The sequence below is a fragment of the Rutilus rutilus genome (assembly GCF_951802725.1).
Source record: "Rutilus rutilus genome assembly, chromosome: 1".
Classification (NCBI taxonomy): Eukaryota; Metazoa; Chordata; class Actinopteri; order Cypriniformes; family Leuciscidae; genus Rutilus; species Rutilus rutilus.
Genome location: NC_140209.1, coordinates 57,006,551 through 57,150,729, shown reverse-complemented (window position 1 = coordinate 57,150,729; position 144,179 = coordinate 57,006,551). Strand labels below are relative to the sequence as shown.

At 39.6% G+C, this 144,179-nt stretch overlaps 7 protein-coding genes and 1 long non-coding RNA gene across 14 annotated transcripts; all 8 read right to left on the bottom strand.

The window, feature by feature from the left end:
• Positions 1-18,443: 18,443 nt before the first annotated feature.
• LOC311286553 (uncharacterized protein) lies at positions 18,444-22,573 on the bottom strand. Its single transcript, XM_084402758.1, has 9 exons — positions 22,485-22,573; positions 21,908-22,258; positions 21,688-21,805; positions 21,435-21,526; positions 21,176-21,293; positions 20,094-20,198; positions 19,586-19,750; positions 19,008-19,190; positions 18,444-18,873 (listed from the first exon to the last, which is right to left on the bottom strand). The coding sequence occupies exons 2-9, from the start codon at positions 22,118-22,120 to the stop codon at positions 18,641-18,643; spliced, it is 1,227 nt and encodes a 408-aa protein (XP_084258884.1). The 5' UTR covers positions 22,121-22,258; positions 22,485-22,573; the 3' UTR covers positions 18,444-18,640.
• A 9,923-nt stretch (positions 22,574-32,496) lies between these two features.
• LOC311286597 (tripartite motif-containing protein 16-like) lies at positions 32,497-45,111 on the bottom strand (the record flags this gene model as incomplete). The annotated part of the gene is made up of 6 exons (XM_084402828.1): positions 32,497-33,433; positions 33,661-33,708; positions 34,128-34,287; positions 39,817-40,050; positions 40,136-40,231; positions 44,533-45,111. 6 exons carry the CDS (start codon positions 45,109-45,111, stop codon positions 32,913-32,915), a joined length of 1,638 nt encoding a protein of 545 aa, XP_084258954.1. The 3' UTR covers positions 32,497-32,912.
• Positions 45,112-54,297: 9,186 nt separating this feature from the next.
• LOC311286607 lies at positions 54,298-57,363 on the bottom strand. Its single transcript, XR_014626593.1, has 4 exons — positions 57,053-57,363; positions 56,848-56,906; positions 56,495-56,660; positions 54,298-55,134 (listed from the first exon to the last, which is right to left on the bottom strand). It is a non-coding gene; the product is annotated as an uncharacterized lncRNA (long non-coding RNA).
• A 4,860-nt stretch (positions 57,364-62,223) lies between these two features.
• Positions 62,224-75,164, bottom strand: LOC311304870 (tripartite motif-containing protein 16-like; the record flags this gene model as incomplete). Its single annotated transcript, XM_084432214.1, has 4 exons — positions 62,224-62,741; positions 64,590-64,637; positions 71,985-72,144; positions 75,147-75,164. 4 exons carry the CDS (start codon positions 75,162-75,164, stop codon positions 62,224-62,226), a joined length of 744 nt encoding a protein of 247 aa, XP_084288340.1.
• A 1,578-nt stretch (positions 75,165-76,742) lies between these two features.
• LOC311286564 (E3 ubiquitin/ISG15 ligase TRIM25-like) lies at positions 76,743-79,809 on the bottom strand. The gene is made up of 3 exons (XM_084402766.1): positions 79,118-79,809; positions 77,638-77,733; positions 76,743-77,552 (listed from the first exon to the last, which is right to left on the bottom strand). The coding sequence occupies exons 1-3, from the start codon at positions 79,688-79,690 to the stop codon at positions 77,304-77,306; spliced, it is 918 nt and encodes a 305-aa protein (XP_084258892.1). The 5' UTR covers positions 79,691-79,809; the 3' UTR covers positions 76,743-77,303.
• Positions 79,810-99,364: 19,555 nt separating this feature from the next.
• LOC311286411 (ATP-dependent translocase ABCB1-like) lies at positions 99,365-128,327 on the bottom strand. 2 transcript variants are annotated; one of them, XM_084402625.1, is made up of 29 exons: positions 128,286-128,327; positions 121,336-121,472; positions 120,964-121,024; positions 120,534-120,702; positions 120,378-120,429; positions 120,071-120,262; positions 119,812-119,983; positions 118,650-118,774; positions 117,472-117,643; positions 117,114-117,227; positions 115,940-116,050; positions 115,712-115,837; positions 115,433-115,636; positions 115,156-115,326; positions 114,890-115,051; positions 114,355-114,516; positions 112,872-113,015; positions 112,640-112,744; positions 110,518-110,595; positions 110,326-110,409; positions 109,744-109,947; positions 109,550-109,650; positions 109,305-109,445; positions 107,940-108,096; positions 107,437-107,634; positions 105,680-105,886; positions 104,647-104,793; positions 104,229-104,448; positions 99,365-100,774 (listed from the first exon to the last, which is right to left on the bottom strand). In XM_084402625.1, the coding sequence occupies exons 2-28, from the start codon at positions 121,395-121,397 to the stop codon at positions 104,251-104,253; spliced, it is 3,819 nt and encodes a 1,272-aa protein (XP_084258751.1). In that variant the 5' UTR covers positions 121,398-121,472; positions 128,286-128,327; the 3' UTR covers positions 99,365-100,774; positions 104,229-104,250. The 2 variants fall into 2 exon arrangements, with proteins under 2 accessions (XP_084258751.1, XP_084258750.1); XM_084402624.1 differs by having other exon boundaries at positions 120,964-121,028; positions 121,337-121,472.
• A 2,396-nt stretch (positions 128,328-130,723) lies between these two features.
• LOC311286573 (uncharacterized protein) lies at positions 130,724-134,576 on the bottom strand. Of its 6 annotated transcripts, XR_014626584.1 has the most exons (6): positions 134,044-134,576; positions 133,427-133,492; positions 133,223-133,303; positions 131,374-131,442; positions 131,063-131,210; positions 130,724-130,941 (listed from the first exon to the last, which is right to left on the bottom strand). XR_014626584.1 is itself a non-coding variant. In XM_084402789.1 (5 exons), the coding sequence occupies exons 2-5, from the start codon at positions 133,232-133,234 to the stop codon at positions 130,778-130,780; spliced, it is 393 nt and encodes a 130-aa protein (XP_084258915.1). In that variant the 5' UTR covers positions 133,235-133,303; positions 133,427-134,576; the 3' UTR covers positions 130,724-130,777. The 6 variants fall into 6 exon arrangements, 2 of the variants coding, with proteins under 2 accessions (XP_084258915.1, XP_084258914.1); XR_014626583.1 differs by having other exon boundaries at positions 131,374-133,303; XM_084402789.1 differs by having other exon boundaries at positions 133,427-134,576.
• Positions 134,577-136,218: 1,642 nt separating this feature from the next.
• Positions 136,219-140,961, bottom strand: LOC311286463 (tripartite motif-containing protein 16-like). Its single transcript, XM_084402688.1, has 6 exons — positions 140,304-140,961; positions 138,773-138,868; positions 138,454-138,687; positions 137,822-137,981; positions 137,348-137,395; positions 136,219-137,120 (listed from the first exon to the last, which is right to left on the bottom strand). Exons 1-6 carry the CDS (start codon positions 140,880-140,882, stop codon positions 136,600-136,602), a joined length of 1,638 nt encoding a protein of 545 aa, XP_084258814.1. The 5' UTR covers positions 140,883-140,961; the 3' UTR covers positions 136,219-136,599.
• Between the last annotated feature and the right edge of the window lie 3,218 nt (positions 140,962-144,179).

Below are 144,179 nucleotides of genomic sequence, written 5' to 3'. Positions count from 1 at the left end.
GTAGGACCATTTACCCTTCGTCTACGTGAGCTGCATCATAGGTGGCGGGCCAGAGAACCCCTGACTGCTGGAACAGATGATGAATTGCTGCGAACTCAATGTGTTATGGGTTTGAGACATGGACTGATAAAGCAGGAATTGTCAAGACAGCTTCGCCGGATCCCAACATCCACTTTCGCTGATGCCTGTAGGGAAGCGAAGGCGCTAGAACAAGAGCTGGCCCCAGAGGAAGAGGTTCAGGTTTGTCCAACCTTCTTGACTCCTCCATCAAGGTCAGCAGCGACACCAGCTGGAGTGAAGGACCAAGGGACGAATGCTTCGGACTGGCAACAAATGAAGGATTCATTGCGAACCGAATTACAACAGGAATTAAAAGAGCAGCTAACACTCTTGGGGAAATCCCTGGTAGAAGAACTGAAGGGGCATCTGGGCCAAGCCTCAGCAAGACAATCCCCAACAACTGAGGCACCGTTCCAGCCACACTGGCGTCCTCACTCTGACCGTGACCCCCGTCGCCAACGTTTGGGGTCAGCCCCCCCCGACCAACAGCGCTACCAGTGGGATGCTCAAGGCCGTGCCATCTGTCATGATTGTGGAGAAGGGGGACACATACAGCGTTTTTGTCCAAGGAGACATCCAGCTCAGTCGGGTTTTCGATACCCCCGGTCACAGCAGGGCCAGTGAACCGGGAGGGGCCCTCAACCACGTCCCTACAAAGGCCCTCTATGGTGGGTAAGTGCCCAGAGGTTGAAGTGTTGGTCCAGGGACGACGGATCCCATGCATAATAGACACCGGCTCTCAAGTTACACTCTTTAGCCAAGCCTTGTTCCAGCGTCATTTTAGCGACGAATGTATGCAAGATTCCAGTCAAATATCTTGGTTGGCTTTGAGAGCTGCTAATGGACTTCAAATTCCTTATGTGGGTTATGCAGTACTGAATTTTAACATTGGGGGTGTGGAAGTGCATGAGAAGGGGGTGGTTATCGTACGAGATGACTGCATAAACACAGAATATGGACTTTTAGGTATGAATGTTGTGGCAGACTGTTGGGCGGGCATTTTCCAGGGTGGACACCCTGGTATTGCAGCTTTTAAATCTGTGTTCTCCCCTTCTGCAGAGAAAGCTTGGGATGCAGCCTTCGCCGCCTGCCAAAGAGTAAACAGCTCCATGCCTGAGGTAGAGCTCCAAGGTGTGGCTAAACTCCAGCGACAACCACCTGTAGTGTTACCCCCTGGAAGTGAGATGATCGTCTGGGCCCACGTCCCACAAGCTACCAACCAGCCTAATTGTGCTGTCTTAGTTGAAGATTTGGATCACCATGGGCAGGAGTGGTGTGTTGCTAGATCGCTGAGCTGGGTGCAAGGTGGGAAGGTTCCCCTCCGTGTCTGCAATCCTAATCCATTCCCCCTAGAGTTGCCACAACGGCGCCCCCTTGCTTCGGTGACCCAGATAGACCCAAGGGACATAAAGGGACGTTCCAGACTCGTGCTACGAAACATCGAACCCCAGTTGGTTGAAGTTGATGTTATGCACGTAGAACCGACGCAGACTGAGGATCACCCAGCCCTTGCATTGTGCGGTGAGGACCTGACTAGGGGCCAGCAAGCCCAACTGGCAGCTCTCCTGCGGAAGTGGTCTCACGTGTTTGCGGCCCATGAAGACGACTTTGGGAAGACTGCGGTTGTCACACACCAGATCCCCACAGGCACAGCTCCACCGATTCGAGAAAGGTACCGACCGGTTCCTCCTAATCTTTACCCCGATTTGAGGGCACTACTACAAGGTATGTTAGAGAATGGCGTTGTAAAAGAGAGTTCAAGTCCATGGGCTGCCCCGGTTGTTCTGGCAAGGAAAAAGGATGGGTCATGGAGGTTCTGCGTAGATTATCGGAGGCTTAACGCAGTGACTCACAAAGACTCTTTCCCATTGCCACGTATAGAAGAATCTCTTACAAGCCTCACCAGGGCCCAGTGGTATTCAACTCTGGACCTGGCAAGCGGGTACTGGCAGGTGGAAGTGTCACCTGCAGACCAAGAAAAGACTGCCTTTACCACGCCCTTTGGTCTATACCAGTTTGAACGCATGCCTTTTGGCCTCTGTAATGCTCCGGCCACATTTCAGAGGCTAATGCAACGCTGCCTGGGTGCTCAGGTTTACGATTCTCTTCTCATTTACCTTGATGACGTTATTGTGTACTCGCCCAACTTCGACATCCACTTACAGCATCTTGAGCAGGTTTTTTGTTGTCTCCAGGAGCATGGCCTAAAGCTACAACCTCGTAAATGCCATCTGTTTCAGAAGAAGGTGACCTATCTGGGACATGTAGTCAGCAGCCAGGGGGTAGCAACAGACCCAGAGAAAACTGCAGTCGTCCGCGACTGGGCTACACCAGCAACAGTGAAACAGGTGCGTTCATTCTTGGGGTTCGCAGGATATTACCGGAGATTTATTCCTGCTTTCTCAAAGGTAGCTGCCCCCCTTAACCAGCTCCTGCAGGGAAATGCCCATCGCCCCTCTTCAACCATCCAATGGACCCCCGAGTGCCAGGTCGCTTTTGAGTCACTTAAACAGGCCCTCCTCAGTGCCCCGATACTGGCCTATGCTGATTTTCAACTTCCATTTAGACTATACACGGACGCAAGTCTGAATGGCCTTGGAGCTGTCCTCGCCCAAGTCCAAGAGGGCAGGGAGAGGGTTATAGCCTATGCCAGCCGTAGCCTCCATCCCCCAGAGCGCAGTGACCAAAACTATAGCTCCTTCAAGTTAGAGCTGCTGGCCTTGAAGTGGGCCATCACTGAGAAATTCAAGGACTATTTGTGGGGAGCTCAGGTTATGGTATACACTGACAACAACCCTTTAGTCCATCTGGAGACCGCAAAATTGGGGGCGACGGAGCAGAGATGGGTGGCCCAGCTAGCAAATTACTCCTACGAAATCCGCTACCGACCAGGGACGGCTAATAGGAATGCAGATGTGCTTTCTCGAATACCAGGAGAGACAGCAGACATTGCGGTACATGCAGCACGGAGCACCACATCCCCGCAATCACCCGAGAGGGTAGGACGATGGGAGTGCCAGCAGAAGATGGACCCTGACTTGCAGCAGTTGCACATCTGGAAAACACAAGGTGAGCCCCCAATAATAAATGACCTTTCTGCTTTGTCTCTACAGCTCCGTTGCTTGCTGAGGGAGTGGGACCGGCTGGAGTTCCATAATGGGGCCCTTGTTAGACTTGTCACTGAGCCAGACACTGGAGCTCCAGTGCGACAAATCATTGTGCCAGTAGCTCAAGCCCGACAAGTGTGGGAAGAATATCACAAAGCTGCAGGTCATGCAGGTGGCGACAAAATGGTCTCGCTACTGCGGAGGAGATTCTACTGGGTGGGGATGAGCACAAATGCTAGAACGTGGGCGGCCGAATGTCTTAATTGTGTGGTAGGCAAACGGGGAGGATCGCAAAAAGCACCCTTGTGCCCCATTTCTGTCAGTTATCCCTTTGAAATTGTGGCAATAGACTATCTGTCCCTTGGGAGGCCTTCTGACACTTTTCAATATATCCTGGTGATTACAGATTTGTTCTCCCGCTACGCATTGGCAGTGCCCACCAGAGATCAATCTGCTCCCACTACTGCCAAGGCTTTATGGACGGCACTCATTCTCCCATTTGGCTGCCCAGAGCGTATTCTTAGCGACCAAGGGGGAGCTTTTGAGTCAGACCTGATGTATCAGCTTTGTGCAGTGTATGGTTGTAAGAAAAGTCGCACTACGCCATACCATCCACAGGGAAATGGAGTTTGTGAACGGTTTAACCGTACCCTCCTTTCCCTCCTGAGCACCATGGATGCAGACTCGCACGCTAAATGGCCCAGCCAGTTGCCGGCTCTTTTGCAAGCCTATAACAACACTACTCACTCAAGCACTGGGATGACTCCTCATTATGTGCTCTTTGGCCGCCATGCCAGACTGCCAGTGGATGTGCTCCATGAAGTCGCACCGCCACAGTACCGGGATGATGTGGAAGGTTGGGTTAGGAACCACCATCAAACTCTCCTTCAAGCTTATGCCACTGTACGTAACAGTGTTGAACGTCGCCAGCAGTGGAACCAAACTAGCTACGATAGGCATGCTAGAACCTTGCCACTTTTACCGGGGGAAAGGGTACTGTTAAGGAACTTCCGCCGTAGAGCCAAAGGAAAACTAGCTCCACAATGGCTCCCTACACCCTTTGTAGTGGTGGCCCAGCCACGCAAAGATCAACCGGTCTTTAGCATTCGGCCCGAGACGAAAGAGGGTCCCATTCGAACAATTCACCGCAATAATTTGCGGCCTTGCCCTGGGGACCAACAAATGACCAGCCGTAATGAAGAGGGTTGTTCTAGTGAAAGTCAGTGCCCCAACCAACGCAGCCTCGGACAATACCACTGGCCCTTTACTCCTCTAGCTTCACTCCCTCTTGCCCCCCAACACCAGACTGACCCTCCAAGTCCTTGTTGTGAGCCAGTGGACTTGGCCGCTAGTGCTTCCCTTCCTAATGCACCAGCCACACAAGCTCATGAAGCCCCTGGGCTTGACCCAGAAATGTCGCCTCTTGCTGAGCTTGACCCTGTAATATTACCTCCTGTAGTTATGAGTCACGACCCAGCCCTAGAGTTTGGTGCAGTCATCGACAATCAGGACTCTCGTCGATATCCCCTGCGTGTTACTCGTGGCAAAACACCTGCGCGCTATATACTCTAACTGTCTGGACACTCCATGGCATTGGCCGCTTGACTCTTATGGACTATGTTCGGGGCGACCATTATTAAAGGCTGGGGGAAAATGTAACGGGAGGATAACACTGACTGTCTGATGACTTGTGAGGGTGGGTTAATGTCTACCAGGTGTACATGTGTGTTTGCAAGTGTTTGGTTGCAGGTGTGTCCAATGTTACTGATGAGCCAGTGGTACAATGCGATTGGTAGAGCCACTGAATATAAGTACCAGCACGCAGTCCTTTGCGTGCGTTCTTTGACCGAGAGGGAGACCGTAACGAGACAAGCTCGACCGCCTTCGTCCCGATTTGTTGGATATTCGACTCCACGCAGTGACTACGATCGCGAGTGACTCCTGGCAGCGAGAGGTCCACGAGAAATAATCAACGCGCGCTATTCATTCATATTGAGGGAAGTGGGAATTCTTATTGTTTACGAAAGAGTGGGCATTGACGTGTATTTATTTGGGACTGATTGCCCTTCCATTGTCTCACAGCTCAGCTCTACAGTTCCGGTTTCCCCTGCTGGCCACCGTGTCCTGGAACTCGTCAGAGCTGGGATTTGCGTGTGTGTGTCGCTGTCATCACCTCACCTTTAGCGCCTCCTTCCCTTTACACTGCGAGCGCCAAGTGGGCGGGGTCGTGAGTGACGAGACTGTTGACTGTGTTCGATGAAACTTTGTTTTATGCATAATATAACTGTGATGTTTTGCTTATGTAAACTTCTCTCGGTCTAGTGGGATATTGGCTGCTCGCCTAGGTTTTATTTATCAATTGTTTATATGTGAATTGGTTTTAGGGCTTTTATACTAATCAAACCAATTCTGGTTATATCATTATTCCTACATATGTGGGGTTTATTTTGAAGTGTTGCACCTTGCTATTTGCTATTTGTATTTGCCATTGCTGTGTAAATCTCACGTGTGACTGTGTGCTGTTACATATGACTTTATTGGCGTGATTTGTGTGTTAGCCCCTCTCATTTGCTACCTAACCAGGGCGCCAGATTGTGACCTTATTCCTAGCCCTTGAATTGAAGCAGTTGTATCTAATGTTTTCACTTTCTTGATTATGCATACAATTGGTTAGTTTTTAAATTGTTGTATAAATAAATTTTGTATTTTTATAAGACTTTTGGTGTAAGTCTGTTACTTGTGTATCACAAGGGTAAAATATCCTGCGTGTGGTTGAGCTACCACTTTACATTACCATGTTCCATTCAGCACATTAACTCTTTTTCGAAAAAGGCAAAAACCACCTCAAGCGACCGTAAAATGTTTTTGCTAAATTGAGGATGTTTTTTCCCCATATTTTGATGGAAACATGGCTGGTGAAACATGTAGTATAGTAATGAATTCCTTGATATGAGTTGTACATTTAATATGACCATTAACCTGTTGTCATGAAATTAATATTTAATTATTGTATTTGGTGCATGTTTTTTTAATTTAATAATGTTTTTATTTCAGCTTGACAAACTTGCTGCCCTTGATTTTTTCCCCATACTCCTTTTGGGGAAGAAGTGCAAAGGAAGCTTGGTGGCCGATGTCATCCTAGGAGGGGATTATATTTTGGATCCTGATTTGCTTCAGAGGGTTAAACATATGTATGAAGCTGTGCTAAAGAGTAAGTATTTTTTTTACAAATATGAAGCTCTGGATTAATCTGAAAACACTGGTAACCCTAAGGAACCCAAAGGAATGTGAACCGACAAGTATCATTATCTTTATTTTTCTATTGATGCAAAGTATGAGCATTACTTTCAGCCACAATAGGATAGCAGCATGTGATCACCCTATTGTTTTCTTTAGCAGTTAAGCCAAGTCAACAAGCTAGATAAAAAGTAGGCAGAAAATCTAGAATGCTCTGATCAGACATTAAGAGACAGCATTACCTTGACTGGGAACTTTATGACTATATTTGTTGATATAGACTGTAGATAATTAATTTTACTTTTTAATCATAACATAACACACCTGTAATGTAGAAATCAATCTTATTATAAATATTAGCCTGTTATCATCACTCGCTCACAGGGTCCTCTTCCTTGTGGTTCAATAATTAGTCATAGGCTATATGGAATAAAGTGGCACTGAGATTAAGGCAAACTGTTTAATTTTTCTTGTGTGTGATGTTTGTCTTGTCTTCAAGTTCATTTTCAAAGACAGAAGAAGGCCACAGGTAGCACAGAAAATACTGATCCTCCCGAAGCCACTGCCACTGAGACCAACGCCACTCCAGAAGCCACTGAGACCGACGCCACTCCAGAAGCCACTGAGACCGACGTCACTCCAGAAGCCACTGAGACCGACGCCACTCCAGAAGCCACTGAGACCGACGCCACTCCAGAAGCCACTGAGACCGACGCCACTCCAGAAGCCACTGAGACCGACGCCACTCCAGAAGCCACTGAGGCCGACGTCACTCCAGAAGCCACTGAGACCGACGCCACTCCAGAAGCCACTGAGACCAACGCCACTCCAGAAGCCACTGAGGCCGACGTCACTCCAGAAGCCACTGAGACCAACGCCACTCCAGAAGCCACTGAGACCAACGCCACTCCAGAAGCCACTGAGACCAACGCCACTCCAGAAGCCACTGAGACCAACGCCACTCCAGAAGCCACTGAGACCAACGCCACTCCAGAAGCCACTGAGACCAACGCCACTCCAGAAGCCACTGAGACCAACGCCACTCCAGAAGCCACTGAGACCAACGCCACTCCAGAAGCCACTGAGACCAACGCCACTCCAGAAGCCACTGAGACCAACGTCACTCCAGAAGCCACTGAGACCAACGTCACTCCAGAAGCCACTGAGACCAACGCCACTCCAGAAGCCACTGAGACCAACGCCACTCCAGAAGCTACTGCCACTGATACCACAGGCTCATCAAAAGCCACAAGACCCTGGGGCCAGAAAGCAAAAAAAAGACAAAGTGAAGTATATTTCCTTATTAGTCAGTAATGTGTTATTAGAACTATGTTAATAAGTATGTTATCACAGAGCTATGTTTTTTTAATATAGTACCAGTCAAAAGTTTGAACCCACCTACCTATCAAAGGGAAATGGGAAAGCGTGTCCAAACTTTTGACCAATACTGTATATTCTAAATTAGTAATAACTTATTGTATTTAAATATTAAGCATAGCGTCAGTTCTGGCAGGTCACATTAGTCAAGCTCGCATCAGCTGATCCATGTCTACCTATAGAAATACGACGCCTATTACTGTATACATATATAAGCTCCTTCAGTATTATCAGCAGCTGTCATGTTTCTCAGGAGCGAATTACCCTCCTCCATCCCCAGCTCCTCCTCTCGTCAGTCATTATAGCATTCTGATTACCCCTGAATCAGACTTAAATTCTCTTAATTATATTGTACATTAAAATTAATTAATGATATCTGCAATACATTTATGTTTTCTCTTATGATTCTATGTTAGGCTGCATGGATGCGCAGGGAGTTCTTGCCTAGAACAGAACCATACCACCAATCCAAACTATATGCTAACTGTCAATCATATTTGACGATAGTGGTCTTGACAGAAATAGTGTTTAATAAAATGTGGTATCTTGTATGTTTTTTATACAGATCCAGTCCAACAGAGGGTAGCCAGCAAGATGAAGCAAAAAAAAAAGTGTTAAGTACATTTTCTCTATTTAAAATTATATGATGTATCAACTACACATTGATTCTGCCGTCACAGTTAGGTATTGTCTATACTGGTATATTTGTATACTTATTTCAATGTTATATTGACTGTCTTTCAGATGAGTGTCCAGAATGCTGTAGGAGAGTGAGGCAAAACAACTTTGACTACTCCAAGGTTTTGAAAAGAAGAGTGAGAGAGGTTTGTCTTTCTAAAACCTTTTCAACTGTCTTGCTTTATATCAATGTACTCGCATTCACTCAATATTAATATTTAAATCCTTTTTGGTTCTACAATGAATAAGGCCCTGTGTCCACGAAAGTGTTTTTTCACGCGACTGCCATATTTTTCCAATAGTTTTCAATGGGAGCGCCGCTGAGTGTCTTTTTCACGCTGATGAACTGGGCATTCGTCGTTTTTTACCGGTCGCCAAGAGTTGAAGAATGTTCAACTTTGGGTAAAATGCAGTTCTCATCACTGTCACTTTTTACCCAGCCGTCCAATCACAGTGGAGGAGGGGCGGGACTATTACCACACAACCGCCACACTCTGCTCGTACAAAGTAAACAGATGACAACAACAAGCATAATAATGGAACAAAATAATTTTAAACTAGAGCCAGAGCAAATACTTTATAATCTATCGACATTTTCATATAGAAACAACACAGAAACAAACAATCTGTGAAATGAGATAGTAGTAACACTTTTGCGGATATTCCGTATAATAACAACAAGCAAAGCATCTCTTCTGCTGCGCTGCCAAAATGCTCTCAAGCACTCAAAGCTAGGCGTTATCAGCTGGCTAAAAACGGTTTGGTTGACACACAGCCTTAGCCTGACTACGTCAGACTTCGTACTTCCGCTCAATTTCAGTTCGCTTCTGTACTCAGTCTGAGATAGCGACCTTTCTCCCAGTTTTCCGCCGGCCTCAAAACAGCCGGCCAATCAACGAACAGAGGGTGGGCTGAGAGCCGTGATGTATAGATGCTGATTGTACCGTGGATGCGTAGATTTACTTCACATAATCTGCAAAAGTCATTCACAGCCATGTTCACTCCGGTAATTTGCTCGATGGTTTTGTTTTCGCATCATACATGTGTTTACAGTGGATGCGCATAACACACGCCATAACCAAACGTTATGTGATTGGCTTATGGGTAACCAATGATTTTAAACTTCAGACAAGCGCCCCCCCGCGAGAAAGAAAACGCTTTTCAATTATGCCATGCCAGACTCTGTCTACGAAGCAAAGCGAAGTAGCAGAGTTTGGTATTACCAGGCTAACACAGCCTAAGACTGCTTTAAAAAAAATATCTGCATTGTTTGAGCACTTGACTCGACAACTAGATGTTTGGAAAACAATAATCTGGATTTAGTGTTTATGCAGTGAGCACTAATGTAACCATTTTTACAAACAAGATACATACAAAGTTTACTTTACAATAACAGAAAATAATTTGGCTCTACGTATTGCTCATATGATGTAGACTGCTATCCGATCAATACTTCGGTTACCATCAAATATGTAGAAAAAGTAGAACATTTTCATTCCTTAAATACATTAAGGTATTACGTAGTAAGTTTTAAATGTTTAGGTAGGTCTTAATTATGTTGGAATTTATTGAATGGTACTTGTTGTAGTTCTTTGTTGTCTGTCTGACCAATATAAAACCTACAATTGCACACACAGTTCTGTAAATTAATGTACTTTTTAAGTAATTATTTGACTTTGATTTTCCTTCATAGCTTCATACTTTTTTGCAAGTATTGATGTGAAATAGGTCTTAAATTTCCTTCACAATGGTCTTAAAAAATGTCTTACAAATCTTACATTTTACTTATTGAAACTTGCAGAAACCCTGTAAACATTAATGCATAGATAAAAATTGATACCTCTTTGGATACGTTGGTAATGTAAAGTCAACATGAATAGAAACTGTCACAAGGTTTTCATGTAATTTACTAGACCCCTCAGACAGTATATGATATTGTACTGTACCACTTTGAAACACCATCGTACAGCAGTAAATGTTATTTTTAAATGTTATTACATGTTAAAGCTACACTGTGTAACTTTTTAAGTTGATTCTTAGCAAAAAACACTTTGTTCTATCAAAAGTATACGTGCTCATTCATGTGTAATTACTTCCACCAACTAATTAAGTATTCTCGTAAGCATAGAATCTGCCATTTTTAATACATAGCTACGCAGTTGCTCGAATGGCGGCAGCGATGTTGCGCCTCCATCTTGAAAATACATTCGCCAAAGAGGTACATACCGGGAAATTCAAGCTTCGCCTTTCGCGTTTTACACTTAGTGATACCAGAGAATGTCTAATAGGAAGAGAATTGGCACTCTCTGCTTACTTCCGGGTTCTGGATTGGTTGCAGTAACACGTCTCTGTCCATGCGGGGGCGCTCGCGAGCGAGTGCAGAATGAATGGAGGTCTATGGCGAAAAACCCTCAAAATCCACTTTTCTCAGGATATAATTTTTTGTCTAGTAATTTGAATGTTGTATTCGAAAGGAGATGCAAAGAAATTACACATTGCTGGGTGTTAGATTTTTTAGAGCCACGTTTTGGTTTAAAAAGTCTTTTAAAATGTCAATGACGTCAGAATGCTGACGTCATTAGCAGAATGCTAGCGTGTTATGGGCAACAACAACTCAACCTGTAAGAAATCGAAAAGAAATAAGTACTCGTTCATTCAACTTTCGACCTATAACCCATGTTGAACTTGCAAAGCCTACAATAAAATCTGAGATTTCTCAACGGCAATCGGGTGAAAGAGACACATTTAGCCGTCTAGCCCCATTGACTCCCATTCAGTCTGCACTCGCTCGCGATCACCCCCAGTGGAATTCTAATGGAACTGCAACCAAAATCAATACAATGGGGCTGAATAGGGAGTGCCAAGGCTCTCCGTAGACGGGCTCTGGTGATACTCATGGACGAAGTCGATAACTGGAAGCCATGTTAATCTTGGAATAATACGGCCACCGTAGGAGTTAAAACGCACTCGGAATTGAAAGGAACAGAAATTAATATTCACTGGGTAGCCATATAACTTTTCACCGCTAGAGGGGGGGGAAACACACAGTGTAGCTTTAATATTTTCCAACAAAGTATCTTTTGAGGACTACAAACATAAAGACTGTACTTGCTGCCACCATAATTGCATGACTTGTGCCAAGACAAACATTGCTGGATTTTGTGTTGTGATAGATTTTTTTTGTGTTTATTCTATAGGGAACAGAGGAGGTCCTCATTTGTTGGGTTCCATGCAAGACCTGGTAGGTGTACTAATGTACAGTTTATTACATACACAACATTTTAAACATTAACAATGTCAACAGTTACTGAAATGTTTGAATATTTTTTAATAGTTATATTTCATAAAATGATATACCATTTTGCCAGTTACTCAGTAAATCTTTACTCAAAACATTGTCTCTTTACAGTGGGACCAAATGGAAGGACTCCTGGGAGCCCTCCTCCCTTCTTGAATAATGAATTAAACATTTTTTTGAATTTTGTATTTTTTTATAATGAATAAAATAACTACAAACATAAACAAAGTTACTGATTTGTTATTCATTGCCTAAATTGTATATGCTATATACAGGACATACAGATCTTTAGAAATAACCTAATTAAAAATCCTGTGTTAAATGTCAGTTTTGTATGAATAACGGTTATATCTACATCTGTCAAATATGTTATGTTCTCACCTGTGTTTGTCTGTGTATGTAGTTATATATAACTGTCTATATATTGTTTGTTAGCAGGATTTCTTGTAACTTGGTGGATGGGTAGGACATGGTCCAGGAAGAAACCTATTATATTTTGTGGCAGTTTAAATTTTGATTAGATTTTAGATTAATTAAATTTGATGTAGTTGGAGACATTTGTTCTACTGTATGCCCTTAATGTTCAGGTTTGTGTCCCTCTGTCCAGATGACATTGAGCGGAGAACATCATTATGGTGCTGGTTCCACCCCAGGGCAGGAAGTGGAACAGTAGTTGGCATGCCGTGTAGATGTACCATCGTTATCTGCCTCTATATTTGGATAGAAGACCAGTAGTAGTTGTATCTTTTGATCTATTATTCATTGACAATGCAATAATTATGCCTTCAAAGCATCAAATTGATTTAATATTGGCATATAATTACCAATAGATTGAAATTCATAGAAAGAGAACTGTTTCAATTTCCAAGAAACAAATGTTACTTGTTTTACACAACCTAAACAGTATTGAACAGAATAACCTGTATTATAAATATCAGGTGATCAGAGAACAAATATAAAATAATGGTTCATACACTTAATAATAATTATCTTGTCTTTTTAGACTTCTAAAGCTATATAGATCCACTTTGGGACCTGGAAACCCTGAAAGCTCACCTTCACCTAGAGAGAGAATGGGTATATGGTAAGAAAATGATGAACATTATCTGACATGAAGTAGTTTTGTCTTTATTATGAAGTTGACCGCTGTGTTGATCACTTTTTGTCATATGATATCAGCACCATGTTATTCTGCTGTAGTAATCACAAATTAAATGCTTGTCTATTACAATTTCACAAGCTCTCCACCCAAATTTTTATAGTCACTTGTATGATATCTTAGAATCATTTACATTAAGGTGCATTTTCTTTTGGAATTGTCATGTTTTTGGGGGCTTTGACTCCTGTGTGATGATGCGTCATCTTTTCTTTCTGTTTTTCCTAGCCATTCCTCTACAGGTTTCGGTGACTTGACAGAGGACGCTACATATGGGAGGTCTCTCAATCGGAGGTCTCTCAGAAGTCAACACAGACAGGCTGTAAATGCATACAGCAGTATAGGCGCTTTTGATGACATTGAGGACAGCACCGGTGCACTGAAGATGTGTACAAAATAAACCTGCCTTGCTTTTATATCAAACAGCCCTTTTTATGAAGTGATTTACAGTATAAGGGGATTGTCATCAGAAACCCAACTGTTGGAAAATAGTGTACTTTGATTTTTACATTTCAAACCAAAGCTACTAAGTGTTTTCACCCATAGCTCAGAGATAATCAAGGCCAACATATCTTCAGGAAAGTATTGACAATATAAATAATGGCCCTTTGGTAAATGTTCAGATTATGTATTTTTATTAGAAACAAAGACAAAATACTAACTATGGGTAAAGGTCTTTTTTTTTTTTAGCTTTTTTATTGCTTTTCCTTTCCAGCACTTTTATAGAATGTCAATTATATCATTGAAGCTTTTAAGATATATTTACCTGCCTTCATTCTTAAATTCAAAACTCAAAAATGAAATAAGATATCAGCAAAAACTAAAATTGGACTATTCTTATGAATTTCATTGTCTCTTTTTTTCTGATAACAAAAACAGAAAAGCTGCTGTTTCTCCTGACTGGCATCACCAAGTAGCGGATTAATAACGTTAAAAGTCTTTTTGCATGTTATTACAATGCATTACTGGTATTTGCTTTTCACGTGTTCATTAACCTATAAGACTACTGTATTGTGCAGAGACAGTTTCAATCTCTGCCAACTTAACTGTTGGTGGTGTTTGTGAGGTTTTTGCATCACTGTTTGGTAGTGAGCTTGCTAGTTTCAGTCCAAAACTCCTTAGTGCTGCTTTAAATAAATCATTGTTACTTTTGCTTGTAAAAAATCTGATGAAGTACATTGATTATAATGTACTTTACTTCAGTATTTCCATATTATACTTTAAGTGTATGTATGTAGGCTATGTATGCAATATGTATATACTGTTTGTAGTTTCAGCATACTTGTTAATGAACACCATCAAATCGATATTAAACCATACATGTTTTTCTGTTATGCTTTCCATATCGCATCATCTAAATGTACATCAATATAGTTATAAATCATATCCACTTTCACTGACATCCTGTAAAACTGTATGTAGAAATCTCTTTCTTTGTCTTGATGCATACATATGTGCAGTACTATAATAAACACAATTGTGATGGCTTTGCCTGTTGAGTGAACTTCCTATGAAAGTACAATTTGGACACATAATTGGTTTACTCTTTAGACTAATGCAGATGCGCACAAGTTCATGGCTCGTGCAAAAACACTTAAATAGTGCATATTTTACTTGGGTGTGGTACATACATATGTGCACTACTGTAATAAACACAATTGTGATAGCATTGTCTGTTGTGTGAACCTCCAGTACCATTTGGACACATAATTGGCTGACTCTAGACCAGGGATGGGCAACTTCGGTCATGGAGGTCCACTGTCCTACAGAGTTTAGCTTCAACCCTGATCAAACACACCTGAACCAGATAATCAAGGTCTGATTATCTGGTTCAGGTGTGTTTAATTGGGGTTGGAGCTAAACTCTGCAGGACAGTGGCCCTCCAGGACTGAGTTTGGACACCCCTGCTCTAGACTAATGCAGATGTTCACAAGTTCATAACTAGTGCTAAAACACTTAAATAGTGCATATTTTACTTGGGTATGGTACATACATATGTGCACTACTGTAATAAACACAATTGTGATAGCATTGCCTGTTGTGTGAACTTCCAGTACCATTTGGACACATTATTGGCTGACACATAATTGGCTGACTCTAGACCAGTGGTTCCCAAACCTGTCCTGGAGGCACCCCAACACTGCACGTTTTCTTTGTCTCCCTAATCAAGCACACCAGATTCAACTCATCAGCTCATTATCACATGGGTTAATGAGCTGATGAGTTGAATCAGGTGTGTTTGATTAGGGAGACAAAGAAAATGTGCAGTGTGGGGTGCCTTCAGGACAGGTTTGGGAACCACTGCTTGCAGATGCTCACAAGTTCATGACTCGTGCAAAAACACTTAAATAGTGCATATTTTACTTAGGTGGGGTACATACATATGTGCACTACTGTAATAAACACAATTGTGATGGCATTGCCTGTGGGGTTGGAGGTTGAGCCTCCAAAGGCCTCACTGAAACTATGCCCGGGACAAGGCTGTGTCCATGAAATGTTGAAATTAAAGCCTGACGTAGGACTAACCCAAATACATTTTTGGAAAGATCTCGGCCTGGAGAGTAATATATGCCAGTTTGAAGATTAGAAATGGGTCCTGCTTTGAAATATTGACCTCTGAACCGTGACCTCAGCAAATGTTGAAAGCCTTGTCATTCAGGAAGAGAAGGGGCTACAGGCATGGGACCAATTGTTATAAAGAGCCCTTCACTTTAGCTATGTGACTATACTCTTGTGGATAGAGTCACTAAAAGGGGGTGCAGTCAATTATGGTCAAAATTGATTTTCTCCTATTTAGCAGTTATATATTTAAAATATTATCACACAAATGCGATTAACATCCACTTATATCCATATGTGTAGTCTTAATTCAGTATTTATAACTTCCGATTCTAAGTAATAAGTTATATTGATTTAAACTACAATTCCCTAAAGCAGCGCAATGCGGCTTGATACAAATTAGCGTCATATTTGTAGTTCTTCCAGTTAGCAAAGTATTGCTGTAAATAGGGTTGTAAAAAGATGCATCTACGCAATATATCAAACATATAGTACAGGCGAAGACGTACTTACACTGTATTTAGATGATCTATGTTAAGAAAAAGTAAGATTGTTCGTTTATTTCAGATATTTTGGAGTAGCTTAATAAAAACATTAGCAGCACCACAGCTCGTCCTGCTGGCAAAATAGGGGTTTAAAGTAGGGTTATAAAACCATCTATAAGCAGAATAAAGGTTTTACTGCAGCCGAAGTTTTAAAACGTTTGTTTGGCCATATGGCTTTACTAAACTGCCCCCCTTTGTGCTTAAAAATGTGCTGTCAGCTATAGCTAAACAATCATGCATTTTGTGTTAGCAGCAAGGATTAATGTGCTTCATATGAATAATGGTATTTGGGTGAATATATGGCGTTGTTTGTATTTAGTTTGCGTATACTTTCGGACGTGAAACTATTTACTATAGTAAAGTTTAGTATAGGCTACGGTATTATAGTATTTACGGTTAATAAATGCTACATATTACTATAATTTTTATATTACCACAACTATAGAATAACAAATAGTATTTCCTATAAATTACTTTAGCCTACTATTTTTTCATGCTGACAATAGGTGCTTAAAAATAAGACTAGCCTACCATTATATATATATATATATATGTTTTGACAAAGTAAAAATGGATGTATGTACTCCTTCATAGTATCTGCAACCACTTCCCCAAAGCATTTTGGAAAAGTTGTATTAATATTATAATTGTGTACAGGCAAAATAGTTGAAAATGCTACAAGAATACAAATAAAATGTGGTCATTCTCTACCTATCTGTCAGTATGTTTGTGTGATGTCATCCATGAGACGTCTTCATTTTTTTCCCCCTCACCATCCTCAGTGATGGCACCGTCCATATGGTATATGCCATGATCCAACAGTTGTTTGCATCCATGTTTTTTAAAAAGCAAAAATGGTGTTATCTTTGCCACAAAAGGCAAATTAAATAATTAACCACGATTATATTCCATTTCACTTCCCACTAAACATTGGACGTCGGATAGACGTGCAGATCATGTCTATATTGGGTCCGTCGGTCCATGACCAATTCTGGACATCTATTCGACGTCCAAACTAGGTCCACTATTTGGACGTCCAACCATGACCCAACTTGGACGTCATATAGACGTTCAACATTGGACCTTTGAACTGGGTAATTTTTTTCGACGTCCAAACTAGGTCCACTATTTGGACGTCCAACCATGACCCAACTTGGACGTCATATAGACGTTCAACATTGGACCTTTGAACTGGGTAATTTTTTTCGACGTCCAAACTAGGTCCACTATTTGGACGTCCAACCATGACCCAACTTGGACGTCATATAGACGTTCAACATTGGACCTTTGAACTGGGTAATTTTTTTCGACGTCCAAACTAGGTCCACTATTTGGACGTCCAACCATGACCCAACTTGGACGTCATATTGACGTTCAACATTGGACCTTTGAACTGGGTGATTTTTTTCGACGTCCAAACTAGGTCCACTATTTGGACGTCCAACCATGACCCAACTTGGACGTCATATTTACGTTCAACATTGGACCTGAACTGGGTAATTTTTTGGACGTCTATGACAGGTGCAGGAAATTTACATGATTATTATAATTTTTTAATTTACAAATGAAGAGCTCTTTTCCAAAACGCGAGTTTGTCGTGTCATTTTGCTGTGTAATGAACCTATTCACTGCTCCATCCACGTTTCCAAATCGCTATATTTAAAATGTAATATATTTTTAAAATATATAAAATATTATATTTAAAATATTTTAAATGTACTGCAAGATGCTGGTGATCCAAGCGCCGAACCTATTTTTAGCCTAAACGCGATAATCATAAATTATCTCACTCTCTCTGTAGCTCAAACAGTAGAGCGTTGGCACGTGGAGCAGATGATCACGAGTTTGAGTCCCAGGTAAAGCAAGGTGTGTGTGTGTGTGTGTGTGTGTGTGTGTGTGTGTGTGTGTGTGTGTGTGTGTGTGTGTGTGTGTGTGTGTGTGTGTGTGTGTGTGTGTAAGAAGCCGCTGTTTTGTTTGAGAGCACTGAGCGCGATTTATTGTAAACAAACTTTTGTGGATGGACGTCGAAAAATGACGTGCGGAAGACGTCGAAAAATGACGTGCGGAAGACGTCGAAAAAAGACGTCGCCTGGCGTTACAAAACAACCCCTTCAATGGACCAAATTTGGACGTCCAAAAATTACATGAAAATGACGTCACTACGACGTCACATTGCGCAGTGGGTTATTAAGCCTATAATCCAAAGGTTCAATGACATCATCACTGAGCGTGCAGTATCAGGTTTGCAAGTTCAGCTAGACTATGTATTGCATGTGATCTTACATGTGTTGTAACAAAAAAATCGTCAACGTAGAAAATATGTGGTGAACAAACGTGTACAAGATAAAAATGACAAATTATAACAAACTGAAATAATGACGATAATTGTTTTACTAAAGAAATTAAGAATCAGTCAGGCAGTGATAGAAAAATCAGGTTCAAGGTTTTATTATTAACAATGGGGAGAGAGCCTGGCTTCAAAATAGATTCACAAACTTATCTGACTAGACCAGAGAACCTCAGATTTAAGTTACTTCTTTGAAGGGAGAGTCAATTACTGGGCCCAGCTAACTTGAGCTACTCAGAGTCAGGAGACCAGTTTGTGCAGTGGAGAGAAGAGAATCTATAATTCATCATCTGAAGAGGCATCTGTGGAGACATGCTCATATGGGTCTTCATCCTCATCCTCATCCTCATCATCTTCTTCTTCAACAACAGTTCCACCATTCCCATTTACCACTATTTGGGAGTAGGTTTCTTTCACAGCTACCAGGTCTGTTTTGAGCTCCTCACATTTTTGGAGGACAGCACTGTGCAGGCCATGGTAAGCTTGACCAGACAGTCCTGAAGGGTAGCCTAAAAATCAAATTGGGATATACAAAAAAAAGCAATTAACCAAAACATCATTATGGCAGTTTGTATGAATTATCATCTGCAAGCAGTTTAATATAACTATATGAAGTAAACAGCATTAAGAATTTAGTACTCACTCTGTGTGGCCAGGTCATCTGATAGTACACTAGCCTGGTCCTTCAAGGCCCTGCAGGTTCTTGTAAGATGAGTCCAATGTTGTTTCATTTCCTCTACAATTATAGCCTCTTCCTCAATCAGTCTCTCCAGCTGCATCACCTTGTCAAAAACCTTCTTCTTCATGCCTAAGGAAGTGTCAGGCTCTATGAAGACAAATGACCAATTGAATTAACCACCATATTAAAATACTACCTCTTAATGCCTTTTTGGGAGTAAAATCCAATAATGGTACAATTCTCTGTCCCTACAACATAGGCAACAAGTGATTGGTGTTGAATCTACAGTGTGAAAAAAAAAAAAAAGGGCGAGCCACCTTGACATTAATCTGAGGAATTAGACCTTGACTCACTTTCTCTTCAGTGTAGTTAGAGTTGGCAAAAACAAAACAGTTTAAAAATAAAAATCTAAAATTGTCTATCCCAGATTTTCCAAAACAAATGAAAAGCACATGGGCCTCTTTCCTTTGAAAGTCGGAGTTTAATGAGGTAAGTGTTTAAATGAAGATTCACTAAAATTATCAATGTCAGACTTTACATACCAGAATCCCAAGGCCAGATAGGGCTTTCTGTTGCCAGAAGGTCTTCAATCGAATCTACAGATTCTGTGGTGGTTGGAAGATCATTGTATTGGGATATGGCATTATACAGCTTTTTCTTATCCTCTCTAATCCGTCTTCGGATCTTGTGTCGCTGTTTGTTACGGTCTGCAGCAAAAAAAAAACACAGCAAAAAGAATTAAGGAGGATATGCATAAAGTTGGTCATTGTGCTAATGGACATCCAAAAGGCGCCTTACAAATTATGTTATAAAGCTCACATATCATCAGTGACTAAAAATGCAATTGTAGAATATTTTGACTACACCTCTGGTCATTTAACCATAATAAATAACCTGGAATGTGGCCAATGTTCAAGTAATGCAGGGAGTTGGGTGATGGTAACATTAGACATATATGATGTAAGATGTGATCAAATTTAAAATTACTTAGTTATAGCTATAGATATCACATTTTAAAATGAACTCCACAAGTACATGAAGGCTACTTACCGGTTACTCGATACAGATCCCTCTTTTTCTGCTGGATGCCCAAGAATAGACCTTCAATCAGATGTTGCAACGCCACTGGATCATCTGTTCTGAGGTCATCTGGTGCTGTAAAGTATTTGTGAATGTATTTGATCAGAATCATGCATTTTCTTCTATCAAAAATAGAACAATTATACCATTTCTATAAAACACCTTATACATGAAATATGGTAAAAGGAGGATTCAATAAGAAGAATGTAGTAGGAACACGAAAAAAAAGGACATCCACAAATGTTCTACCAAAGAATCTGAAAACATTTGTTCAGTTTGCTCATTTTTCAAGGGTGAATAAGTATTATAAATTTGAGGGAGAAAACTACATCACCTAAGTTTAATTATTAACTTGGCATTTCAAGCCCTTTCTTCGTTGATTTCCACTTTTGTTGTCGCGTGTTTTCTCAGCGTGCTCCCCCTACTGCTGTGAGGCGTATATTTCACAACACTGGCGTAAAAAAGTAAAATAAAAAACACACACACACACACTCACGGCACCCTCGTCTACCTTTCTACCGCTGCTCAAGTGCCTTTGTTATTATCGGAGCCGGCCAACTTTAATCACGTGGAGCTTTGTCTACCGAGGTGGGTAATACATCATACACAGTATAACCTGGAATGTGGAATGTGGAGTGTGGAGTGTGTGTTTATGTTGAATTGCCGTAAAGCAGTTTGTGTTTTTCGCTTGTTCTCGCTTCTCACGAGACTTCCTATTTCCAACTTACCGGGACATTAGTCCCCATGTTGCAAGGTTGGTTTTCCGCCTGGGAACGCTGGGGGGTGCGGGGAAAGTCACCATTGTCACCAGAACAGGTTATTTAACCAGCCAAATGATTTCTAAACGGTTTTATTAAGTTGAAATAGTAACCAAGTTCCCCTTTAAAAACACAGTTTTTAGAGAGTTCCCAATCATAAGCTTTTTAATATTGTTTGGTATGACCACTTAACATCACTTAAGAGGTCAGGTGTTAAAACACAAACCAGCATAATAATTTTTTTATTTATGATAATTTTCTATCGATAGGAGACAGCAACAAGTACATACTTACTGTCAACTGCCCACTGTCTCACATCAGTGACCCACTGTTGCAGTTCCTCATCAGACCTTTGCGTGCACTTCTTTATAGCCTCAATGTCATCTTTGACTTCCTTTGTCTTTTGGATAGTCTCAAAAGAATAATTAATGGAAAGTCACACAAACCTTCGGCAATACTGAAATTATTAGATGCTTAGTATGTACAACATATCAGTGGACTTTAGTCAATTGAAATTTAACCTTCATTGATGAAATTATTATTTTGTACTTACCTTCAAGTACCGTGTAGACAAGTACTTGTGCAGGTTTCTTTTTTTCCGCTCATTCCATCCTCTGGCATGCAATGTGATCATATCTACTCGTGCTGCAATGATGAAAGGCTTAAATGTGCTTTTCAATTAGTGGTTAGTCACAGAGTATGATGAATGAAATAAAATAATAAAATAAAAAATAAAGCAAGCTGTTTTAACAATTACAATGCTTCCAAAGCACAATACATGAGAACTGTAAAAAAGGACCACTTACCAGCCTTACTCATGTATTTTGTAGTTAGAGCCACACGGGACAAAAAGCTGTTCACTTGCTCAACTTCTTCACCAATCGTTGTGCCTGCCCCTGTTTGGTTTTTGCCACCCCACTGCACCTACAGCAAGCACACCAGATGTCCAAACTAAAAATATCAAGTTCATGGATGTCAAAATGGTAAAAGGCTTAGTTACCATATTGTTCGAGAATATACATTTACCTCACATTTTGTAGAGTGCCCCTTTGCATGCATAACTGAGAGAAATGGCTTCATCTGAGTTAAGTTTTGCATTTCGGGGAAAGCTCGAACCACCTTTTGAAGATACGGCCAATATCGACACATGATGTCAGTGCAGAAGAACTTGCAGTTTGTTTTTTTGGCCAGTTCCTTCTGCAGAAACAGAGGGTATGCAAATATCTCGCCCCTAAACATGTTCAGACCTCCAAGCAATATGCTGTGCCTGCAAACTGCCACCTCTAGGCCCTCTTCATCACATTTGGTATTTGTCTTTTTAGAGGTCTCCCTGGCTGCAGCCCATGTTGACGTTCCACAGATGCCTTTTCCATGTACCTGTAACAGTGTCATATCAAATATATATATATATATATATATATATATATATATATATATATATATATATATATATATATATATATATATATATATATATATATATATATATATATATATATATATATATATATATATATATATATATATATATATATATATATAATACACACACTAAATCCTGATTCACTGTGTACAATCCCAAATCTTTTGACAAATATCTTACTGGAATGGTCTTCTCACGAACACAATCAACAAATGTTGCTACATCTTTGTCATTAGCCAGAAAAACTCCATCAAAAAAATGGTTGTTCCTCTGCCCTACAGGAAGAAAATATGTTAATGACAAAAAAATATTCAAAAGAAATATGGACAAAATAATGTTATCAATAATCAATATTTCAAAAAAATGTCTAGACACATCTTTTTCATCAGCAGCTGACCAATTAATACTAGCACTTACCTTTTCTGTTCTATACTATTATATTTATTTTTCTGATTAAAAAAATAAAATAATACCTTGCTATGTGTAATGTAATAGACTACCTGAGACTTGTTACATCACGTGTATACTGTTGCCCTCTTGTTGGTCTGATTGCTTCTATTGTTCTTTGGATAAAAGCATCTGCTAAATGATTAAATGTAAATGTTATAATATACCCCTTTGTTTTGCTGAATCTGTATAGTTTTCTGTTTCCATCTGCAGACACAGCAACTGTATCTGGGGTGCAAGCTGGGCAAGAGAAGTGATCAATGCCGCAGAGTTTTTCTCTTTTATGACGACAATATGTCCATTCAAGGAAAGCTTTTTGGAAGACGTTGCCACAAATGTTACCACTCTGAAATTATACAAATTTGAATACAGTGACATGCCAGTAAGACTTGCATAAATGCAGAAAACAAATTACTTTCCAAGTCTTACCCTTCCAAATTGTTGTGAGCGCTGTTGTAACATTTTCACAAATGCTTGTCTTGAAAGCCCAGGTGCAGTGATCTTCAGGTCCTCAAACGATGCAAAGAGGTCTACCTGGTATATGGTTTGAAACTCGACAGTCCCTGGCCAGTAACCACTAAACAACAAGTCCACCACCTCAGGTGTCCATGATGCAAGACATGCTCTGCAATTCATCACTGGCAGGAACATGTCATAGCGACCTGCAAAGATTTCAAAAGAAAATAAATAAATAGTAAACACACTTTGGCTGCATTTACACTTGGCATTAACATGCGATCACTGTGATCCGCTCAAGCAGATCGGATAAGCCAATCGGGACACGGTGTGTTTACACCTGTCCACATCAAGTGGCTTCTGTATCTGGATAACAGATCGGATCTCACATTCCAGAAAAAAAAAAGAAGGATTGCTCCGGTCGATCTGAAGTGGTGGGTTATGCTAGCCTGAATGCCAGCCTGTTCGGAAAAATAAAGTTGTCAAGACGGGCCTTATACGATGATGGACAGATGATCAACAGTAACGTAATCATCTACGTCACCAAAGAGTGCTTGGGTTGAATTTGTTTACAACAGTGGTTCTCAACCTCTGCCATGTTTCTATTTTAACCCTGAAATGGCACACCTGATTCAATTAATTAAAGGCTTAATGAGTAGTTGACTAATTGATTAATTGACTAATTCCTGTTGGGGAATTGAATCAGGTGTGCCATTTCAGGGTTAAAACAGAAACATAGCCTGTCAGGGGGTCCCTGCAGGAGAGGTTGAGAACCACTGGTTTACAACAAAGACACCTAACGGAGCAATATCAGACTCATTTTCTGACTAGAATCTGAATATGGTGACGTCAGGCTAGGGTTCTGCAACTTTAGGGTGCAAAAGCAAACATTTCAGTATATTTGCGAATCGATGTACTTCGCACACGTCTGTATCAAAAAACCACACAGCTACGTTCACCAATTCCTGGAGAGAGGAGGGGGAGTAAAGACAGTGGGTGGGTCTTGTGTGATGTCCACCTGTGAATCCAGACACGATGGCTGCATTGCATTTACATTACACTGAGATCTGATCACAATGCGTCCTCGACTCCCTTCGAACCCGGACACACTGATCGGATAACATTCCCATCAGAAGTGCGTTTACACTTGTCTTTTCAATGTGTATGTGGACAACATCCGGATACAGGTCGCATGTTAATACCAAGTGTAAAGACAACCATTGATACTTTTCAGACATCAGTCAGCAGGTTAAGCCAATAGACAAATACAATACAAAACATTGCAAGTCATACCATTTATACAGATGAGTACAACTGATCTTCCAGCTACAACAGCCAGGTTTTGAGGGTCACAATCACAAATTTTGTCAGGTTGTGTAATGGGCAGCAAACACACTAGATGAAAGGAAAAATATATTAACTAAAATAAAAACTTTCAAGTTTTTATAAGCTTATATATAAAATATATTTATATATAAGCTTTCAAGTACTTCTTACCTTGCTCATAAATGACGTTTTGGCCACTGAGGTCTTGCACAGCAGTTGATGGTGGGAGAGGTTTATAGAACCCATCTATAAGAGTCTCTCGGTTGTGAAAAACAAAATGTTGATGCGTAGAAACGTCACACTGGCCACAGTAACGGGGTTTCGGGAAACAGTCCTTGCACCTGATGACTGCTTCTTTCAAGCTGCAGTGATCACAAGGACCATAATGCACACAGTCTGAAGCAAGCAAACTGTCAAGGAGTTTTGGCCTTGCTTCATGCCAGCGTTCTTCAGACAAGGTTTTCCTCAATGCCCAATCATGAGATGCTGCTGATCTGGGTTCGTCACAATCCATTGCATTTTGGAGTAGCTGTAGTTGTAAATCTTGCAATAAAAAATAAAATTACATTACAACTCCTTACCTGTTACAAGCTCGTAAACCAAGAGCACAAACTCACAAAACATTAAACAAGTAATCTCTCGGATATTTGTACATTTAACATTTATCATAAAATGTTGCCACTTTTGTTCATTCAGAGGGACTTTGTGAAGACAGTGATACAGTTCCGATGGTTAAAAACATCTAAGCTAAACTTACCAATAATCTGGTGTGCATCTACATCTCCAAAATGTTGTTTGGAAGTTGCAGCTTCAGATGTGCTTGCAGTTTCTAGAATTATACAATTTTAATGCAGTATCATGCAACCAACAACAAACAACCGAACAGATGCAAATCAACATGAAATGGGATTACTTATAGGGAATAGAAAGGGGAACTCTTTTCCACTGTACAGCAGCTCATATGAAAATGTATTTTACAAAATTACCTGTCTGTTAGTATAGACGGACTTCAGGGTATAAATGTCAAAGATATGTAATAGTAAGCAATATTTTTTTAGCAAACAGTATTTGGTTGAACACACTCCTACATGAAATCAACAAAAACAATTGCTTACCGAGCTCAACTTCTTGAGGGTTACTTGCAGAGGCAATGGTTGAGGCAACTGGTTTTCCAGATCGGTCTAGAGTAAAGTAAACAGAAAAAATTATTTGATTTACACAATTCTTAGTGAAAAATCAAAGGATCTAAAACCTCAAACCATACCTTTCTTTGGTTTGCGCTTCTCATAGACCAAGAATCCTTCTTGGTCTCTTTTTTTCCACCTAAGCTTATGATCAGTCTTCTTTCTTTTTTGTTTTTTAGGTGGTGTTTTGACTGCTTCCTCACTCTGTATTACTCAAACATAAGAGGTAGAACAATGACTCCGAAATATATACATTTTAAGAAGTAGAACAATAACATGATTCAGAATATAATTTATGGAAGTTGCAAAAAATACAAACAGTGGTAGTAACCAATTCCAATGATTCATTCTTTTCACACATTAGTGAAATACTGCTTAATGCAGAATGCGTGCTACTTAATTTTATACAAAATACCTGCATCTCCTCCAAATCAGCCATTATTTCCTCAAGATCACGGTGTAATTCCTCCTCCATATTTTTCTCTGGTGTAGGCTGATCAGATGACTCTCTCAGTCATTTATTTTTTAACACCTGAGGACCATAAAAAACAAAGTACACATAAAAACAAATGAAAATAAATGGGTAGTGGTTTGCAGAGGGTTTAACGTCCATGGTTAAGGTGGGAAACAACCTTGATGAGGTTTCTTTCCCTACCCAGGCAGTGCTTAAATAAATGTTTTCAATGCTAGGTAATTGGGTGCCGGTGATGCGTTGGTGATGCGAGTGTGTAAGGTCCGAAGCGGAGCAACCGCCTAGCATTAATCAACTCACCTGTCTGCGTTGTACTGCAAGAGGCAGAGATATAGTGAGATTACAGATGATCTCAATCTGATCATTCAAATCTGTTAAAATAAAGTTTATAATTAATTTATAAAAACAATACATTTATAAGAGGGTCAGTGACAATCTGAAAACAAATCAACGCAGCATATTTTAGCAAGGGAACTGTAACCAAATTGGTATATAAACCATAGAAACTCCAGGCAGAGTAGGCTCACAAAGCCAAGAGCAACAATTGTTAGAGCTTGTTGTGCTTGGCTAGCGTTGCTGGGAAAGCGGAAACATCTAACTACATTAAAGCTGCTACATTAAAATGCATACACAATATATAAATAAATGTAGTAATACGCACTCATATGCAATTATGGTTATGGCACAAGTTGTTGCTACATGAAAAGACTAACCTCCTGTTCCTTGATAGGCTAAAAAAAAACCTTTAATCTTCTTCCTCTTTGATATGACTGGAACCTGCAAGCACATGTAAAATTGTTTTTAATGTTAGGCATTTGGCTAAACGGAAATGTAGTTTCTTACTGTGAAAACAAAAAATATTAACACCATGATGTTGTGCATTAAAAAAATACACGTTTGTACACGCAGTATTATGGCATCACGTACTTAATTGGTCGACAGATTCATGGGATCTGTAGTTCTATACGACAGATTAAGCTCATCTACATTTAAAGTAATGCATATCTCGCATTTGTTTGCAAATATGGATGCGCTCATAACTGGCGATATGATGATAGTGTGTATTTGCAAATATATATCGTTCTGACAGTTCAGGGTCAGCTCACTAACGTTATCCACCAAAAGTTAACTAGAAAAAAAATACTACAGGATACGTAACGTTAAGTTAATCGAAGGGCATTGCTTTCATCGAGAATGCTCACATGATTTTAACGTCACATTTACCGTTAGGCTACAGAAAACGTAAAAAATGACCTGGCTAACGCTACCTACTTTGGGGTTCTGAGGATGTATGCGGATGTAACTTTATGAACTTCAGCTAAATCACCCAGGCCTGTCCCGTTTATATACTGTCTATGGGCCTGTCCTACCGACATCATGAGCTCTCACGTGATTCTAACGTTACATTTACCATTACAGCAAACATGATTCAGTAAAACAACACATATCACTAAAATTTACCACTGAAATAACAGTTTTATGTTAATGGGATATAATAGTAGGATATAATATAGGCCTGCCTACCACATACCTCTGCTCTGACTGTCGATCGCAATGTCACATACAGTCCTTCTCTTTAGCGACTCCAGTGGACGTTTGTGTTTCAAAACTGTAGCAATATGTACCGGGTGGTACATATTTGTGGCGCTGCAAAAAAGTGTGCAGAGGTACGTATTTCCCATGAGACCAGGTTGCATCAATGAGGAGAGAAAAACTGTCAAGTTTAGAGAGGGTGTTTTTGGTGCCGATGACAAGAAGTTCTGTTTTATCTGTGTTTAATTTTAAGAAGTTTGAACTGAACCAAGATTTTATTTCTTGTAGGCAGGTGGTGAGGGAGGAGGGAGGAAGTGTGGAGTTTGGTTTGCTGGAAAGGTAAAGCTGGGTGTCATCCGCGAAACAGTGAAATTGAATGTTAAATTTGCGGAAAATATTGCCAAGGGGAAGGATGTATGTGATGAAGAGGAGGGGCCCCAGGACAGAGCCCTGGGGCACTCCTGAGGTGACTGGAGATGGCTGGGAGCGGAAGGATTTGATAGTGATGAACTGAGTGCGGCCTGATAGGTATGACTGAAACCAATGAAAAGGGGTGTTAACAATGCCGATGGAGGATAACCTATGGAGAAGGATGGAGTGAGAAATTGTATCAAAGGCCGCACTCAGATCAAGGAGAACCAGGATGGATAATAAACCAGAATCAGCTGCAATGAGAAGATCGTTTGTTATTTTGAGGAACTAATCAACATGCATAATGGAATTGTACATATGTAAAGGGATATCTCTAAGTTCTAAGTTAAACACAAAGGATGTTTGTGTGTGTGTCTTAACAGAAAGTTTTGTTATCTCTCTGTGGGTCTGTTTGAGGCTCCCCCACAGGGGACGAAGAATGTTGGTTCCAGGTTCTGGAGTGTCTCTGAGGTGCAATTAGTGTCGTAAAAGTCAATTTGCTCCAGTCTAGCTGGAGCCAACACAAAATGATTTGCATTCGGGGGTTCAGAGTGTGAAAGCAAAAAGGAATGTGCTTAGAAAACACAGAGAGTCCGAATTTGTTAATTCAGAACAAACGAACGAATGATTCATAGCCCATATATGCTACAACACCCACAATTTACAGTTCAGTACCTTCCACCATAGTCCCCCTTCCTAAACCCCATCGAGGAGTTCTTCTCAACATGGCGGTGGAAGGTTTATGATCTCCGATCCTATGTCCAGATGCCCCTCATTCAAGCTATGGAGGAAGCATGTGATCAAAATGAACCAGCATCCATACAAGGGTGGATTCGTCACTCGAAAATATTCTTCCCATGTTGCCTTGCAAATGAAAATATAGCCTGTGATGTTGACGAGGCCCTGTGGCCAGATCCAGCTAGGCAGAGAGATGTTTAGTTTTTTATTTATTTATTCGGTACTGAACTGGATATGTAATTTATGTTACAGTATTACTGTAAGCTTACAGTACAATGGTATGTTCAGTAATACTGTACGGAAACTGGAAAATGTTTTGTTATGAATGTTTTGTTGAAATGGTCAGTATTGATTGAATTTATTTTTACACTTTCTCTGTGTAAATGCTAAAAGTGTTTTAGGTTGAGCACAGTGTGTTAACTGATTCAAACAGAGTCAGACCATATTATGGTTGTGTTTATGTTATGACAACAAAATAAGGTTTTTATAAGACATTGTATAGTTTTGACAAAAGTGTTCCATTTTGCAAATGATCTGAGGTGTTGTGCTACTTTGGTGTAGTGTTGTGCTAATTGTGTGAAGGGGTTTGAAAAAACGGGCCCTGTTTTCAAAATTGTGCTTAAGCAATTGAAAAAAACCCTAATAGCAATTAAAGTTTGTACTATATATATATATATATATATATATATATATATATATATATATATATATACACACACACACACACACACACACACACACACACAAAACCAAAGCAAACGCCCATGCATAGTTTTATTGTGGATTTGTGGCCTGTGTTCATGAATGTGTATTGGGTGCTGTCCAGCCAAAACAAACTTTGTTGCATTATTTTATTATAATTATATTATATATTTATAATATTATCACTGCTGCTTTGAAACAATCTGTATCGTAAAAAGCACTATATAAATAAAGGTGGCTTGACTTGATTTGATGAATATGTGAATAAAACAGCTGCATTATCACATAGTAATCTGTCTGAAAAGAGTTAAAGCTACAATATGCAATAATTTTTTGCCGCTAGAGGGCGCTACATTCCAAACAACAACAACGGCGTAGCTTGATGACGATGTGAAGGAGCGTGGAATGATGGGAACTGTCGTTTTAAACTCCACCGTGGATGTAAATCAGTCAGACGGGAATCGAAAAATCATGTGCATGGATGAGGCTAAGTTCTTTTTAGCGCAATTTTCCACCGGACAAAATTGCGATTGTTAACTCATGATTTCTGTTCTGTCTGTGCGCACCAATCTTGCACTTCTATCTACTCCTCAACCAGACCACCTAGAGACTTCGGGTTTTCGGCATTATGTTAAGGAAGGTCTAATCTCGGGAACGCACAAAAAAAATCCAGGAAAAGATTTGGGATTTCCTGGAAATTCCAGAAAAAATTCAGTTTTTTGCAAATTTCTCAGCAACCATTATAGCTATCGAGTTGAAACAAATTGCAATCGATAGCTTCTAAAATTTACAATAATATTAGAAAAAAAGATTTGATCAAAAATCTTTCCTTTATGCTTCAAAAATTTATTAAAACTTTATATGAAGGGAAATAAGAAAAATATTGCCTTTTCACCTATAAAACTATTGGTCAACAGAAATACGTAAGGAAGGTAGGCTATTCACAAGAGTCATGAGCACAATTAATTCCACTGAATTACGGCAAGAAATCAATGAAGGTATCGATCAAGATTTGGAGAAGGAGCAAGAATATATGAGAAAACGACAAGAGGTTGTTGCAAAATAAATGGAAGAACGTTCAGCAAAGCGACAAAAGATGGCGACATGCACACCAACGGCTTCCTCATTAGGCGTATCTGATTTCTACGATGACTCGTGGCTTTCAGAGGATGTTTTGGCAAATATCTCGAAAGCAGAAGAAGAGTTTACAAAGTCACAAGCCAATAGTCAAGCAGAAAAGAAGGAATAATCTAAAGAGGACAAAGCAGAAAAGGAAGCTGATACAGAGAAAATCGAGGATATACACGTAAAAAATAATGAGCTAATAAAAAAAAATGATGTTCAACTAGTCAAGTGATTGTGCCTTTTTTATTATCCATTGCTGATTTGATTTCAGAAAGTTCATTTGAATTTCAAGAGAAAGTTATATTCTCGAGCAACTTATTTTCTCTTTCATTTACTATCTCTTAGTGTTGTGATCTCATGACGTGAGAAAATTGCGCTAAAACACTCACTGAGTTTGTATTACTTGTTTTATAATGACATGCTTTTTGTGGCAAGGGGGGGCGTGGTTCAGCACAGTCTGTAATGGGAGAGAGAAGAGACGAGCAAGTAGGTCAAGTGCAAATGACGAACACCTGTGTCTTATGCTGTGATCCGCGTGGAGAGACCGCTTTTAAGCCGCGCGCTGGAACGAGAGAGAGACTGAAGAGAAAATTGGACGCAGAGAAAGAAAACTGGTGGATCCGAGCTCTCATTTTTGAACTGTTTTGTGCCGTCGCGGTTGCCACGGTGAATGCGCGTTGTGCACGACTTTTGTTTGTTTTGCTTTATTTTAATAAAGTATGAGTCCCAGTCACGCCGACCCCTGTCTTCTTCCTTCCTGACTCTTGAACCTCATCACACTTTTATTTCATTAAAATGAATTAACCGCAAGAAAAGTAAGGTTTAATACTAAATTAGTTATCATAGATGTTACTGTATGTCGAATTCATTGTTGTGATAAAGCGATAACAATTGTGATAATTGTTCTAAACAATTGTTGTAAAACTACATTCGAACATACCCATATCATTTGCCAAAATAATCTTTATGTATAACACATGCTATATTTATTTACATGGCCATAAACACAAGACGTGATAAACAATATCAATAAACTAAACACAAATCTAAAGCAATAATACTTCCCTTACATAAACATAACTATTACCGAATGCTACATTTGGAAAATATAAAATTAAGCATGCTTTGTCGACAGAACCAGCTGCAATCGGTAAAGAATAATTGTGTTCCATAACGACTGCACGAAACAAGCTAACGTTTATTGCTTGATAGACGCTACAACTACAACTTCCGCATTTGTCCAGGACTCCACGCAGTACGAGCGGAAACCGAGGGTAACGCGGATATGACGCAATTGACTGGCGACTCCCAGCTCCCCCCTGCTCTAACACCCCGTTTCCTTGGTTAAAATCGCAATTTTCTCACGATTTTAAAATAGTTGGAAACATTTGGGATATTGTAAGTAATCAATTTAACAAAATATATAACACTGGCCTTCAGATTATGGGATATTTTAATGCAAAATTCTTGCATATTGTACCTTTAAAGTCCCCCTGTAGTCAATCATTTTATCCCTTAAAACCCACCTTTGATCACCAAATTGACACATTTAAATGCTTTTTCCTTGAAAAAAAAATTCTTCATGTCTTAAAATAGCTTGAATGTACCTCTACACCCTTAATGAGCCCCGCCTCCACTCACTCACACCAGCTCAGAGATCCACTCATTGACGATCACACGTTGATTGGTTACAAGGTAGTTTGTGACGTCAGAAACACCAGATTGAACTCCATTTTGAAAACAGCACATAGACATATAAACAACATTAAAAGCTTGATTTTCACCACAGGGAGACTTTAAAAATAAAGAACAAAATGTCAGTATCCAAAGGACCAAGTCAAGACACTCTGTGTACTGTACATCAAAAACATCAAAAGATTATAAATGTCTCTGAGCTTGTATCATTACTTCATAGAAAAGACAAGTTGTTTTAGTAGTCTTATATTCTGACTACTTGGATTATATTAATCTTAAGAGCAACAAAATCTTGTGAATTTGTTAACATTAGAACAAAATAGCCTAACATTGTTGGATCTTGTTTACTCACATTTTGAGGTTTCCAAAAATCATGTGAAAATGTAAGAGACTCTAAAACACTAAAGTTCAGCTATATTAATGAAAATTAAAATAAGAGTCTCTGTAACATCTCACTGTTACTGATTTATCAGCTCAAAGCATTATGGGTAAAATCTCTCTACAGTCTATTCTGAAACATCAACACAGTTTCACTGATGATTTATAATCAACGTAAAACCCAGGATAGAGCGGCTGAGTGAATGTGGTCTGGACTGTGTGGATGAGGCTCATTGTGTCAGAGACGCTGTAGAAGGACAGAGTTCCTGCACTGTGATCCACATACACTCCTATTCTTCTGCCGATGGACTTTACAGGGAGAACAGTACGTTTGTTATTGTGCCAGAATGAATATCTGGAGGAAGAACAGTCCAAACTCCAGGACTGATCATTAGATCCAAACACACACTCATTACCCCCTCCCTTCCTGCTGATGCTCTTATATGACACTGATATATACACATATTCACCACTGCACTCAATCTCCCAGTAACAGCATCCACACACACTCTCTCTACACAACACCTGAGAAACCCCATCAAATCTGTCTGGATGATCAGGATACGACTGTTGTGTGTTACTGTGTGTAATCACTCTGTTCCTCTCAGACAGACTGAGGTATTCATTCACTGTGTTCAGATCCAGAGTCAGCTGATGGGAATCTGATGGAGAGAAAACACATCGGAAACAGGAATTATGAATCTGTCTGATCTTTTAATGTATCTGAACAATGTATCATCAGTGTCTCAGTGCAGCTGATCAGATATCCTGTGCAAATCATCATTTACATGATCAATTATTAAACTCTTATATCATGTTTATTTCTCCTTCTACAGGAAGAACATGAACTTATTCAGTGAGTTTTTCTGCTTGTTTCTCAGTGACTTACATTGTAGGAAGTCGTTCCTGGTCTTGGGATTCATGTTGGTGAATGTGACTGTGGAAATAAACAGACATGAACAGTGTGAAGAGAAATGACAAGATAAAATACATCCATTTCTAAGACGTTTCTAATCTGATATTAGATGATGCAGGACTCATTTCTGAGAACAGAAGAATCTCCAGATGCCTCATATATAAAACACACGTATCGGATTCCATCCTAAATTTCAATGGATTTCAATTTCAATATATACATAAGTATTTATTACTTCTAAACCATCAAGGGATGTTTGTGGCTGTTCTGTAGAGTTGATGCACTTGAATTAAAGATGAACTGTTTTTATAAAGATTTATAAAGTGGGATTTTATTTGTGCGTATGTTTTATAAATCATTGGAACATTCCAGAAACTGTTGTGCGTTCACATTTCGGATCTTTCTATGCACGTCTGTATAAACGAGGCGCAGGACTTTACCTCTATCAGAGATCTTCTTGATATCCTCTTTGCAGAAATCCTCCAGTTTGTCTCTCAGCTGACGGATAGATTCTCTTACGCCATCAAAAGAGGAGAGAGAATCGAAGGAAACGTCAGGTTCGTCTGTAGATTCAGGAGGTGCTGAGAGAGACTGGAAACTCTACAGAAAACAGAAATCAAAACTCATCATCTCCACACTTCAGCCAATAACCTGCACTATATCAGATCTGAGCGGCTCTTGTTGACTTCACTTCTCTTCAGTGACTCGCTTCAATCCAGCACTTTCACACAATCAGCACATTCTTTTCATATTCATCATTTAATGCTACAAACTCTAGTATTTGACACTTACACTCCTTGTGAAAAAGAAAGTACCGTACTTGTAACAGAAATCATATACTTTAAAAATATATAAGTGCAGATTGGCCCCTCCTCGAACTGCCACCTTAATGTGGTGGAGGGGTTTGAGTACCCGAATGACCCTAGTAGCTATGTTGTCCGGGGCTATATGCCCCTGGTAGGGTCTCCCAAGGCAAACAGGTCCTAGGCGACGGGTCAGACTAAGAGTGGTTCAAAAAACCCTTTATGAGAAAAATTTAATCGAGGACCGTGACGTCGCCAGGTATGGCGCACCCTGGGGCCCCACCCTGGAGCCAGGCCCGGGGTTGGGGCTCGTATGCGAGCGCCTGATGGCCGGGCCTCCCCCCATGGGGGCCGGCCAGGCTCAGCCCGAAGGAGCGATGTGGGGCCGCCTTCCCGTGGGCTCACCACCTACAGGAGGGACCGTAAGGGGCCGGTGCTGAGAGGATCGGGTGGCAGTCGAAGGCCCCCCAGCTTAGCCGCCATGTGTTGGAGTTTACCCCGGTGAACGAGAGGGTCGTTTCCCTGCGCCTACGGGTCGGGGATAGGTCTGTCACTGTCGTGTGTGCCTACGGGCCAAACGGCAGTGCAGAGCCTTCTTGGAGTCTCTGGGAGGGGTGCTGGAAAGTGCTCCAACTGGGGACTCCGTCGTTCTACTGGGGGACTTTAACGCCCACGTGGGCAACGACAGTGTCACCTGGAGGGGCATGATTGGGAGGAACGGCCCCCCTGATCTGAACCCGAGCGGTGTTCAGTTATTGGACTTCTGTGCTAGTTACAGTTTGTCCATAACGAACACCATGTTCAAGCATAAGGGTGTCCATCAGTACACGTGGCACCAGGACACCCTAGGCCGTAGGTCGATGATCGACTTATTGGTCGTTTCATCTGATCTGCGGCCGTATGTCTTGGACACTCGGGTGAATAGAGGGGCGGAGCTGTCAACTGATCACCACCTGGTGGTGAGTTGGATCCGATGGCGGGGGAGGAAGCTGGACAGACTCGGCAGACCCAAGCGTACTGTAAGGGTCTGCTAGGAACGTTTGGCCGAGTCTCCTGTCAGAGAGATCTTCAACTCCCACCTCCGGCGGAGCTTCGACCGGATCCCGAGGGAGGCTGGAGATATTGAGTCCGAGTGGACCATGTTCTCCACCTCCATTGTTGAAGCGGCCACTCGGAGCTGTGGCCGTAAGGTCTCCGGTGCCTGTCGAGGCGGCAATCCCTGAACCCGGTGGTGGACACCGGAAGTAAAGGATGCCGTCAAGCTGAAGAAGGAGTCCTATCGGGCCTGGTTGGCTTGTGGGACTCCTGAGGCAGATGACGGGTACCGGCAGGCCAAGCGAACTGCAGCCCGGGTGGTTGTGGAGGCAAAAACTTGGGCCTGGGAGGAGTTCGGTGAGGCCATGGAGAAGGACTATCGGCTGGCCTCGAAGAGATTCTGGCAAACCGTCCGGCACCTCAGGAGAGGGAAGCAGTGCCCTACCAATGCTGTCTACAGTGGAGGTGGGCAGCTGTTGACCTCAACTGGGGATGTCGTCGGACGGTGGAAGGAATACTTCAAGGATCTCCTCAATCCCGCCATCACGTCTTCCATTGAGGAAGCAGAGGCTGAGGGCTCAGAGGTGGACTCGTCCATCACCCAAGCTGAAGTCACAGAGGTAGTCAAGAAACTCCTCGGTGGCAAGGCACCGGGGGTGGATGAGATCTGCCCTGAGTACCTCAAGTCTCTGGATGTTGTGGGGCTGTCTTGGCTGACACGCCTCTGCAGCATCGCGTGGCAGTTGGGGACAGTGCCTCTGGGATGGCAGACCGGGGTGGTGGTCCCTCTTTTTGAGAAGGGGGACCGGAGGGTGTGTTCCAACTACAGGGGGATCACACTTCTCAGCCTCCCTGGGAAAGTCTATGCCAGGGTACTGGAGAGGAGAATACGGCCAATAGTAGAACCTCGGATTCAGGAGGAACAGTGCGGTTTTTGTCCAGGCCGTGGAGCACTGGACCAGCTCTATACCCTCTACAGGGTGCTGGAGGGTTCATGGGAGTTTGCCCAACCAATCCACATGTGCTTTGTGGATTTGGAGAAGGCATTCGACTGTGTCCCTCGTGGCGGCCTGTGGAGGGTGCTCCGAGAGTATGGGGTCCGGGGTCCTTTGCTAAGGGCTGTCCGGTCTCTGTACGACCGAAGCAGGAGCTTGGTTTGCATTGCCGGCAGTAAGTCAGACTTCTTCCCGGAACATGTTGGACTCCAGCTTGGCTGCCCTTTGTCGCCGGTTCTGTTCATAATTTTTATGGACAGAATTTCTAGGCGCAGCCAGGGGCTGGAGGGTGTCAAGTTTGGGGACAACATGATTTCGTCTCTGCTCTTTGCGGATGATGTTAAGGGGTGGTGTGGCGCAATGGATAAGACACATGCCTTTGGTGTGAGAGACCCGGGTTCGAATCCACTGTGAGACACCAATGTGTCCCTGAGCAAGACACTTAACCCCTAGTTGCTCCAGAGGCGTGCGACCTCTGACATATATAGCAATTGTAAGTCGCTTTGGATAAAAGCGTCAGCTAAAAGAATAAATGTAAATGTAAATGTAAATGTTATCGTGTTGGCCCCTTCAGACCAGGAACTTCAGCATGCACTGGGACGGTTTGCAGCTGAGTGTGAAGCGGCTGGGATGAGAATCAGCACCTCCAAATCCGAGGCCATGGTCCTCAGTCGGAAAAAGGTGGCTTGCCTACTTCAGGTTGGTGGAGAGTTCCTGCCTCAAGTGGAGGAGTTTAAGTATCTTGGGGTTTTGTTCACGAGTGAGGGAAGGATGGAACGGGATATTGACAGACAGATCGGTGCAGCTTCTGCAGTAATGCGGTCGATGTACCGGTCTGTCGTGGTGAAGAAAGAGCTGAGCCGCAAGGCGAAGCTCTCGATTTACCGGTCAGTCTACGTTCCTACTCTCACCTATGGTCATGAGCTTTGGGTCATGACCGAAGGGACAAGATCCCGGATACAGGCGGCTGAAATGAGCTTTCTCCGCAGGGTGGCTGGGTGATTCCTTAGAGATAGGGTGAGAAGCTCGGTCACTCGGGAGGAGCTCAGAGTAGAGCCGCTGCTCCTCCACATCGAGAGGGGTCAGCTGAGGTGGCTTGGGCATCTGTTCCGGATGCCTCCTGGACGCCTTCCCGGGAAGGTGTTCCAGGCGCGTCCCACTGGGAGGAGACCTCGGGGAAGACCTAGGACACGCTGGAGAGACTATGTCTCCCGGCTGGCCTGGGAACGCCCCGGTGTCCCCCCGGAAGAGCTGGAGGAAGTGTCTAGGGAGAGAGAAGTCTGGGCATCTCTGCTTAGACTGCTGCCCCCGCGACCCGGCCCCGGATAAGCGGAAGAAGATGGTATGGTATGGTATGGTAAGTGCAGATTGGCTGTAATGTTTTCAGAAACGTAATTGCATGTTATTTGCAGTTAAATGAATGTGGTATAGATAACGTTTTTAATAAATGCAAATAGCTGAGCTTTAGAGTGCTTTTTTGCCCTGCTTAACCCTCTGGGGACCAAAAACGCGCCCGCGCGTTTTGCTCGGTTTTTTTTTTAGCAATGAAAAATAAACACAAAATGCTCTGTTAATTTTGATCTTTCATTTTCGTGTAATACATCAATCGATCCTGTTCAGTTTCTATTTTTTTTCTGTATACTCACAATAAAAATAAAGTGTTTTGCTTTTTGACAAATAAAGAAAAATTAACATGATGCTATTTCTGCCTTCTCTCTGTCAGTAAACTCCCATTTGAAACGCGTTCGAAAATGATCTATAACTCCGCGAAAATTCAGTCAAACAGGCAAACAGACCCACGGGCATAAAGCTTGAGATCGCATCTTTTAAATGAAGTAATTTATATAAAAAACAAATATTATCAGCTTCTGTAATCTGTATAAAAAGAGAGCGACTCCAGTCGAGCTCATTACGAGCCATTCAAAAGTAATTTGACCACGCCCCGGAGAGCGCGTGCTATTCAAACGCAAATTCTGAGAACCATTTCAGTCTGTGAAACGCCCCCACATCAGCTGTAAACAAAGAGGCATAATATAACCTACCTTATGGAGAAAAGTTTCCGTGCTGATATGAGGAGCAATATGAGGAGCAGATCCCGCTGAGGAGTGAGGTAGGCTAAGTTATCCTTTCTCAAGTGTTAATGTGGAATAACGTTATGGAATAACGTTAGGCCTATGTAAACAAAAAGATGAATCGCGTTTCTATAATATGAATCGCGTTTCTGTGAGATGAATGAAGGGTACATATTTGTAAAGACTGTTTAGCCTAAATATGAATCGCGTTTCTGTGAGATGAATGAAGGGTACATATTTGTAAAGACTGTTTAGCCTAAATATGAATCGCGCGTCTGTGTGTGAAAGAATAAACTGCTTTGCTATAGCCTACTGAGATGAGTAAAAATCGACTGAAATATGTTGAAATAAAATGTATTAGTATAAGCAACGTATTAAACTGCAAATTAACATTTATAGGCTATGCCCTAATATTTCATAAAAACAACGTTACAGTCAGGCGAAGTATGAAAGACAACATTTTGTTGACTAGATTTGGGTACAGTTTTTACTGTAGAATAGACTGTCACATCAAATAAGCTTTTCTGCTCATATATATATATATATATATATATATATATATATAACTATTTTGTCAAAAATAAAGTCATAGACTAAGATGTTCCAATGTTGGCTATATTCAAACTAATGAATACATATGATAAAATGTAGGCCTATAATCTTTTTTTTTTTTTACAAAGAAAGAGTACTTTTTTGCAGAAATATTGCTGAAATTGTAATTATTGTTGTAATTGTAACCTTTTTAATAAAATAGCAAAACATATTTACAAGATAGATGTAAGCAAAATCTATAAAGCAAGACTATTTTCACATAATTTTGAAGCTAGAACTCGAAGAGACAACATCCATTAGTCAAAAGTCTTGTGGGCACATATTTTGCATGAGTTTTGTGGTCTTATTTCAGCAACTTTCATTTTTATTTTTTTAAATAACCACGCATAAACATTATTCTCTTAAAAATACAAACATCTACATACATGTTGCTCGCATATTATGGTAGGCCTGTTTGTGCTATATAGAGTGAATTTACACCTTTGCCATTAACATGTTTATAAATAACTGAAAAAAGCACAAATGTCAGAGCATGTCAGAACATCTCAAGGGCCCCAAAAACAGCTTGGTCCCCAGAGGGTTAAGTTAGTCTCATTCTGCTCTTATGAAATGTTTCTCTGTGAGTCTCTTGCTCAAGTCCACTATGATCCAGTTCTTCTAGATCTCTGTTACCTGCAGGAACTGGATGTGATCTTGTGTGTGTGAAAGCTGCTCCAGCTCAGCGTCTCTCCTCCTCAGATCATTGATCTCCTGCTCCAGTCGCTCCAGTCGTCCTTCAGCTCGACTCACTGCAGTCTTTTCCTGATCTCTGATCCGCTGTGTCGCCTCAGAGCGGCTTCTCTCAATGGAGCGGATGATCTCAGTGAAGATCTTCTCACTGTCCTCCACTGCTGTGTGTGCAGAGCGCTGTTACACACACATCACAATCACACAGTGAGTTCAGTGAGTCCAAACTGAGACGTCTCACACTTCTCTTCTTCTCCAGACTCACCTTATGAGACTCCACAGCCTCTCTCAGCTGATGAATATCTTTCTGTCTCTGCTGGATTCTCTGACGGATCTTCATCTGCGTCTCCTTCAGCTGTTTCTGGAGGACAAACCAATAACAGCAAATGACACATAACACTACTATCACACAATAAGTGTTAAAGATCTGTAGGTTCAAACCACAGATCAGCGAAGTTTGATGTTATTGACGTCATCATCTTTGATTTGGGCTCTGCGTACATGAGTTGATCAATGATTTGATTTGATTTGTGAATCAAAATTGGTCCTTTAAAAATTAAGTAGCATTCCTTAAAGGTGCATTGCGCAAGTCTCTGAGTTTTTGCAGAACTATGCCCCCTTCTGGCAACACGCGAAACTGCAACCAGAGTTGTGCACGCGGTTATGTGAAGTTTGCGTTGGGGTTTGGGATGAACTAGAAGCCGGTCTCTTTGAATCCATCTTCTACTTTTGCAAAAGTCGCTTGAGTTGTCTTCGCTGATGCGGATAATAGAGGCGAATACACAAACCTGCCAGACATAGCCAGGTAAGCGTGAACGCGCATGACGTCACGCCCAGTCGATTCCGTCCCAAATCCCTCTTATTTATTTTACTGTACAGGATTATAGAGGCAATCGCAGTGATCATAGAAGGGCTCATTCAGCCCATCAGGCAATTGTTTAAGCATGTATGGGTTAGAAAAATGGGTATTTTTAACATGAAAAGTTGCTTAATGCACCTTTAAAAAAAAAAAAAAAAAAAAAAAAGTGCATGTAAATAATAATATACTTTAAAAGAATATACTTAAGTGTGAACTGAACGTAATGTTTACAGACACGTAGTTGCATGATAATTGCCATTAAATGAAAATGTATTATAGCTTTAAATTTATATTTAAAGCAATTAGCTGAACTTAACAGTGATTTCTAAGTACATCTTCATGTATAATTTCATTATTACTTCTATTGTTTTTAAAATATAGTTAAAGTGTACTGTCATATGTACAGACAAGCATTTATGATAAACTAAAATATACTGTAATAATGAAGTTGTACATTACAAATATATTAACTTTAACCCTCTGGGGTCGACAAACACACCAGCGCGTTTTGCTGGATTCTCTTCACATAGCAGCAAAATAGACTTAAAATACTCCATCATTTATGGTAATGCAGGCATAAGAAATATGAAAAATAAACTGTAAACTGTCTTTTTTATGTGTTCACTTACAGTCGAAACAAAACATTGTGTTTTTGTAAAATAAAGAAAATGAACGGTATGATTTCTGCCTCTCCGTCTCCATGAACTTTTTTTCTGGAGCACGTCTCTAAACTTAAACAACACTCAGCGAATACTAGTCACACAGGCATGAGCAATATATCTTAATAAACATTTAAGTGTCTACTTTTAAATTATCTAATTCAAAACGAAAACAAATATTCTCTGTTTATGTAATCTGTATGAAAAGAGAGAGATGTCAGTTGTTCTCATGGCAACTCATTATCTGCTAATGTGAACACGGCACTGTTTGTGCTGAATAGAGTGTAATGACACCTTTGCCATTAATATGTTTATAAGCACAGAAGAAAGCACAAATGTCAGGGCATATCAAAACATCTCAAGTGCCCCAAAAACACGTTGGACCCCTAAGGGTTAAATATATTGAATAACACACTACAGTTGTAATTATAATCAAGTACTTTACATGTGCTTTAGTATGTCAACACATCAAAATAAGTGCACTTCTTTAAAGCAATTGAGCAAAAGAGTCACATTTAAATATAAAACCTTTAATTTGACATTAAAAAGTGTATTTATTAAGTGAAACAGTCATGAACCTTTACTCTCTTTAAGTGCTTTTAAATGGCCTTTCATTTCATTAATATTATATTATCTCCAAGTATTTTTTTTTTAAATATATACTTTTCATTTGAAGTACACTACAAGTGAATGATAATACAATTAATCACACTTCGTTTTTAAACCACTAGTGGTTAAAATTAGGGGCCAAGCACCGAAGGTGCGGAGGCACCTATTGTGTTTGTTCCGGTTCTTATTATTATTCTTCTTCCGACTGGGCGTCTATGGCAGCCCATAGAACCGATTGCGGGAAAGTTGTTTTGGTTTGACATTCTGATAGAGGACAGTCCCAACATTAAATACACCAATTTTGGTGTTTCTAAGTCATTCCCTCTAGCGCCACCACCTTACCAAAGTTTCACTTTTATTTTACTAATAACATTTGAACCGTAAGGCCAATCAACAAAATTCAATTTTCCTCTGATTCCTGAGCTCATGCCGATTCGATTGCCCCCTATGACTTCATTTTCCGTAATAATAATATGGCCGCCATTTTGACTCGTCCTAGACGGTTTGTCCGATTTGCACGAAAATTGAACCAGATCATCTTCAGGCAGTGCTGACAAAAAGTTATGGAATTCAAATTGATTCGTCAAACCGTTTTCAATAAACGCACAAACAAATTTTGCGTAGCGCTTGCGAAAACAGTCGTAGGGCTGTATCTCCGCAACGCTTTATCGGATTCAGACGAAACTTGGTACATGTCATCACAAGCATGACCTGAGGCAACATGCTGCATTTCGGCGCAGCGCCACCTACTGGTCCGGAGATATGAAAAATGGCTATTTTTGCTTATAACTTCTGAACAGTTTGTCCAAAAATCATACAATTGGACTCGTTAGATTCAGGGCAACATGCCGATTTGAATGATATCCAATTTTACCATATCGGCCATTTTGACTGTCGGCCATTTTGAATTTTGTGCTAAAATGCTGTATTTTAAGAATGCATTAACGAATTGTTTTCACGAAACTCATCTCTCGTTTCGCCTTACGGTTTGTGTAGCGTTGTGATTTAGAACTTAAAAAACATTAGGCAATATCTTTGAAACCGTTTGTCCGATCGAGACGAAACCACCGTCAGAAGTTTGGAATCATAGCTTGTTAACAACATGCCAATGCCCAAATGAGAAAATATTGATAGTAAGGGGTAGTAAAATCCAATCAAAGTCATGTGTCAGTCATTTTTTACGTGTTTTTTCATATAAATGTCTATAACTCCTAAGCGACTTGAGATATTTTCACCAAAATCGACACACATATGTATGGGCTTACTCTGAGGAAACATAAAAAAAAATGTGGGACTGAGCCTCTTGGTGGCGCTATAACAGAACAAAACATGAAATTCCCATTGACTTCAATACAGTTTTATGAAATAAAATGCTATACTTAACAAATGCATTGGTGTAATATTACAAAACTCAGAATGTGCCATCAGCACCATCCCCTGAAGGTTCTCAAAATATTTCGAGACAGTGCCACCTAGTGGTCAAAAGTTATAACAAAATTTCCATAAAGCCTAATAACTTTTGAATAAATCTAGCTATTAAAATGACACTGGTCTTAATAGATTCCCTGGGTCAGATTCCCTGGGTCAAGTTATCCTTATTTGACCGAACTTCCTGTCCGCCATTTTGATTTTCAGTCAAAACCTACTTTTTCGAACTCCTCCTAGACCGTTTGTCCGATTTTCACCAAAATCGAATTGTATCATCTCCAGACTGTGCCGACTAAAAGTTATGGATTTCGTGTTGATTGACGAAACTGTTTTCGTATAGCGCAGCAGCAAAGTTGAGGCATGATGCTAAAAGCACTATTCAGGCTTTATCTCTGCAATGCCTTGACATATTGACACCAAACTTTGTATGTGTCATTGTCTCCTCACTCTGACCACATCACATCAGTTTTGTAACTGCGCCACCTATTTGTCAAAAGTGATAATCAATTAAATCATATTTTTAATTACTGTTTCTATGATTTTTCAGCCATTTCGTCTAAAATCCTCTTTAAATGTCTTTAATTGCTCATTGTTGCAGTTGGTCTGACACTTTCAGACATGTTGGCATGTCTTGTCGTCTTATTCTGCTTGGCCCCGGTAATTGCTGCTTGCAGCTATATTTACTTTTATGTTTGTTTTTTTTCACCTTTTTGGAGCTTGAAACTTTTGTACCCCATTGACTTTCAATGTATAGAGCAGAGGTCTTCAATCCTGCTCCTGGAGGGCCACTGTCCTGCAAAGTTTAGTTCCAACCCTAATCAAACACACCTGAATCATCTCATCAAGCTCATCTCATCAGAATCGCTTGAATATTCAAAGGCAGGTGTGCTGAAGCAGGCTGGAACTAAACTCTGCAGGACAGTGTCCCTCCAGGAGCAGGATTGACAACCTCTGGTATAGAGTAAAATAGATGAGACATTCTTCAAAATATAATCTTTACAATCTACAGAAGAAAGTGCGTCAAATCGGTTTGGGACAACATGAGTAAATGAGTGAGTAAATGAAGACACTTTCATTTCTGTGTGATCAATCTCTCTCAGTTCATACCTGTTTCTCTGTCCTCTGTGCTGCAGTTGATACAGTGTTGTGGTTTTTATGTTCATACTCTTTACACAGAACACAAATGCATTCTTGATCAGTGATACAGAACATTTCTAGCTCTTTATCATGTTTACGGCAGATCATGTCCTGCAGTCGTCCAGTGGCATCAATCACTTTGTGTGGTTTACGAGAGTGATATTCCTCATGACGGTCAAGATGAGTTTGACAGTAAGATTCCTGACACACCAGACAGGACTTGACGGCTTTGTATTTTCTTCCAGTACAGACGTCACACTCCACGTCTCCAGATCCAGTGTAACAGTCAGCAGGAAGTTTAGTCTTCTTCAGTTTCTCCACCATTTCAGCCAGAATGGTGTTTTTACCTAAAGCAGGTCTTGGACTGAAGGTCTGTCTGCACTGAGGGCAGCTGTAGACTCTCTTCTCATCTTCCTGATCCCAGCAGTCTGTAATACAGATCTTACAGTAACTGTGTCCACAGGGAATGGCCACTGGTTCCTTTAGGAGATCCAGACACACTGGACATATGAATTCATTCTGACCCACTGAAATTCTGGCTTCTGCCATTTTACTGTATGAATACAGAGAGACACAAACACACAACAGCTCAACAATACTTCAGTTTCTGTTTCCCTGAACTGAGGAGCTGAAATAGTTTCCTGGTTCTGTGTTTGAGTGACGTGTGTAAAACAGGAGTGTCTGTAAAGCAGTTTAATTCCTAATTCCTGATCAAGGAGAGTCACTTTACTGCTGTGTTTACTGTATGTGTCCTTCAAGTGGAGTTGAAAATATCATAATTACGAGTTCCGAGCTCATGAATGACAGAGCGAAGATTTAGGCTACTCACGAATGCATGTGTCTATATACTGTGTCAAAGTAATGTCAATATGTCAAAACGTACAGTTCTAAGATAATATAGATCATGCTAGCTAACATCATGGTTTAATTTAGGCAGAAACAATGAGCTCATTAACCCTTTCCCCACCTTTAAAAAAATTGTCTTTTACCCCTTACCAGTCAGGGATCACTGGTGATCCCAGATTATTTTAGTTCAAAATATGTTTGAGCTTATATATCTCAATATTAATAACAGTCTGGTTAATTTTGAGTCTTGAACTATAAACTCTCAAGTGTTGGCTTTCTAAATGTATGTGTGTTATGTTTCTATTCAGAATTACTTATGAGCAGTAACCTTTTTATTTTGGGCATTTCATGTATGCAGCACTTGCCAAAATTGGGGGTGACTGGGAAGGGGTTAAGAGTCTTTAAAAAAAATTGTAACTGCCAGCATTTTTTATTTTATTTATTATTTTATCATTTTCACAAAACTTTCATGGCCCCCAGAATATTTTGTTGAATGAATATATGAACATACAATATATCAAAATAAATAACAGATCCTCTGTAGCTTTAGACATAATTTTTTTATCAACACTTTTTTTATCAACAAGTTTCATAAAAACAGCAACATTTTAAACAAAAAGCTGAGAAAATTGTGTTTGTTTTCAAAGACTACAACGTGCATAAGCAATGCTTTTATCGCTTGTTTCTGCTTCTTTTTTTGCCTGTGTTTTGATCTGGAGATTCTGTCCTCTTTCAGAAGATGTGTGATAGCGCCCCCTACCTTATAACAGTGAAAACAAGGAAAACTGGAAAATTCCATCAATGCCGGGGAAAGCGTTAAAGCAATTATTACAAGTTGTGATCATAATGATTACAATATATAGAAAATGTGTCAGTTTTGAATGTTGTTTCAGAGTTGACATCATCTGATGTCCTCGCAGGGGTTGGCGTCCTCTCTTCACAAGTGTTGGATCATCTGAAATCTTCATAAGAGGCTGGATCCAGGATGGCATCCCAAGGTAAAAACAGAAAAGCAAATGGAAAATAATCAGCGGAGCTGCTGTTTCGAGTAATAGATAATCATGTGCTTTTGATCTGATATAACTGGAGTATAAGGTTATGAGGTCCATTATGTGAATGATTGGATAAAGAGATGTGTCTTTAATCTAGATTTAAACTGGGAGAGTGAGTCTGAGCCCTGAACATTATCAGGAAGGCTATTCCAGAGTTTAGGAGCCAAATGTGAAAACGCTCTCCCTCCTTTAGTGGACTTAGATATCAGGTACTACCAGAAGCCCAGAGTTTTGTGATTTTAAAGAAAGTGATGGATTGTAGGGTGATAGAAGATCAGTTAATACACAGGAGATAAACCACTTAGGGCCTTATAGGTCAGTAGCAATACTTTTAATGTACAGAACTTAATAGGTAACCAGTGTAGATATGATAAAATTGAAGTTATATGATCATATTTTCTTGACCTGGTAAGAACCCTAGCAGCTGAACTTTGCACTAACTGTAGCTTGTTTATTAAGGATGCAGGACAATCAACTAGTTATGCATTACAGAAATCCAGTTTAAAGGTCATGAATGCATGAACTACCTTTTCTGCATCAGACACAGATAACATGTTTCATAGCTTAGCGATGTAAGGCTTTTGTAACATATGATTTTCGAAAGACAAGTTATCTAATATGCAGTTGTGGTCAGAATTATTGGCACCCCTGGTAAATATGATCAAAGATGGCTGTAAAAATAAATCTGCATTGTTTATCATTTTGATCTTTCATTAAAAAACATTAGCAACAATCTAACCTTTCATTGAAGTAAAATAATTAAAAGTGGGGGGAAAATCACATTATGAAATAAATGTTTTTCTCCAAAACACGTTGGCCACAATTATTGGCACTCCTAGAATTTTTTAGGAGTAAAATATCTCTGAAGTATATTCCCATTAATATTTTCATTTTTAGCACACCAGGGTGACTAGGAACATGAAATTGTCCACAACTGTAACACCCAGAACTTTAACTGTAAAGGATGAAGTAACAGTACATCCTTCTAGATGCAAATTTTATTCTAAGAGATTCTGTGTAAAAATGTTTGGTCCAATCAGTAATACAGAATTTAATAGAAGAAAATTACTAGTCATCCAGTATTTTATAACTTTAACACAGATCTGTCAAATTGGATAACATATAGAGATTTCACCTGGTCGTGATGAAATATATAACTAAGTATCATCAGCATAACAGTGGAAACTAATTCCATGTTTTCTTATAATATTACCAAGGGGCAGTGTAAGCTTGCGCTAAATCGGCCCAATGGAGGCATCTGACCAGCGCGGAAGGTCTTAACGTGTTACTGTCCTTTTCTCGAGGCAAAGTATTTTTTTTTATTAAATGCAATACATTTGAATATGTATTCTCTCATTATTTCATCTGACTCCATAAATGAAAAGGTTTTAATGATATCTTTGGATCATTAATTGTGAGCGAATGTTTGACTATTCCTTTTAACTCTTTAATGAAAATAATATCAAAGTCAGTTAGAATAATCAAATCGTCGCTGTCGGGCGGAATCCTCCTACCTCCAAAACCATTATTTTTCAGGAAATTAAAAAAACTGCATATTTTTTGAGTTATTGAACATTGTATCATTAAAGTTGGTATTATAACTTATAATGCTATCATATACTGTTGTATACCAACATTAACACAACATTTCCCCAAAATCATGTTTAATCGGAGATACGAGCTTTATGACTTGGGAGCGGGGAGATACAAGTTTACGCTGTCATTGATTAGAGTAGTACGAACACAGACGTCGCTGCTGCCAGCAGTGTTCATCAAAGTCTGCGGTCACGATGAGCCTTTTGACAAGAGATAAGGCTTTAAGAGCTATTCAAATCTAATGATTGTGGTTACATACATCTTCCTAAACTCTATTTTAAACGTTTAAGAGCTATGAGTGATGCAATACCAAAATACTAGGCTGTCTAAAATAGGCGGAAATGAATCTGCACGCAAACAAAGTCGGCGGTCGCGTTGAGCCTTTTGACAAGAGAAAAGGCTTCAATAGTTAACCAAAGCTAACGACTGTGGTTACATACATCTTCCTAAACTCTATTTTAAAGGTTTAAGAGCTATACGTGAAGCAGAACAAAAAAAGATGAGGTAACTAGGCTGTCTAATAGGCGGAAATTTGCCTAATCTGCACGCAAACTTACCGTGGCTCACGGGCTTCCTTCTGCACCAAAGCATTACAGCAATCGATTTTTAACAAAACAAGCCTACTCAAATGTATCTAACCTAACTATTTTAACTCGTTATTGTCTAAAAAAACAGACAGAGTTATGCAATGATAGGCTTAGCTGCTACTGGCGCCAGTGACGTTAGACAGACCCTTTTTCTTTCATAAATAAAACCTGCTACTTACATGCACAGTGCCAACTTCGAGACAGTAAAATAATAATAAAAACAATAATTTAATGCTGGTATCCAAAACATATTATTATAAAAGTATTATATTAGATAAATTTTAATGCACGCGTATAATAAGCCTAGTAATAATAAGCCTATAATACGTAGACATTTAAAATACATCAATAACTGATATCATAGTTTAACACAGATAAAATCAGAGTGAAGGCTTGCTTTACGTGTTGCTCGACGAGGATTTCTTATCGTTGCGAGTTGCGACGTTCAATCCCGAGGAGACAAAATGCCGGATTATGCCGCGTAAACTCCCGCCACAGAGTGAAGAAGAGGTGGAGTTACGAGGATTCTCAGACAGTTTAAGTGTCCAATGGAGTTACGAGATTTGCTCTCAAGCTATTTTCAACACTTTAGATTGGTTCATAATTTGTAAAAATAACAGAACCACGTGGGGACTGACCAATAGCATCGATTTGTGAAAAAAATATGAAATTGACCAAAATACAAGGTTTCCGCCTGACAGCGACGAAATGTAACAATTTATTATGTCAGGTAAATGTATCATGCCAATTTCATAATCAATTCAAAGATAATCGATACAAAATATCAAATGCTCTGGAATAAAGAGAAAAGATGCAACCCAACATTAAGAAATACATGAGGCTGGTGAGGTCTCCCTCTCCTAATCTGAGTTACCGAAAAGGCCACGAACCCTCTGCTGCATATAGTCAGGACCTCTTTCACTTGGAAACATCTTTTAACAATGGAAATTTGCATTCAGAGGTTACACCTTTGGGTGTAGGGAGACCATTTGTCTAGAGTCCAACCCCTCCTTGTGTGCCAGTTATCCATAAGCTCTTAAAAACCTTATTACCTTGTGTTTTACTTATTTGGAAATGAAACATTTGTACCAGTCACACTGTGACATTTTAAATTATACCAAACATGAAAAATACTCTGTGATAATAAACTATACATTTTCTTGGGTGTTTTACATGTGGTCTCAGCATGAGAGAGGGGGAGTGGGGAAGAGGGGGTGAGATGTGGATTAGGATGACTCGGAGGTGAGACTTTTCGTCTCTATAGTGCACGAGGGCTAGTTCAAATGGTAATTTCCAGAGAGGCCCTTTTGTCCTTTCAGGGTCTGGTCGCTCTTCAACCAGACTGTCCGGCATCTCCTAATTTCTCAATTCTTACAGCAGCATGTGTATTGAAAATAGCAGAGGGCCTAAAACAGACCCTTGCGGGCTGCGGCACTCCATATTTTACTGATGTTAACTTGGATATTTCCCCGTTTCAATAAACAAAATGGTAACATTCAGGTACGATCTAAACCACTTTAATGCCTGTCCCTGAATACCAGTGTAATTTTGTTATCCATGTAAGAGTATGCAGGCATGAAAACTGGTCAGGGGTAAAAAAGGTGAGAAGGATACGGCAGCAAAAAATCAAATCCAATCACCTTTATATATATATCACATTTTAGAAAACAAGTTTACCAAAGTGCTGCACAAAGAATAAATAGGAAATATTATATATTATATATAAATAATATACCGTTGTCTCTGTTTAGCAGCATGTCTCAGCCTTGCCCTCTTCTCCTTTTCAGCCGCCTGTTTTTTTTAGATCCTGAGCACTACTGGATCCTTTGCAGTGCATCACTCTCTCCTATCTCTCCATGCGAAATACAGGGGGGTCCTGAGACCCCCTGAAAGCCTCAAAAGCAAAATTTGAAGGGGGTCTCAAATTTTGTCAAAAAAAAAAAAAAATTATTTTAAAATTTTAAAATTATTTTAATTTTATTGTTACCAGTGTTAATTTCGTTAACGAAAAAATGTACGTTGATGACCTTTTTCCCCCTGACCAAGACAAGGCAACACCCACGTCATTAAACGGTAACTGTGACTATTACAAACAAATGCAATATTGTTGACAAAAAAAGACGACACTGAAATGTGTTTAACAAAAAATAAAAACTTGACCAAAACCACTTAATTATTTTCGTCGAATAAAGGAGAAGACAACATATTACAGACTGTTTTACGAGCGTACATGCTTATGGTTGCCAGATTTCAATAATTTAAACCCCAGTCAGAGCTTTTCTGTTAAAAGAGCACGTTTTCTACCCAGTCTTTTCTAGTATCTGACAACCATACGCGCGGGCGCACTTTCTACACTTCTGAAGAAGCGCAGATGATCTGAAAACACAGACAAGTAAGCTGGAGTTCCGCGATCTTCATTTCAGATTTTCATTGAAAAGATTTTCTCACGACCCCGCACTCCCCACTAGGGCTGTCAACTTTAGTCGTTTAGTCGACTAATCGGTCGATGCCGTCTTGGTCGACTGACATTCTCATTGGTCGACCAGTTGCATAATTTTTTTTTTTTTTTTTTTCACCAGTAAAGAAATTTTCATTGATTTACTCCTTGATATTTATTCCTTTATAAGCAGTTATATGTTACTGTATTCTAAATATAATTAGCCTATGTTTTATCCCCAACTTTAAATGCTTTAATTCAGGCTATTTTGTAACAGCGCCACAGTTAGCGCATCACGTAGAACACTCGGGAACCGCACCTGTGGCTGGCTGCACTGCTGCTTCGCGCTCAGTAACAAATATAGGTAGTTTTGCTGTATTCATTCAGTTAGAACCAGTGCTTAATTTGTAAACTTAGAGGTCCCGGAGCGCAAAGGGAAGGGTGGATCCGACGACTCAAAACGGGGTTGGAGGTAACGGAACAAGTAAGGAATAATTGACGACAGGCCGTTGAATTATTAGAAAAATAATGCACACCCGAGGTGGTAATGCGGTCGCGACGCGAAGCTGAGTTATTAAATTGTTTAAATTATTAAATTGAACAAGCGCAACATTCAGCATTCAATCAAATATTTTAAAAGATGTAGGCTATTATTAATAATAATGTTATTTCGACATAATATGTGTGCGTGCAACAAGCTAGATGTGAATTTGTAAATCCGGTGACGAGTGCATTGATTTTTATTAATAAACTAGTGTTTTCTGTCGGCTGCAAATATGAAGTTGACGATCGCCATCTCCGTAGTGAATGAGCCTACGGCGAGAAATGCACATAGTGGATCATAATCAGCCTATTTCTTTTTTCTTTTTTAATTATTTCGTTTAAAGACATTTCAAGCTTTGTGTATTTGATGTATTTCTCATGTCTGTGTGAGGCATACACTTAGTTTCGTTAAGTTAGGATGAGATGCGCTCCAGTTAACGTGCATGTGACCGCGCGGGCGCCCGATTTTGTCTGTTATACCGTATTTGCTTCTTATTTATTACAAAACAAAACGAAAATAAACCTATAGGCCTTCCTTCTATACAGCCTATTATTAGGATTGTTTTTTAGGCTATTTGGTTTTTTTTGTGTGTTTGTTTTAAAACGCCTAGATCGGCTGGACAAAAGTTAACCCATTTGAAAGTAAAGAAGAATATACAGCCTGTATAAACGAGAGCTTTTGTTAGGATTTTTCATTATTTGGCAGTTTTAGCAGTTATATTTTTTGTAGCGTGTGGTGTGGTCAGGTGCGCGATTGTGACTGTCACTATAGACCTAGGACAGAGCTCCTCACTTTGCAGTTAAAAAAAATCACTTAATTTTCAAAGAATTGTAGGCCTGTTATTATTATTATGGTTTTATGCATTATTGACTTTTTTCGTTGTTTTATAAATGCTCTATGACAATTGTTTAATAAATGTTCAATCAAAATGCAAAACATCGCGTTTTTTTGTTTGTTTTGTTTTTTAGTCGACTAATCGTTGCGCAGGACCTGACTTTGGTCGACTAAGCATTTCTTTGGTTGACTACAGCCCTACTCCCCACCCCAAATATTTTCTCATCGGATCTGCAGGTCTTTGCCCGTGGTACGAGGTAGGCTAATGCAACCAGATATAAAGGGAAAAGATAATAATTATTTTATCAATTTTTATCACTTTTTAATCACTTTACTCGCTATAGAAGAGTTAATTTTAATATTGGGAAGTTTTCTATGAAATGAATGTGAAGTGCATGCATTAGACAACTGGAAAATGTTTTCACGGGGCAAAAGAGAAATTAATTACAAGTGCGGTCACCGATTGCCGGACCAGTAAGGGCAGACTCAACTGGTGGTTTAAAAACCCGCTGTCTGCTCCAACACCAGATAGCGCCCTAGACAGGACCAGGGCACCTCTGGCAGCGATGGAGCAACCCAGATAGCACTCCAGGCCACCGGTGTGACAACGACAGGAGCAGGATGCAATTGCAAAATAGTGCTTTATTGAGAAGGTGATAAACAGCTGCCAGTCAGGCAAACAACACAGAAAGTCCACAACACAGATGATGGGTCAGACGATCACAAACTCAGATGGTGGGTGACGCAGGGACCTTGGTGGACAACCAGTGATGGTGCTCGGTGATCCAGTGCTGTATCCCTTGTGACGGTGCTCGTAATTCCAGTGCAGAGTGCAGGAATCCAAACGGAAGACACGACGAAGAACAGAGGGGGAATCCACGATCCAAACAAACAGCACGGGAACAGAATGGGAACACACCGGAGAACCACAACAATCTGACAACATGAGACACCAGTTACTGCACATATAAAGGCACAAACAATTGGTACCAGCTGGCGCTGCTGATCAGCAGTGATCAGTGACCACGCCCACAGACACACCCACACACAATATGCAAGACGAGAGAGAGACAGTGGATTCATGAACCGTGACAACCGTAAGCGCCTGTGCAGTTCATCTGGCACCATGGGACAACTCTACCCCCAAGTCTGTACACTAAGAAATGTTGATTAAAACTGGATACCAGATGTTCATCTCTCCCTCAAGAATGATAATAGAAAAGGAAGGTGAGATCTTTTACTCTGCTCTAGTCAAGAGGGGTGGAGATGTTTGGTCTCACTATTCCTCCAGAGTGTACCTTTGTGACAAAAGCCTATTGATAAGAAAGACGGATGGTCTATTTTTGGCCATGATTGATAGATAACAGAAGGAGGCTTGCGCATGAAGATACTTTCTGGGACAAACATGAAGGTGGGACTAGAATAAGTCCCAAAGGGGGGATGTGTTGGAGATTTTCCTTTGCCTCGTGTAAAAGTCTGTATTGCTGTGTCTCAATTAGAAACCAGGTTAAATCAGGTTAAATCAGGTCAAAGGGTCTGTGAGGATGGAAAAGTACCTGTTACAATCCACACACGGGAAACAGGGAGATCCAATTGCAGTATGTTTTATTTAGGTAATCCAATATCGTAATCATCCAGGCAGGGGTCAAACCCAAATAAGCAATCAAAAACAAGAAACACAACAGGAACAGGCAAGAAACAGACATCAGAAGTGGTGTGATATACAACACGGAATCCGTAACAAACACTAGACAGGCAGGGCATATATAACAAAGAACTAAAAATGAATAACAGCTCTGCAAAATTTTTCGTTGTGAATTTACAATAAATAATTGGATAAATTTTGCATGACTTTCACAGTAAGGATTACAGCAATATACTGTGAAATATACTCACAGCAATTTACTGTAATTTTATATCTGTGATATTACAATGCATTGTTGTAAAAGCACAACTGTATACTGTAACTTCACAGCTTCAATGACAAAGCAATTACTGTGATATTACAGTACATTACTGGGGAATTACAATCTTTTGCTGTACATTGTTACAAGGCCCTGTACTTTTACAGTGTGTACTTTGAAAGTAATGTACAAGTTGACAATAATATACTGTGAATTTACAATCATTGTACAATTAACCCCCTCCCCCCAACAAACAACTCTGAGGTAAAGTCAATGTTAGCCCAATGGCATATTTATTAACAAATACATATTTTTCAATGTACAGCAGATGCCAAGAACTTCAAGAGTTCAAGAAATTCAACTTTCTAGTCAGAAAAGTCAGAAAATGCAGAGAAATTGTGCAAACTTGCAATTCAACTAGCTGTGTCACAATAACAGTAATGGACAGGATGGGAATGAGGCCTTCATGGCAAGATAAGAGAGCGATGAAGGAATGTCGTAAAAGGGTCAGGCGCTCCTCTCAGTCTCAAACATTATAATGAGTCCAAACGCAACAGCATTGTGTAAAAATCTTGTAGTGCAAAGTTGTCTTGAAAAATTACAAAAAGAACAAGGCTACTCAAAACTGAGCCTGACAACTACCGCTGCAAAAAAAAACTATGATGCCCACTCAAAGTCAATAAGTTTCCTCAAAAGGGTGCTCACATGAGGGTTCATTGTTGTCCGCTTCTTGGTCTTTGAGCCTCTTTCAGGATTGATGCCCAGGAAGCACCTGTTAATAAGCAAAGATAGTTTCAGTTTCAAATAGACTTATTGCAGACAGCATTTATCAAGGTGTGCTTTTTGCTGTGCTTTTTCCCCACATCAAACCCTAATAGATTTATAATCCAAACTTGTTAGATCTTACTCTCACCATAATTTTTTTTTAGCCATTTTTAGCCAAGGTGCCTCAGGTTAGGTTTGCCTGAGGCAAATAGGGTTGATTTTCTACTATGAGAGGCCATATCAACGTTTGCCGCCACTGAAATGCATCTTCACGCAATTGGCCAGTTGGTAAATTAAAACCAAACCCTGTTGAAAGTATGACAAACTTATCCTTTTCAATAAAGGGCCTGAGAGCATTTTGTTCTGCTTTGAAAGAAAATTTCATCTACTTCATTCAATACATTCGCATTTCGCAATAGACGTTTCAAAATCATCATCACATAGCCTGCCCCAAAACAAAATAAATAGCTGTGATTGGACCAGCAGGTATTTGTCAGCATAACATGTGTAGAAACCCAGACTGATCTGCAGAGCGAAATTGAATGAGTTCGCGAGATCAGGGTGGTCTCACCAGGCTAGCCTCAGGCCCCGTCCACACTACTGCGTTTTAGTTTAGAAACGGAGAATTAAAACGAATACGATCGCCGTCCACACCAGCGTTTTAGCTGCATATTAGAATTGATCTCCGTCCACATTAAAACGACTGAAAACGCGTATCACGTGACCATTCACCAACACTGGGCATGCGCGTGCCGGTGTAAACTTATTAATATGTATTTGTGTCAAAATGACATATAAACATGTTTTCCTATTCTATTTTTCTTGGAAACGCTTCCAACACGCTTGCGTGTCGCATGAAAAATAGGCGTCGGTTCTATATAGCATGTAGTGCTATGCGTTTACTGCGCGAGCCGCACCTGAGACGCTTCCAAGAGGCAGTTTCTTCTTCTTCTTACTGTAAGAAACTGTTCCAGCGGGTGGAGTTTACTGGTACTGAATATTACCTGTGTATACTCCATGACTGATGACACCCAATCATAGAGCCGAGCGCGAGCCTCTGCGTCATCGTTTCTAAAGTCCTCCGTTTTGACCCGTCCACACTAAAACGCCCTCCGGAGTTTCAAAACGAAAAACGGGTCGGCAGCGTTTCTAAACTTCTCCGTTTTGGGTCTCCGTTTTTGCCGTTTTAGTGTGGACGGGAGGTGTAAACGTAGCAAAAGGTCTCCGTTTTTAAACAAAAACGCGGTAGTGTGGACGGGGCCTCAGGTACCTCGTTTGTCAGCATTTTAGACCTCAAGACAATCATTGAGTTGGAAGCCTGTACTATAATGTGAATTACAAGATTAAATGTGATCTTTATAAAATACCTTTGAATGAACTCCAGCGTTGACGATCCAGCGGCAGGATACTCAAGGTTGAAGACGTAATAGCTGCTGAAGAAAGCAGCTACTCCGTGTAAAAAGAAAGGGTGTGGGCCCATCACGACATGTCCCTCGATGGATATAAGCCATCCAGAGGGCTTCATCATGTCACCTGAAATGAACAGATACAGCATTATGTGTTATGAGCACTTTGCGATCTGCTTAAGATACAAATGGCTATACAAATGTAATTATTATTATTATTATAATTATTATTACTTATTGTGGTCTTGTAGATTTCTAGAATGAAAACAAAATAATGAGTTAGAAATGTCGATACTAGATCAAAGTAACATTACCTTGAATGATCAAGCAGGGGCTGCTGGGGAGTTCTGCAGTATTGACCAGTGGCACATGGCTGTAACATAGTTAACACACAATAGCATGGATTTAGGATAAAGGATAAATATTGTTCATTGGTCAGAGGTAGTAAATCATGCAAGGTAAATGTTGATAATGTAATCACTCATTTTGCATTTTAAATATTTGAATAAAAAATCTTACATCAACTTCAAGCATCAAACTCTCTCTGATCACCTGGAAAGAAAAGAAAAAGGAGAAATTACACAAATGCAACCAAAAATAAGAATTTCAGTTTGAATGCAGATTATGATCATTGATCATTGTAATTTAATTTTAGCCGTATGTCAAAAATGATAGTGGTATATATAGGCTATATAGTGTTTTTTTTCTGTAGCACTTTGAGATTGCTCACTCAATGTAACGTGCATTTACAACTTTTACAATTATTATTCATTCATATCAGGACAAGTGGGAAACCCTAATGTTAAAACCCTCCCGTTGTCGAACACGACATGAGACTAAAGGGGGTCGCACACCGGATGCGCAGCTCGAAGCCGCGCCGCGCAGCGCCACGTCTTTTAAATTCTAACACATTATTCTCTATGAGAGTACACCATAGACACCGGCGGCGCCTTTCGGCGTCTGTCCGCGACGCCCAGCAACGGCTCAGGACCGTGTTCAAAATCCTGCCGCGCCACAGAGCGCCATTTACATGGTTTTATATAAAATTTACATTTATAGAGATGTATATCTTCCTCTTACATTCTCATAGAGAATAATGTGTTCGAATTTAAAAGACGTGGCGCGGCGCGGCGCCGAGCTGCGCATCCGGTGTGCGACCCCCTTAACAGTTAGCTCAATCATGTTGTAACTAGGATATCCGCTGAAACAAAATATTTTTTCATGGACCGTTTGAATCACTAAGTTATTAAAGTTAAACAGCTAACGGTTAGCCCTGCTAATCTATGATAACCTTGACTAATTACAGAAATGTGCACACATAAATAGTAATGTTTGTCCCATCATTGGTTTTTATAAACTTTACAAACACCAGATTTGTCTAAACGGTGATAGTGACATGAAAAATTATAGCGAAACTCTCTTCATTAGCTACTAACATTACTACTATTAGCAAATGCTGTGAGAGAACTTTCAACAATTCCGGGCACTTGCTAACAAAATGTGAACTGTGTCATGCGATAAACGTTTATTTGAAAGTAAATATTATCATCATATTAAAATAACATGGGTGTAAGTGCTGCAAACATGTATGCTACTCACCTTCTCCATTCAGCCCGGAAATTCAGAAGAGGGAAACGACCGCGCCTTTTCAGTTCAAATTCAAAACAGTTCGGTTATGTCATGTGACTTTCCAGGGCATAATTTCAATACAATATTTCACTGTAATAATACTGTTTAATGCTGTGAAATCCTTTTTTTTTTTCACTGTGTTGCTGTGATATTACAGACCTTGTTGTGATATAACAGCAGGTTTTAGATTGCAATATTTTACTGTAAAATAAGAGTTAAATGCTGTAAAATCCAAGGATACTGTAGTTTTTACAGGTATTCATTGGGATATTACAGGGAAACTTAATTACAACAAGTTACTGTAAAATAATACTGTTAATTATTGTGAATTGCTGGTAATTTTTAACAGTGAGGGAACCGCTGGGTACAATGATGACGGGGAACAGCTGAGTGCAATGAACAGTGATTGGTACAGACAAGGATTGTGGGGAATGCAGTTCATGAATAGGATGACACCGTGGGGAAGAGGACCTCTAGTGGACACCAGGAATACACAAACCAGACACTGTGACAGTACCTAACAACCTCAGAGAGAAGATGTGTATAGGTAGTTGATAAGATGGTACTAAAAACGTTAATTAAAAATGATGGATGGCACTAGGACATTGCAGGTGCAGGGAATCATGTGACCCGAGATATTTTGTAAAAATGGGTGTGGCCAAAGATTTTCCCACCAATAGAAAGATGTCTCCAAGTTGATGCTAACGTTAGCGAGATCTTGAGGTGGAGCAAAAAGAGAAAGATAGCTGATTGGCTACCTAGTGATAAGAAAAAGTATAAGATCTGAAGTCCGACCATTGCAAGTCAGATGAACAGCTGCATCTCACTTTGTTGCTTGTCAATAAAGTTACTTCTTCTGAAACCTGGAACTTAGACTCTTGAGAGATTTTTTCGAGACCCGATTTGAGGACTCTTAGCACAATTTCCCAAACCATTCATTCAGCTCTCAAAACAAAGGCACATTTCAAAAGTTCACACTTACAGATAATCAGATATAGTATATATTATAATGTGTCCTAAAGAATAGTCAGTCAGCAAGTTTGTGAGAGATGTGCCGTGTTTGTATTTCAATCATCATGTCATCGCGCAAAACTAATTTATTCCTGTTCCTCCCCTATTAATATCTAATGATCCGGCTCTCCACACACACATTTAGAATCTGCTGGAATCTTTTCTTTTTATCCAGAACTTCAGAGGCCGTTTTTTTTTTTTTTTTTTTTTTTTTTTTGAAACATAACGGATACTATAAATTTCTCCATATCTGAAAATAATTATTTTACATCAACAACTTTATCAAACGTTGAGGAATCATTAAATCATATCATGTTTTTCATCCCTTGTGACCCAATATCTGAAACCTCAGGAAGTTCATCTTCATCCCTCATCTTCTGCATCACTATTTTCCTCACATTTTGAACACTATTTTCTCCACTACTAATGTAATTTTCTACATCTTCACTCCTTACATTGTTCACAACTGTTTTATTTCATTATTCAAAACCACACTATCCTCAATCTGCTCATTTTGTAATGAACCCTGTGTTTGATCATTTCATCTGAAAGGTACTTTTGATAGTAATAATAAAAACGGTAACACTTTAGAATACTGTTCCTTCATTAATGAATAACTACACAGGAACAAATGAGTAATGCACTATTAACATTCTAGTAACTACTATTAACTAACAAGAAACTCTGATTAATGAATTAGTAAGTAATAGCGCTCAGTTTAATGTGGTAGTTCACTATTAGCTAATCAATAACTACTATTTTTCATACCTCACTGAGGACTAAGAACTACTATACAGGTTCATTATTAATATTAATAATGAATAATGTATAATATAAGGTAATGGTAACCCATTAGTAATGAATCAAGTGTTAATACATCCTTCTAAAGGAACTAGTAATTATTTGGATCAGTATTCTAAAGTGAAAAGCTTGATAACTCCCTAATATGGTTGAACTGAAGTCATTGTAAGCTTTTGAGGTTTTTGTAAGGTTTTGGATAGTAATGACTCAAGTGTTACTACATCCTTCTAAATGAGTTACTAATTATTTGGATCAGTATTATAAAGTGAAGATCATGGGAACACACTAGTAATGACTAAAGTGTTACCAAATTGAAATCCATCAGAAGGAATTACTATTCAATATCTTATGAAAATCTCAAAAGCTTACCATAACTTCAGTCAATATTAGGAAGTTATCAAGCTTTTCACTTTAGAATACTGATCTAAATAATTACTAGTTCCTTTAGAAGGATGTAGTAACACTAACAAGTCATTACTAGTGGGTTACCGATACATTTTATTATAAATTATGCATTATTTATGTTAATTATGAACCTGTATATAGTAGTTATCTGGGAGGTATGAAAATCAGTTTCTTGTTAGTAGTTACTAGAATGTTAATAGTGCATTACTCATTTGTTCCTGTGTAGTTATTCATTAATGAAGGAACAGTATTCTAAAGTGTTACCATAAAAACAATTTATGTATTTATGTTTCACTACAATAAATGCTAAATGATTTTCATCAAAACAAAGAGCTTGAGAGAAGAACAGATACACATTGTTACTTAACAAACACACGGACGCACGCACGCACGCACACACGCACACATACACACACACACACACACACACACACACACACACACACACCAAGATGAATCTTGGCCAAACAGTGAATCTCACCTCCAAAACTCACTCAGAACAACAAAACACTTCATACAAATCTCAAAATAAACTCGTTCCACCATAACACTGAACAATTCTCATTAAAAAAACATACATTTCACTCATAACAGACTGACCTAAATCACTAACAACAGGGAGCATTTCATAAATGTGTAACTTTTATTCATATTAATTTCATTATATTCATTATATCATAAGAATAAGACCTTTTCATTTGATTGACTGTATTACAGCATAAAGAATGAATGAGAAATGCAACAATGTGTTTTTCCCCTTATATCTTTACATATAGTCATTTAATTGTAAAAAATAATAATAAGTTGAAACAACAACAACAACAACAAAATCCTGAAACAATAATAATTACAAAACAGGCAAAAAACATCAAAAAACATATAATGGCGTATGTGCAGTATTGGAGTCCAGCTGTGTCCGGAGGCCTTTCTGTGTGGAGTTTGTGTGTTCTCTCTGTGTTGACGTTGGTTTCCTCTGGGATTCCCACACAATCCAAAGACATACAGGACAGGTGAAGTGGAGACTGTGTGTGTGTGTGTGTGAATATGAATGTGTGTGTCTCATCCTGTGATGGACCGGCCATTCTGTCCAGGGTTTTCCTGGCTACGACCCGTGACGCTGGGAAAGACTCCAGCTTCCCCACGACCCTACAGGACAAGCTTCACTTCTGGAAAGTGTATGGAATAGTCGGATGAATGTATGGATGTACAGTACAGTGAGGATTCTAGTCATCCCTCTCTCTGCCACTCTTCTTTCCTCACCAATATGTCTCCTTGATCCAAGTTTCCATGATCCAGACTAAAAATAGGACTGAAATTGCAATTAGTTGTGTTTGTAATAATTACTATTTAATTTCATTGTAAATATTCTGCAAATATTTTATATTTCGATATAATCCCTGCAGAAATGCACAGTTTGTCATAATTCTGATTTGAATTAGCTTTTATCAGTTTTGAAAGCAGTTTGTTAGCATTGGAAAAATCTTCTCCAAATATAGTGGTTTGCAGATGGTGAAATATGAATGACAAAAGTGTCCATAGATTTTGGAAAATGTGGTAATTGAATGCATTTTGTGTGAAAGCAAAGAAAAAATATTCACATAGTTTCGCATAGACTTCTGTTTCACTGAATGTGTGAAGAGTTTTGAAGATGACGCTTCAGTATCGACCGATGCTTGTTAGCAATTGAAAAACTAATGCACACATTTATTCTGATGTGTTATTTCAGTAGCAGAAGTTCAGCTATATTAATGAAAATTAAAATAAGAGTCTCTGTAACATCTCACTGTTACTGATTTATCAGCTCAAAGCATTATGGGTAAAATATCTCAGTCTATTCTGAAACATCAACACAGTTTCACTGATGATCCAGAACAAACAGTAAACCCAGAATAGAGCGGCTGAGTGAATGTGGTCTGGACTGTGTGGATGAGGCTCATTGTGTCAGAGACGCTGTAGAAGGACAGAGTTCCTGCACTGTGATCCACATACACTCCTATTCTTCTGCTGATGGACTTTACATGGAGATCAGTCTTTATGTTATTATGTAAGAAAGAGTAACTGGAGGAAGAGCAGTCCAAACTCCAGGACTGATCATTATATCCAAACAGACACTCATAACCCCGTCCCTTTCTGCTGATGCTCTTATATGACACTGATAAATACACACGTCCAATGTACTCAATCTCCCAGTAACAGCGTCCACACACACTCTCTCTACACAACACCTGACGCCACAGATCAAATCTGTCTGGATGATCAGGATATGACTGTTGTGTGTCAGTGTAAGTAATCACTCTGTTCCTCTTCGACAGACTGAGGTATTCATTCATTGTGTTCAGATCCAGAGTCAGCTGATGGGAATCTGATGGAGAGAAAACGTACTTGGTTACTAACGTAACCTCGGTTCCCTGAAAGTAAGGGAACGAATATTGCGTAGCTATACGCTATGGGAAAACTTCTTTTCTCGAGAATATTGAAGCCTTTATTTCAAAACGCAGTGCAGCTGCATAGCCAGCACAATGCAAAGCTGTCTAGCTCGCTGATTGGCTGGGCTGCGGGAACTGCACGAACCTGTGGTGAAGCGCTGAGGACGCGCGATCCTATCAGGATGCTTCCTGCCTCCCTCGCGCGCGCCAGAATGGGCATGGCTGCTGACTATATAAGCGGCCCATTTCGCCATAGGAATCAGGTTAAATTGACTGAAGTGACATCACCCGGACGCGCAGCTAAGTAGCACGGCTGGTTACGCAATACTCATTCCCTTACTCTCAGGGAACCAAGGTTACGTTAGTAACTGAGTACGTTCACTTTCGAGAACGTTCACTCGTATTGCGTAGTTATACGCAATGGGAACCCATTTTGAAACGCCGTGCCATTAGCTGACGACTTCGCTCTGAGCTATCGCTTGGGGCTGTGCGGGCCGAGGCTTATAGTAGAACATAAGTCAGAGTCCAATGGGGACCAGACAATGTCGGAGCCCACAAAGGAATACCTAGAGGTTTGGGCCCTTCAGGGGCGTGATTCACACCTGAGAAGACAATGAGCAGCATAATGAGCTGCATAATGAGCCTTTCATTCAGGTGTATCACTGAGAGTACCACAAGTAAAAAATGTGAGGACTTATTTTGTATGCATGCAAATTGCATAATATCCATGGTAAACATTTCTAGTAACTACTATGCAGTTAATTCTCATACTGTATTTTCAGAATGTTTTGGAATATATCCTCTCCCCAAATGTGTCACTAATAAAAAAAACTATAATAAATAAATTAATGAGAAGGTTTATATTGACCTATTAGATATTGATAGATATTGTTTACATCTACCTTGTAAATATATGTTTTGCTATTTTATTAAACAGTTTTAACATATAAATCAACAACAATTAAAAATTTAACAATATTTCAAGTGTAATCTTTCTTTTTAAAAACTATAGTAGTAGCTGGCTGTTGGCGCCGGTGGGTTTCAGCTACTGGGCAGGGCTGAGAAACAGGTGACGCTGGCTTAGCTGGCTGAGGGGTCGGCGCCTTCTTGGGGCGGCCTGAAGCCGAACTGGAGCGCTTCATTAGGAAGTGTCGCATGGCCTGCGATGACTTCTGTGCCTCTGTGACTTCTGGACCTCTTCGATTGCCCTGGTGAGGACACATTGGTGAGGACACAGAGAAGTTCACCATTCCTCGCCTTCAGGTGCAGCTAAAGACAGGCTGTTCATCACCTTCCTCTTCGGATCCACCAAATGAGACGTGGCCGGCATTCTGACATTCTAGCACGCACAAAGTGGGAAGCGTCCTGATGGGATCGCGAGTTCTCGCCGCTTCACCATAGGTTCGTGCAGTTCCTGCAGCCCAGCCAATCAGCGAGCTAGACAGCTCAGCATTGTGCTGGCTGTGCAGCTGCGCTGCATTTTAAAATAAAGGCTTCAATATTCTCAAGAAAAATAGTTTTCCCATAGCGTATAGCTACGCAATACGAGTGACCATTCTTGAAAGGGAACACATCTGAATCAGGAATTATGAATCTGTCTGATATTTTTAATGTATCTGAACAATGTATCATCAGTGTCTCAGTACAGCTGATCAGATATCCTGTGCAAAATTGTCATTTACATGATTAATTTTAAAACTCTCATATCATGTTTTTTTTCACCTTCTACAGGAAGAACATGAACACATTCAGTGAGTTTTTCTGCTTGTTTCTCAGTGACTTACATTGTAGGAAGTCGTTCCTGGTCTTGGGATTCATGTTGGTGAATGTGACTGTGGAAATAAACAGACATGAACACAATTACAATTTTAACAATATTTTAAGTGTAATCTTTCTTTTTAAAAAGTATACATCGATTTTATCATACGTATTTCAAAGTTAAGGATTCATTAGGTTGAATATTGGAACAAACACTATAATAACATCTTAGCTGATAATTCAGTATACCTACTTTATTTTTAACAAAACATCACATACTATATTATATTTAACATATGAGCATAAATTGGCAAACAAAAGCTTATTTGATTTTACAGTATAGTCTTTTTACAGTAAAAACTTTATAAACTATCCAAAACTATTCAACGAAATCTTTTCTAAACATTCATATTTCGTCTGTAATATATCGTATTTGCATAGAAATGTTAATTTGCAGTTTAATACGTTGCTTATACAAAGACATTTTATTTCAACATATTCAGTATAGCAATATAGTTTGGTAAAAGCTAAACTAGTAGATATGTTCATGTAAAAATAACGTTTACTAATGTAAGTGCAAGTGTGCGCTGTTGTGTACAGCTGTAGTAAACATCTGTGCCGTTCATTCATTCACACACAGACATGCGATTCATATTTAAACAGTCCGATTAGAACAAAGCACTTAAGAATAAAAAAATTACTACAGTCCTCTGAATAGCTGGATCCGTTGCTGCTCAATGTCAAACTAAAGTATTCCTAAAGATTATTCCTCACAGCGAAGCAAGATGAGACAAAGTGCATGAGACTGATAAAACAGATGCGTTTTATCCATAGACTGTAAACAAATATGGACGTAGTGTCTGTGACGTCACCCGTAGGTTTCTGAAGACCGTTTTTGAAGCCTAAAGTGGCCGAAGCCGAACGTCGCCATCTTGGCAGTGCGTCACTCCCGGATAAACGAAAAAGGGCGAAAAACCCTAACGTTACAGCTAACAGACAGCAGACAAACGGCTAATGATGACTAATGACCACAGCAGCGGGAATCCACCTGTCACTTAAAAGTGGACACACCCTTAATTATGCAGAAATGTAAGGCTTAATATAATTTAAACGGATGAGTTATAAAAAAATTCAACCCCCCTCACAGTTGTCATGAAGGGCAAAATTAGCTGTATAGACCAAAGCCACTTTTTGCTCCAGGCTGTAAACATGTTTTTTCCTGCTGTAAAGTTGGGCATTTCAACATGGGGGGGATACAGATTTGACTCACTTTTGCAGCCAGCCTCAAGCGGCCAGTTGATGAATTGCCGTTTAATTCACTTCCGTGTTGGTTTCAAGAAAGAGACAGGGAGGTTGCCGCTTGGTTTTATCCAGCCACTCCCACTAATCCAGAAAGTGCATATCTGCCTATAAGAGAAATCAATCTTCCCTCTACAAGGCTAGCTACCACCAGAGCTTGAAATTCATTTCACACAAAATGTCTAGTTAGTTGGCGAACTCATTAGTGCATTACTCCTCGTTTGTATTTCTTTCGAAAAGGTGAATTATTGCATGGTACCTGGATGTTCAGTCAGAACATATGCGGTGCGAAACTAGGATAGTTCACAACACAAACATCTGTGTCCTCGTCTGATTCAGAGATTTCGTCCAGGAGAAATTGTCATCGTTGAAATTCTTTGCCGCAGACGGTCTCTATCTCTGTGTTCGTAGTTGCATAGTGAGATCACCGGCGCCACCAGTCCGCCCTAACTCGAGCCAGTCCGGGCTCCTCGTCCGCGGCAGGCAGGTCTTCTGCCTCGGCTGCTCTTCGCTATAATGCGGCTTGTAAAGGTAGCCACAAACACCTGATTCAAGCATCAGACTTCCGAAATCCTCTTCTTCTATATCATATTGAGCACTCTCCTCCGCTATTGTCATAACTTTACATCTGTCTCCACAGCGCCTGTTAGCTTAGCTTCAAACAAGATGGAGGATATTGCTTTCAGTTTCAGAGAGTAAAGTCCCACCCACTGATCTGTAATAGGTCTGTAGCGTGAGCGGGTCCCGCCCCCTGGGAAAGATGAGGAACGAGTGTCTGTAGTCTCAACAGAAATCCCCCCCTCTTACACTTCCTCCTACAATGACGCAAAATGACGATTTTTGCGTCATTGTAGGAGGAAGTGTAAGAGGTAAATAACGGATTTCTCCCGTCTCAGGGGAAAATGAGAAAATGTTGCACGACCATTCTGGGTTTCTAACAATGCAAAGCTTAATGCAAATGGGTGGAGTGTCCCTTAATGAGCTGAGACGACAAACGACTGACATCTCTCTCTTTACATACAGATTACATAAACTGAGAATAATTGTTTTTTTATATAAATTACTTCATTTAAAAGAAGGGAATTCAAGCTTCATGCCTGTGTGTCTGTATGCCTGTTTGACTGAGTATTCGCTGAGTTACAGTTCATTTTCGGAATTCATGTTTCAGAATGGACTTCACTGACAGAGAGAAAGCAGAACTCGCATCATGTTTATTTATTTTATTTGGCAAAAAGCACAAAACTTTGTTTTTATTGTGAGTATACACAAAAAGAATAGACACTTAACAGGATCAAATGATGTATAACACTTGATCAAAATCGACAGAGTATTTTGAGTCTCTTTTGCACTGATAAGAAAAAATGCGATTGCCGACCCCAGGAGGGTTAAGTCAGCCGACTGGAGCGGCTCAAACGGGGCTCCCTTAAGGGCCCTGAGGACCGTAGATAGGTCCCAGGCAGGTATAGAGGGAGGTCGAGGTGGGTTAACCCTCTGGGGTCTGAGCTGTTTTCTGGGCCCTGGTGGTGTTCTGACATGCTCTGATATTTGTGCTTATTTCTGTTACTTGTGACATTTTCATAGCTAAAGTCTGATTACACTGTATTCAGCACAAACTCTGCTACAATAATATATCAGCAGCATGTATGTAAAAGTTTGTAGTTTTGAGATAATGACATTTATGCGTGGTTTGTGAAAATACAAAAAAAAAAATTGTCACTGAAATAAGGTCATGAAACCCATACTGATTATTTCTTCACAAGACTTTTGAAAATTGTATCACGTAGCCTAGAATATTTGCTCCAAAACTATGTGAAAATCACCCTGACTGCTCATTCAGAGAAGACAATATATTGATTTAAAATTTCTAAGACGTGTTTTGTGTGAAAAAGCAATATGCGAAGGGGCGGATCATCTCATTAATATGCAAGCTTTTCACACCTGAGAAAGACAAAGACACTCCCTAATGGCGCTATTAGGAGCTAACAGGCCCTGTCATTCTGAGCAACCTTGCACAAAGAATGAGGATATTTAAAAAAGAATGGCTTTTTGATTGGATTTATTTACAACACAACATAATCCAAATATACACAACAAATGACAAAAAAGCACTTATTGAAAACAATGATCCAAAGACAGAGACCTTTCTGCCATTCCTAAAAACATTGTACATACCTTTCATTTCCAAGGTGTTTGATTTTCACTTTACCATGTTCATGTACAGAGACTCATGTCAGTGGCATCTGGTCCCTGAAAAAAAAAAAAAAAAAAAGTGAACATACTGATATCAAGAGAAATAGGGAATATAGTTCTAAAATGTATTGGGAATAAATTTTAGATTTTTCTGGTTCAAATTGCTTTTTAAAATTCACAGAATACACACACACACACACACACACACACACACACACATGTTTCCAACAATATATAATATAATGAACACCAGGTTTGTTGTGCCTTGTAAGCAGTAGGCTATGCACAGTGCGTTTCAAACGCGATCGCGCTCCAAATATGATACATTCAAACGCGATCACGCTCCAAATATGATACATTCAAACGCGACCGCGCTCCAAATATGATACATTCAAAACCAGAGCTCGCTCCAAAATATGAAACATTATGGTTACCATATTATACATATCTACGTTTGAGCAGATATCCACAAACACAGTAACAGTAAACACGGGTCTAAATATTATAATATTCCCCATATATCTAGCAACAGTTCAACTGCAATGTGAAATTTATGCAACAATAACAAACTAATATGTAAGAATTTCTTACCTTACATCTTTCTTGTCTTCAAATCGCGTTCTTCTTCTGCTGAGGTAAAGCCAATGTAAGCTCACGGCACGTCTTTCAAACTCGACGAAAAGCAGAGACTTGTGAAGTTTGTTGGTGCTTTGTTTTTGAGGTAATGAGCGCGTTCGCGTTCCATGTGGAGATTTGCATGTGAATGTCTTTTGCGCTCGTAGGCGTGGTCAAATTAAAAAATAATTAGGAAGCGTTTGAGAAGCTGGACATCTTGTTGGTTTTATACAAATTACTTAAACATAGAATATTTGTTTTCAGTTTGAATCTGATCATTTAAAAGTACACACTTAAATGTTTATAAAGGTATATGGCTCATAAATGTGTGACAAGTATTCGCTGAGTTTGGTTTCAGTTTATAGACGTGCTCAAGAAAAAAAAGTTCACCGCGACAGGGAGGCAGAAAGCACACCCTGTTTATTTTCTTTATTTTACAAAAACACAATGTTTTGATTTGATTGTAAGTGGACACATACAAAAGTAGAAATATCACAGATTATTTTTTTATATTTCTTTTTTCTGTATGACCATAAATGACGGAGTAATTTAAGTTTATAGTGCTACAATGTGAAGAAAATCCAGCAAAACGCGCGGGCGCGTTTGTCGACCTCAGAGGGTTAAGCCTCCTGGCCCCTTTGAGGAAGCACACGACCAGTTCATTTCTTCCCAAGGACTGGCCGGCCACAGGAGCATGGAAGGCTGCTATGGCCGCCACGTATACTTTGAGCGTGGAGGGGGTCTGACTCACTTCCAGCAGCTCTTGAAGAAAAGAGAGTACCAGAGGTACATCACACAAGAAGCTGTTGGGGATTGTCTCGAGATAGCATGTCTGCACCTTGGTTCAGTGTGCCCGGTTAATGCGCTGCCCTTAGCGAGCGCAGGTTGGCGTGTGCCCATAAAGGAGCTGTTTGGCCATGGTTGGTACAGGTTGTACGACCTGAGGCCACCCTGATGATTTATATATGACACCACTGCCATGTTGTCTGTCCGGACCAAGATGTGGTGTCCCGCCAGGTGCAGGAGGAAGGTTTTCAGGGCTAGAAAGACTGTTCTCATTTCGAGGCAGTTGATATGTAGGCGCTTCTCCGAGCTTGACCAGAGGCCGGAGGTCGGCCTGCCCTCGTACAGAACCCCCCAACCTAGGTTGGAGGCATCTGTTAAAATTACCATCCTCCTTGAGACTAGACCCATGCTTACACCAGACTGGTACCAGTTAGTGTCTTTCCAAGGGGCCAGGGCTTTGATACAGCCCTGGTCCACCTTGATGCGCAGGTGGCATGAGCCGGGACTCTGGGCTTCAGCCAACGCTGAAGAGGGCGCATATGAAGTAGGCCTAGCTGGAGTACTGACGATGCTGAGGCCATTAGGTTCAGTGTCCTTTGAAATGTTCTAAGGGGTCTGTAAGAGCCCGCCTTGAATGAAGCAACTAGCTGTTGGATGGACAGAGCGCGGTCTGGCATGAGCCAAGCTCTCATCTGGACAGAGTCAATGAATACTCCCAGGAAGGTTATACGTTGGCTAGGAGACAGTACACTCTTGGAAAAGCTGATCCTGAGCCCAAGGCATTCTAGATGGCTGAGGAGCTAGGATCTGTGGGTTTGTAACTCGGCAGACGTTTGTAACCCAGAATGAGCCAATCGTCGAGGTAGTTCAGAATGAGCATTCCCTGCTGTCTCAGGGGGAGATTGCTGTATCTATGCATTTCGTAAACGTACAAGGTGCCACAGGGTCAGCGACTGTGTCAGGTATGTGAGAGAGAGGACCCAAATGCGAAATGCAGCAATAAACAGTCTTTAATTAAAACAGGTAGCTGTCCGGAGGTAATAAAGTAAAGAACAGAAATCTTCAGAATATGAAAAGTTCAACAGAAACTGCCAGCAATCTGGACTTGTAGAAAAGCAACGTAAATCCTCCTCTTGGACAGCGTAATGCAGAAAGCGGCCGGAGGTCCCGGGTGGAGAACAGCAGGCTTCGGTTCTCACGGGAGATCAGAGGATTGAGAGTGGCTGGATACTGGCGCTGGTCTGGATCTCTGCAACAGGTGTAACTGCATAGAGTTCAGAGAGCGAGTAACAGCATTCACAGAGGAATACCTGCAGCTGATTATCATCCAACAAAAGCACTGACAAGACAGGACAGGACAGGAACAAGAGGTTAGAGCTCTGCGATCTTTCATGTAGATAACATTGAATAATCTGGCGACAAGACAGGGGAAAAGAGGGCTAGAAGAAGCAAACACAATTACAAGTAAAGGAAGAACAGGTGTGGAGAAATTAGCGCGATTGCAGGGATAGAGTAGGAACAGCTGAGGGTGATGAATGAGCACGTGGATTGAGTGTGTGAGTAAAGAGTGGAGAGTGGGTGTGTGCGTGTGTGACCAAAAGGGGGAGACAGAGAAAAGAGGAAGATGCCAGGATCATGACAGACTGAGTCCGACCATTCCTCGCCTTCAGATGCAGCCAAAGACAGGCTGTTCATCATCTTCCTCCTCGGATCCACCATATGAGACGAGGCCGGCATTCTGACATTCTGGCACGTGCGAAGCGGGAAGTGTCCTGATAGGATCGCATGTTCTCGCCGCTTCACCAGAGGTTTGTGCAGTTCCTGCAGCCCAGCCAATCAGCGAGCTAGACAGCTCAGCATTGTGCTGGCTGTGCAGCTGCACTGCGTTTTAAAATAAAGGCTTCAATATTCTCGAGAAAACGAGTTTTCCCATAGCGTATAGCTACGCAATACGAGTGACCATTCTCAAAAGGGAACACATCTGAATCAGGAATTATGAATCTGTCTGATATTTTAATGTATCTGAACAATGTATAGCTGATCAGATATTGAAAATTGTGCAAATTGTCATTTACATGATTAATTATACAACTCTTATATCATGGTTTTTTTTCACCTTCTACAGGAAGAACATGAACACATTCAGTGAGTTTTTCTGCTTGTTTCTCAGTGACTTACATTGTAGGAAGTCTTTCCTGGTCTTGGGATTCATGTTAGTGAATGTGACTGTGGAAATAAACAGACATGAACAGTGTGAAGAGAAATGACAAGATAAAATACATCCATTTCTAAGACGTTTCTAATCTGATATTAGATAATGCACGACTAATTTCTGAGAACAGATGAATCTCCATGTGCCTCATAAATAGAACACACGTATCGGATTCCATCCTAAATTTCAATGGATTTCAATTTCAGTATATACATAAGTATTTATTACTTCTAAACCATCAAGGGATGTTTGTGGCTGTTCTGTAGAGTTGATGCACTTGCTCATGTTGCACTTGAATTAAAGATGAACTGTGATTTACCTCTATCAGAGATCTTCTTGAGCTCCTCTTTGCAGAAATCCTCCAGTTTGTCTCTCAGCTGACGGACAGATTCTCTCACGCCATCAAAAGAGGAGAGAGAACTGAAGGAAATGTCGGGTTCGTCTGTAGATTCAGGAGGTGCTGAGAGAGACTGGAAACTCTACAGAAAACAGAAATCAAAACTTTAATTTTTTTAAACTTTTAAACAACATTTATGAAACGCATATTTATGTTTTGTCAATGATTAGTTAATCATTAACTAATCAATTGTAAATGACTTATAACTGAATCTACAAAACATACACACAATAATTAACACATCACTTATTAATCATTTATGCACGCATAGTCATGTTTCGTAAATAATTAGTTAATCATTTACTAATCACTTGTAAATGACTTGTAACAGAATTTACAAAACATACATAAAATGTTAGTATATCACTTGCTAATCATTTATGAATGTTTTGTAAATGATTAGTTCATCATTAACTAACCACTTAAAAATTGTGGTTTATTTACACATTTTTACATTTACATTGTACATTTTTCTTTTGGTAATACCGTTCTTGAGTATGCAACCCAGTATAAGTATTTAGGATTTGTATTTGATGAATTTATGTTGTTTGACAGAGGAGTTAAAATCCTAGCTGCTGCAGCCAGTAGAGCCCTGGGTTCTGTGATAAACAAGTTAAAAATCTGTAAAGATCTTGGTTATGGTACTTTCTCCCAGTTGTATACTGCCTGTGTGTCCCCTGTGTTAAACTATGCTGCTGGTGTGTGGGGGGCCGTGCAGAGCCCAGCCTTGGACGCTGTAGAAAATCGTGCAATCCGCTGTTTTTTGGGGGTTCATAAGTTTGTCCCAGTGCTGGCAGCGCTGGGTGATATGGGCTGGGTTCCTGGTTCAGTCCAAAGGAAATGTGAAATGGTTAGACTGTGGAATCGACTTGTTAATCTGCCTGAAAATAGAGTAACAAAAAAAGTTTTTCTGTGGAGTAAGAGTAAGTCCCACTGGGCTGTAGAACTTCAGACTGTTTTTGCAGATGCACAACTCCAGTACGTATTCTGTAATTATTTGCCTTGTAGCGTCAATAACATCAGATCAAATTTGATGTCAAATTTAAAACATAAATGGCTGATTGGGATTATGGCGAAGCCAAAGCTAAGGACTTACTTCCAAATTAAAGATGTATATGAAACAGAGTTGTATGTAAAGGCAAACTTGACAAGGAACCAACGATCTTTGGTGGCTCAGCTGCGAACTGGCATCCTTCCCTTGGCCTTAGAAACTGGCAGGTTCACTCAAACTCCTGAAGAGGACAGACTCTGTGAGTTAGGAGAGGTTGAAAATGAAACTCATTTTGTGTTATATTGTCCACGTTACGATAATTTTAGAGATGTATTATTTGGTGAATTGTTTGTTAAGAAGCCTGAAATGTTCTGGATTAGTGATGATGACAAGATGAAATGGTTGTTTAATTTTAATGTGTTTAAATTGGCTACTTTTGTTTGTAAAGCCTGGATGCGGCGGCAGACTTGTTTATTTAAATAAGTTCATGTATGTTGTGCCTACTGTCTTACAACTGTTTTTTTTCTATTTTTTTGTTGGTGATATTGGTGTCTTACAAGCCCATTAGGGCTGGGCATACAGTAGTATGCAAGACACAATAATAAAAACTATTCATTCATTCATTCATTCATATAAATGACTTACAACTGAACGTTATTATAAAGTGTTACCAATTAAGGTGGTATAGTTTTAAAATAGTTTTGCGTCATTGGCTCGCGCCTCAGGTATGTGCTTGTAGCGGTTTGTTTACTCGTGTATTTAGAACACTACTGATGTGTTATTTCCTCGAATTGTAATCGTTTCCCTCGTGCTTTCATCAGTACTTTCCAGCGGCGCATTTTACCAGCGCAAAGTAAGTGACTGCTCACCCTTCAGGTATGTAAACTGTGTCTGTATTGAGTGGTGGGTTATGGCATGCGGTATAGTGGGTCGCTATGTGACTGCTAATGTGTTGCTTCCTGTAACCCAGTTAATCTGTGGTTTTGATGACGGCTGTAAACGGTAGCCTGTGAAAATTAAATGTGGGGTGCTATCCTCTCTTGGTAAGTGTTACGCAATATGGTTGGAAAATTGTATAGTGGGAAAAGAAGCATTAGTAACATCTCACTTCCTTTAAGGCGTTCGTGAGGCATGGATCCTCTCTCTCGTCCTCGGGCCAGTTTTTGTCTGGTCCTCTGCACAAGCTCTCTCTCTCTTCTTCAGTTATTGTGCTTCGTATGACCCTGAATCAACGTTGATGACTACGGCGTTTATCTTCCGCATCATTGTGACAGTGCTGTGAGCCAGCAACAAAGTAACAGGATTTGTATTGTCTGGTTCGTTTTTAGGGTGATAGAAAATGCTATAAACTGGGACTGACGGTAGTGGTATGAGAAACAGTTGAGTGTGTGTGTGTGCTGCACCAGCTCTTTCTTCTGTCGTTGTGTATCTTGTTTAACTTTTTTTTTTGTAATCTAAATTCGTGTGTTGTCATTGACATATTGATTATTGTATATTATTATGGTTATTTAGGTTTCACCAAACTTAATTATTTATTCTGTTTTCTTCCAGGAACTGAGGCGGCCAGACGGAAGGACCTTCTCTTGCCTTGTAGTGGTGGTGCTGTAGTGGGTGACACTTTGGGAGTGCCTGTGTGTGATCCAAGTGCACGGTGGTGTGTGTGTACACGTGAGTAGTATTGCGCTTTTGGAAAAGCCATTAAGTGGTCCTTCCGCCGGCAGACTCTGTCTGGTTGTTTGGTTTAATTCATCTGTCTAATGTTGGTGTTGTAACGTCTCAAGGTTGAAGAAGATGAAGTTCCAGGCAAAAGATCCAAAATACTCAATATTTATTTAAACTGAAGAATATACGAAACAGTGTGCGTGCACAGACAAAAGAGTGCTAACACGAACATTGACCGACACTGAAGACTGAAACAGAGGAACTTAAATACACAGGGAAATGACAGAAACAACAGGTGACAGTGATGATGATGGTGATGAGGACCAGGTGCAGGTGATGATGACTGAGGACTCTGGGAAGTGTAGTACAGTGAATGTGACATTACTCCCCCCTCCCGCAAGGCGCGTCCCGCGCTGAAGAAGGCAGCATACGGGAGGGGGGGTGGGCATCCTCGAGTCCGTGACGGGAAGGTGGAACAGGTTCAGAAGGACGGACTCCAGGATGGTGGCAGGACAGACAGAGGAGGAGGTGATCACGACGGTGCAGACAGAAGACAGAACCAAGGCGGTGCAGGTTCAAGATAGGACCAAGGCGGTGCAGGTTGAAGACAGGACCAAGGCGGTGCAGGTTGAGGATAAGGCCCTGGCGGTGCGGACCCTTCGGGTGGCCAGGGCGGTGATGTCCCCTCAGGCGACCACGACGGTGAGGACCCTTCGGGTGGCCGTGGTCCCTCGAGTGGCCAGGACGGAGGCATAAGCTGGACGGGACCAGCGGCGAAGAGGGCTCTGAGCTGGACGGGACCAGCGGCGAAGAGGGCTCTGAGCTGGACGGGACCAGCGGCGAAGAGGGCTCTGAGCTGGACGGGACCAGCGGCGAAGAGGGCTCTGAGCTGGACGGGACCAGCGGCGAAGAGGGCTCTGAGCTGGACGGGACCAGCGGCGAAGAGGGCTCTGAGCTGGACGGGACCAGCGGTGAAGAGGGCTCTGAGCTGGGCGGGACCAGCGGTGAAGAGGGCTTCGTGCTGTCGCTGTGAGCAGTCTCAGCTGGGCAGTCGCTGTGAGCTGTCTCGGCTGGGCAGATCCTTGCAGACTCTGGTTCGACTGGGCAGACGCTTGCAGACTCTGGTTCAGCTGGACAGACACTTGAAGGCTCGATATGGTTCTGGATGAGGAGGGGTGAGGGAGTGAAGATGACTGGTGGCTGTGGTTCAACTGGGCCGATGAGAGGAGGAAGATCGCTGAAGTCATCAACCTCGGACATAGGCTTGGCGGGCACGACGCTGTCAGTCACAGGCGCGGCGGGCATGACGCTCACAGCCTCAGGGCGGCGGGCACGACGCATACTGCCTTGGCTTCGGCAGATCTGGCGTGAAGTGCGGGCTCGGCTGGACTGGCGTGAAGTGCAGGCTCGGCTGGACTGGCGTGAAGTGTAGAGTCGATTGGGCTGGCGTGAATTTCTGGCTTGACTTGACTGACGTGATGAATGGGCTGGACTGGGTCGACTGAATTCAGGATTAGGATGGATGGCATGGTGAAGATGGCAGGTGTGCATGGTGGAGTGGTGATGTCATCATCAGCCTCACCTATGGTGAAGGCTGAACCACTCAACCACAGCACATAATCCAAATACTGGGCGAAGGTTCCCGGTATAGTAGCTGCAACCCCAACCAAAAAACAGACTTTAGGACATCATCTGCCCAGCTTACCCCATCAAAAAGTTCCAGGAATTCGGCAACGTAATCTTCTATAGAACGTCCATCCTAGAAAGTGGTAAGGAGAGAGTGAGCTGGGTTTTCCGGGGTTAGGAGGATCCCCATGCCGACTCCTTGTTTGGTCGGTCAATCTGTAACGTCTCAAGGTTGAATAAGATGAAGTTCCAGGCAAAAGATCCAAAATACTCAATATTTATTTAAACTGAAGAATATACGAAACAGTGTGCGTGCACAGACAAAAGAGTGCTAACACTAACATTGACCAACACTGAAGACTGAAACAGAGGAACTTAAATACACAGGGAAATAACAGAAACAACAGGTGACAGTGATGATGATGATGATGGTGATGAGGACCAGGTGCAGGTGATGATGACTGAGGACTCTGGGAAGTGTAGTGCAGACAGGACGATGACAGACGGTGAATGTGACAGGTGTGAGTTAAGTTTACAGATCCTTTTTGAGGTTCCTCCTATCCGGGTGTGTAGAGGACCGTGCTGATGTTCGCCATTTCATACTGCCCTATGTGATCACCTTTCTTGTAAACTGCCAGCAATTATACATTTAGTGCTATAGTGCACTATTTTTTTTTTTTTTTTTTAATTTTGTATGTCAATAAAGACTTTTGTATTCATTGCTTATACTCGTGTCTCTGACCTTCCTGGCGCACACAAACCTGTGTGATCTAGTGTTAATTGCTGGGTTATTTTGATATTCCCTGGTTGGTTCAGGGTGGCGTAGTCGACAAATATCACATTAAGCTAAATTTGTTTATTAAAATTCTATACCGCTCCGTCACATTAAGTTAGTCTCATTCTGCTCACATGAAATGTTTCTCTGTGAGTCTCTTGCTCAAGTCCACTATGATCCAGTTCTTCTAGATCTCTGTTACCTGCAGGAACTGGATGTGATGGTGTGTGTGTGAAAGCTGCTCCAGCTCAGCGTCTTTCCTCCTCAGATCATTGATCTCCTGCTCCAGTCGCTCCAGTCGTCCTTCAGCTCGACTCACTGCAGTCTTTTCCTGATCTCTGATCCGCTGTGTCGCCTCAGAGCGGCTTCTCTCAATGGAGCGGATGATCTCAGTGAAGATCTTCTCACTGTCCTCCACTGCTGTGTGTGCAGAGCGCTGTTACACACACATCACAATCACACAGTGAGTTCAGTGAGTCCAAACTGAGACGTCTCACACTTCTCTTCTTCTCCAGACTCACCTTATGAGACTCCACAGCCTCTCTCAGCTGATGAAGATCTTTCTGTCTCTGCTGGATTCTCTGACGGATCTTCATCTGCGTCTCCTTCAGCTGTTTCTGGAGGACAAACCAATAACAGGGAATTACACATAAAACTATAATCACAAAAATTAAAGCTACATGAATCCAGAATTGGTGGAGGGTTAAAGATCTAGCATTGTAAGTTTATACTGTAGGTTCAAACCACTGATTCATAGTTTCCTGAAATGAGATTATGAATGAATATGACACTGAAATGTCAGCAGTATTTCATCAGTGCCTAGTTTTATATGAATAATTCTTTCATCATGTACTCTCCCTCATGTCGTTCCAAACCTGTATGACTTTCTGTCTATTCTGAGACATAATAGAAGATATTTTGAAGAATGTCTCAGCTGTTTTCAGAGGCCAAATAAAATATGATGACACAATCTCATTGGTTCTTGCATGTCACATGACTAAACATCATGATGTCATCACACAAATCAGTGAAGTTTGATGTTTTTGATGTCATCATATTTGATTTGTGCTCTGCCTACATGAGTTGATCAATGATTTGATTTGATTTGTTAATCAAAATTGGTCCTTTAAAAAAAAAGTGCTTTTAAAAGTAGCATTCCTTTAAAAAGTGAATGTAAATAATATACTTTAAAATAATATACTTAATTGTGAACTGAATGTAATGTTTACAGACATGTACATATTAATTGCCATTAAATGAACATGTATTATAGTTTAAATTTATATTTAAAGCAATTAGCTGAACAGTGATTTTTAAGTACTTCTTCATATGTAATTTCATAATTACCTCTATTGTTTTTAAAATATAGTTAAAGTGTACTGTCATATGTACCGACTAAAATATACTGTAATAATGTTGTACATTAAAATATATTAACTTTAAATATATTGAATAACACACTACAGTTGTAATTATAATCAAGTAATTTGGTATGTCAGTCAATACATCAAAATAAGTGCACTTCTTTAAAGCATGACAAAAGAGTCACCTTGAAATATTAAATATTATTAAAGTAAAACTTTTATTTTGAAATTATTACAAATTGTATTTATTAAGTGAAACAGTCATGAAAATGTACTCTCTTTAAGTGCACTTAAGTGGCCTTTCATTTACTTTCAAGTAAATTCTTTTTTAAATATACTTTTAATTTGAAGTACACTACAAGTTCACGTTCATACAATTAATCGCACTTCTTTTTTAAACCACTAGTGGTTAATATTACTTTTATGTTTTTTATCCTTTTTGGTGCTTGGGGTACTTTTGTACCCCATTGACTTTCAATGTATAGACTCAATTTGACATTCTTCAAAATATCATCTTTTATATTCCACAGAAGAAAGTCAGTCAATCCGGTTTGAGTTTTGAGTGAAAACATGAGTAAATGAGTGAGTAAATAAAGACAATTTAATTTCTGTGTGATCAATCCCCCTCAGTTCATACCTGTTTCTCTGTCCACTGTGCTGCAATTGATACAGTTTTGTGGTTTTTATGTTCATACTCTTTACACCGCACACAAATGCATTCTTGATCAGTGACACAGAACATTTCTAGCTCTTTATCATGTTTACGGCAGATCATGTCCTGCAGTCGTCCAGTGGCATCAATCACTTTGTGTGGTTTACGAGAGTGAAATTCCTCATGACGGTCTAAATGAGTTTGACAGTAAGATTCCTGACACACCAGACAGGACTTGACGGCTTTGTATTTTCTTCCAGTACAGACGTCACACTCCACGTCTCCAGATCCAGCGTAACAGTCAGCAGGAAGTTTAGTCTTCTTCAGTTTCTCCACCAGTTCAGCCAGAATGGTGTTTTTAGCTAAAGCAGGTCTTGGACTGAAGGTCTGTCTGCACTGAGGGCAGCTGTAGACTCTGTTCTCATCCTCCTGATCCCAGCAGTCTGTAATACAGATCTTACAGTAACTGTGTCCACAGGGAATAGCCACTGGTTCCTTCAGGAGATCCAGACACACTGAACACGTGAACTCATCCTGAGAAAATCTGGCTTCAGCCATTTTACTGCATGAATACAGAGAGACACAAACACACAACAGCTCAACAATAATCTAGTGTTTGTTTCCCTGAACTGAGGAGTTGAAATAGTTTCCTGCTTCTGTGTTTGAGTGATGTGTGTAAAACAGGAGTGTCTGTAAAGCAGTTTAATTCCTCATTCCTGATCAAGGAGAGTCACTTTACTGCTGTGTTTACTGTATGTGTCCTTCAAGTGGAGTTGAAAATATCATAATTACGAGTTCCGAGCTCATGAATGACAGAGTGAAGATTTAGCCTACTCACAAATGCATGTTTCTATATGTTACCGTGGCGTGAGGTCACACTTGATCCCGACTACGCCACCGGGGTTGTATACCACGGAAATAACTTAACAGCAACACAAGTTCAAATAGACAGTACTTGATGGAAGAACGAAGACGTAACTTTCAAGCTCAAAACTTTTATTGAAAATGAGTCATGAAACTCTGAATCAACAATCAACTTTGATGGTGAATATTATAAAAGAGGGATCACAATTTAATAAATATAGACGTTAGGTCAATTATTAAAATCACATCCCACCAGTCTTAAGACAGGAGTGACCAAGCCTGTGGGAAGAAGAGAAAGAGTCACTGGGCCACGGACCTGCAGCCCTAAAAGCACACACCACACGTGCACGGTCCTCAAGATCATTAACCAACCACTTCTAAAGAAAAGTGTAGTGAATAATACAAACCACTCTACACGCCCAAATCAATACCCATGCAGTGCAGAAAATCTCACGCCACATGCATTGAAGAGAGGAAAGGCCCAGATGACACCGAAGGAAAACCCCACACAGGCTGGCTCCTAATGCACAGAAGATATGAATTTAAACTCCCCTTTTCACATCACATGAACCTCAGCGGTTGGTCTAAACCAAACTCAAATAGTAAAATCAATTATAGACATAACAAACAAGAAATCAATTCAAAACAGAAAAATCTGTTTATAACCATAAACTTAAGATTTGTATAACAAAAATAAATCATAAGCAAAACAGCAGGGCCTAGACGTCAGAGGTCCATATACATAGAACTCCACAAAGAAAGATCTCTGCTGTAATCCAAGAGTGGAATAGACTGGGTGATACAGCTCGTTGCTAGGCTAAACATGGCATTCATCACTCGACACTATAGCCACATTAATCGCCCACGTGCTCACACTCTTGTATCGAGGATTTCCTCCCTCGCTATTCATACTTTGCAGTCACGTGACTACCATGGATACCGGGCGGGCAACAAACGGGTATGTTCAAAGTAGAGTCCTGTAGTTCCAGGTCTTTCTAGTAGCTATCAAGTCTGTTAGTGAGCTAGCTGCATAACTATGGACTAGGATTAACTCCAAGGTAGCTAAATTGTGTAAAGCAGACAAGGCTTTTTAAGATAATCGAGCAGTAATAATTCCTCCTCCAACTCTACTGTTGGGTCATCTCTGGTTCTCATTGAAAACCATAGATATCACGAACCTCAAAACAACCTATCACACACTTTTGTTGTTGTTAGCAAAAGACGACAGCTGTTACTGTGCGTTCACACCGCCACAGGTGAGAGCGTCAAAGTGCCCGGAAGTTTTTCAATTTAAATTAATTTTGCCGCTCTCGCCGGTTGTGGTGTGAACGTACAGTTAGCCTAGCTTAGACTCATAACACAAACAGCTGATTCGGCGAACCAGCTGGTGGTGTTGATTGACGAAACTACAGGGTAACTTAAAGACACGATTAATTACATGATCATACACCCATTGTGTTCAAACAAATGTTGAAATAACCTTTGATGGAGTGATGGAATGATCACTGCACAGACGTGTATACTGTGAAGGTTGCTTATCTCATCTGCGGTTAGTGCATCCAATCACACAACAACTATCTGGCATGTCGTTTACACCTCAAAACACCAACTTTTGTATAGTAAAACTGGTGCCATCCTGGCAAGATCCTTGATTAGTTTACTGGGTTTCGTTGCTGGAGAACGACGTTCTTGCCCGCCAGCCAGTACTTGTGACATCACGTGCAAAGTATTAATAGCCAGAGAATGTCTAATAAGGGGAGAAGTTCCACTCTCAGTAAACTTCCAGCTTCTGAACTGGTTGCAGTTCCACTCTGGTTCCATATGAGGGCGCTCACAGGATGAGTGCAGAATGAATGGAGGTCTATGGCGCTATACCCCTCAAAATCCACTTTTCTCAGGATATAACTTTTTGTCTAGTTATGTGAAAATTGTATTCGAAAGGAGATACAAAGAAATTACACACTGCTGGGTGTTAGATTTTTTAGAGTCACTTATTTGCTTTAAAAAGTCTTTTAAAATGTCAATGACGTTATTCACCTTATTCCGCCCCGCCCACTTTTACTTCTGTCCAGTACTTCCGTTGTAAACCAACTTCCGGTTTAGCGGACCCTCATTCAATTTCGAGGAGAACTGCAGAGAAGTCTCACTGATAAAATGTCACATAAGATAAGCTAATTTGTGCCAAATGTGCTATGTACGTGTGTACCAACAGCACAGCAATGCACTGTTTCTCGGGGTAATTTTTAAACGACTTTTAGGTGTTTATATGACCCGTCTGCCTGTCTGATCGCAGCCCGGCCGATGTGTAGTGTTTAGCCTACATTAGCCACAAACATCTAATGTTGTAATGGTCTCACTACAGGACTCATACACATGCTATACCTTGTTTGAAAGCTATGGTCCTCTAGAATTCAGTCGCTAGATTTATTTTACAGCCATTACTTGTGTTAGAGATCAAACCATAAGAAATTGCAGCTAGCAGTTAGCTAAGCTAACGTTCATCTTGTTCATCTAGTTAAAGCTCTACTTTCTTTCTACACCAGTTCGTGGCTATTTTTTTCTCATCTGTTGGCTATACACTGCAAATGTATCTGGTGATTAAGCAAACAAACTGGTGTAATAATGTTTCAAACTTTACATGTAGTAGTGTTTGTGCACATCTTCATAACTAAGTAATAGCTATTAGAAAGACACAGCTATTAAATAATTTGATTGTGGCATTGTTTCAAAAGCTTCAAGTGAAATGCACTTTAGTACGTTGCAGCAGTTGCTAATAACCATAGGTCAACGCATTTGGCTATAATATTATAGTCTATCTACTTATATCAAGACAGATAACAGATTGGACCAGGGCAAACAAAGCGCTAAGTAGCTAAACCAGGAAGTGAGATTACGCGGATGGCGCCACCCAGTGCTACTTCCGGAATAAGGTGAATACACATCGTACAACCAGAGATATTGCTTTACGGCAATCCTTCAGTCACTTTGGTGCTTTCGCGCTCTGCACTTTCTTTTCTCTTGAGGCATCGACAACACAGCTGACACAGGTAAACACACGTGCTAGAAGAGTTTTTGTTTTGTTTGTTTCTGGTCCCGCTGCGGATGACACGATGCCATCAAGCGGTATCTCTGGTCGTAATCAGTCCTTCACTGACCAATCAGCGTTCATTAGCAGAATGCTAGCGTGTTATGGGCAACAACAACTCAGCCTGTAAGAAATAGAAAGGATAAGTACTCGTTCATTCAACTTTCGACCTATAACCCATGTTGAACTTGCAAAACCTACAATCAAATCTGAGATTTCTCAACGGCAATCGGGTGAAAGAGAGAAATTTAGCCGTAAAGCTCCATAGACTCCCATTCATTTTGCTCTCATGGGCGATCGCCCCCAGTGGAACTCTGGTGGAACTACAACCAAAATTCGGTACAATAGGACTTAATAGGGAGTGGCCAGGCTCTCCGTAGACGGGCTCTGCTATAGCGCTTCGGGGTCACAACACCGGAAGGGGACGGAAGAGAAAATGTCAGGAAGTTACGCTGTCTACTAACCTTACACGCCCCACCCCGTACACAATCCTTATTCACTCGGTCACATATATACTGTGTCAAAGTAATGTCAATATGTCAAAACGTACAGTTCTAAGATAATACAGATCATGCTAGATAACATCATGGTTTAATTTAGGCACAAACAATGAGCTCATTAACCCTTTCCCCACCAGAGTCTTTACAAAAATTAAAAAAAAAAATTTTTTTTTTTTTTTTCACAAATCTTTCATGGCCCCCAGAATATTTTGTTGAATGAATATCTGAACATACAATATATCAAAATAAATAACAGAACCTCTGTAGCTTTTAGTATTTTTTTTTTTTTTTATCAACACTTAAATGTGGGTAAGTTTCATAAAAACAACAACATTTTAAACAAAAAGCTGAGAAAATTGTGTTTGTTTTCAAAGACTTCAACGTGCATGTAATGCTTTTATCGCTTGTTTTTGCTTCTTTTTGCCTGTATTTTGATCAGGAGATTCTGTACTCTTTCAGAAGATGTGTGATAGCGCCCCCTACCGTATAACAGTGAAAACATGGAAAACTGGAACATTCCGTCAATGGCGGGGAAAGAGTTAAAGCAATTATTACAAGTTGTGATCATAATGATTACAATATACTGAAGATTTGGGAGTTTTGTATGTTGTTTCAGATTTGGCATCATCTGATGTCCTCGTAGGGGTTGGCGACCTCTCTTCACAAGTGTTGGATCATCTGAAATCTTCATAAGAGGTTGGATCCAAACTGGAGCTGGCGTACTCAGGATCCAGAGGTAAAAACAGAAAAGCAAATGAAAAATAATCAGCTTAGCTGCTGTTTCAAGTAATAGATAATCATGTGCTTTTGATCTGATATAACCTGAGTATAAGGTTATGAGGTGCATTATGTGAATGATTGGATAAAGAGATATGTCTTTAATCTAGATTTAAACTGGGAGAGTGCGTCTGAGCCCTGAACATTTAGGAGCCAAATGTGAAAACGCTCTCCCTCCTTTAGTGGACTTAGAAATCCTAGGTACTACCAGAAGCCCAGAGTTTTGTGATCTTAAAGAAAGTGATGGATATAGGGTGATAGAAGATCAGTTAAATACACAGGAGATAAACCACTTAGGGCCTTATAGTTCAGTAGCAATACTTTGTAAACGACACAGAACTTAATAGGTAACCAGAGTAGATAATAAAATTGAAGTTATATGATCATATTTTCTTGACCTGGTAAGAACCCTAGCAGCTGAACTTTGCACTAACTGTAGCTTGTTTATTAAGGATGCAGGACAACCAACTAGTTATGCATTACAGTAATCCAGTTTAAAGGTCATGAATGCATGAACTAACTTTTCTGCATCAGAAACAGATTACATGTTTCATAGCTTAGCGATGAAAAGCTTTTGTATGAAATATTATTCTTTTAAGTCAAGTTGTCTAAATAATGTTGTGGTCAGAATTATTGGCACCCCTGGTAAATATGATCAAAGATGACTGTAAAAATAAATCTGCATTGTTTATCCTTTTGATCTTTCATTAAAAAAAAGAAGCAAAAATCTAACCTTTCATTGAAGTAAAATAATCAAAAATAGGAGGAAAATCACATTATGAAATAAATGTTTTTCTCCAAAACACTTTGGCCACAACTATTGGCACCCCTAGAATTGTTTAGGAGTAAAATGTCTCTGAAGTATATTCCCATTAATATTTTCATTTTTACCACACCAGGGTGAACATGAAATTGTCCACAACTGTAACACCCAGAACTTTAACTGTTGAGGATGAAGTAACAGTACATCCTTCTAGATGCAAATTTTATCCTAAGAGATTCTGTGTAAAAAATTTTTGGTCCAATAAGTAATACAGAATTTAATAGAAGAAAATTACTGGGGCCTATACCATGAAGCCGGTTTAGGTGGCTAGCCAGCTATGTTCCAGTTTAGTTTCTGCCAACCCTGGGTTTTAGGTACTATGAAAGTAGCTTGGCTTTAATCGGTGTTCGTCGCCATGGTATCTTACGCTGCACGGCTAACCTGCTCCAGGGCAGGTTATGTTCTGAATTCGAGATCTCAGACTGAAGTTTGACCAGTCAGCTGAGAGCAAAGAAACATATAGGTGACGTAACTTATTCCCTGTGTCTGTTACAATGACTTCACCTTTTCTTCCAAATCCGGTGGACATCTCAGCGCAAATTGTTAGACGAGCACTTCGTAGAGAAAGAGTTTTTAGCCAGACAAAATCCCCTTGCCTTTCCTGATAGTTACTTGTATGAAAGATACAGATTTTCACGGAAGGAATGTTTTATCTTTGCGAACTTCTTGAGCCGCACATAAAGAATTTAACACGTCGAATTCATGCACTTACTGTACCGCAAATGGTATTGCGTTGCGTTTTTTTGCAAGTGGTACATACTTGCACGGTGGGTGACGCACAGAAGCTAGGGGAAAACAAGAGTGTCGACGTCACTCTTTTATGTGCACACGCGCGTGGAGTAATCATAGCTTGAGGATCAAAACCTGAGTTGACAGAGAAAGTTGATGAGCTGCATCATGGTACCAATAAAGCCTGATTGCATCGGTTTGGTTTTGTCAACTCAAAACTAATCCTGTAACCCCGAGTTTGTTCAGCTACCTTCATGGTACAGGCCCCTGGTCATCCAATATTTTGGATATCTTTAACACAGATCTGTCAAATTGGATAATTTATAGAGATTTCACCTGGTCTGATGAAATATATAACTAAGTATCATCAGCAGAACAGTGGAAACTAATTCCATGTTTTCTTATAATATTACAGAGGGGCAGCATGTGTATTGAAAATAGCAGAGGGCCTAAAACAGAGCCTTGTGGGCTGCAGCACAGGGAACAAATCACCTACCATGCTTTCACATGATCGCTTTATGCAAATCTTTATATTTATTCACTAACGTGAAGATTCTCGGTACAAACAATATATTGTATTATAGTAGGCATAGATGTAAGGATAAAACTATCACGTTAAACAATACTTCGATAAATGAATGTTGATAAATTAAACTCAATGTAGGCCTACTATTGAAATTGATTTCTGGACTCCTGTCCCAACCACTTTTTAAAACGAAGTTACGCCACAATTCACTGTGAAAATCGCTGCTAAGCGGTGCTTGACGACTCTCTCTCTCTCTCTCTCTCTCTCTCTCTCTCTCTCTCTCTCTCTCTCTCTCTCTCTCTCTCTCTCTCTCTCTCACACACACACACACACACACACACACACATACACACACACACAGCTGCATCTCAGCCACCGCAAAACCCGTTCATCCTATTTTTAAATCACATCTTTCATATTTCAAGCAACGCATGGTTTCATGTGGTATCTAAATTTACTGTCGATTAATAATTTGTTTGGTTTATCATTTTGACCGTTCAGTTCATATTTCCCACAAATATGTTAGCGAAATTTTCTCTCCAATATTACGGCATCTGTATGAATGTGACTGTGAATCTGTATGTGTTTCCATTTCCTTCCACAAGAGGTCAATCATGAATAAAAACTCCGCTATTAAATGAGCAGGAACATGAGCCACAGATTGACCAGAGATTTTAACAAATTTAATGTCACTTTTTTTTGTACATTAGCCTAGGCCAGGGTTTCTCAAACTCGGTCCTGGAGGGCCACTGTCCTGCACAGTTTAGTTCCAACCCTGATCAAACACACCTGAACTAGCTAATCAATGTCTTCAGGATCACTAGAAACTCACAGCTAGGTGTGTTTGATCAGGGTTGGAGCTGAACTGTGCAGGACAGTGGCCCTCCAGGACCGAGTTTGAGAAACCCTGGCCTAGGTTATATGATGTCCCTCAGATGGTTATCATATAATTATATCATGGTCCCTCATATAATGTGTTTACATTGCATTAACATAACATGAGCCTAATCTGCTGTTGACATTTTTTTTACAATCACATAAAATCTAGATCAAGGCGTGCAACTGATTTTATTTGTCTTTCTGAAGTTAATAAAACACTTTGTTGGAATTAATAATGATATTGCACACAGGCAAGACAAGGCACTTTTATTTCATGTTTAAAACAGCCACTTCTGACCAAAGTGCTTAACAATCTAACAAAATTAGACAATAAAATACATAAACTGACAAGAGAATACAATACAATACAATAAAATAAAATGCATAAACTGACAGGTAAATACACTAATTATTAAAGAATTAAAATGTTGAGTCAACAACATCGACAGCACCAGACCTCCACTCGTTCCCAGTCACCAGAGTACTGATCACCGTCACCTGTCACCAATCTTCACTGATCTTCACCCAGCCCTATATAACTCTTCCCACTGCAGTTCACTATTGTCTGGTCTTGTCGTTCCCTCAAAGAACACTAACCTGACTCCTTACCTGCACAATACCTCCTTCTTCAGTCATCTGCTTCGATCTCCGAACCTACAACAGATAAGACCTTTACTCATCCAGATATCCATCCTGAACATTTATTCATCAGTTACTCGCCTGCTTCCACAGATTACTTATTCTGTGTGAATTCTCCTGTTTCATGACATAAACAAGCTTGGAAATGGCTGACGGTTAATAAAATAAATGGCTCATGTCTGTAATAAATGATCAGTGCCAATATTCAGAGCTAAAACGAAGCAGCCGATCAAAGCTCCTCCCTCACTAAGTAGATGTAGGGTGAGGGCACTATAAACCCTATGGGCAATCAATATGCCCAATCAAATACAGCCTGACTACACCACCCTGAATCTCTCAGGGAAAGTTAAGTGGAGTTTAACACAAATCTAAACACAGATTCAATGTGTACCTTACCAACAGAAGGAACAGAGACGTGTTTTTCAGATATAACAAAATTAACAATTTATTAGCAGACATACAGAAAATGACACGCCCAATTATAAGCCTTAATTCTTCATCTGGATAATCACACATGGGGCTGTAATCTTAAGAGAGAACAGAACACCAACTACAAGAAACAATACAAACCCCAAAAAAACTAGCGGACACTCGAGGAGGACTGACCGGCCACTGGCGTGAGCCCACTCTGTTTCCCCTGCAGAACTCACCAGTAAACGTGCCTAAAAAAGAAGAGACAAACACACTCCGCACGTATACAGAAAAAAGAAGTGCACACCACAGTGTACATGCAGTACCAATGGAGGGTTTCCACCAAAGGGACCACACCCGCGTTCCAACCAGCACCCCTCGGTGATCCGAAAAAAAAAAAAAAAATTAGTTGGTTCTCAGAATAAAAGAATGCTCAAGTAACTGACCATTATTGTTTCATGAGTTCACACTTACGTCATATTAAACTGACAAGATTATGCGTATTTGGCGTGCTGTCCGGGGGAGGAATTTAGCCCGAACCCAAATTCTGTCATTACTCGTGTCACATTGTTCCAAACAGTACACATACAACGCATACGGTATGACTAAACTTATTTGTGTAATATTCAGTGCAGAATGCACCATCTTGTTTTCCTCAGATGTCTGGATGTTTGAAACAATGAGACACTGGGTGAATGAGGGCATAATATAATTTTTTTAAGTAAATAATTATATTAAGATTTTTGCCTAATTTCTTTTTATTATTGTAATGTTTTACAAGATGAGCTGGATGACACTGCACAGGTTTGGAATGCACACACCATTAGGCAATCACTTTGCAAGAATGAGTGCTCTTTCCGACGCCCCATATATGATCCAGATGTACAGTAAATGAACTGTGCAACATTATAATTTCTGACTCTCATTTGAACCTTCCAAGTGACCCATATCAAGCTGTGAACTTATTCATGTGATCAGGGCATTACTGTAAAAACTACAAGGTCCTTTTTTATCTGAAACGTGTTTATATAAGACTTACATTGTATTGCATTGAGCTTACATTGTAGACAATACTGTCCCCAGGGGCATCCTGAAATGTTGAAGAACGTTTTTATAAAGAACTACAATACATGAATGTCATAAAAAATGAAACCAACATGTGCAAAATTGTTTATTGTTTACAAAGTTGTTTATAAATGGACAAAAAAGCTACTGAGGAAATCTGTTTATTTCAGACAAATTTGAACCTGTAACAGCATGTAACCTTTGTATTTAAACTTTATGGAATAAACAAAGAGGTTAAAGATTCAGAGAACCTTCCTTACACACAATCAAAGTGATATTGCATAGAATGGAAAACATTACAGCCATTTGTTAACATTTCCAGTATATTTCCACAATACATATAAGACTTGAATAACATACAAATCAAATAACAATTTATCAGTATTAATGGCTGCAGTGATGTACTTTCAAAGAAAAACCTGACCACTTACTATGTCTGTGGCTGAATTTTATGTAATTAACAGAAAAAGTTGATTGTTCAGAGTAATCTTTCTGTACAGAGTAAGTATTTCTGTACTAATAACAAAAGTGATATTGCATAAGATGAAAAACAGATCAGCCTTCTGTTTCAATTCAGCACTTTGCAGCTGTAGAGTGCATTTCTAAATATATTACTAAAATGTCTTTTCTTTTGTGTAAGCAAAACAAATGCAACAATAAGACTCCAACAAATAATAATAAAAAAACTGTACTAACAGCTCTGGTGATGTGCTTTAAATGAGCAAATCTGACCACTTATTGGAAAACGCCAAATTTATTTGAAAAGTAAATTCAATGTTATGAAAATCAAATGTAAAACATATTAATAATATAGGGGCCATTTAAATGGAATGTTATCCAAAGACGGCATGCTGTTCTTTTCCCCATGGAACACAAAAAATAATCACAAAGATTGTTACCAACAAGTTTATAATAACTACAGACTGTCAAGTTCCAAAAAAGTGATTATTATGACTATGAACTATTCCTGAGCAGCATCAAATTCATAGGATGTCCATTTCAAAGTATTCACTGGACGGAATGTTATCAATCTTCAACATTGAAGCTTACCTTGATTTAATCAACACATATGACAGAAGAACCAGAACAGAAGCGTAGACATTTTTCTGCTTTGCTTTGGTCAGCATTTCTGACATAACGTTGCAGAGGATTGAATACCATCTGTTCTTTCTGAGAGCGAATCACCTGTGTTGTTTGAAGTAGCTGTGCCACTTTTTTGCCAGTGGCCTTCTTTGTGCCATAGAGAGACAGGAGACTTTCCTGGTCTGGTACATTCAGCAGTGCAAACGGCATGGTTTTGGAGAAGCAATCTATTATATATTTGGGCTCTTGAAGAATTGCTTTATGAGCCATTGTTTGTATGGCAACTTCCATGGTGTTTGTTGGAGGGATGCAATGAGAGCCCATTCTTGTGAAGAGGTCAAGCAAATCTTCTTCATCACATTCCTCCAGTGTGCCCTGATGAGCCTTTGCAACAGCAGATTGTTCAGTTGAAGAGAGGTAGTTGTGGAAAGATGACATCAGGACATCATCCCTGACTGAGTCAATTCCATGCATGCTAAAATGAAAGCACTGGAAAGCCTCACTGGCAGTTCACCGAGGTCAAGTAATCCTTTTACCCAGATCCTTCCTTCTGCCTCCCATTCAGCTTCAGAGAAGTCTGGCCTTAGTCTAGGAACACACTCATCTTCCCCTTCACACTGTTCAAGGAACTGATCCCAGAATGCAGTGTAAACTTCTCTGGACACTCCAGCATCATCTACAGCATTCTCATTTACAAATCCCATGAATCTGTATCCATGAACACAGCTAAAATATCTTCTACAACCTTTACCCTGTGTATTAAAGCATGCACATCTTTTGGACTTGCTGAGTTTGCAGATGAAATTGTAGGAGAAAGATGGTTTCTTCAATGCGATGGCAAATCTTCTGGAGCTGAAGGCGTTTCGCTACCCATCTAGAAAAAGGTAAAAACCATTTAGAACTATTATTTCAGCCTGATCTCACACACGAAACGTACATATTTAGACGTAAATAAAAACGATCCAATTCGTATATATATTTACGTATTATAGTGACTTTTACGTATCATATGGACGTTATTTCAGGTTCGATACGTATCTATATTTACGTATTACAACTTAAAATACGTATAGATTCAACGTATATCAATAAATGCATGACAGCCTGGTCTCATTGTTAATACGTAATTTTCAAAGATAGAAAACGTATGTTTTATAGATAAATGGAAGATCCCTTAACCCTACTCCCAAACCTAAACATAAAGTTAGCAGCTACCCATTTTATACAGAATATAAAAAAGACAAAACGTACAGAGATGTGTGGGAAATGGCAATTTTATTAACAATATAGCATTAAAAGATTTTTTTTAGCAGCTAATCCTACTCCTACCCCTAAACCTACCCATAACAATTTCTTAAAACTACATAGGCTACAATTATGAAGAAAAGTTACAACATACGTGTAATCACAATAATTTATTTATTGCGAACATGTCAAAACCGGTACCAAAAGTCGTTCACATGACGATGTGTTGCAGTCACAGTCCTCTCTTTCAGTATAATAGTTTTGAATGAGGTACAGAGCAGAATTTAAGTTATTAATCCAAGAAAATGTTAATCCGGCTTTGCTCTGTGTGAAGGCGCGCGCGCTTCTCCATTTCAAATGTAGTTTACCGACTGAAATACGGCATGTCGCAATCTGTGGCGAGAGCCAATAGAGTGCCGAAGTTATGACGTCACTTTGTAGGCCAAAACGCAGAAGTGAGTTTTAGCACTACGGGTTCCCTCGCCCTAAAGTCTATGGGTTTTTTGAATGGGTTTTTGCTAAATCGCCTGAAATAAGGTCTGTGGTTAACAAAGCCTCTAAATATTTTCACGTTTTGATCTATGACATAAAACACACCAGTTATAACCTGCTTGTGATTTTTTAAAACTTTATTGTGTCTTTAAAACGGTGGTTGCTAACAAGTTGCTAAAAGGGACTACATCCTTTGGCGGGGACTTTAGACGTCATCATGACAAACATGAAATCTCTCACTAGCCCGCGTTTCAGCTTCACGTTCTTAGAAGTTTACCTTTCAGTTAATATAGCCTACATAACGTTATTTTTGTTTTGTCCCGAGATGCAACCACAAGTCATCGAATGAAATCTCGTTTGTTTTCCGTCTGATGTTATCCAGCGGAGACTCTGGGTTCGTGCCAGATGGAGTAAAAAAGGCTAGCAGTAGCAAGAATAAACGTTTTTCATAACCAAATCAACAGCTAAAATACCTTTTGTCTTTCTCTTAAAATATCTAAAAGCTTGTTTACTTTGCCACTGTTTAATAGATTGGATCCGCTGCAGTTTTATTAAAGGCTAACGTTACGTTGAGAAATGTGTTTAATTAAAATATTCAAAATAATACCTGGTTTATTGACTTTTATTGTAACTTGTTTGGATATAATTATAGAAAGGGTGGGTCCTGCACCTTGTGAACTTGGCTTTTACCCACCTATAATAATATGATTGTATTTGTAAACAGCATTGCCGGTATAAAGCAGGCAATGATATTAATCTTTGTTATTTTAGTTGTAAATGTTAACTATATTTAATGTGCTATATAAACGTGGACAATTCCCAGAGAACACGCTGATATGTATAGCCTTAATGCACTGTAAGTTGACTGTCTGACAAATACACAAATTAAATGTTAAACTATTGCATACTACCTGTATACTATTGTAACTACACTCCAGTCAGCTCACAGTAATGTGAATGTGAGATAAAATTTACTACACAGGCTCTCACATTGGGGCTTGTGGATTACCAGGTAAAAATAGAAAATGTTAACAAAATGAGTATATATGGTTTATTTAGGGAACATATATGGTTCAATTATAATATATTATAATAAGCATTTGCTATTGACAATTCTCTTTAAATTCAACATATATAATTATATACAACTATTATATTAAATGTTTGGAATTGAACTGTGTTATGCTTGTTCAGAGATTATTTGTATAGTTATCTTAAATACATAGAACACTATTATAACTCCTCTATCTCTCCCTAGTTTTACTTACTCGATTAACCTTGTACCTCATGCTGGCCCTTACAATACCTGCGAGTAAACCAGCATCTAAGCTGCACTGTTCATGTCCAGATTTATAGTTGTTCTCTCTTCGATCTATGCTTTTTCTATCGTCTAAGAAAAAGGACATGGAAATTGATACGGCCATAGCTAACGTTAGTGCTTCTGAGATGGTTAAAGCGCGTTTTTTTTTTCCTGGCGAATTAGCAAATGGTATGCAAACATACAATCAAACATAATACAGTGAAAGATAATCTTTAAAGTTTATTTGGGGCACAATGATCAGGCATAATAATCTTAATCACAAAGAAAATAATCTTAAGGTTTATATAAACTAACAAAATAATAAACGAATAAATAAAACATTAACAAAAGATTAAAAAAATCTCAGAGAGGCACGCATAAACAAAATTAGATATTCAGCGCTTGAGGAAGCTTGATGATGACGTTGATCCGCGACCATGGTGTGCTGTAGTCCGTTGATAGCCTACCGTTAGCATTTTATATCCGACGGCTTTATTTAGGCTTCAAAATGTATACATTTTGGATTAACTTGTAAAGATTATCTTGATAGACAAAACGTGTAAGGGTCACAACTCTTTGTTGAACACAGATCTTATTTTTTGCGATTTTCCAAAAGTCTATGGGGAAAATGCATTGCTTTTTGATCGAGGGAACCCATGCGCCGCTAACTTCCGGGTTGGCCTACAAAGTGACGTCATTACTTCGGCACTCTATGGCTGTGTCCAAATTCAGGGTCTGCATCCTCCTGAGGATCCTTCCTACCCGGTTGAAGGAGGAGGGGTCCTCCGACGACCGCAAAACACGGAAGTCGGTGTTTGTGAATTTGGACAGCCTACCCTTCTTTCAGTTCCCTCCCTTACCCCTTGCTCATATCCTGTCGCCTAGCAACCGTGACAGCGCTAAGCAAGAAGCGGGAAAATGGACAAACAAAGAGTTATTCTCCTCATTTTAATTCTTTTGGAAGAAATAAAGCAATATTTTTTTGAAAAGCCAGTTTTTAAAAAACTTACATCGAAAAGCATACTCCTCTCCCACTCCGCTACCGCTCGCTTCGTCCGCCATTACGTTCTGCCGAAAAGAATTATGGGATAGGTAGGACGGGAAAGGATCCACCACACCCATCCTTCCAATTCGGGGAAAAGGAGGACGTATTTGTGGGCCGCATTTGAAGGATCCTACGAATTTGGACAGCCTTCGTCGCGGCGCTGTGACGTAACATCCTTCAAATGAGTACTCCGAAGGATGTAGACCCTGAATTTGGACACAGCCTATGACCGTTTGATATCACTGCCGTAAAACATGTCGTAACGCTTCTTGAGGGCGCAATTTTTTAATTTAAATTCATCACGAGCGCGGAATTTGACAGTTACGGACTGCGCTGCTGATAGCCTGTGAAATGGAGATGAAGATCACTCACTGGATAAAGGGCTGACTCTATTATGTCTTTCTCTTCAACGACATGCAACTGTGAATTTTCAGTTTACATATAACACATTTCTACAGAAGTTACTGTACTGTATAAAGACATGCATTTATACAGTTAAGGGATGTTCCTACAGACATTACAAACATTCCATCTCAAAAATATTTATGGAATATCACACATCTGACAGATTTTGAAAACTGAAAGGATTATTTTAGCATGTGATGGCTCACAATGAGAGAATGTTTAGAAGTTGTGAAGAGTTTGACAGTTTCACTGAGAATCAACTCATCAGTTTTGATCAACAAGCCATGTGGATTTAGTTATTGTGCAAATTGCAGAAAATCTTACTAACTCTTTTGCACACATGCTAAAACACATGCTTAAATCAATAAACAATTCAAATCTGATATGAACACAAAACTAATTGTTTAAAGATTTGAACCTTTTGTTGTTGGAAAAATAGTCCCATTTGAGCCAAAGCGATTGAGAAAAACTGTAAAATAACCTTTTGATCATTTATTTTAGTTTTGGAGCATTTCAGTTTGGTTCCAAGTTTTCCAAATTTGTTACTTTACTGTATATGTGCAAAAGCATGTTAGTGTTTTCACCCACAAAAAAAGAGGTTTTAAGCCAGTTATTTATATCTTTTTCTGCAGTGTGTCAGTAGGAAATATCAGTTTAGATTTCCAAACATTAATAGTAATAATCCAGTGAGGTTTTTGTATGCACAAGGAGTTTGACAGCAGCCGGTATGATCTGATCTCACCATCACCGAGTCTGTCTGGGATTACATGAAGAAACAGAAAAAACTGAGACAGACTAAATCCAGAAAACTGCGGCAACGTCTCCAAGACTCTTGAAGAAACCTGATCGATGATGGTGAGATCAGATCATACCGGCTGTTGTCAGACTCAAAACACATGCAATACTGACACACTACAGCAAAAGATATAAATAACTGGCTTAAAACCATTGTTTTACTGAAAATACTGATGTGCCTAAGACTTTTGCACAGTACTGTATATAATAAAAGATTTTCATGTACTTTCTGTTAACAACGGGACACTGGAGTTGACAATTGAGTAATGACTTAAGATATATTTTCCTGACACAGTCCAGTCCCCATTTTTCATAATTGCATTGAATGACAACAGAATTTTCATTTAAAACTGTTCCTGTAAAACATGCCTATGGTTTGTTCAGTAATACTTTACAATAAGGTTCATTAGTTAACAGTTAATGTATTTACTATCATGAACTAACAATGATAAATACATTTGTTACAGTATTTATTCATCTTTGTTAATGTTAGTCAATAAAAATACAGCTGTTCATTGTTTGTTCATGTTAGTTCACAGTGCATTGACTAATGTTAACAAATACAACCTTTGATTTTAATAACGTATTAGTAAATGTTGCAATTAATATTAACAAAGATTAATAAATGCTGAAGAAGTATTGTTCATTCTTAGTTCATGTTAATTAAGGTAGTTAACTATAATGTTAACTAATGAACCTTATTGTAAAGTGTTACCGTTTGTTCTTATATATTGTGTATATGATCTATAGAGTTTATGTAGATTATTTGTTCCTTATTGTGTAATCTTTTTTTTTTTATCTAAACAAACAAAAGTTGAATCTTACAAAAATATGCACTTCTGTGTATTTTGAATTGACAGTGCAGGAATATTAGGACTGATGATCTATTATGTAAAGGGCTTCCACATGACATGCAACATTTGTGAATCTCTCAGTGCAGGATCACTGGAGAGTGGTGATGTTACCTCAGCTTCATTCAGCTCTGCATTCTGGAGGATCAATACACATGCAAAACATGAACGTGAGACACATTGTTACAAAAACATAAAAAAGTGTCACTGTAGATAATGTAACTGTTGCCTAGTGATGAGTGAGAAGCACAAAGCTGGGGACATTGTATGTACTGTGACCTTAAAAGCCCCCTGGATTTATTTTCTATTATAATTAGGATATACATTATAGTTTTAAGGTTATTTTATAACTCTTTTAGTCTGAATATTTCCTTTTTTTGAGACATTTGGTACATTAGGACCACATTTACCAGTATGATGTTCTCGTTCAGATTCCATTTCATCACAATTGCTTGGTCTTCATCCGTTTGTCCAAGTTCATCACCTTCATTCCACTTAGCTGTGTCTTCCTTATCATCATCTCCAAGGGTTTCAGATATGTTGTTGTGTTGTGGAGGAATCTGATCGGTCTAGTCAACGAATTCACAGCCTCGTTGTATATCGTGTGAATGCTGTGGACTCTTCGGTTGCTGCACACTTTGATTCCACAGTTCATCAGTCTCCTCGTCACTTGAGGCGCTTGTGAGTCTTTGGACTGTGCCGGTTCTTTTGGTAACATTTGGTGATGAGAGGAAGCTGTGTGAAGTGCTGGGTGTCTCTACTCCCATGGTCTCTAAAGTCAAACCACTCTGTGGATCATCCTCCATTCCTCTAGTTCTCTGAAGAACATGCAATATAACATTCAATGATTAACTCAGCCACTCAGCTAAATGAATGATATTAATAGCCACTCAGCTAAATTAAACACATTTACAACAATTCTGTCACTGTATTTAAAAATGAAGCCCAACATACATTTAAATTACTTAAAGTCAAAGTCTTGGTGATTTTACTAACCTTCCTCTTGGTGTCTCTTTTAGCCGAAAGTCCATCATCCAATAAATGTGTGATTGAATCCTCAGAATCACTGTCACATCCATGCGATAACAGTTTTCAGCAGGTCTCTCAGTATCAACATTTTCAGTTTTGTTTGTTCATACAGATATCCAACAGTGCTATCCAAGGGAATTTGGTTTCTTTTAAAATCACAAACATGAAAAGTGAAAAGTCTGTTTCTGGACCTTTTGGTGACTGCCCATTTGGGGAAAAAAAGGTTCTTTCTCATTTCCATGATTTGTAAAACAGGAAAGTCTTTTTTTCAACCGTCACATGTCTAGTGCCACCTCCATTACTGGTCCTCACTTGTTGGTCTCCATTACGGCAGAAGTGAAGCCATCCAATTTCAATTCTTCTGGAGGTTTTTTCTGCAGATACATTTTTGTGTCTTGCCAATACACTTTTTTGCTTAGGGAAGACACATGGTTTAACATTCAAAGTTTTAGCTGACTTTGATCCCAGTTTCCCTGCTTCAGTTTTATCTCTCAAATTCTGTAACAGAGATTCTTTATGTGAGCAGGACGCTGTTTGTTGACAGAAGGAGAGGACAGCCAGTCGATCACCATATGAATTCATATACTTTGCTATTTGCTCATCAGTCATGACAGAGAGCACAGACTTGTCAATCTGAAAGTGCAGAGAAGATCTATTTTTATAGATTGGTTCTTGAAAGAACAAAAATGCACTCAAGAACTCATAATTGTCACGTTTTGATGTGTTGAGTTCTGTTCTGTGATCTTGTTTTTCCCTGTCTTTGTGATTTTGGTTTATTTTTTCCCTGTCTGTTTAATTAGAAATTCCCATCACCTGTGTCTTAATTATCCCGTTAGCCCTAGTACATTTAAACCCTGTGTTTTCTCTCAGTGTGGGTTGGTTGTTGTCCATGTTGTGTGTATTGAATTCCTGGAGTTGTTCCTGTGTTTCTGGAAGCTTAGTTTGTAAATCAACTACATTGAAGTTCCTGTGTCCTTGTCTTCAGCATCCTGCAACAGCCCTGACAATAATATGTTAAAACAGTCTAGATTTATTCAGTTTCTTTTTTTTTTTACAGTAAAGCTCACATCTCTTTATCTGCATGCCATCCTAAAATGGTTCTAAAATGGGGCTCAATATTAACATTCAGGGTATAGTTAATCTAACTAGCTTGTAGCTATACTGGTAATTACTGTTGAGTGAATATGTTGGTACCCACCCCTGCAGAATCTACAACATATTTAGCATTTAAAAAATAAGAGGGATCACAAAAATTGCTAAAAATTATAAAATTTTATTGAGCTGAGTCGAGGCTTTTTCAATCTCACGAGCGCGTGTGTGTGCGACGTCAGGGGCGGGACTGATAAGGTGAGGTGTGGGACCTCTCTGACAGGTGCACTCGGACAGAAACAAAAGATAAATGCTGACATCTGCTGCTTATTGTCGTTATTGCAGACATCTGAACATTCACACAGAGTCTGTACTTGCTTTCAAGAAAAACAAGGAGAACACAGAAATGCACTGAAAAACCGTATAAGCTGAGTGCAAAAACTCACAAGTTTACTTTTCTTTTACAAGGTTTTGCACTTTTTTTTTTAAAGTGAATGCAATTTTTTGATTTATCAAAAAAAAAAAAAATTAAATATACGTTAAAAAGATTTTATAAATCTTTTTATTTTTTATACACGTGACATTTTTGTGCACTTTTCTCTTTTTATGTTCATATTTATAATTATATATAAAATATACGTGTAAATTTATTTGTAAAAGTATAAATTGACACACACTCTCACTTCATTCACGTGCTCATGAGATTGTTAAGGGGGCCAAACTCAGATTTCTGCACTAGACATATCAGCAAAGTGTTTTCTATTCATTCCAATGATAATCCTTGTGGGGTCCAGCAAAATGGCCCCACACCGTTTTTGGGGCCCCACACCGTGAGTGTGCTGTCAGGTTGCGGTCCCCACGAAGTGATAAAAACAAGCACACACACACACACACACACACACACATTATTTTGATTAAATGTATTTGTGTAGCCTACTTAATTAATGAATTTTTTATTATAATTTTATCAATCATTTTATCCCTGAAAACTCACATTTGATCACCAATTTGACACATTTAAATGTTTTTTTTTAGTTTTTTTGCTTGGAAAAATATATATTTGTGTCTTAAAATAGCTTGAATGTAACTTTACACCTTTGCCTCATTTAGTATACGTGGTTCTATGAATATGTAAATGAGCCCCGCCTCCACTCACTCACACCAGCTCAGAGATCCACTGGTTGACGATCACACGTTGATCTGATTGGTTACAAGGTAGTTTGTGACATCAGAAACACCAGCGATTTCAAACCGTGTTTTTGAGACTGTCTTTGGTTCACTGCAGTTTTAAGGAGAAAATACTCAGCAATGGTGTCGACTTATGAATTTACACATGGTTTGTCTTAAAGTACATTAAAAACACCACATAGACATATAAACAACATTAAAAGCTTGATTTTCACCACAGGGGAACTTACTGATTTCTGTTTTACTGATTTATTATGCAGCTCAGTGTATTCTGGGTAAAATCTCTCTACAGTCTATTCTGAAACATCAACACAGTTTCACTGATGATTTATAAACATTAAACCCAGGATAGAGCGTCTGAGTGAATGTGGTCTGGACTGTGTGGATGAGGCTCATTGTGTCAGAGACGCTGTAGAAGGACAGAGTTCCTGCACTGTGATCCACATACACTCCTATTCTTCTGCTGATGGACTTTACAGGGAGAACAGTGCGTTTGTTATTGTGCCAGAATGAATATCTGGAGGAAGAGCAGAACAAACTCCAGGACTGATCATTACGCCCAAACACACACTCATTACCCCGTCCCTTCCTGCTGATGCTCTTATGACACTGATATATACACATATTCATCACTGCACTCAATCTCCCAGTAACAGCGTCCACACACACTCTCTCTACACAACACCTGAGACCACTTATCAAATCTGTCTGGATGATCAGGATACGACTGTTGTGTGCCAGTGTTAGTAATCACTCTGTTCCTCTCAGACAGACTGAGGAGTTTATACACTGTGTTCAGATCCAGAGTCAGCTGATGGGAATCTGATGGAGAGAAAACACATCAGAGTCAGGAATTATGAATCTGTCTGATCTTTTATGTATCTGAACAATAACCTAACATACAACTACAATCTACTGATACTCTAATGAGAGTTAGTTGACATGTCTTAGTAGAGTTATGTATAGTAGAATGTCTGAAGTGGACCATCAAAATAAAGTTTCACCTAATGATTTACTGGATAAGGAATTTTTTTTTTTTTTTTTTTTTTTTTTGCACTCAAAATTTCTACCTGATTTTTTCCTACATAAATTTCAGTACTTTGCTTAAGTATTTTATTTTATTTTTTTTTATTTTTTTTCAATGTCGTTTTGAGATTTGATCAATTTACATGACTTTTTCAGGTCTAGAAATCATACTTTTAGAATTAGGATACCTCATAATATATCCAGGTTTCCCAAGTCTGTGGGAACCTTGGTCCTTGTGTAAAATGTATTTGTTGAGGGGGTGAACACATTTTTAGCTTATTTTAATACTTGTTTTCTCTTATTTTAAATCAATCCCTTGGAAGTGTGCTGAGGCCCCCTAGTGGGAACCCCTGAATTCTAGACACTTTCTTTAGTTATGCCTCTGGGCAGGAAGCAAAGCTCTGCAGGGCTAAGATGATCCCATGCATGACTTTCCCTTTAGACTAATCTAAATGTAAAGGGTTTTCACATGCTTCCTTTTTTCGGTCATATTCAGAATTTATACTGTAGAATTTTCAGTTAGTCATCTCTGAATGACTTAAATCAGGAAATCCTGCTCTGAGGTGCTGCATGATTTAAACTGACCGTTTATGCTATTAGCAGTATTGCCTCCTGTTAATTGTCGACCTGTGAAACTGTAAAATGTCACAGGATGTTTATGCATCTTAAAGGGATAGTTCACCCAAAAATTAATATCCTGTCATCATTTAGTCAGCCTCAAGTTGTTCCCTTTCATCTGTTGAACACAAATATATATATATTGACGAATGCTGTCAATCAAATTGCTGACATGTAGCCATATATATACAGGTGCTGGTCATAAAATTAGAATATCATCAAAAAGTTGATTTATTTCAAGAATTCAACTTAATAGGTGAAACTAACATATTATATAGACACATTACATGCAAAGTGAGATATTTCAAGCCTTTATTTGTTATAATTTTGATGATTATGGCTTACAGCAGGGGTCAGCAAGTAACTTTTGCCGCGGGCCAATATTTTTTTTTAGCCAGTAGATGGCGGGCCAGCTACACAGAGTAGGCCTATGGATACAAATTAAATACTCTTATATAGGCCTATAATCGCGGAATATGATGGGTCCGTCACCATCCGTGGATCATTCGTTCAATCGTTTTTTCAAATTAAAACCAAAAATAAAAAGATGAAAAACGACTTGTTTTTCCATTATTTATTTCCTGAACTAAAATGAAAAAACGAATAACGACGGGTTTTCTGATTTTCTGATTGTGCTCAGATCAAAAATAGAAAAAATGAATTACTGGATTAGACAAATTTTATTTAATTTTGAATTTAACACCTTAGGCATCTATATCAAGGAAATCATTTTAAACAGATCAAGTACTATTGTGGTAAGAGATTACAGCCATTTTAATAAAGGTGTGAATAGCAATCATGCCTCAATCGCTTACAGTCTGACTTTTGAACTTTATTCCTTTTTATTATTATTTATTCGGGACACACACATACACACCTAAGGTTTAAGGAGGTCTGCGCGGGACTGTTTTTTTCCCGTCCCGCTCCCACAAGGTTCTATTCAGCAACCGCTTAAAATACACTCTGTGTTCACCCGCTTTATTTCCCGACCTGACGGGTCCGCAAAATTTAGATCTCGTTTCCATAATCTCACATTCAAATGTCTCTAACGGAAAGAAGGAGTTTAAGTAGCCTATAATAATTATAAATGTTATACAAAAATTGTGTTCGTGTCAATATAAATATTAGGCCTAGGCTATTTTAACATTGTAGCCTACTGTCAGCAGAGAAAAAAAAATGCCACAGGAAAAAATTTATGAAATATAAATAACATAAATTAAATATGACAAAGCCTACTACACAAATTTGTGAACTTTGGGATGGGATTTGCACCTGCCTGGTCATTGAACCAAAACCTGGTTCAATGACCATGGTATTACTGTGTAATTACTGTGTGATTTCATGTAATATTCAAATTTTCTGGGATTTCGATTTTGTGGGTTTCATAAGCTGTAAGCCATAATCATCAAAATTATAACAAATAAAGGCTTGAAATATCTCACTTTGCATGTAATGAGTCTATATAATATATTAGTTTCACCTGTTAAGTTGAATTCTTTTAATAAATCAACTTTTTGATGATATTCAAATTATTTTTCTGATTATTTTTTTTAAATGGCTACCGTCAACTGTTTGGTGACATATGAAGGAATCTCATAAAGGTTTGGAACAACTTGAGGGTAAATTGAAGAGTAATTGATGACAGAATTTAAATTTTTGGGTGAACTATCCCTTTAAGTCCACTAGGCTTTAAGTCAAAGCAGTTTGATTTTTAAGCTGATCTTTATTATCTAGTGACTCACAGGCAATAAACAGCCCTCAAGTTTGGAACTCGATCCTGACCTCGTATTCACCTCTTACATGCACAATAGATATACGGGTTGATTTCATATTTTTAGTGCACAATCAATGCAACAGCACAAATATAATGCAGACATATAATTCCTAAATTTTAAGATTTTCTTAACTATCGTGTGGCTTTTCAAACTTCAAGGCTAATTCAATATAAATTAATGTTTTCATATTGAATATATACATGCTGATGTAAAAATGTCTTACCGTTTGTTAAAAATTGTAGATTTGATTAAGAAACATTGGATAAATGTTCCTGAAAGTTGTCGTTTCAGTTGGTTCAGATATTACAGGCCTTTTCCTTTCCACCTAAACCTTTTCCACTTGTTATTTCGAATTGCAAATTTTGTCATGCATGCATGTAAGTTTGAATATGAATTGCCCTCAAGTTTACCAAGAACACAGGTTGGCTTGTCACTAATTGCATACTCAATTACATGCAAAGATATTGCAGACATTATTACCACTGATTAAGTATTCACAAGGTGTGAAAATCTGTATTTGTGTATGAATTTTAGTTTACCAAACTATCTTTATCACTCATGGCCTTAAACATGCCTGGTTGGTTTCCATTCTTGAATTCTTGAGACTGACGCCTCTGATATGTGCATTGATTGTAAATATTTTATAGTATAATAAATACTTGACGAGTGATTTGTGATGATTTGCTGGAAATTGTAAAATCCTAACTTAGATGAACCTAACAAATCAAATATTTTAGCAGTTTCCAGCTCTCTAATTGCTTTTTTATTATTAATTCAAATGCAGGCCTACAACCACAGGAGAGTGATAATAAGGAATGTTTTTTAGAATCTGCCTTTTCGGCTCCAGCTGCATGTACCCTGCTGCTCTGCTCTTGCCCATCAGTGACCCATCTGAGAGGTGACGAGGGTGTAGTACGCCCCCTGCTGGTGGAGGAGCTGCTGATGTGTCCCCAGCTCCACCACAACCCCATTTTGAACCACAGCTATAAGGTCTGCGTTCTGGATGGTGGACAGCCGGTGGGCTACAATGATGCATGTGCGACCCTCACGCGCCTTATCCAGAGCATCCTGCACTATCTACTCACAGGATAGAGAGAGACACAAAGGGAAGTAAGCAAGAACATTATCTTCACTATTTTCAAGCAGATGTGAATCTCAATTTTCCTGCAAATACAGGAACAGATTGAATACTGTCAATTCTCAAACTCATGATAGGTATTTGAGGTTATAACCATAGCGATATATAACACTCAAAAGAATGAACTGTGATCGTACCTTCTCACTCTCAGTGTCCAGAGCAGATGTGGCTTCATCCAGCAGCAAGAGTTTGGGGTTGCGGAGGATGGCCCTCGCTATAGCAATACGCTGCTTCTGCCCTCCTGACAGCTGCGTACCCTTGTCACCTGCCTGCGTCTGGTATTTCTGCAACCAAAAACAAATAAATACAAAATTCACACAATAAGGTCTAGTTTATGACTGTAGACAGTCATTTAAATGTTCCTTAGTTTGTTGGTTATAAGATTAGAACATTTAGAGAGATATCTGCATCGAGGGATTTATTCGGTAAATGTGTTTCCATTGAAGTTTATGTGTATGTGTCTTCTTATAGGATAAAAAAAGTTTTATGTGTGGATTTTAGAATGCCGTTTTCATCCAGCGGTTTTTATATTCCCAAAATTTGCATAAAAATAGGTGGATGGAAACAGCTAATTGTTCAACACTTTGGAATCTGCATATTTTTTAAAATATTTTATTCATTTATTTTATCAAAAATACAGAAAATAATTATATTGTGAAATATTACTACAATTTAAAATAACTTTTTTCTAACCTGAATTTTCAGTATTATCAGTTAGCATACAGCATACATATCCGGGCCTCATCTGGGCCAACTATGGCACATATGGCTCAGTTCTGGCAGTGGCAAAGGTCAAACAGCAAGCCACAACTCACCCTAAAACCGGCTTGATGCATTTGACCTTTGCTGCCGCCACAACTGAGCCATATGTTCCATAGTTGGCCCAGATAAGGCCCGGATATGTATTCTATTGCCACACGCACTGAGTCATTCTGCTTAATACTTTTCTGGAATCCATGATAAAAAAAAAAAATTCACGGGATTCTTTGATTATTAGAAATTTAAAAAGAACGGCATTTCTATATAAATTATTTCTGTTACTTTTGATCAATTTAATGCATCCTTGCTGAATAAAAATATACATTTCTTTTAAAAGAAAAAAAAATCGTACTAACCCCAAACGTTTGAAGGGAAGTCTATATGAGAGTGACTTCTGTGTGTTTTTTGTACCTCTGGCAGCCCCTCTATGAAGGAGTGTATGTTAGCAGCCTTAGCGGCCTGTTCGATCTCCTCATGGCTGACTTTTCTGTTGTTGTCTCCGTATGCGATGTTCTCTGCCAGGCTGCAGTCAAACAGCACAGGCTCCTGGGAAACAATGCCAATTTGAGAGCGTAGCCAGTGGATGTTCAGCTGCTTGGTGTCATTTTCATCCAGCATCTGTTAACAAAGGGTAACTGTAATTAGTTTGGGCAAATAAATATGATTTATTACTGGTATAATACATCTCAACACTAGTGAGATGTTTTTAGACTTGATTATATCATTGGATTTGTTACAATCTATCATGCTTTTTGACTTAATGGTCTATTTATTCTTCTATAATATTTATTTGATCTTTTTTTTAAAATGTAGTTATGTTCACATTTATGATAAAAATGCATGCAGTGTGGTCACATTTCTTTTTGACTACCTTGGAATGTGGTTTGATCGATTGGATCACAAAAAATTTAGGACCCGTTTACACTTGTGATTGAATCACCTGAACATTGTTAATGGCATGTGAACAGGTCTGTGTTATATGACAGTCATAAGGACCTGAAGTATGCAGGTGAAAGAGAACCATCCTTTGATGCGCATGTCTGGGTTTCCTTTTTCTGGCCTGCCGTATTGGTTATAAGTTACCTTATCATTGACCATGAGAGAGGTAATAATTGAGAGAGGATTTTGACTTTTGTGTATTTAGTGTGAGTGTACTGTATAACAGTGTATGTGCATGAGTGACATTTCACTGAGCTGGATCAGTGATTAGAGACCATAAAGCTACATCAATTGAGGTACCTGGGAAAAGAGCTTAAAGGGGGGGTTAAATGCTATTTCATGCATACTGAGTTTTTTACACTGTTAAAGAGTTGGTTTCCCATGCTAAACATGGACAAAGTTTAAAAAATTAAATTGTACGTTTGAAGGAGTATTTCTGTGGCAAAAATGCTCCTTCCGGTTTGTCACAAGTTTCGGGAAGTTTTTTTGTGTAACGTCAGATGGGGCGGAATTTCTTTATATGGGTCCTAAGGGCACTTCGCCCGGAAGGTCGCGGGCGCGCGCGCGCGCAACCGTAGACCAGAGCAAAAGAGCGAAAGCAGTACCTCATCTAAGCGCTGTGCTCAGCTTTAGGGAAGTCAGTGTCACCAAAGAAGTGGGTTTTTGGTTGCCAGGGCAAGACAACCCTGCACATATTCCCAAAGAACCCGGCGTTAAGGGACCAGTGGATGGAGTTTGTTTTTCCAGAGCATCAACGGAGTTGTGCAAGACTGTTTGTTCCCTGCATTTCGATGATGATTGTTTTATAAACAAAGCCCAGTTCCACGCTGGATTGCAACGATAGAGCAGTCACAACGATAAAGGTTCACGGTCGGTCGTGCGTTGGAACCGCAGGCGGTGAGTAAAACTGCTTCAAATGTCTGAGTGTTGTTAGCTATCGGCGCGTAAGCACAGCTTTAGCACCGCCCGCACGGCACGCCTCCAGCCGCTCGTTTTTTTCCGGAAAGACTCGGTACCGCCTATCTTTCTTTTATAAATATAATAAAACTAAAGACTTTTTGGAGATTTGAAGGATGCAATACTACTCTATAGGTACTCAAGATTAACATGAGATTGACTGAAAATGAGTGTTTCACCCCCCCTTTAACAAATCAATAAATTTCATTATATAAAATGTGCAAAAAAGAGTTTGGCCTCTGAGCTACTTGTCCGTCTGTGTTTTCACCTACCACTTTGCCTTGCTGAGGGTCATAAAATCTCTCCAGTAGCTGGATGGTAGTGCTCTTGCCACAGCCACTGCTGCCCACCAGGGCGAGAGTTTGCCCCTTCTTCACCCGGAGCCTGAGCCCCTGTAGCACTGGTACATCCGGCCGGGACGGGTAGTTAAAACGCACATTTTCAAAACCCACATTCCCTTCAAATTTATCCTGCAGAAATCACAGGAAACAGCCACATTAGTGCACACGTGTATATACTAGTCTTGACATGACTCAGGATATTTACGGTGGGCAGAGTCCAGCGCTCTCTGAGTGCTTATCAGATAAGGATGGAGCTGCAGAACCAATTAATGATTAATTTCCAGGACTGATGCCTTGGACAGTTAATCATGACAGGCTTCTAGGAACTCTGAGATCTTGCCTAGAGGTAAGACTCACTATAATTTAAAACATTTTTATCTCTTGTTGGGAATACTGTATATCCTGGTGTTCATATTTATGTACGAAAGGAATACTGGCTTGTCTCCATTCTCTGAGGCGTTGTCAATGGCTGGGACTCTGTTGATGAGCATCAGTACATGGGAAGCAGACATCTTGGCCTTGGCGTAGTTTGGAGTGAAGGAGTTTGCCTCTCCAACAGCCATTGCTCCATACACAACAGCTGAGATCACACTGAAAGACAGAAACAGATATATTACCCATGGTTATTTGGATGTTGGAGGTTTCAAGCCTATATATGTGCGGCCTGGTGGCCAAACTTTACTGATTTTACATTACATCAGTAATGTACTCAGAGCAGAGAGTGAAAGTTGAATTAGCAGAGTGTGTCTGTACATAAAATATGTACAGAGCCTGTACAGAAATACTGAAATCCACATAACATAATGGGAGACATATCAGAGTTCAAAAGAGGACAAATTGTTTGTGTGCATCTCACTGGCTCATCTGTGACCAGGACAACAAGTCTTTGTGGTGTATCGAGAGCTACGGTATCAAAGGTAGTAACTGTCGACTCAAGAGGAAAATGTCTGAAAAGGATGTCCAGGTACTAACCAGGATTGAATCCAAAAAATATATAAAGCCACAGCTGACCAACTCCCTGAAGGATTAAATTTGCACCTCGACTCTCCTGTTTCCACCAAAACTGTTAGTCGGGAGCTGCACAGAGTCAATATTAATGGTCGGGCTGCTATAGCCAAACCTTTGTGCTGTGGACAATGTGAGACATGTATTGTTCTCTGATGAGTCCACCTTCACTGTTTTTTTTCACATCCGTAGGAGTTACGGTGTGGAGAAGCCCCAAAGCGGCTTAATCCCCGGACAGTTGCTGCCCAGAGTGAAGCACGGGGGTGGTTCAGTGGATCAGTGATGGTTTGGGCTGCAATATCATGGCATTCCCTATACTGTGCTTGATGCGAACGTCACTGCCAAGGACTACCGAACCATTCTGGAGGACCATGTGCACCTAATGGTTCAGACATTGTACTTTAAAGGGGGTAACATGTATCAGCACGATAAGCCACCAATACACACAGCAAGACTTGTGACAGCAATAAAGCTTATTAAAGCTTAGCTGACCATCTACATTCATGGCACATCTGGTTAGTTTTTATGGACTTTTCTTTCTATAATCATTAATTGACACTGTAGAAACCAGCAGACTCTGGACCTTCCAGTCCATTCCCTCCAGACACATGTACTTTAGTGTGTTTTAGCTTTAGTGTGGACATATTGCCCATGTGTCTCTACTACCTGATCTCACTCACATTTGAACTACCTGTGACAGACACGCAAAACTACTCTGCATCATGTTAATACTACTGTGGGGTCTTTTCCTCACATATTCCTCAGTCTGCTGTGAGTGGGTTCCTGCCACTTACAGGAAGACGCCCTCGAAGGTCATCATCTTCTGTTCAATGAGCCAAGAGCCGAACTTGAAACAGCCAGCATAGGCAAAATAGATCATCGCTTGAGAGAAAGAGAACGTCAGGCCGAAAACATGTGCTTTTTTCTTAGCGTTTCTAGGGAAATCAGACATACATCAATTATCTCACAAGCTCATTTTGAATCCTAACAGATATATAACAGACATTTACAGAATTATTATTAGTCAATTTAAACATACTTGTAGGGCACAACTAAGTTCTCCTCATACAGACTCTCAAACTTGCTTTCCCTGGTCAACGAAACCACAGTGCGGATATTCTCAATGGCTTCTGTTGCAATCTAAATGGGACAAATACATTGTGGACAACATAGTGAAATAAGACAGTTGATTTAAGTTGAGCCACATTAAAGTATACACGTTAAAATGTTCACCTTCCCAGCATGCTCAAGCTCTTTCTTGTCTTTTAGAGCATGTCCTGCCAGTAACTTCATCTGGATGGCTCCAGCCACAGTCATGATTGGCACAATGGAGAGAATGAGGAGGGTCAACTGCCAGCCATACACAAATGAGATGATAATGGCGGTGCCCAGGTTGGCCACATTCTGTGCCAGTATTCCCATTCTCACTCCAGTTGCCTGTGGGAAATAAAGTCATGGTGCTATTTGAGATGAGCTACTGTGTTAAATGGGTACCACTTACAATTTGAATTTAACAAAACATTTCATTTAAATTTCAACAATTATACAATTACATTTTTTTATTTAATGACTAATATTTTACTTAATTTGTACACCATAAAAAAGTACAATTGTAGTCATGTTGCTAAAAGCACATCAAACAGAAATTAAGCTGAGCTTATTTTCACAAAAATACAGTAAAGGAGTAAGTAAACAGAGAATATCACCAATAGTTATGAACTTCTTTGTTACTGAACATGGGTATCAATTTAGGAGATTTGCACAAAGTTATATGTAGGACTATGTGTGACCCTCTGTAGATAAAATGAGACTTACGCCCTGCACTTGAGCTGTATCTGCAGCCAGCCTGGTGGTCAGCGAACCCACGCTGTTCTTAGTGTCATCAAACCAGCTCAGGTCCTAAAATACACAGACAGGTGTTGTTCTACTCTCCATCAACAGACAATCATGAATAGGTTCTTTGGGGTTGACCTTCGGATGACTGGTCTATGTCAATTATCATCTCACCTGTCTCATCATGGCATTGAAAGCTTTAAACCTCAGTCGCATGGTCAGAATCTCACCAGCTTTCCCAAAACTGTAACCCTAAAAGAAATTAAAATATTGAAAAGAAAAAGAAGAGTGAAAATTACACCATGAGACCATTGATTCTCAACCTTTTTTGGAGCAGCGCCCCCCACCATTTATTATTAAATCCGTAACTTTTTGTATTTAAAATGTACAACATTTATGTAATGAGCGAGTACATCATGAATCCATTTTCCAAACCGTATTTTTGTCCTATCCTGAGTCACTAAGGTGCACCTATAATAAGTGTTTATACTGGGACTATTTTAAGGGCCGCTCCGCTTTCTCCTTGTTTCCATTTTAAAAAGGGTGAATCTCCAATTGTCAATAGTGATTGTCGTTTGATCCGCCATCAAATTGATAAGTTTAATTATATCAAGTGCTGTGAGAAAAGGCTATAAATCTCCACCTCCAACATCCTCAAACGCAATATAGCCTACTAGCCGGGTGTCGGGACACCTTCTCTATGTGTACAGATGTGACGTAATGACGCAAAGACATGCTCAAATTTCTCCCGGAAATCCACCAGTACCACTGGAATTAAAACCATTATTACAAGCTTACCGTTTTGATAAAAGGAGAACTAAAAGGAGGATCAATATCAGAGTGGCGTTTTCGAGATGCCAAGAGCTCCACATCCGCAACTAACTTCGACTTGACAGAGACGCCACTCTTGCATGTACTTTATTAGACAGGTGAGCAAATGTACATAAAACTAATCAATGTTATATAGCTCAACATGATCAAATGTTAGAATATGATCAGTATGTTATTCTAATGTTGATCTAGCTTACTGCTAGTCTCATACAGATAAACTAACACATAGAATAAAATTATAACTTTCAACACACTCAAATGCTGTTTAGTGTGATAGTGTAGACCAAGTGAAACAGCGCTGTGTTAAGCCTTGTTTATACTTTCGCCTGGCTCCGCAGCGCGAGTCTCCGCAGACTGCGCGCGCACCTCCCGAAACGGACGAGGCGTTTATACTTGACGCGCTCGCCGTTGTACTATTCTTTGAAACGATAGGGGGCGACTCGAGTAATTGTCCTCTAAACCACCAGGAATCAGCAGTGAGAAGAAGAAAGCTATACACACGTGACAATGTTTATTTTAGTACCAATACCACACCACAAAAAGAATCGTGTAAAACCCAGTAAACCCTGAGATTATTACTCGTGACAATAAAACAAAATATATGTATACTAGAATGTGTAAAAAACATAACTAAATCAACGATCTCCTTCATATTTTCTAATTTCACTAAACATTTCATTAAGTTTCGTGAACATTTTTATTAAACATGGACCTTTATGTTCATTAAAAATACTTTTTATGCTATTGTATGCTCATTTTTTAAATGTAAGCAACTCATTTATACTGCAAACTGGGTGCTGGTGTGGTGAGAAGTTCGAGCTCGGCCAGATTCGGCTCGAAGGCGTTCATCTTCGGATGCGGCGCCGCGCGCGTTGTTACAAAAAATGTCGCGCACACCGCCAGCCGAAATTGGGTCTTGCGAACCCAACGCGCACGACCGCCCACACCGCAATGACATCATTTTTGCCGCGCGCACCTTCGCGCTCGTGCGGACGCGTCGAGTATAAACCAGGCTTTACCTCAAGTTTAATTCGCCAAATAAACTGACCTGTGTGAGAAGTAATTCTGCACTTGCGGTTAGTTCGGTAGAATGAAATGTCGTAATTCCTTTATATCCGCGGGACTCGCGTGTGGCGCTGATATCTGTCTCTAATTAGCAATCGTGCCATACTTTATACCACAGTCATGTTAAAAACATCAATGTATTCACTCATCCATAAACATTATTTGATCCATTACGACAAGTTCCATAATTCCGCTTATGCGTCATCAACCTACGCCTTTGTTATTGTAAGAGGTTAGCGACCCCTAGCGGCAAAAATATTACATATTGTAGCTTTAAGATGGCACCCAAGAAATGCATTATATAGGGTGTCTTAGGCAAGTTCTACAATTTTCATTTTGTGTGAAAGTTGGTTAAAGTTCATTGTGTGTATTCAAATGTAAATATTAACACAAAACAAACCTGTAAGAACAGACTGAAAAAGGACACAACCCCAATGGCAGCAAACAGCAGAGAGTAGAGTTCAGACCTCTGCCTTACCAAATTCTGATCTGTCTCAGCAAACACCTACAGAAGAAAAAGGAAAGAAAGAAGAGTTGGGCCATAAATGTATGAGGAGTAATGTCTCAATATTGTTGACTGTCAATAATGGTAATTATTATTGATATTTCATTTTCTTGATACATGAACATACAGCAATGATTTTAGAGAAAATGACTGCAAATGCGGGCTCAATGCCTCCATTGATGGTGGCACATAAAACTCCAACCACCATGTACGGCCATTCCGGTTTATTCAGTTTCAGGACTGTCAGGAAGGAGATGTCTGGAACCTTTTCCTACAGAGAAGAAGTAAAATACAAAAATACAAAAAAAAATTTTTTTGATAAAATGTATGTAAAATAATTACAATCAAATCAAATGAATAATTTCAATTGAATCTTGATCGTAATTTGAAGTATATGAGCAGCATATCTACATAATGGCCCTCATTTATCATTCTTGCGTAGAAACGGGCGTATACATTGGCGTAAGATTATGCTTACACTCCTCTCATCGCCTGATTTATGAAGCTGTGCGTACCTTTGAAATCCAGGTGTACGCAATACCTCCCCTTGATAAATGCCGCGGCTGAAAACGAGCGTCATTAGAATAACACGCCCCTATATATTCAAGTCTCCGCTCCCCCCACGCCCTCATTTTACGCCATGGACACACGGAAGACGGCAAAGAAGAGAAACTTCTTTGAGAAAGAGAAAGCGAAACCAGGGAAGTGGAAAGAAACTAAATTGATTTCTAGATTTTTATTATTAATGACGCTTATTGATATTTAGAAGAAGAATGTCGTTATTATTATTATTATTTGTATTATTATTATTATTATTATTATTTAAAAGAAGAAGAATGTCATTTTTATTATTTTGTCAGTCTGAATTATTTTTTTGGTCATTGAAAACCTTTCATTACTAAACCCAGTCCGTGCACACCTGCCGGGCCTAACCCTGGCCTAACCATCGTTTTAAAGAATATACAACGGAGCGCGTCGAGTGTAAACGCCTCGTCCGTTTGGGGAGGTGCGCGCGCAGTCTGCGGAGACTCGTGCTGCGGAGCCAGGCGAAAGTATATATACAAGGCTTGAAACGTCAGGTAAAGCGCACAGGCTCGCAACTTAAGGAATACATATGCCTACAATTCAAATGCTTTGGTAAAGTCACACAATTTAAACATTGAAGTCCATGTTGCACAAAAATAAACACTGAAGTGTATAATTACTATGTTGGTGTTTTTTTACAGTGGGTCATAATATATCATATCTTTTAGTTTGTCAGTGCGTTTTGTGGTGTTAGGAATTGTTTTTCTGCGCATTCCCGCACTCAAAACGTGTGTACACCACCTCCTGAGCTGGCGTAGGATTTGAGCGTGCCGTACGCCAACGTCCATATTGATAAATCTCAAAGTTTTGGGTGTACGCCAGGTGTACGCTGGAAATTTGGTGTACGCACTTTTGATAAATGAGGGCCAATGTCACCAGACAGATAGATTTATGGAACTTTTTTTAAACTATCCCATTTTGGTTTGATTTTAATTGAATTGGATGTATCAAAATAAAGCTATTAAAAGGAATTAAATTGATGAATTAATTGATAAATGTAGGCAATAATAGTCTCAGCTTCTTACTTCCTCTATCTGTTTCTCTTCATCCTGCTGATCTTTTTCTGAGCCACTTCTGGATTTCTGTCTGAAGAGTGTGCGATCATTTAGAGAGGTGACTGAAGGACTCTTCTCATCCATAGTCATCTCCTCTTTGTCCTCCTCTGTGTCCTCTGAGCTCTTAAACATCTGTGATGTAAATACAGGAACTCAAATTGGACCCCATTTACATTCTGAACACATTTACCTATGTTATCATGCATCAGAATGTTATCAGGAACAGAAGATCAAGTTATGACATATTAATTACAAATTACAGACTCAGTGTGATGTTAATGCTGTTTCATGTTTAAAATAGGCTTTTTTAACCTTTAATGTAAGAACAGTAGGAGGAGAGAGGAAACACTGGGAGAAGAGAGGGGGAACAGGACCCGGAAAGGACTTGAACTCGGGGTGCAGCTACACCATATGTAAGAGTGCTGCCACAAAGCTCCAGTGTTTCAACGGCAACAGGGTTCAGTTGCATATGGAGCTCAAGTGTGTTGTACTATGGGTTTCTAACCTGCATAGTAACAAGAGTATGGTAGATTCCCTTTCTCTCCATCAGTTCGTCATGTGTGCCCAGTTCTGCTATTTCACCATTCTGGAATCCAGCGATGACATCAGCGTTCCGAATAGTGGACAGCCGGTGAGCCACTATAATGGTGGTTCTGCCCAGCCTCACCTTTTCAGATGTAAAAAAAAAGTTATATATATATACTGTATATACACACACACAATTTTCAGTGTATTTCCAGACTTTTCTGTACTTCTATATTTTTTTATTACCTTATCTAACGCTGCTTGCACGATGGTCTCACTCTCGGCATCCAGAGCAGACGTAGCCTCATCAAGAAGCAGGATTTTTGGATTGCGCACAAGTGCTCGTGCAATAGCAACACGCTGCTTCTGTCCACCACTCATCTGGGTGCCCCTGTCTCCAACCAGCGTCTCAAATTTCTGAAAATGAACAGAGATATTGGTCAGAGCATACCTGATCAATCTTTGTTATCAGATCAAATGATCACCTTATACATAAGAATTATTTTGCAACATCTTATCCTACATCAGGGAGCTTCATGATGAAGTCGTAGGCATTGGCTTCGCGTGCAGCCTGCTCAATCTCCTCTTGGGTGACATCTTGGCGACCATAACGGATGTTTTCTGAGATGGTGGTGGCAAACAGCACTGGCTCCTGACTAACTACCCCAATCAGTTCTCTCAGACTTCGAACGTTCAGAGAGCGAATATCATGACCGTCAATAGTCACCTGATGAGTTATAGGAAAAGAAAAAAGTTTGGATGAAGGACAGAAAGTTCAAAAAGTTCATACCCCTCTACTTACCGTTCCTTCTTGTGGGTCATAGAAGCGTTGTAGCAGCTGGACTGTTGTGCTTTTCCCACACCCACTGCTGCCCACCAAAGCAATGGTCTGTCCACTCATGACTTTAAGATTCATTCCATTCAGGACCTACAAAGCCAAAAGAGAGCCATAGCTAGAGTCATTTCATTCTGTCAAGTTATTTTGTTCAAGTTAAAAAAAAAATTAAAAAAAAAAATGTGATGTTCCTACTTTAACATCCTGTCGTGACGGATATATGAAGTGAATGTTTTTGAACTCTATGTTTCCTTTTACAACATCAAGTTTGTAACCTTCCTCCGAGAAACTGTTAATGTTGGGTTCCTGTGAAAAAAAAAAAGGATTGTGAGATTTAAAATACAAATTCCAGTAATGGATAGAGGTAAATTCACAATCAAACCCCATTTAGACTAATAGACGTCAATAACACACTAATTGCTCTACACAAGAGAAAAATGATTCCCTGTGGTCTTCTATTCATTGCATCTCAGCAGGGAACCACCTCTGATCCTGAGACCTGGCCATATTTCATGCTCCTAAAAAAATGAGGGGAAGTTATGCAACTTGGCTCTGGATTATTTGTGCGCACATTTTTGTCTCTGGATTTTATCTCAAAGAGGTTGTCTGCTTACCGTTTGTGTGGTGTTTGGTTAAACTTGACCATCTTAGTCTAAATAAAATAGAAGTTTAGTGCTGTGTGTATGTGTTTTGATTGTCCAGGATTTTCCTTCTTGGAAAAATGGACAGGAGTTCAATATAAAACAGTTCTGATGTTAAGCTAAATGAGCTGCACTTTCTGAAGGAGAAAGGATACGTAGATTTACTGTACTTTCACAATGGTGGGATTGGCTGAATGATCTGTACTGTACAAGACAGGACAGGACAGCTTAAAGGATATAAAAGTGGCCAGAATACATCTGGAGCTATAGCACAATAAAGTCAGGAAACAATACAATAAGCTTTAAAAGCCAGGTTTCCCAACATTTCCACAAATGGATTTTTCATGGGAGCTCCATTTATACTTATACCATCTTATTCTTGGTCTCAAGCCTTTTAAAAGACATGGATGGATATATTGTGTTATGACAATTACTGTAGGATAATTCAAACTGAGTTTAGAAGCTATAAAAATGCAGTGCTATTTCTTTTAAAAAGGGGAAGTGTTAGGTTTAGATGGGAGGAACGGTCAGAGTTCAGGTTTAAAGTTTTTTTGGTTTTTTTTACTCCTTAAAGCAGAGAATAAATATCCTCTCTAACATCCTGTCTAACACCCCAGGTATCAATTATATTACGGAACTGCATTGAGGACAATTGTTTTTTTCTTCCAACATTATGAATTATAATATCCTGAAAGAATTTATGATTAGCTAACAATGAGTTCACTCACATGATCAATGATCTGGAAAACTTTGTGGGCGGCCCCTCTTGCACTAGAGAAGGACTGGATGTTAGGAGACGTTTGACCGATGCCGAAAGCTCCAATTAGGACGGAGAAGAAAACCTGAAATAGAGGAACAGAAAATGCACTCCTGAAACAGACTCCTGCTTATTTAACAATCTGCTTTAAGTTCCCATAAAGAAAACATAACCACTTGCTATTTATGATGTAATCGTTTTTTTGTTTTTTTTTATCATACAATATTTGACATATGACCGAATTCTGGACCAATGTGACTGTGGGCTTTAAATAGAAGACCAAAGAGTTTCTGAAGTAATGTGTTTGACATAACCCTGCTGTGACTCACCGTTAAAAGTATACCGACATCATACTCATTAGCCAGGATGAGAGTGCTGCCATACCAAAAGGCCAATGCATAGGACATATAGATCATGAAGAATGTGAAGCCCATAGCAATGTTCACAGTGATGGCCTTCCTTATGCCAACGTTCTTGGCATCCTCTAAGTTTTTGTGATACCTTTGAAAAACAGATAAAAAGGCACATATTTATTAAAGGAACACTCCACCGTTTTTTGAAATAGGGCTTATTCACCTTCTTTCCTACATTTAGATAGGTGGGCAAATGCATTTTTGTCTCAGTGCATGGATTGTTTTAGTTTGACAAGGTCGGCGATAGCTTAGCTTAGCTTAATGAATGGAATCCTTTGTTGCCAGCTAGCATGTCCTGAGTAAAAGTGATTTAAAAAAAAGTATTTAAAAAAATGTAATTCCTAATTACTTCTTGTGGCCTGCGTTTTCACAACGAGTACAAATAGCGAAGCAGATTAACTCTAGGCGATTTCCTAGGCAGATATTGACTTGGGACTATATTAGGGGGAAGCACAGGCGAAGCACTGCTATTTGGGCGCAGAGATATCACGCAACACATGAAATCCCACGACTTCCGTCAACATACCGGCGTGAATAGTAGCTGGCTATTTTTCCTACAGTAACTTACATGAATGGTGATGAACATGGCTGATTTTATGAGAGTAACTGTTAAATCATAAATCATTTATGAGAGTAAATGAAAAAAAGTAAATCACTTTTACTCAGGACATGCTAGCTGGCAACAAAGGATTCCATTCATTAAACTAAGCTAAGCTCGCGCCGACCCTGTCAAACTAAAACAATGCATGCACTGAGACAAAAATGCATTTGCCCACCTATCTAAATGTAGGAAAGAAAGTGAATAAGCCCTATTTCAAAAAACGGTGGAGTGTTCCTTTAACCGGATGCAAAAAACGTATGATGATCACACTGAATAGAAAATTCCCCACCATCTTCCTCATAATTTTTCCTATTCACGTTTTGGGACAAAAATAGACCAAAAAAATGAATAGATAAAATGAAAATTTTAGGACCAAACCATAAAGTGGTAAAACTGGTTTGGCAGGTGAGCTGGTTTAGGTTAAATATAAATTGTTTTAGGATAACTGAGAGTTCATGTCTGACATTCTAAACAGGATGATTTTCAAAAACACCTCTGTATCTCTTTCTTTTGTCCACCAAAGGCATAGACAGTTCTGATGGCTGACAGCACTTCCTCAGCCACTGCTCCAGCCTTGGCATAGGCCGTCTGCTCCTTCGACGTGAATGATGTCATCACCTAACGAGACAGGGATAAATTGTTGTTTTTTCATTGTTTTAAAATAATATTATTAACCATTTTATTTTTAGCCCATCAACTTTATCTCTCTTTGTGACAATCGCATACTTCCATGACATAATTTTTAAGCCATAAATTTTGTTTTTTTGTGTGTGTGTGTATATATATATATATACATATATATATAGTATATAGTATATATATACACAGTTTAATGTTACAAAAGCTTTAGATTTCAGATAAATGCTGTTCTTTTGAACTTTCTATTCATCATAGCATCATGAAATAAAAATGTAAATAACTGTTTTCAACATTGATAATAATCATAAATGTTTCTTGAGCAGCAAATCATCATATTAGAATGATTTCTGAAGGATCATGTGACACTGAAGACTGGAGTAATGATGCTGAAAATTCAGCTTTGATCACAGGAATAAATTACACTTTACTGTATATTCACATAGAAAACAGCTGTTTTAAATTGGAATAATATTTCACAATATTACTGTTTTTGTTTGTATTTTTAATCAAATAAATGCAGCCATGGTGAGCAGAAGATACTTCTTTTAAAAACATTAAAAATCTGACTGACCCCAAACCTTTGAACGGTAGTGTATATATATATAATGTTTTTGATGTCTTTTGCTCACCAAGGCTGCATTTATTTGATTAAAAATATAACTATATATAACATAACTATTTTAACATATTTAAAATGTAATTTATTCCTGTGATGGCCTTTGAAATTGAAATTCAGTATTTGAAATAGAAATCAAATAAATGCTGTTTATCTCTCTCTCTCTCTCTCTCTCTCTCTCTCTCTCTCTCTCTCTCTCTCTCTCTCTCTCTCTCTCTATATATATATATATATATATATATATATATATATATATATATATATCCTTGATTGAACCAAATTAATTGTATTCTCTTTTCTAGCTAGTTAGAAAAGTACTATAATAAATGTACTTCAACATGAGTCATTGTGATTGTGTTGAGGGGCACCATGTGGGTCTCTATATTCCTTATCATCCCACCTTTGCGATCATAGCGGCTGAGATCCCGAGTAAAGGGCTAACAGCGAGGATGACGAGGGTCAGTTTCCAGCCTTTGACAAAGCCAATGATGATGCCAACGAAAAAGGTGGTGAGATTCTGAAGCAGCATGCCAAGCTTATCTCCAATGCCTTCATTTATTTTGTAAACATCACTGGAGGAGAGGAAAAAAAGAAGAGTGGTATATATATGCCATTGCGTGTGTAATATCTAGGTAAATGACTTTTATTGCATATCATACTCTGTGAGGCGTGTGTTGAGCTGTCCTGTCTCATTGACATCAAACCAGCCAATCTCTTGTTTCATGATAGAGTGGAAGAACTTCTTTCTAAGTCTCTTCACCTGACGTCCTGCTGCAAGAGTCCAAAAGGCCACCTGCATATATGCCGCCACCAAGACTACAAATCCCATGATGCTGTAGTTTACAGCATACCTGAGAAGGAGAAACACGACTATCAGACACTTAGAAAGACTTTTATATTACTTAAATTAAAACATGAAATATGAAGGAAATGGCAGTGTTCCAATACAAAGCACATTGGTCGTACCTTGTCATCTGCTCCCCCAAAGTCTCATTACTGGTCTGTGGGAGGGTGAGGTCTAGAGATTAAAAGACTGCATGTTATTGTTAGTTTTTATAAAAACTTCACAGATTCCCTTTTTAACAACATTACAGTGATGAGACATACAAATTATACACTCACTGGGTGGAAGGGTGGTATTCTTTGAATTCTCTATTGCTGCATTTTCCGCAAAGCTGTTTGTCATTTCTCCAAATACAATAACCATGAGAGGAAGTACTGCCCCATTGACCATGGACATGATTGTGGCAAGCAGGATCAGAAAAATATCGACACCATCTGCATAACGAAACTGACAAAAGGACACACTTCTTTGAGAAAAAGTTATTCTTTGAGTGAAAATGAAATGAAATAACACAAATTAAACAATTACATAATCAAACAAAATTAATTATCCATGCATTTTTAAGGCTTATGCAGTTCAATTGTATTGTTTGGTTGTGGTTACATATTTAGTCTTGGGTATTTAAAATGTATTTAAAATGTTTTAGTGTATGTGACATTATTATTGATTTCACAAATAATAATAATAATAATAACATATTCCACTCACTATCTCTAATGGTCCCACCATCTCCACCTTTTCTTTCTCCTCTTCCTTTCCATTTTTCTCACTGCAAAGTAAACAATAAAATAAAAAATTAATTTAATTAAATTTGAAATTATATGCATGTAACTAGTTACCACAGATGTACTAGTTACAACTTTTTTTTTTCTTTTTTTTTTTTACAGTTACATAGTTAACTTTTTTGACTACATAAATGATCTAGCCTACCTCTTACGTGAGAAGATATAACGTTACTACGCCAGGACATGAGCCATAAACCACGATTACAGCTCAAACAAATGTATTTGTAAGAAAAAATGGCTGTTGAAACATCAACAAAACATCAACGTAACCTTTATTATCACAAAAAACATTTACCTTCCATCTCCATTTTCCTCCTTCTTGCCATTTGACAGTTTCAGATTGGACTTCTTGCCCATTTTATCTCCGATGTTGATAGTCCGGGTAAGTGATAATCTTAAGTGAATGGTCTGGATGGGGCAGGTGGTTTTGTGCTGTGTTATATAAAAACACACTATAACACACTGTGCAATTACAGGCAATAAAAACTCTGTAGCATTTTGAGTTGACAGACTGAATACATATTAAACCTGGTAGCATACACAGATGATTCCCTCCTATCCCATCAACAGCATTACACAAACATTTCGCTTAAATTTTAACTTCAAGGCGTTATAATTGCCTAAGGGGTTAGAGAACTGAAATTCTAAATTTTGTCCGTCCCACACTGAAATACGCGCGCTTTTAAACATTCAAAGTTGGGGAGTGTAGATCATTGTGATAAATGATCTGTACAGAAGTACAATATAATTTGTATATTCTAACATGTTACTTTAAAAGTGTTGGGCTCCTTTTAAAAGTGCCCTTCCCCCTCAGTGCGCATGTACTAAGAATATACATGTGAGCTGTTCGATTACTGGATATGTAGTGTTGACAACTAGAGCTCTATTAATAAAAATCATTGCGTTCACATGTGGCTGTCGCTGAGTAATTCCTGGGACGTACAACATGGTGTCAGAAGACGGCACAGACTTTTCGCCTGTGAGTGAACCAATTGTGTAGAAAACTGTTTTCTTAAGACCACGCAGTGAGTGACAATGGCGGACTGTTTTAGAAGTCAACTGGCGAATCTTCGAGCAAGAGTATGACATTTTCATCGCCGCAGCGCACTATGATAAGCCTGCCAAGACAAGGGCGTACATCCTCCTCAATTTCGCAGGGCCGGAAGCCATTGAACGGGAGCGCTCATTTGTCTATGCAGCGGAGGTGCGTGCACCAGGCAAGGACGGTGCGATCTTGACTCCCGCGGAATCCAGAGAAGATCCGGAGTGCCTGAAGAGGAAATTTCGTGAAATATGCAACCCACAACAAAATAAAACAATGGAGAGGCACAAGTTTCACTCTAGAAATCAGAAACAAGGTGAGACTATTGAGGCTTTCATCAGTGATCTCAGGATTAAAGCTAAAAGTTGTCATTTTGGAGAATTGACAGATGAGCTGATCTGTGATCGGATAGTATGTGGCATCAGCAATGAAAGCTTAAGGAAAGTACTGTTAAGAGACAGCGATTTAACTCTGATCAAAGCAACCTCAATTTGTTGTATACATGAAACGACAGAGGAGAATAACAAAACGTTGGCTATACCTCAGACTGCAACTAAGGTGGATGCAATACAGCCATTTTCCAGCAGGTGGCGCCAACACACAAAACATAAACAAAGAACCGAACAACATGATTCACCAACCATAACCAATTGCAGAAATTGTGGAAATAATCATGCAGTAAAGAAAGAGAAATGCCCAGCTTTCGGACAACAATGTCATAACTGCTCATTACTCATAACAAGAAATGTTGCAAAGCACGTAGTCAGTTCGGTCAGAAGAAATTTGACCACAGGAAAGCGGTACATGAACTCGAAGTAGACAATCCCCCTGACCATGATGACACTTTGATGGCATTGAATTTGACAAGTGTGTTAACGTTGTTAACCCTTACATGCCAGTGTTGGAGGAGGGATTTGTCACTGTACACATAAACAAAACTCCAATTGAGATGAAAGTTGACACTGGAGCAAAATGTAATGTAATGTCACAAAAGACTTTCGAACAAATTGCCAACAACGAACGGCCAGCGAAGCAATCAAAGACACCTAACCTTGTAACTTATGGTGGAGGTAAAATTGAAACGAAAGGCTTGGTCTCATTGCAGTGTGGCTTAAAATGGGCAAAATCACTCACTTTCATTCTTCTTGGTGGATCAAGATGTCCAACCGCTGTTAGGATTTCGTGCATGCCTCGACATGGCGATCATTACAATCAGCCCGGATGTGCATCATGTTAGTATGGAGGGCAGCACCGGAGACATTCTAACAGAGTACAAAGACTTATTTACTGACAAGCTCGGAGAACTTCCAATTACTTATTCTACAGTATGACAGTGGACCCCAGCGTGCAGCCAGTAGTTCGCTCCGCTCATCGCATTCCTCTGGCAATGCAAAGCCGTGTCAAAGCGGAGCTGGACCGCATGCAGAGCCTTGGCGTCATAACGGCAGTCTCAGAGCCGGCGGATTGGGTTTCCTCCATGGTGGTTACACACAAAAAGGACATCCAAGAAATCAGGCTGTGTATTAACCCAAAAGATGTTAACATGGCTTTAAAAAGACCCCATCACCCTATGCGCAGCGTAGAGGAAGTAGCGTCCCAGATGTCAGGAGCAACCGTATTTTCGGTGCTAGACGCAAAGAACTCTTTCTGGCAGGTTCGCCTAGTCCACAAGTCCTCCATGATGACCACATTCAGCACTCCATTTGGGCGCTATAGATTTCTTCGTATGCCCTTCGGCATAAATTCTGCAAGCGAGGTGTTCCAGCGCTCAATGGAGCAGTTGTTTTCAGGGTACCCCTGTGCAATTATTGTTGAAGACATCATCATCGGAGGTCGCAACCCTGCTGAACATGACATCAATCTGAAAAGGGTGTTGAACAGAGCACGTGAGATCAAGCTCAAGCTAAACCCTGTCGAATGCAAATTTCGACTGGTCCAAGTCAGCTATGTGGGCCATATCGAGTGAAGGCCTAAAAGCAGATCCTTCCAAAACAAAAGCAATCTCTGAGATGTCAGCCCCAAAGGATGTCCCTGCATTACAGCGTTTCCTCGGAATGGCAAATTATCTGGGCACTTGACAGCATTTGACACCCTCAAGTCGTGTTTGTCCACTCCACCTGTCTTATCATACTATGACGTAAAGAGGCCAGTTACGCTAACATGCGATGCCTCATGCTTCGGGCTTGGTGCTGTATGCAGGAGGGCAAACCAGTTGCGTATGCGTCTCGCACACTCACAGACACAGAGTTGGACACTTATGCGCAGATCGGAAAGGAGCTGCTAGCCGTCGTATTTGCCTGCACTAAGTTCAGGGACTATGTGTATGGGAAACCTACACTCGTTGAGATGGACACAGCTCCTGCACGACTACAGAGGATTGTGGCGAGCAGGACGAGGCCGAGGGCCGTGAGAGGGTGGCACGAGGCCGGTGGCGTGATTGCTGAGGAGCGGAAGCATAAAGGAGGAGCGACGACAGTGAAGAGCGAGAGAGGAACAGGCCTGTGTTTTAGTTGATGTTTTGTTTTTGTTTTGTGTGGCCAGCAGTCGTCCGTGAGGGGCTGCTGGCTTTTACTTTCATTTTGTATTTGGTTTATTTTTTCATTAAAAGTCTTTCAATGTTCGCCGGTTCCCGCCTCCTTCTTCCCGTAACAACATACCTCGTTACAAGGATGATGCTCAAGTTCCAGTGCTATGACATCACTCTGGTGTACAAGAAGGGTAAGCTCATGTACCTTGCAGACACCCTATCTCGAGCTCCAAACACAGAAGTCCTTCCAGACACTGAAAACGACACATTTGAGGTCATGTCTATCAATTACATTTCCACTGCTAGACTGGAGGAACTTAGAAAGCATACGGCGGAGGATGAGGTGTTACAGGATCTCAGCACAGTGATTCAACGAGGTTGGCCAATTAAAGAACATAGCGTGTGGCCCACTGTGCGTTCATACTTTCCCTACAGAGATGAGCTGGCTGTGGAAAATGGAAAAGTGATGAAAGGCCACAAAACAGTCATTCCTCGTTCATTGCAAAGAGAATATATCGGCATAGTCCACAGAGGCCACCCTGGGCTAGACGCTACCAAACACAGAGCAAGAGGTATCATTTTCTGGCCAACGATGATGGCTGACATCACAGCTTAACTCCTCTCATACTCAGTCTGCAACAGCACTAAGCCACACCAACAAAAAGAACCACTAAGACCATACCCAGTTCCAGACCTGCCTTGGTCTACTGTGGCAACAGATATGTTCGAGTGGCATGGACAAAATTATCTGGTGCTTGTGGACTCATACTCGGGTTGGTATGAGATTGACCTTCTTCGTAACATAACGTCGTCAGCTGTAATCATGAAACTAAAGAGGCATTCCTCATACACTCATTTCTGATAATGCTAGACAGTAGGCCTACACGTGTCAGCAATTCAGAGACTTCGCCAAACAGTGGGACTTCATTTATGTCACCAGTAGTCCAGAGTTCCCACAGTCGAATGGCCTGGCAGAAAGAGCGGTTCGCAGCGCAAAACAGTTGATGGAGAAATCCCACAGAGATGGCACGGATGTGTTCCTTAACTTCCTGAATCTGAGAAACATTCCCTGTGACTCGACGTTGGGTTCCCCTGTACAACGCCTGTTGTCACGACAGACACGGTCAGCCATTCCTGTTAATTCTAGACTGTTGGAACCATACCCAGCAAGTCACTGCACAGCTTCTTACTAAGAGGATGACCCAAAAGCGATACTTTGATACATTAAGTCATCCACTGCAGCCATTGGTAGAGGGACAAGTTGTCAGAATGCAAACGGCGAAAGGATATGAGTGCCTTGGAACGGTAAAAGAGGTGAATAAGGAGCCTCGCTCATACACCATCCAATGCAACGCAACCAACACCATATCCTTCCTGTTGCAGATCCCCCTCCATCACGGCTCACCCCAGAGAACGTTGACTCTCAAAGCACCACTACACATACAGAGGACTTTGCTCTGGACCATACACCACACTCAACACAAATACACCTTTCACAACCAGAATCCACACCTACTGACTTGACAAAGCACAGTACAGTCTCCCACTAAGGTCAGTAATGTACCTTACAAAACACGTTCATGTCGTATTTTCAAGCCGAATCCAAGGTACCAACAATGAGTTCCAGTAATGGGAGATTAAGTGACACTCTGGTTCTTATTCTGAATGCCGGATAAATGCATTGATTATGGTAATTTCCATATTGTCAGCATCATTCTTAATGATGCATTTTCTTCATGCATATAGAGATCATCTTGTGATTTGCATCTGTTATTGTTCAGTTGTTCACTGCAATGGACACATTGTTATAATGGAAGTCATTCATGTTATTGGTTGATGATCAAGTTAATGTCATACCCCAGAACTGATCATTGTTAAGTATGTTTACTCTCTTTCTATGATTGATAGTTTCATCTAAAGGAAGGGGATGTAGATCATTGTGATAAATTATCTGTACAGAAGTACAATATAATTTGTATATTCTAACATGTTACTCAGGTACCTATACGCACACTACGCAAGTTGCGTAGGGCCCCGCAAATTACTCAAGGCCCCGCCTCCCTCTCGTGTCAAAGCCAGGTCATAGCGCGTCAATCAAAGTTTACAACATCGATGAGAAAATTAAGCAGAACTATCCTTCTGGTCACGAAAAGAGAGAAAAAAACACCATGAGAGTGAATTGCGGCAACAGCAATCAGGCAGACTTGTGTTCTCTCCTCTCCAAGTTTGATGTCAGCAAAGAACAGTAAAGTTAAGTTGATGTGCATTTCTCTCTAGTCCTTCTGTCTTGCTAACCTAACGTTAGATGGGCAGTGCAATGCATCTTTCTGTCTTTCTGTGTCTTGCTTGCTAATGCCGGCCACTTCCAGGGCTGTGCCTGTGTTCTGTGACTTTGTGCCTGACAAAAAAAAAAAAAGTGAGAGTGAAATATAACTATTTATTACGTTTGATAAACGACAAAGGGCAACGGTGTTTGTTTATAAACTGCAGCTCGGAAAAGACAACCGTGTCGCACGTTAACATGCATTAATGCACGTGCACGAAATGAAACGCGCTCTTTCCAGTGAAACATCTGTGGGGACCAGTGCAATATGAGCGTGATGGCACTACTCATTATAGGCGCACATACTTTTAAAACAAGACAATGATTATCTTGTCTCCAAGTCAGTTTAGTTACAACTATGCAATAAAGCAAGATGGAAAGCAATGCATTGACATTGACTATTGATTTATAGGCTAGGCTATATTGCAATTTAAAATTGACTGGACATACTGGTCAATATGGATGCACATCCCTCAGTAAATAATAACCATCAAGTATCGAGTATTGCTTCATTTAAAACACAGTGACGTGCTATGACAAGCCATTTTAGCTTTTAATCATTCACAGGATGCATTTTTTATATCAATAATTCAATTTGTACTATTTAAAATGTGAATTATTGATATTAAGAATGTACTTTTTCTAGGAACAATGTCTTTTTCTGATATCAGGAATTACATTTCCATTAGTACTAGTTAAAGGAGTGGGAGCACTGAGGTATCAGGTGTGACTGTGTGGCAATGGCAAATGGTTTACATGGCTCATGGGTCAGGTAGGAGGGCCCCTTGCTTAGGGCCCCTGGGAGGTCAGGATCTGCTCTGATGTTACTTTAAAAGTGTTGGGCTCTTTAAGAACGTCCTTCCGCTCAGTGCGCATGTACTAAGAATATACATGTGAGCTGTTCGATTACTGGATATGTAGTGTTGGCAACTAGATCTCTGTTAATAAAAATCATTGCGTTCACATGTGGCTGTCGCTGAGTAATTCCTGGGACGTACAACAGGGAGCATTGACGAGCCTAGAAATTACTCATGTTGCTTTAAATGCTGTCGCTTTAAATAACGTTTACGACCCTTAAAAAAGTGATTATCAGAATGTCTCAAATATCATAGGTAAAATCATAAAATTGATTTGTAATCTTATTGCGATAGTAGGTTATACGTTATTCACATTGGAAGCTTTCAAACTGTTTGTCATTTTTGTTGAATCTTTTTTATGACAGTGGCAGCTAATACCGAGTCACCACAGGTAGGCTAGTTTAAAATAACGGTAGTCGTGACTACCATTTTGTCCGAAAACGACAGTTACTATGGTAAATTTGAGGATATGATGAGCATAATGAAAGATACATACCACTCAGACGCTGTCGTCCCACCACTGGTGCTCTGCTGAGGCGCGAGAGCGCAGAGAGGACCTGCGTTTATACAGCCTTGAGTTTATTATGTTACTGCGTATTACATCATTTACAACCTCCATGTCTCATGGATGTCCTCCCTAACATGCTTTAATGATTGAAAGGCCATTAAGATTGACGAATGAGATTATCTTCAGAATTTGTCACGTTCTCCATACGTAGCCGGTCTCCAATTACGTTTTTAGTATTACAAGCACATTTTTGTTGTTGTTGTGAGATATATTTGTTTTATAAACTAAAATATAATATAAAATTACCCTAGCATCAACAGTAGCTAGTTTTAAACAAATTTCATGTCTGTATTACCCCCTCCCATATAGGGATTTTGGCCTGTCCCACGTCAGAGGTCTGACCTTCTCAAATTGTATCCAACAATTAAAGTCGTCATTATATTGATGTGTCGTGATATAGCCTAATTGATATCTAATGAATAATAAATATATAATTTAGAAAAAAATATGTTATTATTAACTTATTTGAATGACAAAAACATTTGTGTCCCAAAATCTTGTTACCAAATGGATTTCCTCATTACACAAAATTCATTTAATTTTATAAATTTGATTAAAAATTTAGTAATTAAACAATTTCACCTCCCTTCCCTGTCCATTTATTGAAAAAAAAACAAACAAAAAAAACATTTTCTGTTTTTTTATTTTATTATTATTTACATTTTCAAGCCATTATTTGTATACTGTTTTTGAAATAAATGATATGAAGATGGCTTTCTGGTTATTGCTGAGATGGATCATGGGTTCACTTTGGTCACTCAAAGTAAAAAATAAAAGAAAATAAAAACGAAAATACAAACTAAAAACTATTTTGCGTGGTTAGAGTGGTAATTTCAAATCCCTTTTTTGGTCAGATACAAGGAAGTTTATGCAAGTTGTATGTGTGAATATAGTACCACGTGTTCCAGTTACATAACATGCAATAAAACTCAATAGTGGCAAAGGTGATATTACTAAACATATCTTGTCATGATTATTGTCCAGGTTTGATGTTTTTTACCATATCAGGTTGTCGTCACAACACAAAACTTGTCTTACTACCAAATGGCATATTGATATAGATGTTTTTTAGCATAATATTAATTTAAACTTTTTTTTTTTTTTTTTTTTTTTTTTACAAAACTTAATTCTTTCTTAAAAATTTTCTTTTCAAAATTAAATTCATAATGACCCTAAACACACCGAGGAGCATCAACACATTATCATCACAATAATTAACTTTATATGGCCCACACTCACCACCATAAAAGCAACACCATAAAAGGATGTGCTGTCACATTTTTGTTATTTTACATCTTGGTAGTTAACAAATGTTCATATGGTCATAACCTCTGTGATGAAGCGGCATAAATAAAGGATGACAGTTCTGGATAAATACGGGAATTAAGACAATCAAATCGGCATTCAACTGTAAAAATAGATCCCATGTTTATTGCATTAAAAATACTGCATATTTCAAAATACACTTAAATATCTTCATACACCTTCTTCAGTGCTTTGATCGAAAAGGTGATCTTCATCTTCCAATCAGCCAGCTTTGTCCCTGCAGCAGCATTTACGGTCAAAATTTGCAATCTGAGTTGTCTTGATATCGATATATAAGACATTCTATTTATATATATAAAGACTTTACAGAGACCATATGTGTGTTTGTGTCCAATGCTGATGTCTGTACTGAGACCAGCTGATGTTAAACGGAATGTAATACACCAGAGTTTTCAGCTCTAAATAAAAATGAAGAGTTCTAAATTTCAGTTTTGGTGTTAGTGTATTAGAACCATCCTTGATGAAATGTGTGGCAAATTAATTAGGCACTGAAGAGATTCTGTAGGAAAAGATCAGATCTTCTAGGCAGGCAAATCAAGCATGCATACAGCATCTCAGAGAAAGAAATCAGGATTCCTTCCTCAAGGCATCATCTCGTCAAATCCTATTTCCATGCATTGAATCTGAATCACAAAAGGAATGTACAGTATATCCACTTGTTTTTTTGTCTTCAGAGTTATAAAATCCTTTCACCTTCATTGGAGTCTGTAATTCCTCCAATGGCCCAATGAGCCTCATAATGAGTGCGGAGATGAAGTTCTGATCCAGATGCAGAGCAGCAGAGGTCTGTACAGATGTTAATGTTCACCCTGCAGAAGCAACTCCTCACTCATGGTCAGTGCAAATAGAATTGTGCAAATCTACGTCACCTAGTGTCCTAAATCTTGTTCTTAATCAGTGTTTTTGTCTTGTTTCCAAGTAAAAGTCGTTTTAGCGTTTTTATTACCCTATTAATTAAATATAACAAAATTATTTATATTTAAATGTATATATATATATATATATATATATATATATATATATATATATATATAATCTTAATATTTATGCCATTTTTATTCTCAAATATATCTCTTTTTATAGAAACTCAGATATTATTTTTGGGAAAACCAGACAAAATACTCAGAAAAAAAGTCCAGAATTGCAGTCCAGAAATTTGCAGCCAGGCCAGTGTTTCTGTCCTGACTATACTGGGTGAGGAGCATGGGGTTTCCCGTGGTACTACTGCTGTCTCCGTAAAGGTGGATGAGGAGCAGGTCTGTACATATAAATAAGACTTTTATCAGATTACACTTTTTCCCAAAGACAATGTTTTACTCCATTGCCTGTTGAATTTTATTCATTTGCATGAAAATGAAAAAAGCATGAAGTCCTCTCACCTAACAGGAGCAGCAGCGGACACAGGGTTACACGAGTAAATTGATGAAGATGCAGCAGATCCTGAATGTCCCAGCAGTGGGGAGGGTGGGGTGAAGGATCCACAGGCAGTGGTTTCTTAGGAACCGGAGCTTTGGGAGGAACAGGGTTCTGAAACAGGACGAGGTGATACAGAGTCAGTATGGACTTTTGTCTTATAGGTTAAATTTGCAATTTATTATAGTTCAAAATAGCACTGCTCTGAGATAATTAGATACAAGAGCACATTAGTGTTGTTAATAGAGGGCTACACTTTACACGCCTGTGGTGATACCTGTTGTGTAGAGAGGACAGGGTCAGGAGGGAGGGGCTTGCTTGGTGCAGCCGGTCGTGTTCCTGTGGGCTAGAGGTACAATCGCAGATGCAGCCATGTGACAGAGAAAAGCAGGTGCTCAGTGAGACTAACTTTTGTACAGTTTTTCAAATCATTGGGAATCAAACTATTCCATCATGATTTCCCCTTGATCGCAAGAATAATTTATCTGAGACAGGACTGAATCACAGGCCATGCACTGCACAACTGATTCCTCTGATTTATTCCAGCAAGATGCTGCTCAAATATTTCAGTTTTCACCTTGCAGAGAGACTATACAAACTCATTCATTTTGATGGGGGGAGGGAAAGACCTCTTTACAGCACTATGATGTTTTGCCACCATTACCTATTCTTACATAATGCTAGTACACAATGCTTAGTACTGTAGGTATTTCTGCATAATGTACACGCTGTAAAAAAAAAAAAAAAAGTTGCTGTCTTAAATTTTGAAGTACAATCAACTTGAATGTTTAAGTCATTTCAACTTAAATTACATTAAACTGACTTTAAAAAATTAGTTGAATCTTGTAAAAAAGTAGAAAATTGCTTAACTTATTTTGATGAGTTAAAGCAATGTAAAAAGCTTATGTTGTCATAACTTATTGATCTTTTATTTTTTTTATTTTTTTTACAGTGCAGGGACTGACATTAACTTTTTTCTCAAAGATACTAGCCACTAAGAATTTTAACTGGCCACAATTTTGACAGTGATACAATGGGGAAAAACTATAGATATTAACTATAGAGAAAACCATATCGATTTTTTTATATTATCATCTCATAATTTGGCAGCAGGTTAATTAGGCTGCTGTCACTTTAAGACCTGATGCAACGATATTCACTTAAAACATAAATGACTGTTTATGTGAATACTTGACCAGCATTTTGAAATTAGTTTGTGTGTATTTGACTGTTTAAGCGCAATAAGCAGCGCAAAAGGACTCAATTTAGTACTGAGAGGCGGCTTTATGTGCGCGCACTTTGGGTGATTTTGCTGCCGGAATGAGCAAAATTATGCGTAATACGCACAACAATGCTGGGCACCAACAATATTCACCCGGAACAAAGGAAACGAGTGATTAAAGGGATGCGGGTTTTTGTGTCAACTCACTGTCGGAGAGATGAGAGAGATGAGAGAGATGAGAGAGCGAGAAAGCGCAGCTGGTATCGTGTATGTGTATCTATTCTACGGAAAATGAGTAAATAACTACAAGAAGTCATTGCTTCTAGTGTTGGTGGATTATCATCATAACTAGTATTGGTGAGATAATAACTCTACAGGAGCAATATTTAACAGGATGAATTACAAATTAATATTAATGTATCACATACAGTAAATTGTGTCTATTGTGATACTGTCTATTGTGGTTGTGAGAAAAATGTGGAAAAAAATTATATTTGTATAATTATTCTAAAGATATTAAGCATTAGCATTCAAGTCAACTGAACTCAATTTTATTACTAGAAATAGTACTAGGATTGTATGTTCTGATGAATTAGATGTTGATGAAACTTTTTCTTGGTGATTGTTGAAAATATTCCAGATTACATGCTCTCCCTCAGTCTGATCTCTACACACTCCATTTACTCCAGAGGAACCATCAGCCCATCCACATGCACAAAACACCAACATCTCACTGTTAAACCCAAATGACAGGGACACAAGCACAACTCCACATGCAAAACCACACAAAGACTTGGACCACGACTAGGAACATGGAGTGAGTTTCTAAAGGTAGACACTTTGGGTCAAGACAAAATGACAGACATTTAAACATGGCAGCTACAGCAGCAAGTGCTCCCTCTACCTTGCACTGCATCTTGCTCTCTGAGGGGGCAGGGTCAGGAGGGAGGGGTTTGGTGGGAGGGGCAGGCCAATGCCCTGCCAACTGAAGAACCAGAAAGAGCAATAAAACAGTAATGGTTTGTATTTATAACACACCGCTACATCCACCAGATCAGCTCTATACGTCTCTATTCCTCACAAGCTTGGTGAGCATGATGAGATTTACCTGAGCGGGTTTAGAGACAGGATCAGGTAGAAGAGGTTTAGTTGGAGGAGCAGGCCTGTGCTGGACCTAACAAGACAAAAGGGTTGTGGAGGGCGTAGTAGAGAGGGAGTGAACTTTTACAGTACATGCACGTTATAATAAGAAAAGTTGGTTAGCGGTTTTAGGCATAACAGTACGCCAAGAAAAAATTGTCTGGTATTGTTACGATGGCAGCAGAAGCAAAGGAGACTGGAGCTTCAGTTAACTAGTTACTGTAAGATATTTTTGCAGTTTGAGTAGGAACAAAAAATCATGCAGGGAAGGTTCGACAGAGGAGCAAAATATGTGTTACAAACAGTCACCAAAAGCATTTGGCCTTTGGTTTTACTGCATCAAGCACATTTTTTTGTCATTCATCAGATCTTTTTCAGTGAATCGATGAAAGAGTCAACCAGACCCCTTTTGGTACCCCTCAGTAGGTTTGCTTGACCTTTCAATGGTTCTCCTTAAAGGCACAATATGTAGGATTTTTGTAATAAAATATCCAAAAACCACTTGCACAGTGTGATATATTTTTATATCGTCATCATATCAGTGTAGATAAAAATAAAACCATAAAAATATCTCAAAATTATTACTCAATATGTTGTCCCACGATGAGTCATTCTTCCCTGTTGCACCTACACACAATTTGAGGGTTCCTCCACCTGCCAAATCCCACTTTAACCACTGCTCATGACGGTCTAAATGAGTTTGACGGTAAGATTCCTGACACACCAGACAGGACTTGACGGCTTTGTATTTTCTTCCAGTACAGACGTCACACTCCACGTCTCCAGATCCAGCGTAACAGTCAGCAGGAAGTTTAGTCTTCTTCAGTTTCTCCACCAGTTCAGCCAGAATGGTGTTTTTAGCTAAAGCAGGTCTTGGACTGAAGGTCTGTCTGCACTGAGGGCAGCTGTAGACTCTGTTCTCATCCTCCTGATCCCAGCAGCCTGTAATACAGATCTTACAGTAACTGTGTCCACAGGGAATAGCCACTGGTTCCTTCAGGAGATCCAGACACACTGAACACGTGAACTCATTCTGATCCACTGAAATTCTGGCTTCTGCCATTTTACTGCATGAATACAGAGAGACACAAACACACAACAGCTCAACAACACTCCAGTTTCTGTTTCTCTGAACTGAGGAGTTGAAATAGTTTCCTGGTTCTGTGTTTGAGTGACGTGTGTAAAATAGGCGTGTCTGTAAAGCAGCTTCCTCGTTCACACACACACACACACACACACACACACACACACACACACACACACACACACACACACACACACACACACACACACACACACACACACAGTATAAAATATACAAGTATAGTTTCAATAAAGTCCTAATTAATACTGTGGAAAATTAAGAATATAAATGTGCTGAATTATTTTAATAAAAAATTATTATTTTGATCAAATGTGTCTGTACTTAATTTAACATTTTTTATTATAATTTTATTAATTTTGTTTAGTGCTGTCAAATTGATTAATCACAATTAAAGTTTGTACTATACACACACACATTAACTTTTATGTTTGTGTTTTTTAAACATCTTGCAAAGAGTGGCAACACCAAAGCAAACACCCATGCATAGATTTATTGTGGATTTATGGCCTGGCGTATATTCATATTCATATGTTTATGAATGTGTATTGGGTTCTGTCCAGCCAAAACAAACTTTGTTGCATTATTATACATGGTAATATCATTGAACAGGTTTCTTCATAAATACTTGGGAGTTTATATGGACAACCAATATGCTGGTCTTCCCACATCGATACTCTGTTTTAGAATGCAGCAGAGGCTATACTTTCTGCGAAGGTTAAAAATGTTTGGAGTGAACCAGAGGATTTTGTTTTTGTTTTATCAGTCTGTTTTTGAGAGCGTAATTAGATATGTATTCTAATCCAAAACTAGCACGATTGGTGCATACAGCTCAAAAAATTATAGGGTGGGAGGAAAAACGAACCATACAAGAGCTGTATGAGGTATCTATTTTAAGGCAAGCGAAAAAAAATTGTCTCTGATGACACACGTTTTACATATGTACTTTAATTTGTTACCATCGGGGAGACGATTTAGGGTCTTGATGTGCAAGTCCAATCGTTATAAAAACTCTTTTGTTCCAACTGTGGTTAAATAGAGATTTTCTTCAAAATTGATGTAGGATGCTGCTAGTTTTTCAAAAATTAATTGAAAAGTTGCTATTCTTTTATTATTGCATGTTATTGTATGTACTGTGTTGTGTGTGATCGAAGTTGTGTACTGGCCGTGTCATGCTGTCCAAGACAAATTTCCCAGGAATGGGACAATAAAGTATAAAGTATTTTATTATAATTATAATATAATATTATCACTGCTGCTTTGAAACAATCTGTATCGTAAAAAGCACTATATAAATAAAGGTGACTTGACTTGATTTGATGAATGTGTGAATAAAACAGCTGCATTATCACATAGTAATCTGTCTGAAAAGAGTTAAAGTCCTCCTGTAGTCAATCATTTTATCCCTTAAAACTCACCTTTGATCACCAAATTGACACATTTAAACGCTTTTTCCTTGAATCTCATTTAGTATACATGGTTCTATAAATATGCAAATGAGCCCCGCCTGCACTGTGCACTCACTCACACCAGCTCAGAGATCCACTGGTCGACGATCACACGCTGATCTGATTGGTTACAAGATACTCAGCAATGGTGTCGACTTATGAATTTGCACATGGTTTGTCTTATTAAAAACACCACATAGACATATAACCAACATTAAAAGCTTGATTTTTACTACAGGGGAAATGTAAGTATCCAGAGCACCAAGTCAGTACTGTGTACTGTACATCAAAAACATCAAAAGATTATAAATGTCTCTGAGCTTGTATCATTACTTCATAGAAAAGACAAGTTGTTTTAGTAGAATTATATTCTGGATACTTGGATAATATAAATCTTAAGAGCAACAAAATCTTGTGAATTTGTTAACATTAGAACGAACATTGTTGCATCTTGTTTACTCACATTTTGAAGTTTCCAAAAATCATGTGAAAATGTAAGAGAAAATAAGAGTCTCTGAAACATCTCACTGTTACTGATTTATCAGCTCAAAGTATTATGGGTAAAATCTCTCTACAGTCTATTCTGAAACATCAACACAGTTTCACTGATGATCCAAAACAAACAGTAAACCCAGGATAGAGCGTCTGAGTGAATGTGGTCTGGACTGTGTGGATGAGGCTCATTGTGTCAGAGACGCTGTAGAAGGACAGAGTTCCTGCACTGTGATCCACATACACTCCTATTCTTCTGCTGATGGGCTTTACAGGGAGAACAGTCTTTATGTTATTGTGCCAGAAAGAGTAACTGGAGGAAGAGCAGATCAAACTCCAGGACTGATCATTATGTCCAAATCCACACTCATAACCCGATCCCTTCCTGCTGATGCTCTTATATGACACTGATATATGCACATATTCACCACTGCACTCAATCTCCCAGTAACAGCGTCCACACACACTCTCTCTACACAACACCTGAGACCAATAAATAAATCTGTCTGGATGATCAGGATACGGCTGCTCTGTGTCAGTGTCAGTAATCACTCTGTTCCTCTCAGACAGACTGAGGTGTTCATTCACTGTGTTCAGATCCAGAGTCAGCTGATGGGAATCTGATGGAGAGAAAACACATCAGAATCAGGAATTATGAATCTGTCTGATCTTTTAATGTATCTGAACAATGTATCATCAGTGTCTCAGTACAGCTGATCAGATATCCTGTGCAAATCATCATTTACATGATCAATTATAAAACTCTTCTATCATGTTTATTTCTCCTTCTACAGGAAGAACATGAACACATTCAGTGAGTTTTTCTGCTTGTTTCTCAGTGACTTACATTGTAGGAAGTCGTTCCTGGTCTTGGGATTCATGTTGGTGAATGTGACTGTGGAAATAAACAGACATGAACAGTGTGAAGAGAAATGACAAGATAAAATACATCCATTTCTAAGACGTTTCTAATCTGATATTAGATGATGCAGGACTCATTTCTGAGAACAGAAGAATCTCCAGATGCCTCATATATAAAACACACGTATCGGATTCAATCCTAAATTTCAATGGATTTCAATTTCAATATATACATAAGTATTTATTACTTCTAAACCATCAAGGGATGTTTGTGGCTGTTCTGTAGAGTTGATGCACTTGAATTAAAGATGAAATGTGATTTATAAAGTGGGATGCGTTTAGGACAATTATTTGTGTGAATGGATGTTTTATAAATCATAGGAACATTTCAGAAACTGTTGTACGTTCACATTTCGGATCATTCTCCACACGTCTGTATAAACGAGGCGCAGGACTTTACCTCTATCAGAGATCTTCTTGAGCTCCTCTTCGCCGAAATCCTCCAGTTTGTCTCTCAGCTGACGGACAGATTCTCTCACGCCATCAAAAGAGGAGAGAGAACTGAAGGAAACGTCGGGTTCGTCTGTAGATTCAGGAGGTGCTGAGAGAGACTGGAAACTCTACAGAAAACAGAAATCAAAACTCATCATCTCCACACTTCAGCCAATAACCTGCACTATATCAGATCTGAGCGGCTCTTGTTGACTTCACTTCTCTTCAGTGACTCGCTTCAATCCAGCACTTTCACACAATCAGCACATTCTTCTCATATTCATCATTTAACGCTACAAACTCTAGTATTTCACACTTACACTCCTTGTGAAAAAGAAAGAACAGTACTTGTAACTGAAATAATATACCTTAAAAATATATAAGTACAGATTGGCTGTAATGTTTTCAGAAACTTAATTGCATGTTATTTGCAGTTAAATGAATGTGGTATAGATAATGTTTTTATTAAATGCAAATAGCTGAGCTTTAGAGTATTTTTTTGCCCTGCTTAAGTTAGTCTCATTCTGCTCTCATGAAATGTTTCTCTGTGAGTCTCTTGCTCAAGTCCACTATGATCCAGTTCTTCTAGATCTCTGTTACCTGCAGGAACTGGATGTGATGGTGTGTGTGTGAAAGCTGCTCCAGCTCAGCGTCTCTCCTCCTCAGATCATTGATCTCCTGCTCCAGTCGCTCCAGTCGTCCTTCAGCTCGACTCACTGCAGTCTTTTCCTGATCTCTGATCCGCTGTGTCGCCTCAGAGCGGCTTCTCTCAATGGAGCGGATGATCTCAGTGAAGATCTTCTCACTGTCCTCCACTGCTGTGTGTGCAGAGCGCTGTTACACACACATCACAATCACACAGTGAGTTCAGTGAGTCCAAACTGAGACGTCTCACACTTCTCTTCTTCTCCAGACTCACCTTATGAGACTCCACAGCCTCTCTCAGCTGATGAAGATCTTTCTGTCTCTGCTGGATTCTCTGACGGATCTTCATCTGCGTCTCCTTCAGCTGTTTCTGGAGGACAAACCAATAACAGGGAATGACACATAAAACTACTGTCACACAATAAGGGTTAAAGATCTAGCATGGCAAGTTTATACTGAAGGTTCAAACCACTGATTCATAGTTTCCTGAAATGAGATTATGAATGAATATGAAACTGAAATGTCAGCAGTATTTCATCAGTGCCTAGTTTTATATGAATAATTCTGTCATCATTTACTCTCCCTCATGTCACTCCAAAACTGTATGACTATTGTGTCTATTGTAAGACACAACAGAAGATATTTAGAAGAATGTCTCAGCTGTTTTCAGAGGCCAAATAAAATATGACGACACAATCTCATTGGTTCTTGCATATCACATGACTAAACATCATGAAGTCATCACACAAGCATCAGTGAAGTTTTATGTTTTTGATGTCATCTTATTTGATTTGTGCTCTGCGTACATGAGTTGATCAATGATTTGATTTGTAAATCAAAATTGGTCCTTTTAAAAAAAGTACTTTTAAAAGCAGCATTCCTTTACAAAAAAAAAAAAAAACATGTAAATAATATACTTTAAAAGAATATACTTAAGTGTGAACTGAATGTAATGTTTACAGACACGTATAGCATGTTAATTGCCATTAAATGAACATGTATTATAGTTTAAATGTATATTTAAAGCAATTAGCTGAACTTAACTGGAATTTTTAAGTACTTCTTCATATGTAATTTCATAATTACTTCTATTGTTTTTAAAATATAGTTAAAGTGTACTGTCATATGTACAGACAAACATTTATGATAAACTAAAATATACTGTAATAATGAAGTTGTACATTAAAAATATATTAACTTTAAATATATTGAATAACACACTACAGTTGTAATTATAATCAAGTACTTTGGTATGTCAATCAACACATCAAAATAAGTGCACTTCTTTAAAGCATGACAGAGAGTCACATTGAAATATTAAATATTATTAAAATGCACTTTAAAGTAAAACCTTTAATTAGACATTATTACAAATTGTATTTATAAAGTGAAACCGTCATGAACATTTACTCTCTTTAAGTGTACTTAAGTGGCCTTTCATTTCATTTCATTTCATTAATATTATATTTTCTGCAAGTACAGTTTTTATTTTAAATATACTTTTAATTTGAAGTACACTACAAGTGCACATTAATACAATTAATCACACTTATTTTTTAAACCACTAGGCTTAAGATTACTTTTATGTTTTTTATCCTTTTTGGAGCTTGAAACTTTTGTACCCCATTGACTTTCAATGTATAGAGACTAAACTGGACAAGAAAATAGATGAGACATTCTTCAAAATATTATCTTTACAATCTACAGAAGAAAGTGAGTCAAACCGGTTTGGGACAACATGAGTAAATGAGTGAGTAAATGAAGACACTTTCATTTCTGCGTGATCAATCTCTCTCAGTTCATACCTGTTTCTCTGTCCTCTGTGCTCCAGTTGATACAGTTTTGTGGTTTTTATGTTCATACTCTTTACACCGCACACAAATACATTCTTGATCAGTGACACAGAACATTTCTAGCTCTTTATCATGTTTACGGCAGATCATGTCCTGCAGTCGTCCAGTGGCATCAATCACTTTGTGTGGTTTACGAGAGTGATATTCCTCATGACGGTCTAAATGAGTTTGACAGTAAGATTCCTGACACACCAGACAGGACTTGACGGCTTTGTATTTTCTTCCAGTACAGACGTCACACTCCACGTCTCCAGATCCAGCGTAACAGTCAGCAGGAAGTTTAGTCTTCTTCAGTTTCTCCACCAGTTCAGCCAGAATGGTGTTTTTAGCTAAAGCAGGTCTTGGACTGAAGGTCTGTCTGCACTGAGGGCAGCTGTAGACTCTCTTCTCATCCTCCTGATCCCAGCAGCCTGTAATACAGATCTTACAGTAACTGTGTCCACAATGGATGGTCACTGGATCCTTTAGGAGATCCAGACACACTGGACATGTGAACTCATTCTGATCCACTGAAATTCTGGCTTCTGCCATTTTACTGCATGAATACAGAGAGACACAAACACACAACCGCTCAACAACACTTAAGTTTCTGTTTCTCTGAACTGAGGAGTTGAAATAGTTTCCTGGTTCTGTGTTTGAGTGATGTGTGTAAAATAGGCATGTCTGTGGCAGCTTCCTCGTTCTCACACACACACACTTTACTGCTGTGTTTACTGTGTTCTCCAAGTGGAGTCGAAAATATCATAATTACGAGTTCCGAGCTCATGAATGATTGAGCAAAGATTCTCACGAATGCTTGTTTCTATACTGTGTCAAAGTAATGTCAATATGTCAAAACGTGTACAGTTCTAAGATAATACAGATCATGCTAGCTAACATCATGTAGGCCTAGCTGCCAGCGTTATTTATTTATTTTTAAATCATTTTCACAAAACTTTCATGGCCCCCAGAACATTTTGTTGAATGAATATCTGAACATACAATATATCAAAATAAATAACAGATCTTCTAGTTTTAGGCATAACTTAAATGTGGGTAATTTTCATAAAAACAACATTTTAAACAAAAGCTGAGAAAATTGTGTTTGTTTTCAAAGACTACAACATGCATAAGCAATGCTTTTATCGCAGTTTCTGCTTGATTGTTTGCCTGTGTTTTGATCAGGAGATTCTGTCCTCTTTCAGAAGATGTGTGATAGCGCCCCCTGCCGTATAACAGTGAAAACACGGAAAACTGGAAAATTAGATTAGATTAGATTAGATTAGATTCAACTTTATTGTCATTACACAAGTACAGGTACAAGGCAACGAAATGCAGTTTAGGTCTAACCAGAAGTGCAATAGCAGCAAGTGCAGGATATACAGTGGTTCCATAAGTGCAGAACATGGATATGTACTGAATAAATATAGAGTTGAATACTATTATAAACAAAAATTTACAGATAGATTGTCCTATGAATATAATATACAGATAACTATTACTATGAACAGAATTTACAGCTAGATATGTACTGAATATAATATACAGATGGCTGTTACTATAAACAGAATTTTACAGATAGATATGTACTATGAATATATATACAGATGGCTGTTACTGTAAACAGAATGTGAGCATAATATACAGATGGCTATTACTATAAACAGAATTTTACAAATAGATATATGTATAAGTTAGGCTAATGAGCAGTATAACAATGGATTTAAAGTAGTGCAAATAAAGTTTGGACAGAAGCTATCCGAGTGAGTGCAGTGGAAAGTAATTGCATATTACAGTTAAGGTACGATATTGCAATGTATATATAACAGTCGGTACTGTGAATAAACAGTCGGCAGTGCAAATGAGCATATTCCAGTCAAGGTAGTAGTGCAAGATGCATATGTAAACAGTTGTTACTGTAATAACAGTCAGCAGTGCAAATGAACATTATAGTATTGCAAATAACAAAATGGAGGCAGGTGTGAGGAGGGAGAGGAGAGTCAATCAGTATATGAGGGGAGTGGGATCAATGAGGGTTAGAGTTTAATAAAGAGACAGCTCTGGGGAAAAAACTGTTCTTTAGTCTGCTGGTCCTGGTCCGGAGGCACCTGAAACGCCTGCCGGAGGGCAGGAGAGAAAACAGTCTGTGGGCTGGGTGAGAGGAGTCCTTAAGGATGCTGCGAGCTCGATGCAGACAGCGTTTCCTCTGGATGTGCTCGATGGCAGGTAGTGGAGTCCCAGTGATGCGCTGGGCGGTTTTCACCACCCGCTGCAGTGCCTTGCGCTCTGCAACAGAACAGCTCCCATACCACACTGTAGCACAGTTGGTCAGGATGCTTTCTATTGCACAGCGATAGAAGTTCACCAGGATAGTGGAGGAAAGCTGATTCTTCCTCAGTGTCCTCAGGAAGAAAAGGCGCTGGTGAGCCTTCTTGACCAGGCTGGAGGTGTTGGTTGTCCAGGTCATGTCCGCCGAGATGTGGGTCCCCAGGAACTTGAAACTGGAGACACGCTCAACAGCCATTCCATTGATGTGGATGGTGTCGTGTGTGCCTCTTGACACTTTCCTGAAGTCCACGATGAGCTCCTTCGTTTTGGTGGTGTTGAGGAGCTGGTTATTATCGGTGCACCATGTGGCCAGGTGCTTGATCTCCTCCCTATAGGCAGTCTCATCGTTGTTGCTGATGAGACCAATCACCGTAGTGTCGTCCGCAAACTTGACGATGGAATTAGATCCGTACACAGGCTTGCAGTCGGAGGTGAAGAGGGAGTAGAGGAACGGGCTTAGCACACAGCCCTGTGGTACACCAGTGTTGAGTGTGATGGATGTGGAGCAGTTGGAGCCTGATCGAACATTCTGGGGTCTGTTGGTCAAGAAGTCCAAAATCCAGTTGCACATGGAGGTGTTGAAGCCCAGGTCTCCAAGTTTGGCTATTAACTTAGTTGGGATGACAGTGTTGAATGCTGAGCTGAAGTCAACAAACAGCATGCGTGCATAAGTGTTCTTATTGTCCAGATGTGTGAGCACAGAGTGCAGTGCCATGGAGACTGCATCCTCTGTGCTCCTATTGCTACGGTAGGCAAACTGGTGTGAGTCCAATGTGGATGGTAGAGAGTCTTTTAGGTGTGCCAGGACCAGCCGCTCAAAGCACTTCATTACGATGGGTGTGAGTGCTACAGGGCGGTAGTCATTAAGGCACTTCGGGCTGGAGTGTTTTGGCACTGGCACAATGGAAGTGCATTTAAAGCATGTTGGTACAGCTGCTTGGGCAAGAGACAGGTTGAAAATGTCTGTAAAAACCCCAGCGAGCTGCTCCGCACATGCCCTGAGTACGCGTCCAGGGATGTTGTCTGGTCCAGCAGCCTTGTGCGCGCTGATCCTGCTCAGTGCATTGCAGACATCTGTGGAGGAGAGTGTGATCGGTGGGTGGTCAGCTGAGGATTTGAGCTTGGTGGCAGTTTCTCTGTTGTCTCTTTCAAAGCGAGCATAAAAGTCATTTAGCTCGTTCAGGAAGTTGGCATCAGTGGCTGCGGGGGTGGAGTGAGAAGGTTTGTAGTCACTGATGGCCTGAATGCCCTGCCACATGCGCCGAGGGTCAGCGTTGGAAAAGTGTCCCTCTATCTTAAGCTTGTAGCAGTGCTTGGCCTCTTTGATGCCCCTTTTCAGATTTGCTCTGGATGTGCTATAGGCTTGTGCATCTCCTGATCTGAAGGCAGTATTGCGTGTCTTCAATAGGAGTCGCACTTCCCTGTTCATCCATGGCTTCTGATTTGGGTATGTGGTGATCTGCTTCTGGGTTGTAACACTGTCAATGGTGGTATTAATATAATCCAGTACAGAGGAGGTGT

Bases quoted from the DNA above. Each gene is read 5' to 3' on its own strand.
- LOC311286564 (XM_084402766.1), bottom strand. From the start codon at position 79,690: ATGGCTGAAGCCAGATTTTCTCAGGATGAGTTCACGTGTTCAGTGTGT. The intron at 77,734-79,117 runs GTATGAACTGAG...TTTGTCCTCCAG, and splicing joins CACAGTGGACAGAGAAACAG to AAACAGCTGAAGGAGACGCA. The intron at 77,553-77,637 runs GTGAGTCTGGAG...TGTGTGTAACAG, and splicing joins AGGCTGTGGAGTCTCATAAG to CGCTCTGCACACACAGCAGT.
- LOC311286553 (XM_084402758.1), bottom strand. From the start codon at position 22,120: ATGTTTAGGGGCGAGATATTTGCATACCCTCTGTTTCTGCAGAAGGAA. The intron at 21,527-21,687 runs GTAAGTGGTCCT...TCATCATTGCAG, and splicing joins AAAATACATGAGTAAGGCTG to CACGAGTAGATATGATCACA. The intron at 20,199-21,175 runs GTAAGTATGTAC...AATACTTTACAG, and splicing joins GAGACAGTGGGCAGTTGACA to CACCAGATGACCTCAGAACA.
- LOC311286573 (XM_084402788.1), bottom strand. The intron at 131,211-131,373 runs GTATCACCACAG...GTCCTGTTTCAG, and splicing joins CTGTCCTCTCTACACAACAG to AACCCTGTTCCTCCCAAAGC. The intron at 130,942-131,062 runs GTGAGAGGACTT...TTATATGTACAG, and splicing joins TCCGCTGCTGCTCCTGTTAG to ACCTGCTCCTCATCCACCTT.
- LOC311286411 (XM_084402624.1), bottom strand. From the start codon at position 121,397: ATGGGCAAGAAGTCCAATCTGAAACTGTCAAATGGCAAGAAGGAGGAA. The intron at 120,263-120,377 runs GTACGACCAATG...TCTCCTTCTCAG, and splicing joins TTGGGGGAGCAGATGACAAG to GTATGCTGTAAACTACAGCA. The intron at 110,596-112,639 runs GTTTGTTTTGTG...AATTTCTTTTAG, and splicing joins TTTTCAGTCTGTTCTTACAG to GGTTACAGTTTTGGGAAAGC.
- LOC311286463 (XM_084402688.1), bottom strand. From the start codon at position 140,882: ATGGCAGAAGCCAGAATTTCAGTGGATCAGAATGAGTTCACATGTCCA. The intron at 138,869-140,303 runs GTATGAACTGAG...TTTGTCCTCCAG, and splicing joins CACAGAGGACAGAGAAACAG to AAACAGCTGAAGGAGACGCA. The intron at 137,982-138,453 runs GTAACAGAGATC...TGTTTTCTGTAG, and splicing joins ATCACATCCAGTTCCTGCAG to AGTTTCCAGTCTCTCTCAGC.